Source organism: Trachypithecus francoisi, unplaced genomic scaffold (genome assembly GCF_009764315.1).
Source record: "Trachypithecus francoisi isolate TF-2019V2 unplaced genomic scaffold, Tfra_2.0 Lachesis_group1, whole genome shotgun sequence".
In the NCBI taxonomy this organism is placed as follows: Eukaryota; Metazoa; Chordata; class Mammalia; order Primates; family Cercopithecidae; genus Trachypithecus; species Trachypithecus francoisi.
In genome coordinates, this window is record NW_022681454.1 from 7,870,750 (window position 1) to 8,014,928 (window position 144,179).

The 144,179-nt window shown below is 44.8% G+C and overlaps 1 protein-coding gene, 2 long non-coding RNA genes and 1 pseudogene across 3 annotated transcripts; 3 read left to right on the forward strand and 1 right to left on the reverse strand.

The window, feature by feature from the left end:
* Nucleotides 1-22,193: 22,193 nt before the first annotated feature.
* CYTL1 (cytokine like 1) lies at nucleotides 22,194-27,170 on the forward strand. Its single transcript, XM_033215957.1, has 4 exons — nucleotides 22,194-22,540; nucleotides 24,580-24,624; nucleotides 24,794-24,922; nucleotides 26,513-27,170. Exons 1-4 carry the CDS (start codon nucleotides 22,388-22,390, stop codon nucleotides 26,594-26,596), a joined length of 411 nt encoding a protein of 136 aa, XP_033071848.1. The 5' UTR covers nucleotides 22,194-22,387; the 3' UTR covers nucleotides 26,597-27,170.
* Nucleotides 27,171-50,043: 22,873 nt separating this feature from the next.
* Nucleotides 50,044-103,713, reverse strand: LOC117086284. Its single transcript, XR_004438261.1, has 3 exons — nucleotides 103,361-103,713; nucleotides 93,210-93,335; nucleotides 50,044-50,240 (listed from the first exon to the last, which is right to left on the reverse strand). It is a non-coding gene; the product is annotated as an uncharacterized LOC117086284 (long non-coding RNA).
* Nucleotides 61,364-91,388, forward strand: LOC117086283. Its single transcript, XR_004438260.1, has 3 exons — nucleotides 61,364-61,565; nucleotides 91,056-91,059; nucleotides 91,344-91,388. It is a non-coding gene; the product is annotated as an uncharacterized LOC117086283 (long non-coding RNA).
* Nucleotides 103,714-132,340: 28,627 nt separating the features above from the next.
* Nucleotides 132,341-133,339, forward strand: LOC117086285 (annotated as a pseudogene).
* Nucleotides 133,340-144,179: the final 10,840 nt, after the last annotated feature.

Genomic DNA, 144,179 nt, shown 5'->3' on the forward strand with positions numbered 1-144,179 from the left:
TACTCAAGCTAGAAAGATTATTTTTCCATTATAATATGTGAGAATAAGGCTAAGAAGTTGATTCACAGATTCATGTCTTCAATGAATGTATATGCAGACTATGAAACAGACACCGACAGGTGTTGGGGATAAAATAAAAAGGAAAAGGTGTGTGGTGCTTAACAACTTCATGATGCTGTGAAGCAATGTGGTGCTGAAGTTCTGTTGCTGGTAAGTGGCTAGACCAAGCATATCGAACCAAGGCCTGCAGGGCTCCACATTCCTCTAAAATACCTCCCCATTGGAGCCAATCCATGGGGCACAGGTTTCCAGACATCAGGGAGGTACTTCTGGGACTCCACAAAAAAATTTACATCTAACTGTGAAAATGCATTGTTAGCACCATTCAAAGGAAGTCATTGATGGCCAGTGGAGTGGCCAGGAGCAGACCTCAGCAGGGAAAAGCCCAGTAAATCCAGTGCTACTGACATTACTCCAGGACTTCTATGACCAGGCTGCCATGAACATTCATTTAGAACCAGTGTCTGACGATGGAGCCTGGAGAAGAATCCAAGATGCCCCTCTTGCCTACCTGATGGATTTGTTCAAGGGCTGAGACCAACATTCTCATCAGCTGAATGAGTGTGGGGATGTCTGAATCTATCGCTCAAGCAGGAAAATGTGAAGATTACTCTGTAAAACATCTGACATGTACCCAACAGGCAAAGTTGTTTTTAAGTGTTAAGATCAATTTTTTCAGAGCATCAGGCACAAACTGTGGTACTATTCATCGGGAAAAGGAAAAAGCCGAGACAGATAGCCCTGCAGGAGTGTGGCGCTTATATAAACCTTGGAAAGAATGTGTTCTTTCTGCTATTCCTTCATCAAATATTTGTAGGGAGGGGAGCACATAGAATATTTTTGGAGTGCTGCAGGCAGGCAGGGGAATTGTGTGTGCAGAGGCCCAGTGGCCAGCAGGAAAGTGACAGATGGAAGGCACAAGTTTTGTAAACATCTGACGCCCATGTATAAGAGACAGGTTATCACTACAGTGTGTTTGGTGAGAAAGGCAGGATTAATTTCCATACATTTTCTGGTTCATTTTTCAAAAGACTTAATTCTGTAGTTGCAAGAGTCGCAGTGGCTGCTTAATAAATCTCTGCTGAACAAATGAATAAGCAACTTTTTACGTAAAAGTCCAAAGCTCCAGCTAGGTGAAATGGAATTAGGAAAGCTGTGTAACAGCATGAAATCCATGTCCCTGCCTGGAAACGTATGCGACATTCCTCAATCTGCTTTTTTCCCTTTTCTTCTTCTTTTGTAAAGTGTCCATTACAGAATTTTATACCATGTTTAGGGCTTCACATCTCCTGCGCAGCAGTGAATTTAGCTCAATTCACAAAGTACCTTTTGAAAGTTTGTGAGAAGTACATAGCCGATGTGAGTTTCCATATATTTGCATGCCCCCAGCAGATGAAGATGGTTTAAACACCTGCCCAACCACAAAGAACACTGGCTCTGGGATCCGGCAGGCCCACAGCCAGCCCATCAGTTGGCAGCTATGTGACTTTGCCACGTCTTGTCACCTCTTCCAGCCTCAGCGTTTCAAGTATAATCTGAAGGTTTTCTTCTCATCTCTCAGGGTGGTTGTAAACAGAGTGCACTGGAAGTAGCAGCTGCAGTGCTCAGGGGTGCTTCCGCCCTTCTTGCCGTCCTTATTTTTTGCCACATGCAAGCCCCACTCTCAGAAGCTATGGCCTCCTCATGAAGCAAAAAAAGGGACCATTCAAATTCAAAAGAAAAAAAAATTGCTCACACTTAACACCGCTTGCCGTGCCAGCAACGAGAAGAGGCTGAGCCAGTTTCTGAATTGCTTTCTGTCCAAGGTTTAAGTTGTTCTCGCCCACTTCCTGCCCTGTGGGAATGTATGTGTTGGCTACGGGGCTTCCTGAAAGGGCACAGGCCAAAACACTCAAAATGCTTCCCGAGGGAGGAAGCCTTACCTTCCCAGAAGCTGGAGTCCACAGGAACCTGGAGGGAGAAGCAGGGTTTCCAGGGGCCATGGCCCAGCTGGGGAAATGCTTGTTTATGGTGACCGTGCTGCAGCTGTGGACGCCGTGTCACCTACCATGTTGTAAGTGGAAAGGCAACCAAGGCCATCATTCATTCTCTCATTCCGCCAGCGTTCTTTTCCTTCCATGAGGCCCCTGACCCTGGGGCCCTCATAGGCTACTGTGTGGGGTGTTTGGTGGTTGCGGACTGTGTTTGTGGGGCTGGAAGTTACATAAATAATAACAGCAAATCTCCAGTACTTACCTTACATCAGCAGTAGCCTCATGCCTTTGTATACATTGGCCATTTAATCCTCTCTCAGCCCTGTGTGAGAGGTAAAAGTGTGGCCTCCATTTTATAGATGAAGAAATGAGATAAAGCCACACAGCTGGGAACGGAAAGAACTGCTTTGTGAGCTCAGAGAGTTCGACTCTCTGGTTTGAGTTTAAACCTTTAAATCAAACTGGGCCTCTACAGGACAGAAAGTAGAAGGGTGGTTGCCAGGGTCTGGAGAGAGCGGGGAGTGGGGAGTTAGTGTTTAATGGGGACAGAGTTTCAGTTTGGGAAGATGAGAAAGTTCTAGAGATAGATGGTGGTGATGGTTGTACAATAACATGAGTGTATTTAACACCAAATTGTAAAAATTGTCAAAGTGATAAATTTTATATTATGCGTATTTTACTACAATAATTTTTTTTCATAGGTACAGAGGGAAAATAATATAGCTCTAGAAATTGGTCATCTTTCATTATAACAGAAATCATTAAAGGTGAAAAATGCAGTTTAGGAGTTTTTTTCTTTTTTCTTTTTCTTTTTTGTTTTTTTGAGACAGAGTCTTGCTTTGTTGCCCAGGCTGGAGTGCAATGGCACAATCTTGGGTCACTGCAACCTCTGCCTCCTGGGTTGAAGCAATTCTCCCACCTCAGCCTCCCGAGTAGCTGGGACTACAGTTGTGCGCCACCACGCCTGGCCAATTTTTGTATTTTTAGTAGAGACGGGGTTTCACCACGTTGGCCAGACTGCTCTCGAACTCCTGACCTCAAGTGATCCGCCAGTCTTGGCCTCCCAAAGTGCGGGGATTACAGGCGTGAGCCACCACGCCTAGCCAGGTTTTTTTTTTTTTCTTTCTAGGAGCTCAGGAATCATAACTGGCTACTGGTCTCAAGTTCTAATTTCGAAGGACCTATATATGTTGTATGTGCAACTGATACAAAAAACATATTTGTTTAGCTAAGTCAATTCTGTTCATTTGTTTTAAAAAATCTGCTAGGTGAACCATTCAGCATTCTATCAGCAAAACAAAGGGGAGGAAACATGCAGTCTGGAATGCAAGGTGGAATCTGCTCCCAGCTGGGGAATTTTCTAAGTGCTCCAGAGTCACAGATCTGGGGAGAGCAACCAGCTTTGAGAGAGCAGCCCCCGTCTGTCTGAAACTGGGCCTCCACTGAAATCCTCACACCCACAGCTGAGTGAGGGATCTGAGGAGGGCACTGCGGCCTGGTGTCAAGCACCTTCTCGATATCGCAGGCCTGCTAAGTGGGACCCTGCCCTGCCCATGAACCCACATTCAGGCAACTGTAGTGTGCAGCTTCATATGTCCCTGTGCAAAGAGGACTTGGCATTCTCATGATTGGCCCCTTAAAAGCAATGAATCACCAAATTTATAATGGAGAACAGACCCCAAACATCTTTATCTCTTTTCTTTTTTTCTTTTTTTCTTTTTTTTGGAGACAGATCCTCCTAGACTGGAGTGCAATGATGCAATCACTGCTCACTCCACTCTCGACCTCTTGGATTCAGGTGATCCTCCCGCCTCTGCATCCCCAGTAGCTAGGACCACAGGCATGTGCCACCATACCCAGCTAAATTTTGTTTTGTTTTAACAGAGACAATGTCTTACTGTGTTGCCCAGACTGGCCTCAAACTCTCTAAATACAGTCATCCCTCATTTTCCAAGGAAAAGTAAAGTTCAAACATACGTGAGGGACTTGCCCAGAGTCCGACAGTGTGATGGTTAATTTCATGTGTCAACTTGACTGGGTCACAGTACTCAAGAGAAGTATCTTTATTACTTATCGAGCATTATTCAGGACATTTCTGTGAAGGTATTTTTAACATCAGATGAACATTTAAATCAGTAGATTTTAATTAAAGCAGATGATACTCCATAATGTGGGTGGGCCTTATCCAATCAGTTGAAGGCCCAGAAAAAGTCTAAGACCCACCAAGAGCAAGAGAATTCAGCCTCTGGATGACCTTCAGACTACAGCGTCAACATCACCTCTCCCCTGGGTCTCCAGCCTGTCAGTCTGCCCTGCAAAATTTGGATTTGCTGAGCTTCCACAATCATGTGACTCAATTACTTAAAATCAGCCTTCTCTCTCTCTCTCCATGTATATGTATAGATGTGTGTGTGTGCATATGTGTATACACGCACACATTTTCTTCCTCAGGAGAACCTAATACACACAGCTTGTTAGCATTCATGTAAATTACCTTTTTCCTTCTTGCCTTCTCTCCACCCTTCAGTGAATACGTATTGAGTCCCTCGTCTTAAATGGCAGGATGATGTGGTGGTTAGGAACACAGATTGAACCTAGCTGTCTAGATTTGAACCTGGGCTCCACTATTAGTTAATGGTATGACCTTGAGTAAGTTACTTAACTTCCCACCCTCTGGTTCCTCTTCTGTGAGGTGGAGCTGTGATAATACCAACTCCTACCTTGTAAGGATTTTATGAGGACTGCTTTGGTTAAAGTGCCTAATGCCCTACGAAAAGCACCAGACACCCAGCTCACACTGTATCCACATTAACTATTGTTCGTTTCCAGACGCCCAGACCATCATGCCAGGATATGACAGCATGGCAGAAAAGTTTCATCAACTTCACAATGTTGCCAGATGCCGCTCACATCTTCTAAAAGTATTCCATTCAGTGTCCATGCTAGGTCTGGGGGATTCGGAGATGACCAGCTCAGCTCCTGCTATCAGGAAAACCCAAATCTGATAAAGAAATTGACACATCCTTAGAAGGCAGCATGGGTAATATGGCACATGTGTTACTAGCTTGAAAAATCATCAACCTCAGTAAATAACCTCGAATAATAATGCATTGGTCCATGTATTGGTTTTCTAATGAGTTGCTGTGTGTATTAGTCCATTTTCACACTGCTATAAAGAACTGCTCAAGACTGGATAATTTATAAAGGAAAGAGGTTTAATTGACTCACAGTTCAGCATGGCTGGGAAGACCTCAGGAAACTTACAATCATGGCAGAAGGTGAAGGGGAAGCAAGACACCTTCTTCACAAGGACACAGAAAAGAGTGCTGAGCAAAGGGGGAAGAGCCCCTAACAAAAACATCAAATCTCTTTCATTGTCATGAGAATAGCTTGGGGAAACCACTCCCATAAGTCAGTTACCTCCACCTGGTCTCTTCCTTGACATGTGGAGATTATGGGGATTACAATTCAAGATGAGATTTGGGTGGGAACACAAAATCTAACTATATTACTGTGTAACAAATGACCACCAACTTGAAGGCTTAAACAACACCATTTATCAGCTTGCAGCTCTGGAGATGGGTGTCTGGGTGGGAGTCTGCTGAGTTCCCTGCTCTGGCTCTCACAAGGCCAAAATCAAGGTGTCGGCCAGCCTGGGCTCCTCTGCAGGAACTGTCAGGAAGGACCTGCTTCCAGGGATTGTTAACAGACCTTTCCTGGGTGTGTCAGATTGTTAACAGAGCCCCATTGCTTACAGCCATAGGCCTCAGGTTCCCATTTCCTTGCCGGTGTCAACCAGGGGCCAATGTCTACTTCTGGGGTCCGCCAGCATCCCTTCTCGTGTCTCCCTCTACTGTCAAGCCAGCAACACTGGGTTGAATGTTTTCCACACCTGAAATTTCTCTGACTCCCTCATCTGCTACCAGCCTGCAAAACTTACTATTTTAAAAGGGGTTATGTGGTTGCATTAGCATCACCTGGCTTCTCTCTCTTTTGATTAACTCTAAGTGACTTTTATTACAACTGCAAGATCCCTTTGTCATGTAACTAACCTAACCACAGGAGAGATCTCATCCTATTCATAGGCCTCCCCACACTCAGTGGAGGGGGTTCTGCAAGGGTCATTGGGGATGATATGGTTAGTTAGGATCTGTGTCTCCACCCAAATCTCATGTTCAGTTGTAATCCCCAGTGTTGGAGGTGGGGACTGGTGGAAAGGGATTGGATCATGGGGATGGTTTCTCCTGAATGGTTTAGCACCATCTCCCTTGATGTTGTCATCATGATAGTGAGTACTCCTGAGACCCAGTTGGTTAAAAGTGTGTGGCACCTCCTGCCTCTTGTTCCAGCCATGGGATGTGCTGGCACCCCCTTTACATCCCACCCTGATTGTAAGTTTCCTGAGGCTGAGCAGATGCCAGCGTCATGCTTCCTGTATAGCTTACAGAACCATGAGCCAATTAAGCGTCTTTCCTTTATAAATTACCTAGTCTCAGGTATTTCTTTGTGGTAGCATGAGAATGAACTAATACAGGGATCACTGTAGAATTCTGCCTGCCACAGTCAGGATGGGCTAGATTATACTGCTGTAACAAACAACTCCTAGTCCTTACCACAGATTGACTGGGGCATCACTCTGGGTCTTCTCCACCACAGTTTGAGGCTGATAGAGCATCCACCACATGAATTGCTTTTCATAATCTCTGCCCAAAAGCAAAGCCCAAGCAAAACTTGAGTGGTCCCATGACAAAGAGAAAGCAATAGCGTCATAGAGCTTGTAGAAAAGGAAGCACAGGCTCTTACAGCTGCCGCCTGGAAGTAAACCCATCACTTTCTCTTACATCGCTTTGTATAAAATAAACCTATGTGACTGTATGTAACTTCAAGGGGACAGGGAAACTCAATCCTGGCCTGGGTCCAGGAAAGAGAGAACTGAACATATTTGATGACTAGCACTGAGGATTTGCACAAATAGAAAATCATCCAAGAAAAGTAACTAAGTTAGATGGGCGAGGTGGTGAGCACCTGTACTCCCAGCTACTCCTGTAGTCCCAGATCCTCCTGAGGCAAAAGGATGGCTTAAGCTCATGAGGTTGAGGCTGCAGTGAGCTAAGATTGCTCCACTGCACTCCAGCCTGGGTGATGGAAGGAGGCCCTGTTTCTAAAAACAAAGTAACTGCTGTAAGAACTCCAGCTCCACGCCAAGCCCTCTGCTGGGTGCTGTATTGGTCAGACTCTTTCATTTGCGAGGGACAGAAAGAAACCTCACTGAAATCAGCTCAAGCTGAAGGAACTCTGCGTTTGCTCTGTAGCCAGAAATGACCACAGGGCAGCTGATGATGTCCAAGAAGGAGACGCAGGTCTCGGGCTCTGGGTCTGGAAGCGGGATGCAGCCCGTTCAGATCCTCTTCCTCCATCCACCTCCCAGCTCTGTTTACCTCCTGGTCTTGCACACTCCAGGGCAGAAGACTTAACTGCTGGCAACCACAGCATAGCCACAGTAGTGGCATGAGAGGGCAGCTCTCATCCTGTGTGCATCTTTCAACCCCAGGTAGAGACACTGATTAGTCCCGCCTGGGCCATGAGCCCATCGTCACTCCTGTAGCAGGAGGGAGGAAGTAGACCAGGATGGGATTATGGAACAGATAACCAGAAAGAACAAAAACAAAAACCACAGTCACTCCAGCTTTTCATGTTTATTTCTTCTTCACAAAAACTGCAATAAGTGTTATAAACCCCACATCAAAGGAGGATGAGTAATGGCCACATTTGCACAGCTGCATGGTAACAGAAGTGAGATCTAAATTGAAGTCTGCATTACTCCAAAGCCCATAGTCTTTCTCCTAGGACAAGCTGGGACTCTTCTTGAAGGACTTTGAGTCCTTTCTGTGTACCAGGCCTGGGGGAATGTTTGGGACACAGCTCCTCCTGCCTGCTGTTTCTCGTTAAAGTTCAAATCCATGTTTTGGGGGCTTATGAAGGAATCTCTCTTCTAAAACATGAATCGCTTTTCATAATCGCTGCCCAAAAGCAAAGCCCAGCCTTGGTGTTTGTGTTCATTCCTTCACTCTGGGCCGTGCGGGCCAACTTTCCACCTGGGTTTGCCAAGAGCAAAAGCAACAAGCTCAAAAACCCTCCACATAAACAGGGAAAGATGTGTTGCTTTTAACCAAAGGAATACCAATATCAACAGGAACACCAGAGGCAATGTCCAGCTAGGCACTCAGGCTACCCCAACCCCAACACCTCCTGGCTGTCAGCTTGATTAGTGGTTCCTGACCTCAAATGCAGGCAGAAGTGAAGGGACAAGAAGTAACCCTTTGCAAGCATTGATGTGTTCAATGCTAGGCTCTAACCTTAGCACTCAGACTGTTTGTGTGGTCTAGTGCAATGGTAGCTGCTGCTGGACTCTTCTAATCCTTATCAAAGATAGCTATTGGCTGCAGGTTGGGCAACAGAGGACATTTGAGATTGGGGATGTCCATTTCAGCCTGGGTTTCCATCACAAGTGGGCACAGGATGGGAACACAGGGAGCAGGCAGGACAGGTGATATTCTGTGTTCCAGCCATGTCACAAGAGGCCAGAGCCAATGGCAGGTTGCTGTTTCTTACAGTTCACTGGTGATATGGTTTGGCTCTCTGTCCCCACCCAAATCTCCCCTTGAATTCTAATAATCCCCATGTGTCAAGGGCATGAACAGGTGGAGATAATTGAATCATGGGAGTGGTTTCCCTTATACTGTTCTCATGATAGTGGGTGAGTTCTCACAAGATCTGATGGTTTTATAAGGGGAGTCCCCTTTTGCTCGGTTCTTAGTCTCTCTCCTGCCACCCTGCTAAGGGATGCCTCCTGCCATGATTGTAAGTTTCCTGAGGCCTCCCCAGCCATGCAGAACTGTGGATCAATTAAACCTCTTTTCTTATAAATTACCCAGTCTTGGGTATTCATTCATAGCATCATGAGAATGGACTAATACAACTGAGGAACATCCCACAACCCTCCTCACTGAAAACCAAGAGTATTTCCCTGGTTACCTGTATCACTTGTTGGAATATGCCTGTCTGAACAGCTAGCAGGAAAGGGTTAAATACTCTTTCTCCTGAAATGATTTTTAAAAGTATCAGATCCTGAAAATACTAGATCACAAGAAGAAAACAGAACATAATTAAGCAACGGGGAGCTGAGGTTTGGTATCGGCTAGAAGGATCTCCTTATACTATGTATGTCTGTTGCTGGGATAAGGCCTGCACTGGGAGGGAGTTGTGGAGGCCTGGAAGGGAGGCAGCTTAAGAGAGGTGTCGGTCATGGGACATGGTGTCCTGGACCATCCTGGGCTGTGTTAGAGAAAGACAAGCGTACTTGACATTGTGGTGATGTCTCTGCCCCTAACTCACCCCATCCCAGGGTATCTCACCTTCATGGCCCATTAGTGGGCTAGGCCAATATGTGTGATCACATTGGTCTTGCCCTAGTTTGGTTGGGGAGCGGGGGCTCCTCTGTTGCGCCAGTACCATAGTCTCAGTTTGGGTTTTCCCAAAAGCTGACTCTGAGACAAGGATTTGAGTGGAAGAGGTTTCTTTGAGAGTGAGCCCAGGAAACACTGGTAGAGAAGTGGGAACGTGAGGCACAGAAGGGCAGAAAGCCAACACATCCATGGATTACCACCAAGCAAATTTTCACCATGGACCCCGGGAGCTTGATCCTGCTGGGGGACTTTGGGAGGCCCTGTAGAACTCACCTCAGAGTTATCCCACCAACAGGGCAAAGGAGTAGGGATATTTATACACCAATGAGTCAGGAGCTCAGCTGAGCTGAGACAGAGCTGAGCTGCAGGTGTCTGAGCAGCCAAGTTAAAGCAGCAGCCAAAAATGAGAGTTAAGCCTTTGGTCACTCACTGCAATGGTCTAAGGAAGAGGCCAAACCAGAGGAAGCCCAGCTCCCCTGTTCTATCTACGCCCTGAACTGGTGCATCCTCACATCCTCACATCACTATGGGGGATCAAGTGGACCAGCACAGATGTGGAAGTGGGGGTCGTCTCACTGTTGAGGGAGCCCCAGCAAAAGGTTCCTGCTGGTCTATGGACCCTGCGGTAGTGGAAGGCAGGGAAAGGGCCCCGAGTAGAAAAGTGCTGGGTCCTGAGTCAGAATAGGGGGAAATGGTGTCAAGGATTCCCCCTGCCATACTCGGAGATCTCTGCAGAGGCGCCTGGGGAGGACCTGGCCCAAGTCCTCAGATAAAGAGACCCACGAATGAAGGTGCCAGGCGAATAGGTAAACAGTTTGGCCAGCCTGGGGACCTGAGTGTTTTATAGCAACTCCCTTCACAGATTGCATGCAAAGCTCTGGCTCTGTCCCAAGCCTGGGGTTGGGAGGGCAGCTCCCCCGATCCCCATGGGGGCCCGCTGTGTAAAGCCGTTGTAACTGCCCATGGATGACACATAGGTTTTTAACCAGAAGCCAGACTCTTCCCAACTTTCATGAATCATCAGTTGAGGGCTACTTCTGGGGGGCATTAAGAGTCCCCAATACTCTGGCTTGCTCTAATGTGGGAAGAGCAGGCACCTATGGCCAGAGGAAGGCCTGAGGTAGAGGGTGGTGCTGGCAGGGGAGGCCTAGCCCAACTGCCCTTAAATGTCGGGGCTGAGGAGGCTTGGACAGGGCATAGGCAGTGTCTGCTTCCAGCACAAAGCTCAGGACTTTCTTCAGTGGTCACAAGGGAGACCCTACTTCTCAGGACAGGGCCTGGCTTTGGGATGGAGCTAATATGTGTCAGTTAGAGTTCAACCCAAGAAGCATGACCAGTAGAAGAGAGACATTAAGAGATTTATTACAAGGAATTGGCCTGCATGATTGTGGACATTGGCCAAGTACAAAATTGTAGTAGGGTAGGCTTTCAGGAAGTGCAAGCTGGAAGTCACTGGAACAGGCAAAGCTACTCCACAAGCAGAACTCTTTCTTCCTCAGGGAAGCCTTGGCTCTGCTCTTAAGACCTTCCAACTGATTAAATCAGGCCCACCCAGAGTATCTGAAATCATCTCCCTTACATAGAGCTTATTGCATAAGGACTCTAATCACATCTACAAACACTATCACAGTAACACTGGATTGGTGTTAGAATAACTGAGGATGGTAGCCTAGTCAAGATGACACATGGAAACACTATCACAATATAGAACAGAGAAAGAGAGATGATTTCTTAGTGACTTGAGTTCCTGGATCAAACCATTCCTGAGCTCCACACTCCCTCTGTATTTTCAAATTGCACTTTCCAGAAAACCCAGACTTTGGTGTCTCATGGTGAATTTTCTGTAACATGCAACCTACAGTCCTAACTGACATAGGAAAGGCTCAAAACAAGGATGTGATAGCCTCATTCTGACCAGATCTCCCAGGAAGGGTTGTGTTCCAGTCTGGGTCCCACATAGTGTAAGATACATTGACACACAGCAGGGTTTGTGTCTGGGAGCCAGGGAGACTTTCAAACAAGGAGGGGCAGGATTGAATTTCTGCTTTAGAAATGGCCACTGGGAGGAGATAGGACTCTAGGCAGAGAGGCGTTAATCGTGATGTAGTTGAAGGATCTTGAGGCCACTTCTCATTAAAAGGGTTCAAGAAGTGGGGATGGTAGCTACAAAAGAGAGTTGACTCTGTTGAGAGGGGCAGGGAGGTGTGGAGGTAGAGACACTGAAGAATGAGATGGTCTTAACATTGCCACACTTCTGTGTAAGAAGGTACAGGACGGGGGGGCGGAGCAAGATGGCCGAATAGGAACAGCTCCAGTCTCCAACTCCCAGCGCGAGCGACACAGAAGACCGGTGATTTCTGCATTTTCAACTGAGGTACTGGGGTCATCTCACTAGGGAGTGCCGGACAATCAGTGCTGGTCAGCTGCTGCAGCCTGACCAGCGAGAGCTGAAGGAGGGCGAGGCATCGCCTCACCTGGAAAGCACAAGGGGGAAGGGAATCCCTTTTCCTAGCCAGGGGAACTGAGACAAACAACACCTGGAAAATCGGGTAACTCCCATCCCAATACCCGCTTTAACCAAACGGGCACACCAGAAGAATATATCCCTCACCTGGCCGGGAGGGTCCCACGCCCACGGAGCCTCCCTCATTGCTAACACAGCAGTCTGCGGCGATCTGGCTGCAAGGCAGCAGCGAGGCTGGGGGAGGGGTGCCCGCCATTGCTGAGGCTTAAGTAGGTAAACAAAGCCGCTGGGAAGCTCGAACTGGGTGGAGCTCACAGCAGCTCAAGGAAACCTGCCTGTCTCTATAGACTCCACCTCTGGGGGCAGGGCTTAGCTAAAAAAACAACAGGGGAAGCAGCAGAGGCCTGAGCAGACGCGAACGACTCTGTATGACAGCTTTGAAGAGAGCAGTGGATCTCCCAACACGGAGGTTGAGATCTGAGAACGGACAGACTGCCTGCTCAAGTGGGTCCCTGACCCCTGAGTAGCCTAACTGGGAGACATCCCCCACTAGGGGCAGTCTGACACCCCACACCTCACAGGGTGGAGTACACCCCTGAGAGGAAGCTTCCAAAGTAAGAATCAGACAGGTACACTCGCTGTTCAGCAATATTCTATCTTCTGCAACCTCTGCTGCTGATACCCAGGCAAACAGGGTCTGGAGTGGACCTCAAGCAATCTCCAACAGACCTATAGCTGAGGGTCCTGACTGTCAGAAGGAAAACTATCAAACAGGAAGGACACCTATACCAAAACACCATCAGTACGTCACCATCATCAAAGACCAGAGACAGATAAAACCACAAAGATGGGGAAAAAGAAGTGCAGAAAAGCTAGAAATTCAAAAAATAAGAGCGCATCTCCTGCTGCAAAGGAGCGCAGCCCATCGCCAGCAACGGATCGAAGCTGGTCAGAGAATGACTTTGACGAGATGAGAGAAGAAGGCTTCAGTCCATCAAACTTCTCAGAGCTAAAGGAGGAATTACGTACCCAGTGCAAAGAAACTAAAAATCTTGAAAAAAGAGTGGAAGAATTGACAGCTAGACTCATTAATGCAGAGAAGGTCATAAACGAAATGACAGAGATGAAAACCATGACACGAGAAATATGTGACAAATGCACAAGCTTCAGTAACCGACTCAATCAACTGGAAGAAAGAGTATCAGCGATTGAGGATCAAATGAATGAAATGAAGCGAGAAGAGAAAACCAAAAGAAAAAAGAAGAAAAGAAATGAACAAAGCCTGCAAGAAGTATGGGACTATGTAAAAAGACCAAATCTACGTCTGATTGGGGTGCCTGAAAGTGAGGGGGAAAATGGAACCAAGTTGGAAAACACTCTTCAGGATATCATCCAGGAGAACTTCCCCAACCTAGTAGGGCAGGCCAACATTCAAATTCAGGAAATACAGAGAACGCCACAAAGATACTCCTCCAGAAGAGCAACTCCAAGACACATAATTGCCAGATACACCAAAGTTGAAATGACGGAAAAAATCTTAAGGGCAGCCAGAGAGAAAGGTCGGGTTACCCACAAAGGGAAGCCCATCAGACTAACAGCAGATCTCTCGGCAGAAACTCTACAAGCCAGAAGAGAGTGGGGGCCAATATTCAATGTTCCTAAAGAAAAGAATTTTCAACCCAGAATTTCATATCCAGCCAAACTAAGTTTCATCAGTGAAGGAGAAATAAAATCCTTTACAGATAAGCAAATGCTTAGGGATTTTGTCACCACCAGGCCTGCCTTACAAGAGACCCTGAAGGAAGCCCTAAACATGGAAAGGAACAACCGGTACCAGCCATTGCAAAAACATGCCAAAATGTAAAGACCATCGAGGCTAGGAAGAAACTGCATCAACTAACGAGCAAAATAACCAGTTAATATCATAATGGCAGGATCAAGTTCACACATAACAATATTAACCTTAAATGTAATGGACTAAATGCACCACTTAAAAGACACAGACTGGCAACTGAATAAAGAGTCAAGACCCATCAGTCTGCTGTATTCAGGAGACCCATCTCACATGCAGAGACATACATAGGCTCAAAATAAGGGATGGAGGAAGATCTACCAAGCAAATGGAGAACAAAAAAAGGCAGGGGTTGCAATCCTAGTCTCTGATAAAACAGACTTTAAACCATCAAAGATCAAAAGAGACAAAGAAGGCCATTACATAATGGTAAAGGGATCAATTCAACAGGAAGAGCTAACTATCCTAAATATATATGCACCCAATACAGGAGCACCCAGATTCATAAAGCAAGTCCTTAGAGACTTACAAAGAGATTTAGACTCCCATACAATAATAATGGGAGACTTCAACACTCCACTGTCAACATTAGACAGATCAACGAGACAGAAAGTTAACAAGGATATCCAGGAATTGAACTCATCTCTGCACCAAGCGGACCTAATAGACATCTATAGAACTCTCCACCCCAAATCAACAGAATATACATTCTTCTCAGCACCACATTGCACTTATTCCAAAATTGACCACATAATTGGAAGTAAAGCACTCCTCGGCAAATGTAAAAGAACAGAAATTATAACAAACTGTCTCTCAGACCACAGTGCAATCAAACTAGACCTCAGGACTAAGAAACTCAATCAAAACTACTCAACTACATGGAAACTGAATAACCTGCTCCTGAATGACTACTGGGTACATAATGAAATGAAGGCAGAAATAAAGATGTTCTTTGAAACCAATGAGAACAAAGATACAACATACCAGAATCTCTGGGACACATTTAAAGCAGTGTGTAGAGGGAAATTTATAGCACTAAATGCCCACAAGAGAAAGCAGGAAAGATCTCAAATTGACACTCTAACATCACAATTAAAAGAACTAGAGAGGCAAGAGCAAACACATTCAAAAGCTAGCAGAAGGCAAGAAATAACTAAGATCAGAGCAGAACTGAAGGAGATAGAGACACAAAAACCCTCCAAAAAATCAATGAATCCAGGAGTTGTTTTTTGAAAAGATCAACAAAATTGACAGACCGCTAGCAAGACTAATAAAGAAGAAAAGAGAGAGGAATCAAATAGACGCAATAAAAAATGATAAAGGGGATATCACCACCGACCCCACAGAAATACAAACTACCATCAGAGAATATTATAAACACCTCTACGCAAATCAACTAGAAAGTCTAGAAGAAATGGATAATTTCCTGGACACTTACACTCTCCCAAGACTAAACCAGGAAGAAGTTGAATCCCTGAATAGACCAATAGCAGGCTCTGAAATTGAGGCAACAATTAATAGCCTACCCACCAAAAAAGTCCAGGACCAGATGGATTCACAGCTGAATTCTACCAGAGGTACAAGGAGGAGCTGGTACCATTCCTTCTGAAACTATTCCAATCAATAGAAAAAGAGGGAATCCTCCCTAACTCATTTTATGAGGCCAACATCATCCTGATAGCAAAGCCTGGCAGAGACACAACAAAAAAAGAGAATTTTAGACCAATATCCCTGATGAACATCGATGCAAAAATCCGCAATAAAATACTGGCAGGCCGGGCGCGGTGGCTCAAGCCTGTAATCCCAGCACTTTGGGAGGCCGAGATGGGCGGATCACGAGGTCAGGAGATCGAGACCATCCTGGCTAACACGGTGAAACCCCGTCTCTACTAAAAATACAAAAAACTAGCCGGGCGAGGTGGCGGGCGCCTGTAGTCCTAGCTACTCGGGAGGCTGAGGCAGGAGAATGGCGTAAACCCAGGAGGCGGAGCTTGCAGTGAGCTGAGATCTGGCCACTGCACTCCAGTCCGGGCGACAGAGTGAGACTCCGCCTCAAAAAAAAAAAAAAAAAAAACTGGCAAACCGGATTCAACAGCACATCAAAAGCTTATCCACCATGATCAAGTGGGCTTCATCCCTGGGATGCAAGGCTGGTTCAACATTCGCAAATCAATAAACATAATCCAGCATATAAACAGAACCAAAGTCAAGAACCACATGATTATCTCAATAGACGCAGAAAAGGCTTTTGACAAAATTCAACAGCCCTTCATGCTAAAAACGCTCAATAAATTCGGTATTGATGGAACGTACCTCAAAATAATAAGAGCTATTTATGACAAACTCACAGCTAATATCATACTGAATGGGCAAAAACTGGAAAAATTCCCTTTGAAAACTGGTACAAGACAGGGATGCCCTCTCTCACCACTCCTATTCAACATAGTGTTGGAAGTTCTGGCTAGGGCAATCAGGCAAGAGAAAGAAATCAAGGGTATTCAGTTAGGAAAAGAAGAAGTCAAATTGTCCCTGTTTGCAGATGACATGATTGTATATTTAGAAAACCCATCGTCTCAGCCCAAAATCTCCTTAAGCTGATTAGCAACTTCAGCAAAGTCTCAGGATACAAAATTAATGTGCAAAAATCACAAGCATTCTTATACACCAGTAACAGACAAGCAGAGAGCCAAACCAGAATGAACTTCCATTCACAATGCTTCAAAGAGAATAAATACCTAGGAATCCAACTTACAAGGGATGTCAAGGACCTCTTCAAGGAGAACTACAAACCACTGCTCAGTGAAATCAAAGAGGACACAAACAAATGGAAGAACATACCATGCTCATGGATAGGAAGAATCAATATCGTGAAAATGGCCATACTGCCCAAGGTGATTTATAGATTCAATGCCATCCCCATCAAGCTACCAATGACTTTCTTCACAGAATTGGAAAAAACGGCTTTAAAGTTCATATGGAACCAAAAAAGAGCCCGCATTGCCAAGACAATCCTAAGTCAAAAGGACAAAGCTGGAGGCGTCACGCTACCTGACTTCAAACTATACTACAAGGCTACAGTAACCAAAACAGCATGGTACTGGTACCAAAACAGAGATATAGACCAATGGAACAGAACAGAGTCCTCAGAAATAATACCACACATCTACAGCCATCTGATCTTTGACAAACCTGAGAGAAACAAGAAATGGGGAAAGGATTCCCTATTTAATAATGGTGCTGGGAAAATTGGCTAGCCATAAGTAGAAAGCTGAAACTGGATCCTTTCCTTACTCCTTATACGAAGATTAATTCAAGATGGATTAGAGACTTAAATGTTAGACCTAATACCATAAAAACCCTAGAAGAAAATCTAGGTAGTACCATTCAGGACATAGGCATGGGCAAAGACTTCATGTCTAAAACACCAAAAGCAATGGCAGCAAAAGCCAAAATTGACAAATGGGATCTAATTAAACTAAAGAGCTTCTGCACAGCAAAAGAAACTACCATCAGAGTGAACAGGCAACCTACAGAATGGGAGAAAATTTTTGCAATCTACTCATGTGACAAAGGGCTAATATCCAAAACCTACAAAGAACTCAAACAAATTTACAAGAAAAAAAACAAACAATCCCATCGAAAAGTGGGCAAAGGATATGAACAGACATTTCTCAAAAGAAGACATTCATACAGCCAACAGACACATGAAAAAATGCTCATCATCACTCGCCATCAGAGAAATGCAAATCAAAACCGCAATGAGATACCATCTCACACCAGTTAGAATGGCAATCATTAAAAAATCAGGAAACAACAGTTGTTGGAGAGGATGTGGAGAAATAGGAACACTTTTACACTGTTGGTGGGATTGTAAACTAGTTCAACCATTATGGAAAACAGTATGGCAATTCCTCAAGGATCTAGAACTAGATGTACCATATGACCCAGCCATCCCATACTGGGCATATACCCAAAGGATTATAAATTATTCTACTACAAAGACACATGCACATGTATGTTTATTGCAGCACTATTCACAATAGCAAAGACTTGGAATCAACCCAAATGTCCATCTGTCACAGACTGGATTAAGAAAATGTGGCACATATACACCATGGAATACTATGCAGCCATAAAAAAGGATGAGTTTGCGTCCTTTGTAGGGACATGGATGCAGCTGGAAACCATCATTCTTAGCAAACTATCACAAGAAGAGAAAACCAAACACCGCATGTTCTCACTCATAGGTGGGAACTGAACAATGAGATCACTTGGACTCGGGAAGGGGAACATCACACACTGGGGCCTATCATGGGGAGGGGGGAGGGGGGAGGGATTGCATTGGGGAGTTATACATGATATAAATGATGAATTGATGGGTGCTGACGAGTTGATGGGTGCAGCACACCAACATGGCACAAATATACATATGTAACAAACCTGCACATTATGCACATGTACCCTAGAACTTAAAGTATAATAAAAAATAAATAAAAATAAAAAAGAAGGTACAGGACTTGAAGGCCTGCGCCAGGGTGTCATCACATCTCATCTCCACCCTGGGAAGAATTTGGAGCTGCCCGGAGACTGGACGGAAGTCGTAAGAGGCAAAGAGCTCCTTGTCCAGGGAAGTATGCAAGCAGACTCTGGACGAGCACTTGACAGGGAGACTGTAAAGGAAGGATAAGCAGGGGGTAGGTAGATGTGGATAATTTCTAGGTTCCCACATTAATTTCTGTTATTCTACCAAACCCCAGAGAGATGGTGTGCTTGTTTCCTGTGGCCTCTGTAACAAATCACCACAAACCGAGGGGCTGCAAGCATCACGAATTTATGATCTTACAATTGTGGGCTCAGAGGGGTCTAACTGGGCCCCTTTTGGAGGCCCTAGGCAGGAATCCTTCTTTGCATTCTCTGCTTCTCAGGGCCTCCTTAATTCCTTGGCTTGTGGCTTCTTCTTCCATCTTCAAAGCCAGCAGCATGATATCTTACAATCTCCCTCATTCTCTGTCTTTCACAGAGACATATACACACACAAACACACACACACACATATACACACACATGCCTTCATACCCACTCCACTTGCCCACTGCATTCCTCACCTTTCAGCTCTCACCTGATAGGGAGCAGTTCCCAGTGATGGGTGAGGGGCTCCAGAAACACCAGGATTTCTGCCGTCACACCACTTACCCAAGGTGTCAGCTGCCCTCATCAGTCTCCTCTGAGAGGACAGCAACTCTGTCTCTGTCATTCACTGTCTTTTCACCCATCTCAGTGCCTGGCACACAACAGACTCTTGATAAATAGACACACGTCTGGCAAATGAAGAATCCATCCAAAGACAATGGCCAATATCTACCTGAGAGATGTTCACCTGCTCGTTAGCTCTGACTCTTCAGCTCTCCTGGCATGATGGGGTCTATGCCCGATCTAAGACATTAAGAAAACCAGAAGAGACCTTTTGGCAGAGACAAGGGTTTACCTGATATATGGGAAAATTCCTGCCTGGATTTTTAACACTCAGAGCAGCCAACTGCTGAAGGAGCCTCAGAAGGGGGCCAAGAAAGAGCTGGTGGGAGGATTCAGGTGACTCGTGGTAAAGGAGACATTTGAGAACAGAACACACGTGCGGGGTTCCACCAGCCTGTATCCAGTGCAGCGTCTCACAGGGAGCTCGTGGTGGGGAACCACGATAGGCTGTCCTGCGTAGGTTTCTTAGTGGGCTTGTGCCTTAATCTCTGAGTAACATGAGTAGTCACCAAGTCCATTCAGTCACACCTTACTGTTCATCCGCTCTACCTGGCTGTGTGCTGGGTGCTGAGGAAGACCATTCCTGTCTTCTGGAGAAGGGCATGGTCATTAAAAGAGACAGATGCGGGGGGAAAGTCAATGTATCATGCTTAGGATGTGGGGGGAACCCTGGAGAGGGCCAGAAAGCAGACAGAATTCCCGGATGCACACTGGCACGCATTGGGCTCGGCATGCAAACTTGTGCATGTTGGGCTCGGCACAGGCTAGTCCTCCTTGTCTCCATCTGCCCTGGGAATCAGCACGAGGCACCCTCTCCTCTGGGGTGATTCCTGTTCACCCCACTCCCGGCTTGGCAAAGTGAGAGGTGGCGGTTTTCTTGCACCTGGCCCAGTGCACAGCAGCCTCATTCCTTGTCTCCCCACTGATTGTGACTCTTCAGGGGCCCAGCATCCACCGTGTCTCAGTTGGTACCAGTGACAGCAGATGGCTACAGTCAGTCACTCATTCATTCTCATGCTCAACGGGAAGGCCTATAAGCCTCCTTGCAGCTCTAAACGCAGCTGATTTACCCAAGAAGTCTCATGAATAACTGCACACGGTATTGCGGGTGGAATAAGGTCAAATCTCCCAGCAGCACATTTATCCCAACTTCGGACTCACAGACGACTCCTGTTTTCCAGCACAGCAATGTCTCCTTGATCAAACGGACTTATTTGGTCCATGGGCTTGTTTTTCTTCCTTGCTCTGAATTTAAGCCCATTCCATGAGCACATCCAGAAGCCCTGGAGCATTTTAAGGCAGACCCAGAGTGCCCAGCTGGGGCCAGCTAGTCTGCCAGGGAGGCCTATGCCCCAGGCACTACCATAGACGGAGTGTGGAGACTCCTTCACCCAGAAGAAAACATATCTGTGCCTACACTTGCCACCTCCAAGCACACACAGTTCTGCCCTGAGAGCCGCAGTCCCTGTGTCATCTTGCTAAAGGTGTTTGCAGAACACATTCTCACCTACAAAACAGGAAGGCACAGCTTACAGTCCCTGCCCAGGGCTTTTACCACCAGAAACTAGATAAATAAAACATTGGGACTGGAAGGAACTTCAGACATCACCCAGGGTGATGCTATCCTGTTTACGGACAGGGAATGGAGGCCAGGTCGAGAAAGGATTTCTCCTGGCAAATACAGTGGGGACAAGCTGGAGCCGGGCTTCATCCCTGTGGTTGATCCTCAGTCCAGCCCTGTGTCCAGGATGCCATGCTCTGGTTCACCCATCTCTGTAGGCTGCATCTTTGGTTGTTTTGTTCTGGGAATGTGCAGCTTGCCCAGGACACTCCCCTTTCCTCCCTTGTTGGAGGAAGCTTTGGGGACAGGAAGGTCCAGACATAGCTCCAGGGCTCCACTACTCTTCCCAGCTTCATATCCCCTGAGGCCCTCAGTTTCCTCACCTGGGAAATGGGACTAACCCTATTCACTTCATTGGCTGTGAGGCTCATGGCATTCCCGATGGCAGCTGGCCTGGTGGCTGCTGGTATGTAAGTCACATTCAGTGTTAAGCAAGAATCTTCTTCTCCCTTCTGACAGTTCCTTCTTGCTTGTTACCTGATCTTGGGCAGCCCGAGGACCCCAACTCATCTCTGCCTGCCAGAGTCCTGCTTCTCATCCATTCTGCGCTGTGGGGTGGAAGAATGGCAGGAGGACAGCGTGAAGTCTGATCCCAACTCATATGCCTCCAGCTTTGTGACCTCCAGCAAGTTGCTGGAACTCTTTGAGCCTCAGTTTTCCCACCTGGAAAATGGGACTCTTTTCTGTGACACCTACCTCACAGAGACACTTGCTGGATTTAACGGAGACAATGCTAGTAGCTCCGATCACTTGGAAACACACACTGAGCCTGGCATGAGGCTTGCTCAGTCATGCCCTCTCCCTCTGATTCCTCACTATGGCCTTTTGAGTGAGCCATTCTTACTATCCTCATCTCACAAATAAGGAGATGGAGGAAACACTGAAGAAATCTGCCCAAGGTCAAAGCCAGAAGGGAGTGACCCTGCTTTGCACCCAGGGCGTCTAAGTGGAGAGCCTAGACCTTTACCTGCCACTGTCTTGGGAGGGCAGCCCTAAGGGAGACGCACTTCTTGAAAACTAACCCTTCCTGAGGCACTGCTCTCCATCAGGGCCTGTGCTAGGACCTTGAGGTGGAAGAGGGTGGGGATACTCACACTCTCACACATACAGCTGCTGAGTGAGACTGTCCTTCAGACCAAGAGTCACACACACGGCTTCTCAGAGGCTGGCGGGGTCGGAGGAGGGGGGCCTGGCCCAAGGCTCACCTACCTGGTTAGTGATTGATGGACCCCAACACCGGTGGCCTGACCGCAGCCCTGCATCCCTGCTCCACTGCGGGCTGCCTGGAGGAAGTGATGCCCAGTCTTCCCCTCTAGTCCCTTTCCTTCCTGGCACTATATCCATTTTGACAAACGGTGCCATTCAAACCCAGGCCTGGTGCCCACTCCTCTCCCCCCGCCCTCCCGTCCTTCCATCTCTGTCCTCCTCGTATCCCCCAACCCTCTCCATCTGCTGTTCCTGCCATTTCAGGAAAAGTCCCTGTGGAGAGAGAAATTTCTTGCTGAAAGTGCGGGGGAGGCAAAGCCACCCTTTGTCACCCCCTCCTCCAGGCAGCCCCTCCTCTTAACCTGGAGCTTTCGTGTCTGAGAGGGTTCCTGTCCCGGCCCTGCCCGGTGGGCGTGCTGGCTTCCTCTCTCCCACCCTGGATGGACGGCAGCCTGCGCTGGCCCCACAGGAAGTGGAGGCGTGGAGCCGCCCTGGACCACCCCCAGCCTGCATAAAGGGGCGGGCGGCGAGGCTGCACTAGCGCCTGGCACCATGAGGACGCCTGGGCCTCTGCCCGTGCTGCTGCTGCTCCTGGCGGGAGTCCCCGCCGCGCGGCCCGCTCCCCCGACCTGCTACTCCCGCATGCGGGCCCTGAGTCAGGAGATCACCCGCGACTTCCAGCTCCTGCAGGGCTCGGAGCCCTCGGTGAGTCCCCCGCGCGCCCAGGACAGGGGTGCATGGCCCATTCAGTTCTTAAACCCTTGCCTTTAGACGAAAAAAAAAAAAAGAGAGAGAGAAGGATATTTTTCTTTTCTAGTAAATGTAAATCTCAAGAGTGTTTGTGTTTTATTCATCTCCTATTAAATATGATAGCAATGGTTTGCTTTCTTCAAAACACAAGAAAAAGTAAAGACATCCCAATTTTTGTAACTTACTAGCAAATATCAAAGGATCTGTTGTAAAATGTAAAAAAAGAAAAAAAAAAACAAAAAACCAAAAAACAAAAAAAAGGAGTGGGAGGAGGGGGAGAAAAACAGCTCCCCGTAGAGTCTGGAACATCAGAGTAAAGGAGGACGGAGGAATGAAGCTTGTGTATTCCTTTTGTTAGCCTGGTGAGGAGTGTGCCCGAAGAGGTAGCACAGAACTGGCCTCCACCCCTCATCTGCTGAGGGACCCGCGCAAATTCCTCAGCCTCTGCCTCTCAGTTTTCTTGTCTGTAAAATGGGATGACAGTAGCACTCCTCCCTTTAGAGTGCCTTTGACAATCAAAGGCAGGTGTGAACATAGGCACGGGTCACAGAGCCAAGCCTACAGCAACAAGTACTCAACAGATGCCAGCTGATGTGATCGCGATCTTCAGAGGGAGACCTGGGGACTCAGAGAGGGGAAGTCCCAGAAGGGTTGTTGGGGACTAGAACCCAGGCCTCTGCCTGCTTCTGCATCGAAACAAAATGCATTAAACTTCATTAAAAGCTTTGGTAAAGTTTAAAAGTGTCTTTTAATCACTTGCAAATGCTTCAAACAAAACATAATGTTTCTCAGATGTTGGGATTTACAATACCCTAGCTAACACCTTCTTGGTATTTTCTTTTTAAAAGTTAAATAACATGTATTTTTTTTCCTAATTGTAAAAGTACTGTACTTTGTAGAACAGTTGGAAAACGTACAAAGTACAAAGAAGAAAATAAATCTTGCTTGTAATTCTACCAGCTAGAGGTAGCTGCTGCTGTAGCGTTCTGGAGGATCATATTTCAGCTTTCTGTCTACATATAGGTATTCAAATACGTGTGTTGTGTGTGTGTGTGTGTGTAAACAAAATTTGGGTCAAACAGCACAAGCAGTTTGGCAACTTACTTTTTAATGACACTATCAAATAAGTTAATTTTTGTTTTAACATTTTGTTGTATAGTTTCACCACAATTTACTCACAAGTTTCTCGTTATCGAATATAGACAGCAATCATCTTTTAAAGGAATCTGATTTTAAAAGGTTTAAAAAATTCAGAGGCTCTGAACTGCGGAGCGGGAAGGAAGTGGAAAGATTATGCATTCTAACTTTCTAATTTCACAACTGAGAACTGAAGGAAGGCACTTGCCCATGGTCACAAGGAGATTACTGAGAGGGCAGAGCACAAGGGCTTTTGCCCTTCAGCCCTGCACAAAAATGGAAGCCCAATATAGAAATATAAAAGTATGCATATATATGCACTTTGATATTACTATATTATACACTATATATAACAATATATTAGCTATAGAATGCCTACATAACTAATATGTATAATTACATATATCTTATGTAAGTATATGGAATGTCTATAATTACATGCAGTTATACAACTGTTATATAACTAAATAGTTACAGAACTGTTTTATAGATGTACATATATACTGTGTATATATACTTGTATTCCTGTATTATATTACTATTTCTATATTATAGTTATGGGACTGCTTTTATGTATATACGTGTATGTATATTTCTGAATGGGTATGCATACAAAACATCTCCCTAATTCATAGCAAATGATATAAAGGTTGTATTCTAAAAGTCTAATTCTGGAAGCGCAGTTGCCCATTTCTGGAGGAGTGACATATGGCACAAGAAAGTACCATGCATGTCGTAGCATGAGGGAGGACTCCAAGGATCTGGGCTGGTCTGGCTGTTGAGAGGGCCACCAGGGAGACTTTTGTGACCAGGTGTGCCCCTGTGGGCATCCCAGAAACCCTTATCCCTTTCCACAGGAGCCGTGTGTGAGATACCTGCCCAGGCTGTACCTGGACATACATGTAAGAGGGCTCTCCCTGGGGGAGGGAAGTCTGGGGCTGAGGGATTCAGGTCTGAATCTCTGCTGCTGGCTGTGTGGCACAGAGTCAGAGAGAGATCTTACGCAGCTCAGCCCCGTCCCTCTCGCTACTGACTTCTCCCACAAGCCCCCTCCCCATTGCCCACTCCCAGAATTACTGTGTGCTGGACAAGCTGCGGGACTTTGTGGCCTCGCCCCAGTGTTGGAAAGTGGCCCAGGTGGATTCCTTGAAGGACAAAGCGCGGAAGCTGTACACCATCATGAACTCGTTCTGCAGGAGGGTAAGTGGATGCCATTGAAAATCCATTTTCTACTTGCTATCAAAGAGCTTTTCAAAGAGAAGGGTTGGGAGGAGACAGGGACAAGGAAGAGGAGCAGAGATGTTTCGCAGATGCTTTCAGTTCACAAAGCCCTTTCTCAACCGTGGTTGCGTTGTTGATGGGGTTCAGGACAAGGCCCTATGTCTCCACGAGCTGCACACTGATGCAGGGGTTATACCCCAGGACCAGACCCTAGCCACATGGATAGACTCTGCCAGGACCCAAGTGAGGCAGGTTAGAAGAGACTGCAGGAGGGGGTTCAGGTGTGCTCTGATAAGAGGATTCTGGTAGGAGAGGGGAAAAGGACAGAAAATCAGCAATAGTTGAAATGTGAAAAGTAGAGGCATGTGATTGCAGGGCACAGACTTCAGCATCAGGGAGCCCTGAACTTGAGTCTGTATCTCCCTGCTTCCCAAGTGGGAGTGCCTGTCTTAGTCTGTGTCTGCTGCTATAACATAACACCACAGATTGGGTACTTTATTTTTTAAAAAAGAAGTTTGTTTAGCTTATGGTGGAGGCTGGTGTGGAGTCTAAGAGCATGGTGCTGGCATCTGGTGAGGGCCTTCTTGCTGCATGATACCATGGCAGACGTCATCACACAGCAAGAGGGTAAGAGCCAGAGAGAGTTCACTTTTTTAACAAAGCCACCCTTGCAATAAGCAACCCTCTCTCAAGGTAGTGACATTTATCCATTCATAAGAGCAGAGCCCTCATTAATCCAGTCATTAAGTCAAAGCCTACATTAGTTCATGTACAAAGGCAGAGGGTTTAAGTTTCCAACACATAAACTTTTGGGACCACATTCAAATCACAGCAGTGTCCCTTCACTCCTCTGAGGCACAGTTTCCTCAGTCCTGAACTGAGGACCCAGTAGTGCCATCTCATGAGATGGATAATAATAACTACACCCTTACCTTGTGTGGGTACTGCAGTAATTCCCTTGATCCTAAGAAGCCTAGTAGGGTGACTAAATATGGAATTCCTAGCACCATGCTTAGCCCAGCGTAAGCTCCTCTGGAAACTGTAGTAATTAGCTATTAAGTTATAATTTCTTGATCCTGTATGAAAGATGTGTTATGAATTTTCCCCCATGCCCACACCCAGTTTTCTCCTCCTCCCTGATCCTTTTGGTTTGTGGGGGAAGATAGGAAGCTGATACAATTATGATAACAGTGTGATGAGTAGTGGTATTGACTGAAGTGAGGGGAGGTGGGAGCTGATCTTCATGGTCATTCCAATTCCTGGCCCAGGGTGCTGCTCAGCAACTAAGGTTCATTCATTTATTCCCTCCCTCACCCATTCATCTATCCATCTGGTCAACCAATGTATGTGTGAATTCCATAAGTGATAATTATTTAAAAAAACATGAAATTCTATTGGAATGTGAAGCAAGAAGTGACTGACTCTTTTTGGGGAGAGTAAGGGATGGGAAGTTTTCACACAAAGGGGAACGACTGAACGGCCTTTGAGGATAACCAAGAGCCCTACAGTTGCATATGGACTCCGTGGCCACCTTCAGTAACTTTTCTGCTCATTGCACATCTTTTTCAGGACTTGGTCTTCCTGTTGGATGACTGCAATGCCTTGGAATACCCAATTCCAGTGACTACAGTCCTGCCAGATCATCAGCGTTAAGGCAGCCCAGACCGGAGAAAGAACCCAAGAGAACTGAAGTTATGTCAACTACTCAGACTTAATGGGCCAGAGCCATGACCCCCACAGGTCTTGTGTTAGTTGTATCTGAAAGTGTTTTGTGTCTCTCTACCTTCTGGAAAACAGGGCTGGTATTCCTACCCAGAAACCTCCTTTGAGCATAGAGTTAGCAACCATGCTTCTCATTCCCTTGACTCATGTCTTGCCAGAATGGTTAGATACGCAGTGTGTTGATTTGGTCACTAAAAAGAAGAAAAGGACTAACAAGCCTGTATTTTATGAGCAACTATCTTGAGAACACACAAAATAGTATGTTTTTATTACTGGTTTAATGGAGTAATGGTACTTTTATTCTTTCTTGATAGAAACCTGCTTACATTTAACCAAGCTTCTCTTATACGTTTTTCTAACACTAACTTTCTTCACTTCCTTTCATTTAAGAAGAAATTAATGCTCTTAAGATATATTTGCAAGCTTTTTATGTAGTACTGACAGGACCCACTCTTTCATTGAAAGGTGATGAAAATCAAATAAAGAATCTCTTCACAATGAGAAACACGTGTCCTGCTGTATCTGTCCAAGGTGGGTGTCAGGGTTGTGTTTTTTTCACACTTCTCTTGAAAACTCCTGCTCTAAGCATGATGCAACTTTCTCCTGCTTTCACTCAGACTCAGGTGTCTCTGGTTCTGCATCCACCTAGTCTTTTATCCCACAACCCCCCCGACCCTTCCTCTGAAGTCCCCAAAGTCCATTGTATTATTCTTATGCCTTTGTGTCCTCATAGCCTAGCTCTCACGTATCAGTGAGAACATACAGTGTTTGGTTTTCCATTCCTGAGTTACTTCACTTAGAATAATAGTCTCCATTCTCATCCAGGTCACTGCAAATACCATTAATTCATTCCTTTTTATGGCTGAGTAGTATTCCATCACATATATATATACACACACACACACACACATATACACACATATATATACATATATACACACGCACACACATATATATGCACACCACAGTTTCTTTATCCCCTCAACTGATGGGCATCCATGATTTTGCAGTTGTGAACTGTGAAGCTATAAACATGCATGTGCAAGTATCTTTTTTGTATAATGACTTCTTTTCTACTAGGTAGATACCCAGTGGTGGGATTGCTGGATCAAATGGCAGTTCTACTTTTGGTTCTTTTTTTTTTCTAGTTTTTTTTTTTTTTTAATTATACTTTAAGTTCTAGGCTACATGTGCACAACGTGCAGGTTTGTTACATATGTATACATGTGCCATGTTGGTGTGCTGCACCCATTAACTCATCATTTACATTAGTTATATCTCCTAATGCTATCCCTCCCCACTCCCTCCACCCCATGACAGGCCCCAGTGCATGATGTTCCCCTTCCTGTGTCCAAGTGTTCTCATTGTTCAATTCCCACATATGAGTGAGAACATGTGGTGTTTGGTTTTTTTGTCCTTGTGATAGTTTGCTGAGAATGGTGGTTTCCAGCTTCATCCATGTCCCTGCAAAGGACATGAACTCATCCTTTTTTATGGCTGCATAGTATTCCATGGTGTATATGTGCCACATTTTCTTAATCCAGTCTATCATTGATGGACATTTGGGTTGGTTCCAAGTCTTTGCTATTGTGAATAGTGCCGCAATAAACATACGTGTGCATGTGTCTTTGTAGCAGCATGATTTATAATCCTTTGGGTATATACCCAGTAATGGGATGGCTGGTTCAGATGATATTTCTAGTTCTAGATCCCTGAGAAATCGCCACACTGTCTTTCACAATGGTTGAACTAGTTTACAGTCCCACCAACAGTGTAAAAGTTTCCGTATTTCTCCACATCCTCTCCAGCACCTGTTGCTTCCTGACTTTTTAATAATCACCATTCTAACTCTTGTGAGATGGTATCTCATTGCGGTTTTGATTTGCATTTCTCTGATGGTCAGTGATGATGAGCATTTTTTCATGTGTCTGTTGGCTGCACAGATGTCTTCTTTTGAGAAGTGTCTGTTCGTATCCTTTGCCCACTTTTCGATGGAGTTGTTTTTTTCTTGTAAGTTTGTTTGAGTTCTTTGTAGTTTCTGGATATTAGCCCTTTGTCAGATGAGTAGTTTGCAAAAATTTTCTCCCATTGTGTAGGTTGCCTGTTCACGCTGATGGTAGTTTCTTTTGCTGTGCAGAAGCTCTTTAGTTTAATTAGATCCCATTTGTCAATTTTGGCTTTTATTGCCATTGCTTTTGGTGTTTTAGACATGAAGTCCTTGCCCATGCATATGTCCTGAATGGTATTGCCTAGGTTTTATTCTAGGGTTTTTATGGTTTTAGGCCTAACATTTAAGTCTTTAATCCATCTTGAATTAATTTTTGTATAAGGTAAAGGAAGGGATCCAGTTTCAGCTTTCTACATATGGCTAGGCTTCTTTTCCTCTTTTCTCTACATATAGGCCAGGCTTTTCCACCTTAATCCTTGATGCCTCTAACTTCTCAAATGATATATGAGAAAGATTTATAAGTTTTTATTCTCTATTTAGAAGCACAAGTCCACAGAATTATTAGTTTCTGGGGCTGCCATAACACGGGACCACAAACTATGTGGCTTGAAAGTAGAGAAATGTATTGTCTGACAGTTCTGGAGGCTAGAAGTTCTGAAATCAAGGCTTCATCAGGGACACACTCCCTGTGATGATTTTGGGGCAGGATTCTTCCTCATCTCTTCCTGGTTTAGGGTCGTTGGTGGCAGTCTTCACCATGCCTCGGCTTTTAGATGCATCCCTTCAGTTTCTGCCCCCTCAACATCTGGTGTTCTCCCTTTGTCTGTGTCTCTGTGTTCAAAATGGTTTCTTCTTAAAAAAAGAGTAGTTATTAGATTAGGAGCCACTCTAATCCAATATAATCCCATCCTAATCTGATAACATCTACAAGGATCCTATTTCCAAATGAGGTCATGTTAACAGGTACAGAGGGTTAAGACTCAAAACATCTTTTTGGGAGACACAATTCAACCCACAACAGTCACTCTTTCAGTAAATAACCTTTTCACAAAGAAAAATAATGCAACAGACTGACTCTTTTGTTAATCACCACCACCACCGCTGTCATCTGCCACTTCCTGGCTGATACTGAATATGGCGGCATGGAACTCAGCACACAGCATTCCTTAGCCTACTGATTCTTCACAAAGATGCTGCAGGATTGGGGCTGTAAGCCCTGATTTACAGTGGAGGAAACACAATGGGGTTCAAAGGTTAAGTGATTTCTCCAGACAGCTAATACATGGTGGTGAAGGGATTCCGGACAAACAGGCAAGTGCCACAGTCATTTCATAGTTCTGCTAACCCTTTGCTAGGTTCAGGCGGTAAAAGCAAACCAGTGAAGACAAGAACTAATTAAAGCATTTCAGGGATTTATTTGTGGTTTTAAAAAATTTTTTCTTAACTTTCAAGTTCAGGGTACCTGTGCAGGTTTTTTATATAGGCAAACTCTCGTCATGCGGGTTCGTTGTGAAGATTGTTTTGCCACTGGGTATTAAGCCTAGTGTCTATTTTATTTTTCTGGATCCTCTCCCTCCTCCCACCTTCCACCCTTCGGTAGGCCCCTGTGTCTGTTGCTACCTGCTAAGTGTTTATATGTTCTTATTATTTAGTTCCCACTTACAAATGAGAACACGCAATATTTGGTTTTCTCTTCCTGCATTACTTTGCTAAGGATAACGGCCTCCAGCTCCATCTGTATTCCTTCAAAGGACATTTATTTGTTTGTTCACTTCTTCAATATTTACCAAGTACTTACTATGAACTCAACAAACACTGAGATGAAAAGTAAAGAATTTCTCTTTTTAGGTTACCAAGGGAGACAAATGCAAAGACAGCAGAGGAAGGCACAAATAACGGGCAGAAAGATTTCTTAGAGGATCTGCAATTTGGGCAAGGACATGCAATGCAACGGGGAGCTTGTTGAGCTGAAAAGGGGTGGAGGCAGGAGCTATAGTATCGCCACAGGCATGGAGTCTTCCAGGGGAGGTGAATGGCATGGTTTGGATGCCATTGCGTGGTTAGGGAGGTCGAGAAGTAGAGCTGAAAATGTAGAGGGATCCAAATGTAAATGGCTTTGCTTGCAGTAAAGCCTGACATGCAGTGCATCCCTACCCCATCACTAGTTACATGACCAGGGTCACGTAAAGAAGAATCCTTTTCTGGGTGGAAAGATTGGACATGGTTGGAGGCTGTCACTTCCTGAAGGGGCATTGATTTGGGTTAAAACAGTAACAAAACAAGGACACTGCTCCTCCCTCTGTGTCCCAGCCCATGGCCACCACCCTGGACTCCTTCTCCAGCTTTCTCCACAACCAGCTGGTTATCCCTGTTTCCTCTGTATCTCTTGACTTCTCCATTGGCTTGTTCTGACTCAACGTTAGTTTAGAAGCTTCTCAGAGCAAACACCGGGTTGTGTCTGTGCTCAGGACTCAATCCTCTGGTGGGTCTTACCCCACGATTAGTTCTTGTCCCAAGTGAGGGTCTGCCAATCGCTGGTCCTTCTCCCCTGAGGCTTCCCCATCAGAAAGGGGACTTGCTTCTCATGGGCTTGTCAGTAATTAGGGCCTATGTTCTACTTTCTCAGCTGATTTGCCTCACCTCGTGAAACAAAGCAGAGCCACGGAAGTGGTGAGTGCAGAGCTTTCGTCCAGCTCTGCTGCTTCTTAGCTATGTGCAGGTGCACAATTTACTTAGCACCTTTCTGCTTCAGTTTTCTCCTCTGAGAAGTGAGGATGACAATAATACAAATGTCATAGGCTTATTTGGGAGGTGACATGAATTGACACATTTCAAGTACCTACAGGATCTGATGGAAATAAGAGTTCTAATCAGCTCTAATTACCATCAAACGCCAACACAGTAGTTGCTGAAGAGTCCAAGGTTACTCTTGGATGAGAGTACCTGCAGTACAAAAGTTCATGCACTCCCTTTTCCAAGATAAGAGCACAGTTGAACATAAACCCTTGTTCCAGCCTCCTACCTGGACAACAGCAACAGCTCCCTGCTGTATGTCCTCATGTCTTCCTCCCTCCAAATCCACCCTCCACCCACAAATCAGAGCAATCTTCCTATGGTGCAGATCTGCTTCCAATATTCCTGTGCTTCATGCCCACCAGCTGCTCCCCTAAGACTCACTTCATCTGGCCTTGGCCTTCCCTGATCTCACCCACTGCTAATTCCCCCCTACACCCCCACACATGCCCACTCCTCACAACAAAGCGTTTTCTGAATGTACCATTACCTCCATGTCTAAGCACGTGCTGGGCTGCCTTCCCACCTCCCATACCCTTGGAAACCCCTGCAGTCTTTCAACTGCTCAAGTGTAACTTGTACCCTGAAACTTTTGCAGAATCCCTGTAGAAGGAACAACTCTCTTTTCTGGACTACCTTTCTCTCTTGTACTTATTTCATCCTTGTATGTTCATCATACTCATCATCAAACCTGCCCCAGCTGATCACTTCCTCCTCCTTGATGTACTTTTCTCACTTGGCGTCCAGGGCCCCACCTCTCCGATTCTTCCCACCCCACTGGCTACTACTTCTCCACCTCGGCTGCTAGGTCCTCTCTTCCCCTGACCTCTCGGCACTGGGGTGATCCAAGCTCAGCCTTCTCTCCCTTCCTTTCCTCTGCGTGCTCTTTACACTCTTTGGGATCTCATGCTTCGTGGCTTTAGAGACATCTTTGTGCCTGTACCACAAAGCGTGGTGCTAAATTTGGCTCCTTTCTTTCTCCCATAACTTACTTCCAAGGCATCAGAAATCCTGCTCTCTCTAATGTCTAAATAACCCAGAATGTGACCAATTCTTAGCATTTCCCCAGCTGCCCACCTGATCCATGTTCACTCAAATTTGTTTCCCCAGATGACTGCAGTGGCTACCTAGATGGTTTCTCTGCTTCTATCTTTGCCCCGACACAGCTTATTCTCAGCACAGTGGTCAAGGTGAGCCATTAAAATGGAAGGCAGATCATGTCCTTTGACTGCTGAAATCAGTATTGCACCTTCCCACCCAGGGGCAATTTAAACCAACTGAGAATTATTAGGCAAAAATTCTCATCATTTAAGCCTAGTTGATTTGCAAAAGTGCTAAAAAAGCAAAATCCCCTTCTGCATTTGCAGAATGTTCAGTTCTGTAGATTGTCAGATCAAGAATGCACAGGATAGAGGAAGGGACTGTCCTGACATTGATTAAGGGTTAGAGGAGAGAAGATTAAAAAAAAAAATAGAGTACAATTATGTGGAAAATGTTCAAGTCAGCAGAGTCATAACTTAGATTATGTTTCTTCATGGTGAAGGCATCCCAGGCATTATTTGGGCACTTGATATGCATTTCTAAAATGTTTGCAAATTCCTGAATTGCAAGTCTACTTATTTTTTTGATAATTTCCTGGCTGCCACACAAAGACAAGGAAACTTGCTCCAGAGTCATTGCTTCTTAATTCATTTGATTCCGATCCCACTTCTGCTGCCTCAATCCAGTTCAAGGCATTCCTAAGTCAGAACATGGGCTCAAGTTTTTGTCACTTTCTCAGCATCCGGCGTCCTTCCTCTGGCCTAGGCAGTTGTACATATTCTGAGTTTAGAAATTATTCTCCTGTGGAGGGGAAGGGTCTAAAGTTAGAATGAGTGGATTAGGACAGTTTGTCTCTATCTTTAGATTTAAAAGTGAAGTTTCAAGTAAATATCCTTTTATAGCTACAAACATGCTTAAAAATCCAAAATCTGACAATATCAAGTGTTGATGAGGACATAAGGCAACATGTCCTCTGGACAGACATACTGCTAGTAATATGGCTACATGGAAAAGGAATTTCTTGTTACCTAGAAAATTTAGAAATGTGCATATCCTATACCCCAGCAAGTTGTAACCCTAAAATGTACCCTAGATGAATTATTTTACCTGTGGACCAGCAAATGTGTCTAAGGATGCTCATGGCAGAATGTTTATAATAGCAAATGACTGGAAACAACCCAAATGCCCGTCAATGATAGAGCAGATATATAAATTGGTGTAGAGTCATACATGATAATGATAATTAATACATTACAATAACATGTAATGATATGGCTGAATCTCAGGTACATAAAGTGAGGAAGAAAATACAAGCAGCAGAAGAAGATATACAGCACAAATACAGGAAAAGTATAAAATATATATTTTGGGGCTAGAAATATGTGGGTTAAAACTTTAAAGAAGTTAAAGAGAGTGATTAAAACAAATTTGAGGACAGAATCTACCTGAGGAGCAGAGGAAGAGGATGGGATAGAGGAGAACAATTTAAAGAAGGACTTTAAATTGTTTTAAAGAAGGACTTTAAAATTAATAGCAATACTTTATTCTTAGCAGAGTAGTAGGTACACAATGGGTCACTGTTTTACCATTCATATATATACATATATACACATACACATTTATACATTTATTTAATTATTTAGTTAATATTTTATAATAAAAATGAATGGTATTCACATAAAGTATTTTATTTGGAAAATTCAATTTTAAAATTAATCTTATTTATAATAGCAGACAAAATAAGGTACCTAGCAATAAATATAAGAAAATATGTATACAAACTTTATGGAGAAAATTATGAAACTTTGTTAAAGGACATTAAAAATGTCCCCTATAACTAAAGTGATAGTCATGCTTATGAATCTCAAAATAACATAAATTCTGTGTATCCAGTGGACATCCCAACAGCATGGGTCTTGATGTACTCTAAAGTTTACAAACAAATGTAAAATACCAGTAAGTTTTGAAAAGACGAATGGGAGGGAAAGGAATTTCCCTATAAGGTATCATGATTCCTTATAAAGTTATAGAAATTAATCAAATGGGGTATTGATGCAAAGATAGTAAATAACCAGTGAAACAGAAGAGAGATCCTAGAAACAGACCCATAGAAATTCGGTAAATTGCTGAGAATACAAGACCAGTCCGAGGGAATATAATAAACAATACAATAAACGGTGTTACGACAATAGGCTATCCACTTAAAAAAAATTATCGTATGTCTTCCTCACACAATAAACAAAAATGAATTTGAGGATGATGACAGAGTTAACAAGTAAAACAATAGTATCATATAACACACAAGACAATATCTTTGTGTATTAAGATAAGGAAAAAATCCTTAAATAAGACGTAAACAGTACACCCACGAAAGAAAAACACTGAGAAGACGGTATAAAAAGACAGTATAAAAACATTTAAAAGGCACAATAAGCAAAGCTAAGAAAAAGAAAACAGAAATTAGAAAGGTAATGTGTTAATTCACAACTCTATTTATCCAAATTGCCTACAAATCAATAAGGAAGAGAGAAAAAAAATGGCCAGGATACAGACTGCCCCATCTAGAAGAATAAATTGTATGGCTATTTAAATACATGAAAAGAGGTTGAACCTTTGTAGTAACCAGAGAGAGACATAGTAAAGCTATGTGATAAAATTTTACACCCATCAAATAGGGAGAAAAAAAATACAGTCTGATAATATCAACTGTTAGTGCAGATAAGAAAAACAGAAACTCTCATAAGCTGCTTTTGAAATAGTAAATTGATACAAACTCTTTTTTTAATTTAATTTTATTTTTTAGGTTGACAAATAAAAATTAAATTTATTTATGGTGTACTGCATGATGTTTTGGAATATGTGTACATTGTGGAATGACTAAATCAGAGTAATTAACGTATCCGTTACCTAACACACTTATTTTTTGTGGTAAAAACATGTAAAATCCACTCTTCACAGTTTTCAAGTATACAATACAACAGATCTCTTGTCTAAATGAAATTTTGTATCTTTGGATCAATGTCTATGCAGCCGCCCACACCAACCTCTGGTACCACCATTCTACTCTATTTCTATGAGATCAATGTTTTCAGCGTCCACGTTTGAGTGAGATCACATGGCATTTGTCTTTCTGTGTCTGGCTTATTTCTCTTGGCATCAGGTCCCTGAAGTTCATCTCTCCTGTCACAAATGAAAGGTTTTCCCCCCTTTTTGGCTGAATAGTATTCCATTGTGTACATATATTAGACTTTTTAATTTTTTTTTTTTTTTTGCAGTTGCAAGATTTAATAGAGTGATAACAGAGCTCCCATACAAAGGGAGGGGGGCCCAAAGAGGGTAGCCATTGAGGGCTGGAGTGCCTGGGTTTATGTCCCAATCATTGTCCCTCCCGCTGTGCTCTCAGGCGATAGATGATTGGCTATTTCTTTACCTCCTGTTTTTGCCTAATTAGCATTTTAGTGAGCTACTATCTGATTGGTCGGGTGTGAGCTAAGTTGCAAGCCCCTTGTTTAAAGGTGGAAGCGGTCACCTTCCCCACTAGGCTTAGGGATTCTTAGTCGGCCTTGGAAATCTAGACAGCTAGTCTTGTCTCCCAGTCCCGCCTCTGGACAGGAAAACCCAAGTGCTGTCGGGAAGGTTGGCCCTCGGCCAATATATTACATTTTTTAAATCTATTCCTCTGTCCATGGAGAACTTAGGCTGATGCTGTAAGTCGGCTGTTGTGAAGAGTGCCGCAGTGAACATCGGAGTGCAGATATCTCTTTGACATACTGATTTTATTTCTTTGAAATCAAATCAAAAACTAATAATCAGAAGTGGGATTGTTGAATTACATGGTCGTTCCATTTTTTATTTCTCTGCTCTTGTGATATGGCTTGTGTCTTTGTATTCCTGCCAAAATCTTATGTGGAATTGTAATTCCCACTGTTGGAAGTGGGGCCGGGTGGGATGTGATCGGATCATGGGGGTGGTTTCTCATTAATTGTTACCACCCTCCCCCTTGGTATGGTCTTCATGATAGTGAGGGAGTTCTCATGAGACCGGGCTGTTTAAAGGTATGTAACAGCTCCTTCTCTTTCTCTCTTGCTCCTACTCTGGCCATGTGATGTGTGTCTTTCTTCTTCGCCTTCTGCCAAGATTTTAATTTTCCTTAAGTCTCCCCAGAAGCCGAGCAGATGCCAGCATCATGCTTCCTGTACAGCCTATGGAACTGTAAGCCAATGAGACCTCTTTTCTTTATAAGTTATCCAGTCTCAAGTATTTATTTATATGCAATGCAAGAATGCAAGATAAGAATGAAACTTATCTTTCATCTTTTTGATAAAAGCCATGCTTACGGGTGTGAGGTGATATTTTATTGTGGTTTTAATTTGCATTCTTTGATCATTAGCCGTGTTCAGCACCTTATAAGCCTGTCGGTCCTTTGTGTGTCTCCTTTAGAGAAATATCAATTCATTGCCCACTTTTTAATCAGGTTATCTGTTTTATTGCTGTTGAGTTGCTTGGGTACCTTATATATTTTGGATATTAACCTTTTATCAGCTATATGGTTTGTAAGTATTTTCTCCCATTCTGCAGGTTGTCTCTTCACTCCTGATGGTTTCCTGTGGTGTACAGAAGCTTTTGAGTTTGATGCCATCCCATTTGTCTATTTTTGCTTTCATTGCCGGTGCTTTTTGGATAATACTCAAGATGTTGCCCAGACCAACGTCATGGAGATTTTCCCTATGTTTTCTTGCTGTTGTTTTACAGTTTCAGGTCCTGATATAATTTTTTTTGAAGAACAGTTTCATGATAGTTGGAAAAGCTACTTCATTTCTGGGGATATATCTTAGACAAACTCTCACAAGCAGAAGGGAACAAGGATGTTTATCCTAGTATTGGCATTAATGGGAATAGAAAAGAAACGTCCTAGAAGTCTAACCCCAAAAAATGAATAAATTTTGATATATTCACCTGTGCAATATCACACAGCAGTTAAAATGAATCAGATGCCCAAGATTCAATTTGCGTTGGTCTTAAAAACCTTTGCCTAATAAGAAAATCAGTTGCAAAAGTATATGTCCATTGGGTGAATGGACTGGAAACACATCACATGCGTGAGACTAGTTGATTCTGCAGAGTAGGGAGGAGGATATGGTCCTGGGAGGGATATGCAGAGGATTTCAACAGCATCAGCAACTTTGATCTTTTTAAATTAGTGTCTATGACAAAATGTTCACATGTACTGGATCTGAGTGGTGGGAGCATGTGATTGTTTATGGTTCTCTGAAGTTTTTCAATGTTTCAATTATTCCAGAATTTAAAATGTTAAAATAATAATTCTATTATCCATTGGAATCACTGAAATCAACTTCCAATTAATGGCATAATCATTCAGTTATTTCCTTTTTGACTTTTTCTGCTTTTTTTTTTTTTTTTAACATAAAGTACCACATCTTCCTACAAAGAGCATAGCTGAACTTCGACGTCATTTAAAACAAAACCAGAGAGAGCCTTTGGGTAGAGTGATACTCGAAGAGGTTCAGTAATTTGCTGAGGCCAGCCCAGCCATAAAAGTGGTAGAATTCTGTCTCCAAACCCTGAGCTCCAGCTCTTTCCACTTGTGGAGGGATTCCCTGACGAGACTCTTTGGGGGGCTTTTCAGGACTGACATGTGCCTTTAGTAGTTTGAGGTGGGGCCTGGAGCTTAGACAATTGCTCGCGAGGCTGAGCGAGGAAGAGGGACCGGCCTGGAGCCGCACAGCTGCTCAGTTGTAGAACCTCCAAAGCACGAGTCCCCTCCCCTGCCCCACAACTCCCACCCCTCCTCAAGGTGTGTTGGAATAGTCAGTGGCCTCCCGGGCCCACCCTTCCCCTGCTGGCCATCTACTCACCCACTGGGCCAAAGCAGGGGTCTTGGGCTCATCTACCAGGAAGTACCGGAAGAAGCTGTGGGAGTGAGAGACGCCCTTCCTCACCTCCTGCAGGAAGAACATTCCCTGCCTTCCTCACAGCGCCTCATCAACTACAGCAGACCCAAGTCACAGCCTGGCATCCTACCTGCTCCCTGAGGAAAGGAGAAAAAAAAAAAGGTCGAAGGATCCCAGGCCTCGAAATGATTCTCCAGTCATCCCTGCTGGTTTGGCTGTCCCTGCTGACCCCTGGCTCTTTATCCTTTGCTGTTGGGTGTAGATTTTCACTCTGTGTTCCCTTTATGTTCACATCTTCAGCCACTTGTGAGAATTCCCTTCCCCAGCCACGGACTCAATGGGCGGTTCCCACCAGACAAGTCTGCCACCCTCCCCTCCCTCCGTCCTTCCTCTTTCCTCCCCTCTCCATGCGCAAGTCCGTAAATTCTGGACCAACCCTCTGAGTTCCACCCCTGTGTATCCACGGGGTCTCCAAGGCTCTGCTTCGTACATTTTCCAAACCCCCAGCACCTGACCGTCCATGCTTCCCTCCCAAACCATCTCTCCTCTGCTGAACTGCACGTGGAAAGGTCCGCAATCGTTCCGCAAGTTCACACCCTCAAGCAGTGTATTTTAGTTTTTTAAGTGTTGTTTTGATTAAAAGTGGGAAAACAATGAAGGAACCGTTTACTGTAAAATTAGTCAAATACAGTAACTCTTCTGAAGGCATAATATCATGGGTAAGACACTTATCTAGCAAAGAAAATTAATTTGTAAGCACAGTTTTGGCGCTGGAGAATTTATCTGGAGCCATAGTACCCCGGTGACCAATTGAAAACCTGTTCTGAGGAGGATCAGCGCAGAGGGTTATGGGCCACCAGGGAGAGGACGCCCTCCACTCCTGTTGGTCTGCTGAGCTGAGACCCTGGCCAGCACAGCCTTGTCTCACTCCCCGGCCCTCCGTGGCTCCCCACCGCCAGCCCCTGTGGTTTCGTGAGCCTCTTATCAGTGTTGCAGACCACCTGAAATCACTGATAAGCCTCTCACATCTGGCCTGGCCTCTCTTGCACAGCAGCCTGGCTTGGGAGGGGGGGCCCAGATGCCATAAAGCCACACTTGCTGTCTGAGTGACCTCTGTAAAATGAATTTATAGCTTCTGCTTATCTCTGGCCACAGGTGGTGCTTCCTCCAAGGAGACTAGGCCCTAGGAATAGGTGTCCCCTTCAGAGCGGGGATCCATTAGAGGAAGGAGCCCGCTGCCCCTCCCCAGTCCAGCCTCAAACCTGTGAGCCACCCCCATCCTCACTGCACCTCTGTTTTTTTCTCTAGTGCTCTGCAGTTTACAGAACATGGACAGACATGGTGGCCGATGTTACACTTTGTGTTTCAAAACGCAAAATGAATGAGAGATGTGTTCAGAATACAGTGGATATCTCCCATCCGAAAGATGACGATGAAATGGGATTTTTAGACAGTGATGTGGCTCACCTGAAGGCACAGGTATCTGGCAGAAGCAGGCTTTGGACCAGTTCCTCTAGTTTGAACACAAGGCTCTTCCCACCAAGCACCTTGGCCTCTCAGCTGTAGAATAACCCTACTCCCTCCTGCCTCCATGTTTTCTTTTCTTTTTTTTTTTGAGACAGAGTCTCACTCTGTTGCCCAGGCTGAGTGCAGTGGCACAATCTCAGCTCACTGCAACCTCTGCCTCCCGAGTTCAAGCAATTCTCATGCCTCCACCTCCTGAATAGCTGGATTACAGGTGCGTGCCACCATACCCGGCTAATTTTTGTGTTTTTAGAGAGATAGGATTTTGCTACGTCGGGCAGGCTGGTCTCGAACTCCTGGCCTCAAGCGATCTGCCTGCCTCGGCCTCCCAAAGTGTTGGGATTACAATGTGAGCCACCGCGTCTGGCCCTGCCTCTATGTTTTCAAAGATTGTATTACAAAGTTCTCTTGTGTCCTGTGTTTCAGGAGTGAGACGGTTAAATGCTACCACCCCTAGGTGGGTGGGTGGCTGGGGCAGGGGGCAGAGGGGAGCTGGGGATACTTCTTGGGGTTCCACAGGAGGCGTCCAGCTGCATGGAGTGAGGATTGTTTTGACCTTGAAGTCTTCCAACCTACTGGCTGCTTCTTGGTCAAAAAACAAAAACAAAAACAAAACAAATTTGACAAACCCATGGACTGTGCACTGGTATCACATGGGGACAGTGGTATCAAAAAGTGGGCACACGTCAGGACTCACAAAGTGGAGCGAAGGCCTGCAGTGGGCGTGGTGAAGGGACGCAGCTGTTCTGCAGAGAGCAGTGTGGAAAGCAATCTTCCTCCGCTGGATGAACCATGAGCACAGAACTCCCAACAGTTACCAACAAGGAGCCTGAAGCGGGAAGACTTCCTGGAGGGGAGGACATAAGAAGACATCCCGAATTGCCAGACAATGAAAAGAGGGGCAGGAAGGGCATGGGGGACAGATGGCATGGCAGTGTGAGCCAGCCCGAGGGTCCAGAAGGCTATCACATGGCTTAGTGCTGGGCACAGGACAGGATCCAGACTAAGAAGATGCACTTCTTGCTAAGGAGACTGGGAGGTTTGGACTGGGTGGAATTCACCCCGGCATGACAAAGTGGCAGTGGCCAGACTGCTTCTCCAGATTCCTCCTCATTGGGCAGGGCATCTCTGAAAGAAAGGCAGCAGCCTCCGTCAGGGACTTATAGATAAAACCCCCATCTCCCTGGGACAGAGCACCTGGGAGGATGGGCAGCTGCAGATGCACTTCAGCGGGCTTAATCTTTCCTGCCTGCTGGCTCTGAGGAGAGCAGCTGATCCTGCCAAAGGGGATTCTCCCAGCAGAGCGCAACAGCTCTGCTAAGGTCAGACTGCCTCCTCAAGTGGGTCCCTGGCCCCTGTGCCTTCTAACTGGGAGAGACCTCCCAACAGGGGTTGACAGACACCTTATACAGGAGAGTTCCAGCTGGCATCTGGCTGGTGCCCCTCTGGGACAAAGCTTCCAGAGGAAGGAACAGGCAGCAATCTTTGTGGTTTTGCGGCTGCCATTGGTGATATCCAGACGAACAGCGTCTGGAGTGGACCTCCGGCAAACTGCAGCAGACCTGCAGAAGAGGGGCCTGACCATTAGAAGAAAAACTAACAAAAGAAAGCAACAACAACATTAACAAAAAAGATTCACACACAAAAACCCCATCCAAAGGTCATCAGCCTCCAAGATCAAAGGTAGATAAATCCATGATGAGGAAAACCAGTGCAAAAAAGCTGCAAATTCCAAAAGCCAGAATACCTCCTCTCCTCCAAATGATCACAACTCCTCTCCAGCAAGGGTGCAAAACTGGACAGAGAATGAAATTGATGAATTGACAGAAGTAGGCTTCAGAAGGTAGGTAATAATGAACTCCTCTGAGCTAAAGGAGCATGTTCTAATCCAGTGCAAGGGAGCTAAGAACCTTGATAAAAGGTTACAGGAACTGCTAACTAGAATAACCAGATAACCTGATGGAGCTGAAAAACACAGCATGATAATTTCCTGAAGCAAACACAAGTACCAATAGCTGAATCAATCAAGCGGAAGAAAGGATATCAGAGATTGATGACCACCTTGCTGAAATAAGGCGTGCAGACAAGATTAGAGAAAAAGAGAACTACAAACCACTGCTCAATGAAATAAAAGAGGACACAAACAATGGAAGAACATATCCATGCTCATAGATAGGAAGAATCAATATCATGAAATGGCCATACTGCCCAAGGTAATTTATAGATTCAATGTCATCCCCATTAAGCTACCAATGACTTTTTTCACAGAATTGGAAAAACTACTTTAAAGTTCATATGGAACCAAAAAAGAGCCCGCATTGCTAAGACAATCCTAAGCCAAAAGAATAAAGCTGGAGGCATCATGCTACCTGACTTCAAATTATACTACAAGGCTACAGTAACCAAAACAGCATGGTATTGGTACCAAAACAGACATATAGACCAATGAAACAGAATAGATACCTCAGAATTAACACCTCACATCTACGAGCATCTGATCTTCAACAAACCTGACAAAAAGAAGCAATGGGAAAAGGATTCCCTATTTAATAAATGGTGCTGGGAAAACTGGCTAGCCATATGCAGAAAACTGAAACTGGACCCCTTCCTTACACCTTATACAAAAATTAACTTGAGATGGGTTAAGGACTTAAATGTAAAACTAAAAATCATAAAAACCCTTGAATAAAACCTAGGCAATACCATTCAGGGCATAGACATGGGCAAAGAATTCATGACTGACACACCAAAAGCAATTGCAACAAAAGCCAAAATTGACAAATGGGATCTAATTAAACTAAAGAACTTTTGGACAGCAACAGAAATTAGCATCAGAGTGAAGAGGCAACCTGCAGAATGGGAGAAAAATTTTGCAGTCAACCCATCTGACAAAAGTCTAATATCCAGAGTCTACAAGGAACATAAACAAATGTACAAGAAAAACAAATATCAAAATGTGGGCAAAGGATATGAGCAGGCACTTCTCAAAAGAAGCCATTTATGTGACCAAGAAAGATATGAAGAAAAGCTCATCATCACTGAGAAATGCAAATTAAAGCCACAATGAGATACCATCTCAAGCCGGTCAGAATGGCGATTATTAAAAAGTCAGCTAACAACAGATGCTGGAGAGGATGTGGAGAAATAGGGACACTTTTACACTATTGGTGGGACTGTAAACTAATTCAACCATTGTGGAAGACAGTGTGGCGATTCCTCAAGGATCTAGAACTAGAAATACCATTTGGCCCAGCAATCCCATTACTGGATATATACCCAAAGAATTATAAATCATTCCACTATAAAGACACAGCACATGTATGTTTATTGCAGCACTATTTACAATAGCAAAGACTTGGAACCAACCCAAATGCCCATCAATGATAGAGTGGATAAAGCAAATGTACACCTATATACCATGGAATCCTATGCAGCCATAAAAAAGAATGAGTTCATGTCCTTTGCAGGGACATGGATGAAGCTGGAAGCCATCACCCTCAGCAAACTAACACAGGAACAGAAAACCAAACACCACATGTTCTCACTCATAAGTGGGAGTTGAACAATGAGAACACATGGACACCTGGGAGAGGAACATCACATGCTGGGGCCTGGGGCCTGTTGGGGGTCGGGGGCAAGGGGAGGGAGAGCATTAGGACAAATAGCTAATGCATGCACGGTTTAAAACCTAGACGACAGGTTGATAAGTGCAGTAAACCATCATGGCATATGTATACCTATGTAACAAACCTGCACATTCTGAACATGTATCTTGGACCTTAAAGTAAAATAAAATAAAATAAAACAACCAGCCAAACAAACAAAAAATGCCAGAAGACTGGGTGTAAATTGAACCAGAAGTCTGGGTTTAAATCCTGATGCTGACTCCTCGAAGCATCTCTTTGCTTCAGTTTCTACAGTAAAATGGGGTTAATAATAATACCTACTGAATAGAGTTGTGTGAAGAGTCGTGTGAGTTATTTCGTGGAGAACATTTGGAGAATAGGCTGGCACACACCAATGGCTCACCCCCTGTGGTAGCAACTGTCCTCAGGAGGGTGACCCCAGGAAGCAAGGAGACAAGGCTGGTGGCAGACAGATCAAGGAGCCTGAGCAGGACCTGGACAGGAAAAGGGTCAGGGAGAATGTACTCAGGGGAAGAGTGAAAGCTTGGCCTGGATACATGGAGCATCGACAGCAAAAGCTAGAGCCCCCGAAGCCAGCTAGGCTGTGGAGGGGGAGCCCTGCCAAAAGTGATTAATTATAAACAGATTTACACTTGCAAATGAGGTTCTCTGCTAGCAACTATTTAGGCAGGGAGCTTTTACACAAAGCATCAGTGTGACCTCTCTATGTGCATTTCTAAAGTGATTGATGATTCTCCAAGGTCAAGTTGCAGTGGTATGTAGATTCTTAAAAATCAATCCAGGCTCGTTAATGCCACCAATAACTGAAGCTGAGAAACTTAACATTGTTTGCCTTTCACAATTATTGTCATCCAGTCTGGGCATAAAATGCAGGCCAGGACCTGCCAGCAGGCTGCTCCAGTCGGGTTCCTCTCCGACTGTTCACGGCCCCTGCACCCACCTCTCCACCATCCAGAGGGACCTTCTCAGGACACTGATCTAACCTGGTGCACCCAGCACACCCAACCCCACAGCCTTCCGGGATCAGCTGTGCTGATGGAAGTCGCTGGGATCACAGGAAAGGTGGCCTGGGAGAAAGGCTAGTGAGGGTCTAGCAGCAAGTCCCGAGTAACCTTGGCAAACCCTTTTCTTCTTCTTTGCCTGCCTTTCCAGGTGTAAGAAGGAGGTCCAGGAGGGGATCACGCTGTGGTTCTCCACGGCCCTATCCAGCCTCCCTCCTGGGTCCTCGAACGAATTCCTTTCCTCTGGCTTGGGCAAAGGGTTGGGGTTGGCGGTGGGGTGCTCATCGATCATGTTCCTGCTCCCTAAGTTCCTTGGCCCTCAGTGGTGACCTGGGACCAGACGAGGCTGACTGCTGTTGTCCCAAACTTCATGCAGCGGGAAAAGCACCGCTGCCCTCTAGCGGCCTTTGGCCAGAATGACCTTGGGCGGAGGTCCTAAAGGGCTCCCTATGGGGCTCAGTGAAATCCACATTTAACAGCCCTGAGTCCCCACTACGTGTCAGGACCCAATGTGCCCAGTGAGGGACACATGCCTGCCCATGGGAAGCTCACTCCTGGAGAGGGACAGGTGCATGGGTCGGGGGGGCACCACACATAGTGCCTTTTAGCACTTAAGTGACCTTAATCTTTCTGCATTCCTACTTCATCGTTATAACCGGGCTAAAAATAAAATGACTTCCTTGCAGCAGCTGATCACCATGACTATGTCCCAGATCCAGCCCCTGCTCGCTGTGCCCGCTGCCCCCAGCCTGGACCAAGCCTCCAGCCTCTCTCCCTGTTTTTCCGGTTCCCACCTTGCACCTCACTGCTCCTTCTGCACACAGCAGCCAGAGGACGCACAGAATCCCACTGCAATCGGATCACACCATCCTCTGTCCAGCACCCTCCAGCGCTTTCCACCCCACCTGGAGGAAAAGCCGAGTCCCAGCCATGGCCTCTGGGATTCTACAGGATTTGGGCCATCACCTCTCAGATCTCAGGACCTACCTCTCCCCAGCCCACCACACTGCAGTCACACAGCGCCTGCTGGCCTGTCCTGGAACACACCAGCCTTCCCCGGGAGTGCCCAGCCTCCAGATAACAGCTCACCTGACGTCCTCACCTCCAGGTTTTCCCTCTGTGTATCCTCCCTGGACTTTCGATTTCAAATTGCAGCTGTCACCAGACACTACCATGTCCACTTCATTCCTCTCCGCCACACCTATTGCTCTTACAGTGTACAGTTTACTTATTCATTTCACCTAACAGCTGCCTTCCCCAACCAGAATGTCAGCTCCATGGAGACAAGGACTTCTGTCTGTTTCATCCCTGGCTGTGCCCTAGCATCTATTGTAGTACATAAGTCGTTGCAGGCGCTGGATAAATATTTGTTAATTAAACAAACAAACACATGAGTGAACAAGTTTGGATTAGTATCAGCGAGTGAATCTTGGGGGGGTTGGCAAATGTTGTCTCCTAGTATTGTTTATCTGAGCTAACGTCGAATATGAAATGACCAAGAGGGGGTGTCCTCACTGCTGTGGGGCACAGAAATCCCTTTCTCATAGTTTCCTAACCTCAGCAAGGCTCTTGGGGTGGGGGACAGGGGAACATAGAAACTGGGATTCAAAATAAATAGGAGCTTTCCCGCGTGAGGTAGATGTCCAAGCCAGGAAGCAGCAAGTATAGAAGTCACAGAAAGGTGCCCGGAAAGGGAGCAGGGTCACCAGGGTGGCTGGAACCAAGAGTGTGGGAGTCCAGGGACCCAGAAGAGAAAAGGAGGCGGAGGGCAGGTGGCCACTTGGCACGTGACTTCACATTAAAAGCAAGCTCTGCATTCAAAAGCTTGGGTAGGCTGGGCGCAGTGGCTCACATCTGTGATCCCAGCACTTTGGGAGGCCGAGGCAGGCTGATCACGAGGTCAGGAGATGGAGACCATCCTGGCTAACACGATGAAACCCCGTCTCTACTAAAAATACAAAAAAAATTAGCTGGGCATGGTGGCATGTGTCTGTAGTCCCAGCTACTCGGGGAGGCTGAGGCAGGAAAATCACTTGAACTCAGGAGGCGGAGGTTGCAGTGAGCTGAGATAGCACCACTGGACTCCAGCCTAGCAAGAGAGACTCCGTCTGAAAAAAAAAAAAAAAAAAGCACACATGGAAGCCAGAGCTGTCCAGGGGGTGTCCGGGAATGAAATTGGCTGGCCTGGGCATAGGAGTAAGCCCATTCCAGGAGTGGCCAAGGAGAGACAATGTTACCTCTCGGGAAGAAAGTAGAGGGCGCATCTGCATTTGAGGTTGGACAAGGTGACCTGTAGGCATCCTCCCAAAACTGCAGGTTCACAAATCTGTGACTGAAATGTCCCGAGAAGGGAGCCGTGAGAAGGCCCTGAGAAGCAGCCCTGCCCGGATTCCCACTCCCGTCAGGGGAGACCTAAACCAAGAGAGCCAGCAGGCTTGAGGAGCCTGTGTCCACCGCCCCATTCCAGACTGGAGCACAGAGAGTGGAGGCAGGATGGACTCACACAGCCTCACATATCTCACTCCTGCTCTCTCCTGCCCAGGGGGCCGAATTCAAGACCCCTAACACCTCCGCTCAGTCTGTTTCCTTACATTTCACTTGTGATTTTTTAAAGGGTCCGTTTATTTCCTATGATCGGCAAGAAGGCAACCGGTATGTGAGAGGATGAGTGTGGGTGGCTGTTTCCAGTTAAACAAGAGAAAGTTTTTCTAACTGTGTCAAAACTGTGAAGGAGAGACTGGCTGGGCTTCATTAGGATCAGCCTGCGGCGCCCAGGCCCGGCTTAGTCACTGTGGCTTCCTCACTCCTCAACACTTAACCAATATCTTTGGTCCCCCACCCCCACCCCTGGCAAATCTTTAGGCCCCGCCCGGGGTTTGGTGGCAGGCGTCTGAGGTTCTCCAGCCCCTGACAAAGGTCAGTCTGCAGGCCCATCACAGCCAGAGAGTGTGGAGGCTATGCTTGGGCCCTGCTGACTCATGTGGGCCTTGACTCAGCGATCCAAGGCTCCAGGGGCACTGCTTTGCCTCACAGGGTGTCAAGCCAGTGGCAGGGACCCACCCAGGCCAGCCAGTCTCCACTCCCAAATCCAACCCAACCCCGCCCTGCTGCAGGGCTCTCAACCTTGGGCACTAGTCCTTTGTCAGTGGCAGGGCTGTGCACTGTGGGGTGTTTAGCCACAGCCCCGGCCTCCACCCACAGGATGTCAGCAGCATCACCAGACGATGGCCCAGTCATGACAGCCAAAAACACCCCAGACATGGCCAAATCAGGGCCCAAATCAGCCCTGTGTTGAGAAGCTCTGAGCTAGAGCCAACAGCATCTTCCCTCTTTGCCTTGTTTCCAAACTTTTTTTGTGAGGTTCTGCAGGAAAAAAAGAAAAAATGCCTAAGTTTTTATGTTGGGATTTGGACATGAATGGGAGGCCACAAGCCCTGGCTTGACCCCATGGAGGTGGAGGGTGTTTTACACAGGGCCATCACACAGGGACATCACCTTGCTGGCACCTAGAGGCATTGACTGTGCCATCCCTAACCCTATCTAGCCCTCTCCTATCATGGAAGAAGACAGTGCAGCCCAGAGAGGTTAAGCAACCAGCTGGAAGTCACACAGCAGGCTTAGTCATCTAACCCCTCATCCAGTGCTCTTTCATACCCTACGCCAAGCCTGGACCCAGCCAGCACCCACCAGGAGGCGAAAACTTTGCAGAGGCAAAACATCCCCTTCCAACAGGAACTCAAGACGAGGGCAGAACCTCATTTTCATGTTACAACGCTGTGAAAATGTGCAAAGCAAAATGTGGTAAAAACATGGGTTGGAGCCAAAGTGGTGGAATGAGAAAATACTGCTTGCCATGTGAGCCGGCTAATAAAAGGAAGAGCCCGGAATTGTTTGTTGCGATTATAAGGGTCATTTTTTCCCCCCATAAAAAAGAGTAATTTTCATTTACAGGGACCCCGGGCAATTTTCCATCTAATTTGATGTTTTATAATGTCTGCAGAGCCACACAACCTCAGTAGGCTGTGGGGGCCAGAGACGTTTTATTTTCAGATGTCCAAGGTTATTGGTTCATCAAGAGCTGAAGGAAAATGCGACCGGGTTTTCATGAGTCCCGGTAAGAAAGGGGGCAGGGGAGGGTCTGGGCGAGTGGAAATGAATTTGCTGTGAAGCCCCAACCCTCAGTTGAGTGCCACCCCCACTCCAGTAGCACCCAGAACACCAGGCTGGTAAGGCTGGGGCACAGTCATTGCCTCAGGTAAGGAAGCGGAAGACCTGACCCCGCCCCGCCTTCCGTCCAGAGCACAGCGCCATCCGGCTGACCTGTCCTGCACACACATGGCCCACCCAGCTCTCCTATTAGGAGTTTTATGTGTATTTCTCATTTAATCATCACAGCAGCCCATGGAGAGTGGGGACTGCTATGATCTATGATCTGGTTTACAGATGAGGAAACTGGGCTTAGAAAAATTAGCTACCGGCTTGAAGCCTCCCGAACAGGAGGTAAGAGTCTAAATCTAACTACTCTGTCTACACTGTGGCATAATCCTTTCACCACCACCATCATACTAGGTCCTTCCTGCTCACCCAGGCCCCACCTATTTTGGCTTCACAAAATGGGTGCAGGGTAGGGAGTGTGGGATACAGAGGTTGAAGGGGACGCAGTCTTTACCCTTAGTGCTTACAGGATTGTTGGAGACTTGGGACAGCCATCCAAAACCAATCCCAACGGACAGTGCATCATGCAGGGCCTCAGTTTCTTTTTCTATAAAATGGGCATAACACCATTGATTTGACTGCAAGGTTATGAGGCTTCGATGAGATAACACCATTGGGAAAAAACGTGGTCTTGACACTCCCGTCCTGCTGAGATAGCAAAACAAAGAAGGGATTATGGGAGTAAGGACTAGAGACAGAGGGTGAGAAAAGATGGAGTGAGGAGGAATAAGGAATAGAAGCAGAGAAGCACGAGGACAGCTGAGAGAAGAGCACAAGGTAGGGTGCCCATGGCTGGGCTTTTACGGAGCACTTAGTGTGTACCAGGCCTCGGGCGGGGTGCTTTATGTGCGTAAAGCCATTCAATTTCCAACAGGGGGTGTGGAGGCAATTATTTCTACTTTACAGATGAACCTTCTACTGCCTGACATGGGGGTGGACCACAACCCGAAGGTTGTTGTGACAGGGCTCTTAACGTGACCTGGGGACCTGGAGGGATCACTGTGGGGCAAAAGGGCAAACAATCACATTCCCGGCTCCTGGAACAGGCCCATTCCTTCCCAAGATCTCTCTTCTTCCAGGACCATCTCTGTGCCCAGTAACACAGACTTGGTAGAAAGCAGGGAGGGGCCATAGTAAATGCAAATGTTTTTGTTTTACACAATACCTGTTCTTACAGAAATAGAGAATACCACAAATGAGCTGGGAGAAAAGGAAAACGTCCTGAATCCCAATCCTTAGACACTGATGCATATATTTCTAATATTTATACCAAATGGGATCATAATGCATCTTGTAGTTTGCAAGTTCTTTTTGAACTTTATTGTAATGGACAGCTTTCCACATCAGTTAATATTCTTGTATAGCACTGAAATGACAACATGGTGTTCCACTGTTCAGCCACTGCAGAATGTTGTCTAACAATTTCCCAATTCAGCAAGCCTCTCTCACCCACTTTCACTTTCCTTGTGTCAGTTATCCATGATCAACTGAGCTCTGGAAATAGATGAGTACAGTACAGTAAGATATTTTGAAAGAGAGTTAGGTGAACCGTGTTCACCTAACTTTTATTATAATAGATTGTTATAATTGTTATTACAGTAGATTGTTATTACAGTAGATTGTTATAACAGTAGATTGTTATAATTGTTCTATTACAGTAGATTGTTATGATTGTTCTATTTGATTATTAATGTTATCAATCTCTTATCATGCCTAATTTATAAATTAAACTTTATCATAGGTATGTGCATATAGGAAAAGACATGGCGCATTTAGGGTTTGGTACTGTCTGAGGTTTCAGGCATCCACTGCAGGTCTTGGAACATATCCCCTGCAGATAAGGGGATAAGCTGATATTTGTGATGATTTAGAAGGTGGCATTGGATACTCTCATAACTAAGGTTCACATCGTCATTTGCAGGAAAAAGACAACATCATACAGCCCTCAGGATCAGATAGGAAAGACAGAAGGGGTTTGTGGGAAGAAAAGGGAAGAGCGGCGAGCGGGGGAGCTGGTGGAATTTGCTTCCAGGTCGTAGAAGATGCGGAAATTCCCTGCTTGTTAAAACAAGAGAGGAAATGGAGAGCTCTGATCTCAAGGGCACGGGCAGAGCCCAGTCAGCCCGGGGCTTGTGGGCTGCACGTTCCCTCTATCATGCGGGGCCAGGGAGGCCCCCGGATGCTTCTGCTTCCACCAGTCCTGTGCCAACTCCACTGAGCCTCCCCAACTTCTCTGTGTGTGCCTGACCCCAGCTGACCTGCAGGGCCTTGAGGACAAGGACCACACTGGAATCATTTCTCTATTGCCCAAGTGCCTTGAGTAGGGCTAGGCACAGAGTCACTGACAGTGAATGAGCACATGAGGCAATGAATGGGTGAGTGATTCTTGTAGAATTTAGAGAGGGCTCAGTCAGGTGCACAAGTAAAAGTAATGGGAGGCTATTTTCCAACCCTGTTGTTAGAGAGTCAGATGAATTGATGAGACATTGACTTGATTCCTTCTCAGCTGCTGGTTTATTCTGAATGTCCAACAAATTACTGAACCTCTCTGCCATCCAGTTTCCTTGTGGGTAAACTGGGCACGATAGGAGGTAGTGCTGGGGCTGATGAAGATAAGATGGGTGGCATTTTACTGTATGTGATTATACCCAGAAAGAAAAAGGGAGGGTGAAAGCTCTGAGCCAGGCACCTGTTATCAACAGGATATTGATTGTTAGAAAATGCATGCGTTCTTAAGGTGATCCAGGATTTGTTTTAATCAAATATGGTAAGACCCAAAGAAGTGACTGTTATGAATGAAAAAGTTTTTATCTCACAGATCCCTAGAAATGAGAGGCACATCTCTCCCTGCAAGTCACCAGGGTCAGTCAGGAGGCAGAGGGGGCAGAAACACGTGGGTAAGAGCCTTTGCTGTGGTTTCCATGGGAAGGAATGGGCAAGGCAGTGTAGCTACATTGAGTTGTCTAGGGGCATAGAGGGGAACAGTGGTCCTGACTGAGAGCTCAATGGAGGAGGTGGTTGGGGTGTGGGATCTGGACTGGTTGGTTTACATCTGAAAGTCACACTCACAGGAGTGGTTTCCAATCTATAGAAATTGGCTAGCCCTGGGAAGGGGCAGTCGCTCTACGGTCTGCAAGGTCCCAGACATGAAAGTATCAGAATACAGAAAATAAAAGACATGGTTTATATACTATGAGGCCCAGTGCATTAACAGGGCTCTGAGATCAGCTGAATTCAAATCCCAGTTTCATTGCTTTCGCGTTGGTGGCTTTTCATTTTTTAATTTTCATTTTTTGAATTAGGGTCTCATTCTGTCACCCAGGATGGAGTGCAGTGGTGTGATCACAGCTCACTGCAGCCTCAACTTCCCAGGCTCAAGCAATCCTCCCACCTCAGCCTCTCATGTAGCTGGTGTGTACCATCACGCTTGGCTAATTTTTTTTATTTTTGTAGAGAGGGGTCTCACTTTGTTGCCCAGGCTGATCTTGAACTCCTGGGCTCAAGCAGTCCTCCCAGCTCAGTATCCCAAAGTGCTGGGATTACAGGCATGAACCACCATGCACAGTCTTGTTATGTGGCTTTTAGCAAGTCACTTAGCCATTCTGGTCCCTGTGCTATCCGCTGTAAAATGAAGACTACAGCAGCTACCTCTAGTGGTGTGTCAAGGGTGGCCAGCCAGGCCTCTGCCTGGGACACGGCTCAGTAAGGGCATGAAAACATCACTGGCATAAATCAGAAATCCAGCTCCAGTTAGCGCAGGTCTCCAGTCACGATAGCTTACAGAGCTGGCCAAATGGGAGCTTGAACCCTGGTCCTGCCAATGTGGACACTGCCTGGAATGGAAATTAAACCACGCTATTCTCTGGATGACCCACCTCAGCTGTAGATTTCTGTGCCAGGCTCCGCAAGCTGTATCCACTTGGCTCCAGCCATCAAGAGGGAATGTGAAGTTGCAAATCACAGCCAGCTGAGATTCAGAAACAGAACGAGGTATTATGTAGGGCTGTTGACCCCAGATGAGGGCTTTATTTTATTATCTACATTTTAGACTCTTTAATATGCCTCCCAAGATGCTGTCTGGTTTGGAAAATCACCTATAATAAATGCACATAATAAATCTCTTATTTTGAGCATAGAGAGGCATGCAATTTTTATTAATAAAAATAAGTTCCTCTGCACCCCTCCAAATAAGCGTTCCACAAGTATTTAAAGACAATCTGTTGAAAGGATGCCAGCTGGTCCACCTCCTAGAGCAACTAGCCAGTCTCAGTTGGGTCTCCTGTACTCACTGGGTGAAATGAAAGGGTGTTCTGGAAGGTGCCGGCATCTGCTCCCTTCCCTGTCATTTCATGGGTCCCAGCCATTTCCAACCCTGGGCAAGTCCATCCACTCACACTGTCCCTGGAGAAATCACACAAGGGCATAGGACCTCCTTCTTCTCCCTTGTCCTGAACTAGACCCTCCCCATCCTGCCATCCCTGGGGCTCCTGGCCTCCTGTCTCGCTCCCTCCTTCATCAGACACTCTGCAAATCTCCACCCTAGGACAAGGAGAGGAAAACACCCTGTGTGTCCATTACGGGGAAAATGGAGGGGGATGCAATGCCCTGGCGTATAAGTGACAAATTTCACCACTTCACAGCAGCATGATGGATCTTAAGACCTCACACGAGGCTGAGAAGGAAGAAAGAAGGAAGGAAGGAGAAGGAAGAAAGGACAGGAGGAAAGAAAGAAGACAGGGAGAAATCAAGATATGGGACCCAATACATCCTACAAAAAATATATATGTATACAAATAGCAGCACATATTTTATAATTGAAAAGTCCATGTCAAAACTGTAGAACGGTTGACTATGGGAGGAACGGAGCTGGGGTATGGAGCTAAGAGAGAAGAAATCAGTGAAAATTAAGGCTTTCTCCTAGTAGATGGGGATGAGGTCAGGAAATGATCACCACAACCCTCTGCATCTGAGGCCCCATAAGAAATAAAACATAAGGAAAAACTAAATACAGACAGACACACACACACACATGCACACACAGAGAGAGAGAGAGAGGCAAATCCTACCCTAAAAATGACCTGTTTTTTGATTATTCCAATGAGCCATGCTTGCTCCATGCCTGGCTTTGGACATGCAATTCCCTCTGCATGAAATGCTGTTCCCCACCCTTTCAGCCATTCGACTTTGCCCATCCTTCAGCTCTCTCCATTTCCCGTCCTTCCCCCACCTGCCCCCGACCAGGCCAGGTGGCCGTACCTGTCGTATTAGTCAGCTCAGGCTGCTCTAACAGAACACTACAGACCAGGCAGCTTAAAGAACAGGAGTTTCTTTTCTTACAGTTCGGCAGGCTGGAAGTCCGGGATAAAGATGCAACAGGGTTGGTTCCTTGTAAGGCCTCTCTACCTGGTTTGTAGACTGCCACCTTCTTGCTGTGTCCTCACACAGCCTTTCCTGTGTGGATGCTCAAGGAGAGAGGGCTCTGGTGTCTCTTATTCTCCTTATGAGGACAGCAGCTGTACCAGATTGGGGCCCCAAGCTGATGGTCTCGTTTCACCTTAATCACCTCCCTAAAGGCCCTATCTACAATGATAATCACACTCTGAAGTATGGGGTTTAGGGCTTCCACATGTGAATGTGGGTGAGGGGGACACAATCTAGCCCCCAATACACCTCCTGCCCTTGTTTGTTTTCCTTCAACAGCTTCTCATGCACCTGCGCGTATCCGAGGCTATCCTCTGAGCACGTCCATGTCAGGACTCACTCACCCTCGACGGTCATCCTCGCCTGCTCAAACGCACCTCTGCCCCCTCCTCCTTGCTGCAAAAACCACAGGCCCACACGATGTTTCAGTTGGCAAATCCAAAGGCTCCTCTCAGCTCACGTCCCTGGGACTTCCCCATGAGAGCCTGCCTTGCCTGGCCCTTGGACTCTGCCCTCTCCTCTCCTCTCATCTCCTTTTCTCTCCTCTCCTCTCTCTGCCTTTTGCCCCAGCAGTGGCTTCTTGCTGCTTCCACATGCCAGCCTGGCTCCCCTAGGCCCGCTCCCATTCCTCTCTGCATGGTTCCTGGGGGGTTTCTCCACACCATGACTCCCCTCTTCCCTGGCTCACTGGCCTGGCCATGTGAATGCCATAAGCCCCTCCAGCTCAGTACACCATGAATGAATTCATCCCTTTCCCCGACAAGCCTATTCTCTGTCTGGCCCCACCACTGATGACACTGGAGACTGGGGCATCCTCTGTGACTCCTCCATCAATCCCTCCATTGGACCAACCACCAAATGCTGTCCTCCCATCCTGCTGCTTGTCTCAGCTCCCTGCAGGATGGGGATTGCTTTGCTGTGCAGGGACACCAAGATGTGGGAAGCAGAGGCTGGACTCAAGAGTCCTGCAGGAGGCAGATTTTGAGACAAGCGAGTGAAGGCGGTTGGATAGATGGAGAGGAGGGTATTCAGCTGGTCTGCTCATGGCTCCATCTCTGCCAAGAAACAGAGACTCTCAAACTGTGTGACTGAGATGACTTTAATACAAAGACTACTCATCAAATTGTGAGCGAGTTTTGGGTAACCAGCAAGAGACAGTGCAGAACCCAAGGGCTAAGGGCAGGGGGTGGTGTCACTGCTCCTAGGCCTGATGGGGAGTGAGGGGGTGGTCACTGGAACAGAGACAGAAGAACAAGGTGGGAGCAACGGGCCAGAGCAGCGGGGTTCCAGCAGACAGAAGCAGCCAGCCCTAAGCAACCTCATGTGTTCATGTATGTATGTATGTATTATTATTACTATTATTATTTTGAGACAGAGTTTTGCTCTTGTTGCCCAGGCTAGAATGCAATGGTGAGATCCCGGCTCACTGCAACCTCTGCCTCCCGGGTTAAAGCGATTCTCCTGCCTCAGCCTTCCAAGTATTTGGGATTACATGCTACCATGCCCAGCTAATTTTGTATTTTAATAGAGACGGGGTTTCTCCATGTTGGTCAGGCTGGTCTCAAACTCCCGACCTCAGGTGATCCACCCACCTTGGGCTCCCAAAGTGTTGGCATTATGGGCGTGAGCCACTGCGCCCTGCCATAGTATTATTATTTAGGTAATAAAAGGCCAGCAGATTGGGAGAGGACTGGCACTGAAAAGATCATTTGTTCCTTAGAGTTCCCAATAAAAAAGGGCTCACCATGCTATGAAGATCCACGGGGGAAACATCTGGGTGGGTCAGGAGACAGGGAGGGGAGATGGTAGGCAAGAGCCTTCATTGAGGTTTTGATGGGAAGGAAAAAAGAGACAAGGCAGGCAGGCTTAGGATTGCTGGTTTGAATAATTTTAGCTGATCTGGGGCACAGAGTTACTGCCCTGCGTTGTGTTCCCAGCCCTGGGGTGAACGGGGCAGGTGGAGTGTGACAGCTCCACAGGCGAGGAGGTGGAGGGTGTGGGTTCTGGATCTGTGGGTTGGCATTTGTAAAGCACACTCTTGAGTGAATTGTTGACCATTTCTAGATTGGCCTGCCCTGGGAGGGGCAGACCCTTCAGAATTAGCGAGGCCTCAGAGGTCAAATAATCTGAATACAGAAAACAAAACACCTAGTGCATACACCACAAAGAGAGGGAGCTAGGGGAACCAATATCCACCCCCACTCTTCTCCCCCATTCAGATCTGTGGATGTCGCCCCTTGGCCAAACCCAACAGGATTATGGAGAGTGAGGAAGATGGCTGGGACAGTCAGGGAGGGGAGTGGCTCTGAAGAGGGACTAGACCAGCAGCCGCTAGCCTAAGCTCCTGTGCAGACAAGAGTTTTTTACTCTTTTTGAAATCTTACCAATACATGCTAGTTGAAAGGAGATGCAATCAGCCTGGGGAGATGCAACAGGGCTTGCAGAAGGAAACGCATCCTGAGCTGGGTTTTGAGGGATGAATACGCATTTTCCAGGGAATGCTAGACACATAAATGGAAAAGCATAAGCAAAGGGATGGAGATTAACACAGTATGTTTGGCAAGCTGCAAACTTTGCAACAGTTCTGGATTGTGAAATTTCTGGGGAGGAGGCTGGCACAGAGCAGATTCCCTGGGAGTGTCTCTGCCCTCGGTCATTTCATTCTCCTCTCTGGGTCTCTCTGCAGAGCAATGTGTTCATGGGTGTAAAGTGCTTCCAAGGGGGCTGGTACAGAGGGAAATGCTTGGTAAATGGTGGTGATTATCATAATGATGATTAGCATGCCTAATAACATCACCTCCCCTACTTCCCCGCTTCTGGGGGGCCTCAAATAGGACAACATATTAGAAGTTCTTTGCAAAACAAAGGATCAACACAACCCAAGGCAGAAACAAGGCCACAGGGCTCAGGGAACCATCTCCTGTGGGCAATAGTCTGGTTTCAGGACAGGGGAGCCAGCCCAGAAGTCAGACCCGATGGCTCTGGTGCTTGGAGACAGGGGTGATGACTGGCCTGTTTGGGATTCGCTAGCCTCATCGATCAAATGATCCAGGGGATGAGGGAGAATGCCAGGGTCCATTTCCCATCTGTGATCAGCCTTGACTCCAAGTCCATACTCCACACCCAGTTTTCTGGAAGAGGGAGAAATAGCCCTCGGGGGCCAAAGAATATAATACCCTTGGATGCCCCGGCTGTGTGAGACCGTCTGAGAGGCCTTTATCACTGCACACAGCGGCTGCCAAAGTCAGACCTAACTCCTTCCCAGGAAATTCTTGGCTCTGCTTGTGAGCAGCCCGTCTGGTGGAATTAATTTCAGCCTATATGATGGTAACGCCATGCAAACAGAGACATATAAAACAGTCCTCCCAAGGCTTTGCATGGCAATAAAGACTGAACCGTGCTTAATTTATGCACATTGCAAGGCTACCCTCTGCAGGAAGCATAAAGCCATCCCTTGTGGGGCTGGAACAGTAAGGGGCTCCTCGTGCCCCTGGGCCTCACGGAGGGAGCTCATTCCCTCTTCCCAGGCTCCTTCCATCTTTCTGTGTGGATTGTGGATTTCCAGACTTGGGCTCTGGCCTTTATCAGTGAGACAGCCATGGTGTAGGGGATCTGCAAGGGCTGTAGAACTGGAGGTGGAACTATATCCTTTGTTCTATGCAAACCACTGCGGAAGGGACACTTGGAAGGTGATCTGCATCCTGGAGTCACGGGGCTATCATCTGCTAATGCTAGAAAGAGATTTTGAGATCATCCAGTTCAGACCCAGGCGAGTTCAGAGATTTAAAATGACGCAACCAAAGTCACACAACACACTCGTGGAATGATCTGGATTTTGACATCAGAGTAGGGGTGGGGCAAGTTCAAAAATTTGGAGTTGGAGAGTCCTGGGTTAAAACCCAGGATCTGCCAGGTCCTTGCTTTCTGACTTCAAGCAAGTTATTTCAACTCTCTGTGCTTTGGTTTCCTTGTTCATAAAGTAAGTGCACCATGGGAATTCTGGGAGAATTAAGGGAGATACTGTTTGTTCAGCATAACCACATGCTCAGCATATGGTAAACATCCAGTAATAGTAGCTATTGTTATTATGGCTTCTGAGTAAATGCATATTTTAGTGTGGGTTTCTTTCAAGCCAAGACAGGGATTTAGGCATAAGCAGTGATACGTTTGGGATCTGTGTCCCCACCAAAATCTTGTGTCAAATTCTTTGTTTTTTTTTTTTGAGATGGAGTCTCACTCTGTTGCCCAGGCTGGAGTGCATTGTTGGGATCTCAGCTCACTGCAACCCCCGCCTCCTGAGTTTAAGCCATTCTCCTGCCTCAGCCTCCCAGGTAGCTGGAATTACAAGCAGGTGCCACCATGTCCGGCTAATTTTTGTATTTTTAGTAGAGACGGGGTTTCACCATGTTGGCCAGGCTGGTCTCGAACTCCTGACCTCAAGTGATCTACCCACCTCAGCCTCTCAAAGTGCTGGGATTACAGGCATGAGCCACTGTGCCTAGCTGGTGTTATATTGTTAAAAGCAAAACCATAGACAATTAAAAGAGTTTAATTGAACAAAGAGTGATTTGCACAGTGGGCTCAGAGACTTCAGTGCAGCCATGTGGTGGAAGAATATTTATGGTCAGAAAAAGGAAAGTGACCTACAGAAAATAGAATTGAGGCACCGAAACAGCTAGATTGGTTATAGCTTGGCATTTGCCTTATTTGAAGAGTTTGAACAGTTGGCTGTCTTTAATTTGCCCAAACACAGTGACTGGCACTAGAGTAGGTTAGTCTGTTTACACATCTAATTCAGTTGCAGTTTATTATGTACAGAGAAACCTTTAGACTGAACTTAGAATATATAAGGAAGCAGCTTTAGGCTAAACTTGATTTGACAATATTAGTTAAGGTCTGGCCAGGGAAAGAGAAACCATTCTGGGAACTCTAAGGATGAAGAGACATGATACAGAATTAGAGGTTTTCATAGTCTTTGGAAAGCTGAGGGAGCAAAACCCAGGAAGGGCACGGTCAGGAATTCTGAGGTTTCTGGGATCACAGGGCAGATACTGGAGCCCAATGTGAGTGCTTCTCAAAAAGATGCTCAAAGTTGTGGTCAAAACTCCATGTCTGTGCTTTGCAATACACACAGAGTCCCAGAGAGAAGAAAGAGGCCTTCACTTCCTCCCTCCAACCTCATGCCAGTGCCTCGCATGATGGACTCTCATTGGGCCCATGAGCAACAGAGTCTGGGAAACGTAGTTTTCAGGCTCTGTGATCCAGAGGCACAGGAAAGAGCTCAGGATGGTGAGGCTGGTAGTGAGAATGAACACACAATATTTGGCATAGACATAGGTATTGATCTCCTTCCACCCCTGGATTTATTGGCAAATGCAATGAGATGTCAACTGAATCCTTGAGAATTGTGAGTCATAAAAATAAATGAAGATATGAGGATAACCAAGGTATTGTTGAATAAAAGGAAGAAGAAAGAGGCACCAGAGAAGGAGAAAGGGTGGATTCAGGGTCCCAAGACCACCCCAGATGTAATGATTCACCAGGAGACTCACAGGACTTGACATGTGGTCACCCTCAAAGCTATAACTTATGCCAGTTAAGGATGCAAAGCAAAATTATCAAAGGGAAAAGGCACACGGGCAAAGTCCAGAGGAAACTAGGTGCAAGTTTCTAAGGGTCCTCTCCCAGTAGAGTCTCATGGGACTCACTTCATTCTTCCAGCAATGAGCTATGACAGTATATCTATCAGGGAAGGCCACTGAGACTCACCGTCTAGAGTTTTTACTGCAGGCTGGATACATGGCCCCCTCTACCTGACATGCACCGAACTTCCAGACTCCTGGAAGTAAAGCAGGTGGTCAACATGAACCTACTGTTTGCACAAATGGTTTAGGCACAGTGGGCCACTCTTATCAGTTCTGGAAATGGTGGCAATCATCCCCAAATCCAGGTTCCCAGACATCATTCCAGGGCCAACTTTGTAAGCAGGACTTTCTAAAGAGAGCAGTGTCAGGTCTGCTATATGAGCTCTTTTCTCCACAAAGGGGAACAGGCCCGACCAGAGAGCAAAACTTATTATATACTGTATTAATGACAGTGTAGTGTTGACCCAGGGGTAAGATATAGATTAGTAAAAATGAATAAAGAGCATGAGAGAGGTAGACTTCCCCACTCCCATATATAGGTACAAAGCTAGCATTACAAATCATTGGAGAAAAAGTATTATTCAACAAATGGTTTGTAACAATCAGGAAGCCTTATGAAATTAAATACATTGGATCCCTTACTCATTTCATTCATAAAAATATACTTCTCCTCAACAAAAGATTAAATACAAAAAAGACACTTTAAAATAAAAGTTTATTGAGGGTAAAGATACCTTAAAATGCAAAAAAGGAGGAGGAGAGTTCATGACATTGAATTTGGCAATGATTTATTGGATATGAACGCGAAAGCACAATCTAAAAAAGAAAAAATAGATAAGCAGTATTTCATCAAAATTAAAAGGTTTTGTGTATCAAAGAGCACTATCAACAGAGTAAAAAGGCAGCTCATAAAATGGGAGAAAAAATTTGCAAATTATATATCTGATAAGGGATTTAAATCCAGAATAAAGAACTCCAGGCTGGGCATGGTGGCTCAAGCCTGTAATCCCAACACTTTGGGAGGCTGAGACGGGCGGACCATGAGGTCAGGAGATCAAGACCATCCTGGCTAACATGGTGAAACCCCGTCTCTACTAAAAAATACAAAAAAGCTAGCCGGGTGAGGTGGCGGGCGCCTGTAGTCACAGCTACTCAGGAGGCTGAGGCAGGAGAATGGTGTAAACCCGGGAAGCGGAGCTTGCAGTGAGCTGAGATCCGGCCACTGCACTCCAGCCTGGGCAACAGAGCGAGACTCCGTCTCAAAAAAAAAAAAAAAAAAAAAAAAAAAAAAAGAACTCCTAGAACTCAAAAACAACAAAAAAGAAACAGCACTATTCAAAAATGGGCAAAGGACTTGAATAGACATTTCTCCTGAAAAGATATACAAATGGCCAATAAACACATGAAAAGATGCTCAACATCACTAATCATTAGGGAAATGCAAATCAAAACCAGGATACCACTGCACACTCATTAGGATGATTATTATTTAAAAAAATAAAAACAGAAAAATCAAGTGTTGGTGAGAAGGTGAAGAAATTGGAACCCTCCACCAGGTGCTCCTCCAGGAGCACCGCAAAGGCCCAGGCAGAGCCAGCGCTCGCGCAATGCCCGAGAGGGCAGCGCGACGGGCCAGCGGGACAGCACCCTCACCGTCGCGGAGGGGGGCCGCCCGCGAGGCGTCAACCACAGGAGGCGAAAGCAAGGGGTGCCTGCTGCGTCGGAGGACCCCACCGACCCCCGCCGGACACCAGTGGGCACTCTCTGTGGGGGCTCCAACCCCACATTTCCCCACCTGCACCCCCTGACACTGTCCTACCAGAGGTTATCCATGAGGGCTCCACTCCTGCAGCAGACTCCTTCCTGGACATCTAGGCATTTCCATACATCTTCCAAAATCTAGGCAGAGGCTCCCAACCTCAACTCTTGCCTTCTGTGCCCCCACAGGCCCAACACCACATGGAAGTTGCCAAGGCTTGGGGCTGAAACCTTTTGAAGCAATAGCCTGAGCTGTACCTTGACCCCTTTTAGCCACAGCTGGAATTGGAGCACTGGGATGCAGGATGCCATATCCTGAGGCTGCACAGAGATGCAGGGCCCTGAGCCCAGCCCACAAAACCATTTTTCCCTCTTAGGCCTTCGGGTCTGTGATGAGAGGGGCTGCCCTGAAGGTCTCTGAAATGCCCTGGATACATTTTCCCCATTGTCTTGGTGATTAACATTCAGCTTCTCTTTACTTATGCAAATTTCTGCAGCCAGCAGCTTGAATTTCTCCCTGCAAAATGGGTTTTTCTTTTCTAGCACATGGTTAGGCCTCAAATTTTCCAAACTTTTACCCTATGCTTCCCTTTTAAACAGAAGTTCCAATTTTAGACTACCTCTGTGAACGCATATGAGCGTACACTTTTAGAAAAAACCAGGTCACCTCTTGAATGCTTTGCTGCTTAGAAATTTCTTCTGACAGATATGCTAAATCATCTATCTCAAGTTCAAAGTATCACAGATCTCTAGGACGGGGGAAAATGCTGGCAGTCTCTTTGCTAAAGAATAGCTAGAGTGACCTTTTCTCCAGTTCCCAATAAGTTCCTCATTGAGGCCTGGACTTCGTTGTCCATATCACTATCAGCATTTTGGTCACAACCATTCAACAAATCTCTAGAAAGTTCCAAACTTTCCCACATCTTCCCATCTTCTTCGGGCCCCTCCATCCTGTTCCAACCTCTGCCCACTACCCAGTTCCAAAGTCACTTCCACATTTTCAGGTATCTTTACAGCAATGCCCCACTTTCCTGGTACCAATTTTCTGTATTAGTCTGTTCTCACACAGCTATAAAGAACTACCGGAGACTGGGTAATTTATCGAGAAAAGAGGTTTAATTGGCTCACAGTTCCATAGGCTTAACAAGAAGTATGGCTAGGAGGCCTCAGGAAGCTTATAATCAAGGTGGAAGGCAAGGGGGAAGCACCTTTTTCACATGGCAGCAGGGGAAAGAGAGAGATGAGGGGAGTGCTACACACTTTTAAACAACCAGATCTCATGAGAACTCACTCACTGGAACAGTAAGGGGGATGTCTGCCCCATGAATCAATCACCTCCTACCAGGCCTTCCTTCAACATGTGGGGATTACAGTTCAACATGAAATTTGGATGGGGACACCAAACTATATCAACTGTTTGTCAATGGACGAGGGATAAACAAAATGTGGTAAACACACACACACACACACTAAAAGATTACTCAGTCTTAAAAAGAAGGGAAATTTTGATATACGTTACAACATAAATGAACTGTGAAGACCTTATGCTCAGTTAAATAAGCCAATTAAAAAAGATAAATATTTTATAATACCACTTTTAAATGAGGTATCTAAAATAGTCAGTTCATAGAGACAAAAAGAATGGTGGGTACTGGGGATAGGGGAAGGGGAATGGGGAGTTAGCATTTAATGGGGAAAGAGTTTCAATTGGGGAGGATGAAAAAGTTCTGGAGATGGATGGTGGTGATGGTTACACAGCAACGTGAATATACTTAATGGCACAGAACGATAGACTTTAAAATGTTCAAAATGGTAAGTTTTATGTGATGTATTTTATAACAATAAAAACCACAAATCACAAACATATGAATAACTGTGACTACATGGAAATTTAATGCATGTAAGACAAAAAGCACCACAAAAATGTAAAAGACAGCTTGAGAGAACATATTAGCAACCTTTAGAATAGGCAACAAATTAAAATGCTTTTAAGCCCTTGAGAAAAAGACAGAAAGCATAATAGAAAATAAATGGACAAAATATATGAGAGACAATTCACAGAACAGAAAGTCCAAATGGCGTATAAACATATAAAAACATGCTCGTTCTTGCTAGGAATCATAAAACCACAAGATCAAGCAATGACAATACTATACTACTGTCACCAGATAGGCAAACAATATTAAGCCTGATAACAGTGGTATGGATGGGATGTTTGCAGATGGGAACTTCTGCACAATTCCAGAAAGGTATGCTTATGCAGTGACTTGAGAGTAACTGGCAATATTCAGCAAAATGGAAAAGGCACACAGTTTGAAGAAGTTGAAATATTTAGTTGAAATATGCATCACTGACAAAGACTTTGTGCCAAAAATATATAACCGTACCCACAGAGCCATCTAACAGCTATATTATAGCCACCCTCAGATCCCTCGTGATGCCTAAAAGCACCAAAAAGAAAACCATGAAGTCCCTCTGTCTCTGGCTGGTTGGATGTTTGAGGCGGGAGGAGACAGAAACGTATTAGATATAGGTTAGATTTTGTTTCAGTGATGGATTTCAAATTTCTTATTATTAAAAATAATTAAAAGATAGATGATAGTGTCTTAGTTTGTTTGTTCTGCTATAACAAAATACCTGAGACTGGGTAATTTATAAACAATAGAAATGTATTCTCACAGTTCTGGAGGCTGGGAAATCCAAGATCAAGGTGCTGGTAGATTCAGTGTCTGCTGAGAGTCGATTCCTTGCTTCCAAGATGGCGCCCTGTTGTTGTGTCCACACAGGGTGGAAGGGCAAAAGGGATAGATGCTGTCCTCACATGGGCAGAAGAGAGCCCATGCTCTCAAGCCCTTTGATAAGGCCCCTTGTGATGTTGTAAAATATGTATTTGGTCTTGGTCTTCATCCCAGAGTCCTGGCATCCAACTCCTAAAATCCTTAGAATCTTCAAAGTGATGTGCCTTTTTATATACTAATGAGTTGACTGATGGCTGGCAGCCCTAGGTTGCTTCAGGACGGGGGTTGGAAAGACTAAGGCAAGATTAGAAGATTGGATCTTTCAGCCCCCCAACCCCCACCTCCAGAAAGGAGAGAGGGGTTAAAAGTGATCTTAATCACCAATGACTAATGACTTAATCAATCATGGCTATGTAATGAAGCTTCCATAAAAAAACAAAAGGACTGAGTTAGGAGAGCTTCAGGAGAGTTGAACACATAGAGGTTCCTGGAGGATGATGCACCTGGAGAGGGCATGGAAGCTCTGGGCCCCGTTCCCCATATCTCAGCCTATGCATCTCTTCACCTGTTCCTTTGTAATATCCTTTATAACAAACCAGTAAATGTAAGTAGGCATCTCCCTGAGATCTTTGAGCCACTCTAGCAAATGAATCCAACCCAAAGACAAGGTCTTGGGAATCCCAATCTATAGCCAGTGGGTCAGAAGCACAGATAAGACAATCTGGAGCTTGTGATTGGCATCTGAAGTTGGGGGCAGCCTTGTGGGACTGAGCCCTCACCCTGTGGGATCTGACACTGTTCCCAGGTAGACAATGTCAGAACTGAACTGAATTACAGGACACCTAGCTGGTGTCCACTACAGAACTGACTGCTTTTTTGATGTGTAGAAGGAAAACCCCCACATATCTGGTGACAGAAACATGTTGTGAGAATTTATTAAGAGAAAGTGAGTTTGTTTATTCCCATATTCTCAGAGCCTTAATTCCACCCAAAAGCTTTCATCTGCATGACTTAATCACCTCCTAACTGTCTCACCTCTTACTACTATCACACTGAGATTAAGTTTCAACATATAAATTTTGGGGGATACATCTGGACCTACATTGATAGATATATACATAAAGAGACAGAGAGATGAGAGAGAGAGGTAGGTAGATAGATAGATACACAGATAGATAGATAGAGCAAACAAGTGAACCATGCATAGATCACTAATGAGAGTTTGTTGAATCAAGAATGATAACTAGTTCAGTTTTGTGCACTAATAAAAGAAGAAGGAAACAACAGGAGAGGGAGAGATGGAGAAGGGAAAATGCATATTCTGTATGACTCAATAGGTACAGTCCTTGGTCTACATGCTAGAAGAACTTACGCACAAGAAAACACAATTAAGAATGTTTCTTTCAGTGCTGTTTATAATGTCAAAGAATTGACAGCAACATCTACACCAATCAACACGGAAATGGAAAGATCAGTGGTAGTATAGTTATATGACCGAATGCCACATAATAGTTAAAATGCACTAGCCAGATCTGTTTGGATCAGCAAGGTTAGAGAGTGGGAAGAAGATCAAGTAGGAAAAAGATAAGCTGTGCAAAAATATGTACAGTAAGAAACATCTGTAAAATTTGAAGCCCAGAAAACAGTATTATATGCAGTATTCTTTATGAATACATGCATATACTGTAAAAACACGAACACCTGGATAGGAAAGTCACCCTCATATTCAGAAAATAGTTGTCTCTGAGATACCACAGAGAGACTGGGCCCAGAGGAGGGCAGAGATGGGACTCCAGTTATGTCTGCAGTGCTTAATTTCTTTTGAAAATAAAAATTTGAGCAAATAGGAGAAAATATTAACATTAGGAAATCTTGGTTGTGGAGCATGGGTCTTTGTTATGTTGCCCTCAGTAATTGTTTTTGTGTTTGAACATTTTAAATCAAGAGCAAAATAAAAGAAAGGCTTTCATCCTCAGTAGGATCCAGGATTTCTCTCTGGAACATTTCGCAGCCCCCACCCAGTACCAGCAGGAAGCCTAAAGCCCCAGGGAATGAAACCAAGAGGCGCCCCTAGGTCCAGTTAGAGAGATTCACGAAAGTTCACCTTGACACTTGGGTCTGCTTGTTTCCCCTCTCTAAACCTCGGTTTCCTCATCTGTAACATGAGGGCAATGGAGCATCTGCCTCACGGGACTGGTGAGAATTGAATGGACTGAGCTCTGGTTCATCGCAATCCCAGCAAACGCTACAGCCTTCTGACTGTGAGCATTATTACACTAGTTATCTCTTATCCCCAATATTTACCAAATATGAAGAGGAAAATCAAGTGCCCTAAGGACTCTCTTCATTCATGACCTTTCTTTCTTAAGCTGGAGGTCAAACCCAGGATGTCTTAAATATGAAAAGATGACCAATGGAGAACAAGCAGCAGTGAATACGTCTCTGGCCACAGACTTAAAACTCAAGCTTCAGAGTGACTTGCCAAAAGCCTCCCAGCCTGAGATTTAGAGTCATTGGAATAATTCTTCGGGATAGGTCCCTGCCCTACCTCCAGTACAGATTCTGTTAGCCTGACTGTGCTTGTTCAGATTTCAGGGACTTGCCGAATCTTCTCGCCATGTGGTCTTGTCTTCCAAACAATCTCTCCTAGAAACCCCACCCTAGGTCAGCTGTCCAGATATGAGCCAAAGGCCATGGGCTAAGATCTGTGTTCCTGACTCACACAGACCAGGCGCCCAGGGCGGAGTCTGGCCTGAGTTCCCATGAGTCACTAAAGCATGGGCCAAGATTGACACTTGGAAGGCGACATTCTACAGTTTCCCATCAGGAGGTGCTGCAGTGACAGCTCAGGTTCACACTGAATCTTGGGCACATGGGTGCCTCTGTGCCATGTATACCTTTGTACATGTTTAAACAGGCCAGATTTTCTATGAAATGTGAGGGAACGAAAAGGTGGCCGTGTGTGTGCATTGCATATTCAGAGTTTCACTGTTTTCACAGCGACATTGTCAAACATGTTTCATGAATCCCTATCCTTCAGAGGTAGGAACTGAGAAGAACTCAGAGGGAAGGACAACTGGCCACATTCCCACAGCTAGGGAGGAGCAGAGCTGGGCCTGGGATTCAGGAGTTCAGATTCTGAGCTGCTACTCTGCCCACTCCTCCCTCTGTGTCAGTCCAGATACTCTAAGAAGCAGATGCCCAGATGGGATGAAATGTGCAAAGGGGAAACACCTTCCTCTTTTGTTAGGGGAAACACCTGCAAGAGGACACAGGGAAGGCTGGGGAACTACATGGCCAGGTGTCCTCACGAAGGAGAGAGGGAAGGGAGGTTGGTGGAAGTGCCCTAGAGGTGCAGCCTAGAGAGGGTTGAGCAAAGCCACTGTCGCGTCTTCAAACCAAAGTCACTGTCAGGGAACTTCAGTTTCTCCCAGACCCTCAGAGAGCAGCCACTGGGGCCCTTGGTCCATAGCTCCTTGTCTTGGAGGTCTTCACAGCACACTCATGATTGCCATACTGTCCGGTTCCCTTGAGATGTGGCTCAACCTTTTGAAAAGCTATTCGCCAATACATCTCAGGAAACTTAAAATGAGCACAGCCTTTCCTCTATGTACTCCCCTTTCTAATGAGTTATCCTAAGGGAACAGGATAACTCCAGGTCCAGAGATGTCTTTACACGCAGCATTGCTGAGGGTAGTGTCAGTTAGCAAAATAAATAAATGTGCACGCATACAGAAATGATTTATTTGATAGATGAGAAGGCACTTGTAGGGTCATCTGCAGAGCACGTGGGCCCCCAGCCAAGACAGTCAAAGGTTAAGGCTGATGATGTCACATGAATGCCCCAAGGGTATCAAAAGGTTTGTTACTGACATCATGGATGTCTCTGGGGAGAGCCAGACAGGCCTTTCCAACAGGTCCAAAAATGGCTTGAGAGATTGGAAAAAGGAGACTAGCTTGGGGATTTCATTGTGGGTAGGGTGCTGGGCTGGGTAGAGGTTCCTGTGCACTGTGGGCAAGGGCTTACCTAGTTAAACCTCCCACCAATGCCAATGGAGAGAGAACCCAGTTTTTTTTTTTTAATCAGTTTGCCCAGATAAGGAAAGGGTGGGTGAGACTTAAAAGCTGTCATCAGTCAAACATAAAAAATAAAATAAAAAAATAACAGCAGAGGCAGACTTTTTAAGCAGTGAGAGGCTGCCGTGCATTCATCTACTTTTCTCAAGTGGGTATGTTAATATGTTAAAAACTACTTTCCTGTGTCTTCCATCTCTCTTTCACTTCTGAAGGCTCCAAGGTACGTGAGGTGGTGATTCACCTTGCAGTTGGCCAAGTGAATGTCCTGCTGTAGGTAAAATCTCCCCGTAGAGGGCCCTAAGGCAGGCCTCAGCAGGCCTGGGTATGGTGGTGAAATCAAGCTGAATTCTCCCCTCCAGTAGTGAAGCTAAGATCTGTCCGACTCCTGAATCTATTTCCAACTTGTTTCCAGACTTTAAATTCCTTAAATCACAACATAAAAATAACCTTTTGGGCCAGGCATGGTGGCTCATGCCTGTAATCCCAGCACTTTGGGAGGCTGAGGCGGGTGGATCATTTGAGGTCAGGAGTTCAAGACCAACCTAGCCAACATGGTGAAACCCCATCTTTACTAAAAATACAAAAATTAGCTGGGCAGTAGTGGCATGCACCTATAATCCCAACTACTCAGGAAGCTGAGGCAGGAGAATCGCTTGAGTTTAGGAGTCGGAGGTTGCTATGAGCTGAGATTGCACCACTGCACTCCAGTCTGGGCAACAGCATGAGACCCTGTCTCAAAAAAAGAAATAAAAAAGAAAAAAAATAACCTTTTGTATATAATATGATATCAACTATGTAAAATAAAAAATAACTTGAAATACTGAGTATGGGAATATTGTCAGTGGTTGACTTTCTATGATATTTTTCTGACTTTTCTATGTTTTCCAAATGTTTTGAGTGCACATTACTTTTAAAAATTGAAATAGATTTTGTTTTAACATTCTCCTCAACATTATGCTTGATCTGTGAACTCCCTTACAACAGGGTTTAGATCTGTCATGGGAGAAAATCAGAAGTGAGACTAGAGAAGAAGAAAAAAGTGATGTTCCGCAACAGCTCTGTTAGATATGAGCTCCCAAGTGAAAAATCACTACCAATGTGAAGCCTTGCAAAAGGTAATTCTTGTGCCAAGAAAAGTCTGAGCAGAAGTTTGCTTTGCTTTTTACAAAGATACAAACTCTAACACCTAATCTTTTTTTTAGGCAGATAGGGTCTTGCTATATTGCCCAGACTGGAGTGCAGTGGCTACTCACAGGTGCATTCATAGTACACTATAGCCTTGAACTCCTGGGTTCAAGAGATCCTTCTGCCTCAGTCTGTAGGCATGTGCTGCAGTGCCTGGCTCACCAACACCTAATTGTCTCTTAGGCTTTGGTATTCTGTTAATGTATTCATCAGGGAAGGCTAGGTAACAAGGAGTCTTAAACGTGGAGCAGCCCAACACAATAGAAGTGTATTTCTTGCTTATGTAACAGCCACAGTGGTGCCAAAATAGCACAAGTGAGAAATGGATGTGGGAATGCCCCTTATTTGATGAAGCCACTCAGGGACCCAAGTTGATCAAGGCTTTGCCCCCTCCAACTAGCTGCTGGCAAAGTTGCCTTCATCATCTCCATTCCAGCCAGTAGGAGGGAGGAAGGCCTGTGAGAGGTTTTCGTCCGCCAAGAAGGAAAATGGCCACATCACTTGTGCTCAATTCCATTTGGCTAGAACTCAGTTACTTGGCTAATTTCACTGCCACGAGATAGGGAAACATAGTGTCCACCAAGGAGCAAAAGACATGGATTTTGATGAGCCACTATCATTTTCTATTAGTGTTTTAAAAGCTGGTTCTATGCCCAGCAATTAATCACTTATAAAGGATCCAAAAATAATGCTGGATGCCACTAACCAAATCAAATAATTAAACATCTTCGAAACTTTGAATTACATTTATAAATTGCTTACACTCAATTTGCTTTTAAATATCTCAGTGATCTGACAACTCTTCCCAATACTGAAGTAATTCTTATACATCAGATAAAGTTACATAAATAATGAAGTATAGATACATGATATACATATGAGATATATAAGACAGGAGATCTATATCTTATATCATAGATATGACATCTACAAGATATGAGGTCTACATCTTACAGATATAAGATCTATATCTTATATCTATATAAGATATATTTTATATATATTATATATATAAGCTTAGTAAGATTTCCACTTAAAATCACAAATATAAATCCATTATTGAGCTGTATATTTAATTGGAGTCAAAAGACTACCACTCTAAAATATCAAATTATCTTAATACCAAATTTATACTGATTCCTTAATGTGCAAAAATAATGTGGTGTGTTTTGAGTCTCTTACATACATTGGAAGCATCCTGGACTTTGTCTTGTTATGTGTGATTCTTTCTCCCTGGTCACAATTTGCCCCGGCCCACTGGATAATGACAGAATTTGAGGGTTGTTATTGGCTTAGATGCAATGAAGTGTTTTTGCAGGAGGTCTTGAGGAGGGTTGGCAGTCCCCCAATCAGCAACAACCTCAGTGAATCTCACTGGAGTTGCAAGCAACAGGAGGTGAACCTCCTCAGACAGGGGAGGAGTGCTGCTTCTGCTGGCAAAGGAAGCTTGGCAAAGTCTAGAAGTTCAAAGTTTTCATTGTCATTGGAATCTGCCCATGTGTCCATTTCCAATTCTCAAGGCCCTGCTGTTTCCCCAATTAACATCATAACTTAAAGATGAAATAATAAAAATGAAAACATATGCTCATGAATGTTTACAGCAGCTTTATTCATGATAGCCAAAACTGGAAACAGTCCATTCATAGGAAAGCAGGTAAACAAGTGGTGGTATTTAAACAATGATATACTACTCAAGAAAAAAAAATGAACTGCCAATACACCCACAAACACAGATAATCTCCAAAATATGATGTGAGTGAAAGAAGCCTTACACAAGAGGACATATTAGATGATTCCATTTATATAAAGTTTTAAAACAAGTTAATCTAATCTATAGTTGAGGAAACAGAGGTTACCTTTACAGATGTGGGGGCAGGGATCAATTGGGAAGGTGTGGGAGGGAATATGTTGGGGGTAATGTTCAGACTTTCAACTCTGATTGGAATTTTGTCAGCTAAATGTCCAATTTCATAGTCTACAAGTTCTGCTTTCCAAATAATGGTTGGTCACAATTCCACTAAGTTTTCTGCTGCTCTGTAACTAGGACTCACTTTACTCCAGTTCCCAATAACATGCTCCTCACTTCCTTTTGAGTCTTCTCTAGCAGCACCCATCTACCGACAGCCTATTTATGATGATTTAGATATTCTCTAAGACAATATAGGTTTTCCCTGCTGTGCCCCTTCCTTGATCCTGAGTCTTCACCAGCCGAGTTCTTAAGATCCCTATTTCTACTGAGAGTGGGTTCAGCACAATTCAGGCCTCATCTATCATGCTCCTGAAAATTCTTCCAAACTCCACCAATTGCCCAATTTCAAAGCGACTTCCACATTTTTAAGTGTTTCTTGTAGCAGCACCCCATTTGTGGTACCAAACATGTATTATTGTTTCCTATTGCTGGTGTCTCATATCACCACGATATTAGTGGCATAAATAACAAAATTGATTATCTTACAGTTTAGGAGGTCAGAAATCCAAACGGATCTCACTGGGCTAAAACCAAGGTGTTGGTAGAACTCCATTCCCTTCTAGAAGCTGTAGAGGAGAATCATTTTCTTGCTTTTTCCAATTTCTAGAGACTGCCCACATTTCTTGGCTTGTGGCTCTATACCTCTAGCTTCAGTCAGTAATGCTGGACCACGTTCTTCTCATATTGTCATGTCTTTGATTATACTGCTTCTGCCTCCCTCTTCTGCTTTGAAGAATCCTTGTGATTATTCAAAGGCTCACCCAAATAAACTAGGATAAGCTTCTCTTTTTACGGTTAACTGATTAGAACTTTAGTTCCGTCTGCAACCTTAATTCCCCTTTGCCATCTCTATTTGTCCATCCTCACACTGCTATAAAGAACTACCTGAGACTGGGCAATTTATGACAAAAAGAGGTTTAATTGACTCACAGTTCTGCAGGCCTAACAAAAAGCATGACTAAGAGTCCTCAGGAAACTTACAATCACGGCAGCAGGCAAAGGGGAAGCAAGCACTTTCTTTATGTGGTGGCAAGAGACAGAGACAGCATGAAGGGGAAAGTACCACACACTTTTAAACCATCAAATCTCCTAAGAACTCACTCACTGTTATGAGGACAGCAAGGGGGAAATCTGCTCCAATGATCCGATCGCCTCCTACCAGGCCCCTCCTCCAATGTGACATGAGATTTGAATGGGGACACAAATCCAAACCACCTCACTGCATGGAAATCTTTAGGCATCCTGCCGACCACACCCAGCCTGGGGAGAATTCCCATGAAGTGACAGGGAAAGCAGTAGCCCAGATGGAGCCCAGGGATTGCCTTGAGTGGAAGTGATGGAGCTGAGAGTCCAGGGAAGCAAAAGCAGGTAGAATCTACAAAGGAGATTACAAAAGAGGAATAAGAAAAAGTAGGGAATAAAAGAAAAATACCTGAGACTAAGGAAAGAACCACTAGAAAGCATTAGAGGGAACAATCTCTGGAGCTTACTTAAGTATGAGAAGAGTTCCTCTTCCCTCCAGCCAGAGTGGAAAACCTTATTATTTGTGGAACATCCAGTAGAAAAATCAGAAACATACTACTTCAGTAGTGGAGAGAAATTTACCCTAGGCTAAATGATGGTCTGGTCTCACCTCACAAGCTTAAAAGAAATAACCAAAATAATTAAACTGTTTTCAAGTAACTTGCCTGTATCCCAAAGGAAACACAAAAATATAGCAATTCTAAAATATCTAGCACCCAACAAGGTAAAATTTACAATGCCTGTCATCGACTAAAAAGCTACCAGGCACGAAAAAAAGTAGGAAAATATAACATATAATGAAGAGAAAGAGCAACCAATAGAAACGGACCCAGAAATGACATGAGTTGTAGAATTAATAGACAAGGGCATCAAAACAATTATTCTCACTGTATTTTATGTATTCAAAAATGTAGATGAAAGATTGAGCATATTAAGAAGCAACACAAAAGAGATTTAAAATACCCAAATTGAACTTCTGGGGGTTAAAAGTACTTCTGAGATAAAAAAATACACTGGATGGGATTAAGGACAGATTTGATACCATGGAAGAAATAATTTGTTCAATTTAAGATTTAACAGAAGCTATTTAAATGGACACAAGGAGAGTAAAAAGAACCCTTCTCCCCCAAAAAGTAGAAATGCATAACTGGAATCATGAAACAAAGGAGATAGAAAAAATGGGAAGAAAAAGTATTTGAAGGAATAATAGCCAAAAACTTCCAAAGTTGGTGAAAACCATAAACTCACATATCCAAGAAGCTCAGCACAGGACAAGCACAAAAATCCTGAAGAAAACAACACTAAGAAACATCATAAACTTACTTGCTCAAAACCAGTGATAGGCCAGGTGCAGTGGCTCACACCTGTAATTCCATCACTTTGGGAGGCCAAAGAGGATGGTTTGCTTAAGCCCAGGAGTTTGAGAGCAGCCTGGGCAACATAGTGAGATATTGTCATATCTTTGATTATACTGCTTCTACCTCCCTCTTCTGCTTTGAAATTGGTGATGAATAATGGCACATGACTATAATCCCAGCTACTCAGGAAGCTGAAGTGAAAGGATCACTTGATTCCAGGAGATCAAGGGTGAAGTGAGCCATGATCCTGCCACTGCACTCCAGTCTGGGTAATAAAGCGAGACCTTGTCTCAAAAAACTTTTAAATAACATAAATAAATACATAAATCACAGTGATAAAGACAAAACATTGAAAGCAACTAGAGGAAAGAGCACATGTCATATACACAGGAAACATGATAAGGATTGCAAGCAGACTGTTAGTCAGAAATAATGAAGACACTGGAGCAACATCTTTAGAGTATAGGAAAAAAAAAGAGAAATGTCAACCTAGAATTCTATACCCAGCAAAACTATCTTTCAAAAAATGAAGATAAAATTGAAATATTTTTAAACATACAAAAGCTGAAAGAATCCCTCAACAGCAGACTTCCCCTACAATAAATGTTAAAGAAGTCCCTTGGACAAAAAGAAAATAATATCAGGTAATGGCTGAGCTATGCAAAGAAAGGAAGAGCACTCAAAATTATAAATATGTAGATAAACAGGAAAAGTTTGTCCTCCTGTGATTTAAATCTCTTTTTAAAAAGAATGAACTCTTCCAATTAAAACTGATATTAATGTGGTGTTTTTATTAATAACATATATAAAAGCCAAATGTATAATAACAATAGCATGAAGACTGGAAAGAAATAGAAGTATACTGTTGTAAGGTTTTTATGCTATACACCAAGTGGTATACTGTTCTTACAAGGTGAATGTTGATCTATTAAAGATAAATAATATAAACAACTAAAGCAACCACTAAAAACACACACACACACACATTTGCACACATATATATAGTGATATCTAATAAGTAAACAAAAGAGGTTAAATGAGATCATTAAAAATACTCATTTAATCCAAAACCAGGCAAAAGGATCTATAAACGGATGAAACTAATAGCAAATGAGCAGCAAGTTAAACTCAGTGATAGCAGTAAACAAATTAAATGTCAAATGCTTTTAAATGTATGACATTTAACACACTAGTTAAAAGGGAGTGATTATCAAATAAGGAAAAAAATAAGACCTAACTATATGCTACCACCAAAAGGAAAAAAAAGAAAACTAAAAAATAACGCCCTCAAAAAGCAAAAATATTTAAATATGAAAACAAAATAGGGTTAAAAGTAACAGATCAGAAAAAGATACACCATGTTAATACTAATCAAAGAAAACTAGGGTGGCTATATTAACATCAGGCGAAGTAGATTTCAGCAAAGAATATTACCAGGAACAAATAAAGTAATTTCATGATGATAAAGGAGTAAATTCATTAAGAGGATGCAAAACTTCCAAGCATTTATAGACCCATAATCTCAGAGTTTCAAAACACATTAAGCAAAAACTGACAGGACTAAAAGGACAAATGGACAAATAGAGAAATCCATAATAGTCAGATTTCAACACCCCTGTCTCAATAATTGATAGAAAAAGTAAACAGAAAATTAGTAATATAGCTATTACTTGAACCATACTGTCAACCAACTTAGCCTAATTGACATTTAGAGAACACCGTACTTAACAAGAGCAGAACACATTAACTTCAAGTGCATATAAAATATTAACCAAAGTAGTTCATATTCTTGGCCATGAAACAAGTCTCAATAAATTTAAACCTGGCTGGGCATGGTGACTCATGTCTGTAATCCCAGAACTTTGGCTAACTGAGGCAGGTGGATTGGTTGAGCACAGGAGTCCGGGGCCAGCTTAGGTGACATGGTGAAACCCTGTCTCTACAAAAAAAGTAAAAATTAGCCAGGCATGATGGCACAGGCCTGTAATCCCAGCTACTATGGAGACAGAGATGGGAGAATCACCTGAGCCTAAAAAGTCAAGGCTGCAGTGAGCTGTGATCATGCCTACACTCCAACCTGGGTGACAGAGTGAGAATATGTCTCAAAATAAATAAATAAATATATAAATTTAAACTCATTCAAAACATAAAAAGTATGCCCTCTCACTATAACAGAATTAAAATAGAAATTAGAAATCAATAACTGAAAAGTGTCTTTTAAAATCCCCAAACACTTGGAAACTAAATAATGCACTGATAAACAACCCATGGGTAAAAGAGCAAATCAAAAGAGATATTTGAAATATTTTGAATTGAATAAAAATGAGAACACAACATATTAAAAGTTCTAGGATTCACCTAAAGCAATCTCAGAAGGATATGTATAATGTAAAATGTCTGTATTTAAAAAGAAGCAAGGCCTCAAACCATCAATGATTTCAACTTCTACCTTAAGAAATTAGAAAAAAAGATAACACATTGCAGAATGGTGAGCCAATTAAACCTCTTTCTTTATAAACTACCCAGACTCAGGTATTCTATAGCAATGCAGAAATGGCCTAACAAAACATTAAAAAATTGCTCAATGTAATTCACATTATTAACAGAACAAATCAGAAAAAACAAATATCATCATTACAAATGCAGAAAACACATTTTAGAAAATCCAACATTCATTTCTGATTTTTAAAAATCTCAGCAAGTCAGCATATGATAACTTCTTCAATCAATAATGAGAATATATTTAAAAATTATACCCAATATTAAAATTAATGGTGAATGGTCCACTGTTTTCCTTCTAAGACCAAGAGCAAGAAAAGGATTTCTGGTATAATCTCTTCTCCTCATCATTGTACTGGAGGTTGTAGCCACTCTAATAAGGCAAGAAAAAAGAAAGATACCCAAATGGGGAAAAAAGAAGTAAATATTTTGATTCACAAATGTCATGATCCTTTCTGTAGCAAATCGGATGCAATGTATCAAAAAAAAAAGAAAAAGAAAAAGCTACTGGAGTAAAGTGAGTTTATTTTGAGTTTGCAGGATATAAGATCAATATAGAAAATTCAGTTGTATCGCTAAATAATTAGCAATTAACAATCAGAAATTGAAATAAAAGTCCATTTACAGTACTATGAAAAGCAACCCAATTGTTTAAACTGGCAAAATATTTGAACAAGCACTTTACCCAAGATGATATCTGGATGGTATAAACACAAGAAAAGATGCTCAACATGATTAGTCATTATGAAATGCAAATTATATCATAGCGAAACACTATTACATGCTTATTACAGTGTCTATAATTTTAAAAATTGATTAATACCAAATTTTGACAAGAATATGCAGCAACTGGAGCCCTCATACAGTACTGGTAAAGATCTAAAATGGCACAATTACGTTGGAAAACAGCAATTTTTTTAAAAGTTAGACATACATCTGCCCTATGATTCAGCCATTCCACTCCTAGGTATTTAACCATGATAAATTAAATACGCATCTGTGCAAAGATTTATGCACAAATGTTTACAGCAGCTTTATTTTTAATAATTTTAAAAATAGGCTGATCATGGTGGCTCATGCCTGTAATCCCAGCACTTTGTGAGGCTGAGGTGGGAGGATTACTTGAGCCCAGGAGTTTGAAACCAGCTTCCTCAACATAATAAAACCCTGTCTCTACAAAAATTAGCCGGATGTGGTGGTGCTATCCTGTAGTCCCAGCTACTCAGGAGGCTGAGATAGGAGGATGACTTGAGCCTGGGAGGCAGAGGTTGCAGTGAGCTGTGATTGTGCCACTGCACTCCAACCTGCGTGACAGAGTGAGACCCTGTTTCGAAATAATGATAATAATACAATCCAAATGTCAACCAACAGGTAAATGGAGAAACAAACAGTGGTATACCCATAAATAGAACACATTTAGCAATAAAAACAGATGGATTAGTGATGAATGCATCAACAGAGATGAACATCGAAATAATCATGCTAAAAAGAAAGCCAGACATAAATGAATATGCACCAGATGAGTCCACTTACATAAAATTCTAGAAGATGCAAGGCAATCTGCAGTGAGAGACAGATCAGTGGTTGTCTGAGGATGAGAGGGAATGAGGAGGAGATGGGAAGAGCAAAAGGAAGGATTTACAAGGGGGCACAGGAAACTTGGGGCAGCGGATTCGTTCACTATCTCCATGGTGATGATGGCTTCACAAGTGTCTACATTTGTCAGGACTTAGCAAATTGTATGCTTTACATGTAGTTTATCATATTCCATCATACTTAATAAAGCTACTCTTAAAAAATATTGTCTCCTGGAGCTTTCATGCTAGTGGTATGCAAAATAGAAAGTACAAGAGAGGCTGTCCAAATCCAAACTCACTGGCTCTTATCACCACCTAACACATTCTATAATTACTCATTTATGTGGGTTTTTTTCTTCTCCTTCCACTAAAACGTAAGTTTTCAAAACAAAGGGACTTAGTCCACTCTCATTGATGAGACGTAACAAGATGAAGAAAAGTTCATGCTCTTGGAACCAAGTTCCTCTGAGAAACACAGTCACCCTTGCTGGAAGAATGGCCTGATCAGCTCTGAAAATTCTAGAGACCTGGGGGAGCTGCATGTGACAGGGTTGGGTGCAGGGGCTGGGTAGTCAGAGGGTGGGAAATGCCACCCGACTCAACTCCTCCACCCTCTCCAACCCCTGCCAGTTTTCTGTCTATGCAAGATTGCAGAATGCTTGGAACCTGTGGATTCCTCTTTTCTTGCTGACTTGGTGAAGGAATGGCACTTTGTGCATCAGGGTAATGAGAGAGAATGAAAGAGAAAGCGGACGCGGGAGTTGAGCCATGAGAAAGTGAAACCAGGGTTAACAGACTCCCTGGGGAGACTTGGAGGTCCTTGGACCATGACTTGCAGTTGGAGGCATTCCTACCTAGGTCTCAGTGCTGGGAAGGCACCAATGGATACTCCTGAAACAGGTATGGAAGTGAATCTCTGCAAGGCTGAAAAGCTTGGAAATTCACAAGGTTACAACGTGAATGTGAATGAGCTGAGGATCTTGCTCTTCCTACCTCTCTGCTTTGTCTCCAAAGCTCTGCCCACAGGGGAAAAATCATTATATTCTCTTATTTGTGGTGAAGCATAAACATTGGAAAGAAAAAGAACAGAAAAGTAGCAGGCTCCTCCCCAATCCCAATTAGCTGCAGAGAGAAACTGGCTTTTCTTGGGACTAGGAAGAACCCCCGGCCCAAGTGGCCTCCTGGAATCCTGGGGTGAATGGCTCCAGATTTGGGGGATGGCCCCCTGGGTGGGGGAGAACTGGCCAAATAATCAGGGCATTCACATGAAGGGCTTTGTTTGCTGTTTCAGTGCAAATTAGCAATTAGTAAGGGCTGGCACTGGGCCACCTCCCATTGCAAGGCCAACTGGCAGCACGCGTCGTTTTGTTCTTGGCTGGGGACCTGCAGGCTGGGTGGCAGGGAACAGGCAGTGTCTAGGTCTGGACAAGAAGCACCATGGCCCTCCACCTAGCGGACTGCTCCTCCTCCCAGACACAGTGCTCAGGGATCCCCTGCATGTCGCCTTCATCTGCAAGGAAATAGGAGCCCTGGTTCCACTGTTGCTCTCAACAGAAGGAAACAAAGTAGGAGAATGAATGCTTTTCATAAGCTGAATCAGCTTGGGAGGAATGGAACTGATATCCAAACTCTCCTGCTGCCTAATGCAAGGTGTTTCCCCTAAGCCAGAGGTTCTCAAACTTGAATGAGCCTCAGCAGGCCCTGGTGGGCTTGTGGAAACACAGATTGCTGGGCCCTACCCCAAAGTTTCCAATGAATTTGTACTTCTAACAAGTTCCCAGGTGATGCTGATGCCAGTGGTCCTAGACCCACACTTTGAGAATCACTACCCTAAAATATTTCTTACAAGATCATGAGAGAGAATATTTCCTTCCTTATTCATACTCAAAATAATTGTGGGGTATAAGCAAGGACCAGCAGGAAAAATGGGGAGCTACACAAATCATTTTGATTGGCATCAGGAAAGAAAAGAAACGGGGATTCAGATGAATGATGGATTTCACCAAAAAAGAAAGTTAGACAAACATGAGAGTTTGGCAAATAATCCACTTGGCCTGCATAGAAAGCTGGAGAAAATGGGCAAAATTAATTACTTGCAGGGATGCCCTGACTTGGTACATTTAAGGCTTAAAAGGCTTTCTGACCCCCTGCATGCCCCTCTAACTCTCTAGTGCCCAAGGAACAGTGCAGGTGAGCCACAAATGCTTTGGTTTTATTGGAGACGGTAGTCCAGACCTAAAGCTGCCAGATTTAGCAAATAAAAATGGAAGGTGCCCAGTTAAATTGGAATTTCATATAATTATTCGATCTATGTATGTCCCAAACATTGCATGGAGCACACTTAGACTACAAACTTGTATCTAGCAACCCTATGCAGCTGCTGCTCCTGCCTGTCCCAGCTCCAGTACCATTTCTGCTGACCTGCATCTAACTCACATACCAGCCTAACCCATCTCTGCAGAGACTATTAAATTATTTCATCCATCAAAGTGCTTAGAACCATGTTTGGCACAAGGGTAGTGCTCAGTGAATGGTAACTCTCCCATCTCCTGTGTGGACAAAAGTCCTCCCACTTAATTCTCACCATCACCTTGCAAGGTTACCATAATGCCATTTTACAGATGGGGAATCCAAGGCTCCCAGCAAGTAAGGGATGGAGCTGGGTGTAAACCACACTTAATCTCACTCCAAAGCCACTCTCCCTCCACTGCAGCCAATGCTACATCCATGCACAGCTGGCTAGTGTCATTAAGCATATGTGACTGCCCCAGGAGGATCTGAGGTTCCTGAAAATGTGTCATTGTCCCCATGGCCTGGCACAGGAATGTGGGGCTTTGGCTCATCCAGGTGCTCCCTAGACTCCCTTGAGTGGAGATAATTTTGGCCTTGGTCTGTTGGATGCATGAGATCTTGGTTTTTCGCACGAAGGAAATAACTCAGGGAAATTGTAGACATCACAGTGAAAAGCCCCCAGACTCTGGCGTCAGCCAGACCAGGCCTTCAATCCTGGCTTGGTCACCTACTGGCTATGTGACCTTGGGCAAGTGGCTAAACCTCTCTGAATCTCAGTTTGCTGAGATTTTTTTAGCCCCAGGCCTGGAGACACGACTGATGTCCCCCTCATTGTGTGTTCTTTAGTTCATATGTGAAGGGACGTAACGCAGACATATTTGTTTCAATACAGTTGTAAAGCTTTCATTCCTGAGATAAGATGCACAGAAAGGGTCGATGTAAAGGTCTTTACAATAAAAATCTCATCAAGATAAAATAGTAAGCACATATTTTGTTCATTGAATTTTTTTGTTTGTTTTTGAGCTGGCGTTTCACTCTTGTCACCCAGGCTTGAGTGCAAATGGCGTGATCTCAACTCATTGAGACTTCCGCCTCCCAGGTTCAAGTGATTCTCCTGCCTCAGCCTCCCAAGTAGCTGGGATTACAGATACATGCCACCATGCCAGGCTAATTTTTGTATTTTTAGTAGAGATGGGGTTTCACCATGTTAGCCAGGCTGGTCTAGAACTCCTGACCTCGTGATCCACCTGCCTTGGCCTCCCAAAGTACTGGGATTACAGGCATGAGCCACCACACCCAGCCCATTGAATGTAACTCTTCCATTCACCATCTTGCTTCAGAATCACCATTCTCCTCCTGATCAAATGGAGTTTTACTTGAGTGCCAGTAGTAGAGGCTGGGTAAATACAAGAACGGTTCTTATCTCAAAAGGAAGTTGGGAGAACTCCTAAGAAAGATGCATAGAGTGGGGAGATCAACAAATGGGCCTTAGAGTAAGCTGACTTGGGTTTAACTCTTGGCTCTGCCACCACAAGATCTGTGGCAATAAACAAGTCCCTTCAACTCACTGTATGAATCAGCTAGGGCTGTATAACAAAGTACCACAGCCTTGAAGCCTTCAACATCAGAAGTATAGTCTCTCACAGTTCTGGAGACCAGAAGTCCAAGATCAGGGTGTGGGCAGGGTTGGTTCTTCCTGAGGGCTGTGAGGGAAGGATCAGTTCCAGGCCCCTCTCCTTGGCTTCTAGATGGCCGTCTTCTCCCTGTGTCTTCACGTGGTTTTCTCTCTGTATGTGCCTCTGTGTCTAATTTCCCCTTTTTGTGAAGACACCAGTCATATTGGATTAGGGGCCACTCTAATACCCCATTTTACTTAATTACACCTTTAAAGCCTCTATCTCCAAATATTGTCACATTCTGAGGTCCTGGAGGTTAGGAATTCAACATATGGATTTGGGGGGACACAGTTCAGCCCCATAATATTGGCCAAGTCCCAGCCTTTTAATCTGTACAATGAGATTGTTGTATTCATTCCTCTTTCTCTCTTTTTAATTAAAAACTCCTTTTGGATCCTCCTCCCCAAGGCTTCTATTTGTCATCAGTCCACCAATTTTTATTCATCTCCCATTGTGTCCCACGCCCCTGTGCTAAGCTGGGCAGAACCCAGATGGCCCTGAGGGTTCCTTCAGTCAAGAGCAGAACTCAGACTACAAGCAGATGCTCAGGTGGAAGAAAGTTCCAAATGCCGTGGGAGCCCAGGGAACCACTCTCTTGGGCAGTCAAGGAGGAACCCCCAAACTGATCTGAAATAATGAATAAAAGTTCACTCACTAGGGAGAGCTTGGGCTGTGGGAGGGATGAGTGCATTCAGAGTAGAGTGGGCCAGTGAAACATGGCTATTTTTTGGCTTGCCAGAAAATCTAGACTCCCCTGTAGATCCTCCTGATGCCAGAAAAACTGGCAAGCCAGGGCCCAGCAGGACATCTAGCCCCCATCCCATCAGATACCGTTTGGCTGTGTCCCCACCCAAATCTCATCTTGAATTGTAGCTCCCATAATTCCCACGTCTTGTGGGGGGGACCCAGTGGAAGGTAATTGAATCATGGGGGTAGTTCCCCCACACTGTTCTTGTGGTAGTGAATAAGTCACAAGACCCAATGGTTTTATAGGAGGTTTCCCTTTCACTTGGTTCTCTCATTCTCCCTTGCCTGCCGCCGTGTTTAACACATGCTTTTGCTTTCTGCCATGACTTTGAGGCCTCCCCAGCCACATGGAACTGTGAGTCCATTAAACCTCTTTTTCTTTATAAATTGCCTAGTCTCGGGTATGTCTTTTTCAGCAGTGTGAAAATGGACTAATACACCATCTCTTTCAACTGTGCTCCAGCCTCTAGCCTGCCCTGCTATGGCACAGCCCCTGCCTCTGCTGCTGGGCCTCTTTAGCTCATTCTCCCGGTCCCCAGCCACTTACTTCCATCCTACACTGGGCTCCAGGTAGGTGAGAGTACAGGCCAAGGCAGGCTGCCTGGATAGCCCATGCAACCCCTTCCCTATCATTCCAATACTATTTCCATGCACAGTTGCACACATGTGTGACAGTGTGTGTGTGGGTGGGGGAGGCTTGGGCAGGGGTGTATGAGAGAGAGAGAGAGAGAGAGAGAGAGAGGTTTTATCCAGAGGAAATTAAGTCTCCCTGTGATCTGCAGTGTCCAGACTTGGTCTGTTCAGTTCAGCTATCTAAGTTGCAAGTTTCCCTATGAGCAAAATTGGGGAAATAAGACCTAAAACCTAATTAATAGAGTTAATACATGCAAAGTGCTTAAAAGTCCACCTCAAATGTTCAAATAATGCTCACTGGCTATTTTTATTGTATGATTAGTGCACAGATTCGTTGTTTCAATTAAATGAGATGCTATATACAGGGACAAAAATAGTGCCACGCAAACCGGAGCTGTTCAATGAGCGGTTGATGTTAATTTTAGGGATAAATGCTCAGGTCCAAAAACTTTGGGTTGATGACCCCAGGCAGAATTGAAGTAGCCAAAACTCTGTCTCACTGGCCTGCGTCAGAAGGTACAGGATCAGAAACAGTAAGAACATTAACCAACATGTGCTGAGCGCCTCTGTTTGCATTGTTCTGGTTTTGAAATTACTTAATCTCCATGATATTAGAGGATGAACCATTTAATTACACATTTCATTTATTCTCCACTACTCTTGCCCCCATCTGAAAGAGGAGGAGCCCGAGGCACAGAGAGACTAAGTGATATGTCAAGCTCACACAGCAGGTGAGTGGTGAAACTGCACAGGGCACAGGGCAGAGCTCTTTCTCTCAGGAAGCAGAGCTGCTCTTTATGCAGAGTCAGTTCTACCCAGCCATTCACTCTGAGAGGCAAAGAGGGGCAGCTGCCGGGCCATTTGAAGGCCCCAACCCATGTGATAGAAATGCCTCAGCTGCCCACAGCCTGCCAAAACAGACCTTCACGTCACGGGCTGGTTCCCTCGCACAGAGTCAACCAGCCTGAAACCACCATTGCGAATCTGTTTCCTGTTCTGACAGCATACAATCCACCGTGCCACTGCTCTTTCCCAAGTCTCCTCTGCCAGCCGGGCTGCTTCTGAAGCTCAGTTATGCTTTTGATAAAGATCCAGTTGGGGAAATCAGTTCCGGGGAGCACTGCACAAATGTACGGGCTGAGCGGCTGCCCTTTAAATGTGTTCAGTGTCCACAGACTCCGGTGTCCTCCAGGGTGCAGAGGCCTTCAGCCTCCACCAGTTTCTCAACCCCACTCTGAAAGGCGGGGGGGATGATGAGCATTGCTTGCGGCCTGGTCCCTCACAGTAAGAAGCTGGTGGTACCACACCCCCACCCCACAACCCCTGCCTCAGCCTGGCTGTGTGTGTGTGTTTGTGTGTGTGTGTGAGAGAGAGAGAGAGAGAGTGAGAGAGAGAGCGAGAGAGAGAACTTTCCAGCAAACTCAAGCTCTGCCACTAATTAGCTGTGTGACCCTAAAAAGTCAATCATTTTTTGAGCTTAGTTTTCTCATCTGGAAAATGAGGGGCTTGGACCACACCATTGTCAGAATCAACATTCATCGAGCCTGGTGGGGTTCAGGATGTTGCCCTGAGAGCTGGGGTGCTGAGAGGTGTTATACCATTTTGTTCCATGCCAAATTGCTATTGCTTTAATAGTAGCTTCAGTTAACTGATAAAGCAATCAAATAGCAAGTATTTAGTGCCATCGTGGGCCAGGGAAAAAGCCAGAACCAGCCTAAAGTGTTCCCTGGGTTCAAATTCCACAATCTTGCTGAGCTCAGAGCCCCATCTGTAAATTGTGGATTCTAATGCTTCCCTCTGAGCTTGGGAGAACCAAGGAATTGACATTTGGAAATGCTGGACACATCTGTGGTTGTCAATAATATGCCAATTTCTCTTTCCTCCAATTATCAAAGTTTAGGGGCTTGACCATGCCACAGAGAATAAAGATAAGAACTTTCGGCTTGAAGAACTGTTTTACTTGGCTGAAGAGAAAAGACAAACCCTAAGTGTGGCTCTGCAGCCTGCTAGGGATTTTTGAAGAAAACCTTTACAATCTATCCATAGAGATGAGTAATTACTCCTCAAAGCAGGTAAAACTGGCTTCCCAGGGTGCTTCACCTAGATATTTTTCTAGAGTTCCCCTTTGAAAGTCAATTTGAAAACCAGAGAAATGTTTTTCAAATGTATCACTGTTGTTTCCAATTCATTCATTCATTCATTCATTCATCCATTCATTCACCCAGCAAACACTCATTGGAATAAGTACTACATCTTAGTGTTTGAGATACCGCTAGGAAGTGCAATTGTAAATACGACAGTACAGCCAGCCTTTGGTGTCCACATGGGACCCATGGGTACTGAGAGCTGATTAGAAGGTATTTGAGCATCCATGGATTTTGATATCCTCGGGGGTCCTGGACCCAATGCCCCGTGGGTGCAGAGGGCTGACTGTATTCCTATTGTTATTTTATCATGAAGGCCGTAGTTGTTGCTTTCATTACTTTTGATAATTATATCCCTGTTCTAAAGCAGCCAATACTCTGGATTTGATTATTTTTGACATCAGAAGTTATTTGGAGCTAAGTATAGCAACTCAAGAAACCTATGACATGGGATAATAGTAAGAATGTCTTCACAGTGCTTTCTCGTAATATGCTTTTCCATAAAATCATTTACTTTATCCTCTATTAAAAGGAGCTATTTTTCCTACTATACAGAGGAGAAAAATAAGGCTGAGAGAGAGAAAATGTCTTGTCGAAGGTCACATTTCTGAAAAGTAGCTGAGCTGCCATTAAAATTTCAGTCTCTGACACAAGTCGGTAGGACTGTCAGGTAATAACCTGGCTAGTTATCTCAAAATTATGGAAGATTTCATTAATAGCCCCAAATCCTCACCTCCCCATGGATGCACATTCTTTGCCATATTATTATTTCAGTTTTATCTCTTCAAACAAACAAACAAGACTATTTCCCCACCCATTGACTTAGAGTTCAGTCACATAGCTTGCTTTGCTCAGTGGAATGCTAACAGGTGTGACATGACCAGTGGTTGTTATGTGTTTGGGTGGTTGGGTTTTTGTACCATTGCCATGAGAAGAACACACCTGGGTTAGAGCTTTGGTCTCTGGAGGAGGATGAGAGGTCTGTGGGGCCTGAGCTGGGCTGCCCCTGGGGAGCGTGGCTAACCATGGGCCAAGATCAGTCACCCTCCAGCTGACCTCTGAGCTAAATAAATGCTGACTGTTGTGTGCTGCTGAGATTCTGGGTTTGTTGGTTAGGTAGCGTTATTGTGGGTGATATATATCTTCTCATCCTGTTTTTAGGGCTCAGTGGCAGCTACAGTATGGAGCAGTTCACCTCAGTGTGAGGTTGATTAGCTCAGGGACTTACCTAGTGGCCAAGACACAAGATAAATGTGACATGTGTTCTTAAGCATTTATCCTACTGATAAGTCATTCAAAGCACTATTTCTTTGTTAAAAACAGAGTTGGTGTAGTATACAGCAAGATGGAAGGTATGCATGAATGAAGATAAAGTATTAGATTTTTATCACATTTTTCTCATTAGAGGAACCCACTGTAAACTTTTCTCCCAGAACCCTCAGGACGGCCTTGCTCTTTAACAGGAGTGCTTTCAAGGAAAAATGAAACACTGGTTTAGTGGAAACTTGGACCATGAAGCACTGAGAGAAAGTTCTAGTGTTTTCCAACTGTATGATGCTAGGCAAGTCACTAGCCTCCAGAAGCCCCTGTTTTCTCATATAAGAGGGGGGGCCCAGACTCCAACCTAGGAGTGTGAGGAAAATCTCACTCTCATGCTATATAGTTATATATATTTATATATATGAGAGACTTTATCTTGCAAGCATAAGGTATGGAAGATGCTCATGACCTAATAAGTAAATAAAAATAACAAGTTTCCGTTGGCACGAACACGCCCTTCCACCTTTCTCCAGCAATAACTCTGCATAGAAATCCCAAGCAGTAAGTTTTGTTTCCTAGAATTCAAGAGGGACTTCTGAAATCATGGTATGCTCATGCCAAGACCCTAACGAATAGATTTAACACTGGTGCTACTATTATTTACCATCCAAGAGTGTTTACAGAGGCCAGTGGGGTTTGGGGTGCTATCCAGAACCTATAGGCAGACACGGTCTCTTCCTTGCAAATAAACGAAGCCTTGAAATATTATATTTTTTATTTGTGCCATGGGCTTTCTAAAAAATAGCATGCCCTGTGCAATGTTTTCCTTCCCTTGCTTAAATGCGCTCGTCCTAAGCAGAAGAAAACAGTAAATGGAAGAAATTGCAGGCAGTGGGATCCAAAGGGAATTTTCAGAGGTCTCTCAACCCTGTAGTGTCTCCAAGCTCTTGAGTTCAGAAGTTAGAAAATGCAGCCGATCAGATGGGAAAGCAAGTCATGGATTGCCCTCAGCTCCCACCTGCCTCTCTGCCTCCTGCAGGCTACTCACCCCCTCTCTTGGTTGTCCCTCTGAATTCTCCCTCAAATGGACCCCTCTTGCCAGTCCTGAAGCCTCACCCAGGTCCAGCCCCCATGGCCCTAGGCTTTGACTGTTTGCATCAGTCTCATTGCCAGTTCCTCTAATCCAGCTTCCCTTGCAATGGAGTCCTCTTTCTGAACCCAAAACCTAATGGCATCTTCACTTGTTTCCCATTGACAGTGAGTAGAGTTCCAATGTCCTTAGTTTAGAAGACAAAGATAGCTCCAATCTGGTTCTAGCTTTCCTATTCAGCCTCACAAGTGCCCCTCCCTCCCTGGCACAAGACCTGTCAGCCTTGCCAATTTGACCACAATTTCCCATCATGCTATACTTTCTCCTGCCTCCAGTTAGGCCTATCTTACCCCCTTCCCTGCCTAGAAGACTTCCATTTGACCTATCGATCCTAAGTCAAATACAATCACCTTGGGGAAAGTTTTCTTTCATCAGCAAAAGTTTACCAAGGCCTTGGGCCCCATGCTTGGTTTAATGTTTTGCTATCCCAGTCTTGAAATTCTTAAGGACGTTGTCTTTGAACTTGTGTTTTGTGAGTGAAGTCTGATGGGACAATCAGAGCCTGCACATGAGCAGAGGAGACACCACAGCATGCAGTGTACCCGCCATTCCCTGCCACCCCATTTCTATGAAGCACTCAGCAGGTCCGGAATTCTGGTGGATCCATGATGCATGAGAGTGTAGCGCGACCCAGAGCAACTGCACCACAAGCATGAGGCCTCTCCGTCTCAGTAACAGGGGCTCCGACTGCCCCTGGAGCCCATGCTTTTTGTTACAACCCAAACTTGGGTCAAAATGCAGAAAAAAGGCCATGATGTTCAAATAAACATGAATGACGGAGGGACCTTGTCCAATCCTTTTGTATTGATGTTGTTTCTCTGAATTAACCAGTCACCAACACTGGAGATGATGGCATTGAAGGAAAGACAGGGCAGGACACAATTCCCTTTTTGCCCAGTCCTTCCTTACTCAGCAGGAAGGCACAGATAAGAGCATTGGTAGAATGTGCCTGTGTCAGAGGTGCAACCAAAACCAATGAGTTTGTTTTGTGCCTCGTTTCCGGTGTTTAGGTAAGAATGAAATACATGTGCCGAGAGGAGCTACAAGATAGAATAGGAACGTGTAATTCCTGAGATTCTAGATAAGAGATCGATGCACTCATATTTGCAAGGAAGACTGGCATCACACAATATAAAGATAAGTGATAAAATTCATGCTAATGAGTTTTAGTTTTATTTTAACTTAGATTGCAGGGTTTTTTGTTTGGTTGTTTTTGTTTCTTTGAGATGGAGTCTTGCTCTGTTGCCGAGGCTGGAGTGCAATGGCGTGATCTCAGCTCACTGCAACCTCCACTTCCCAGGTTCAAGTGACTCTTCTGCCTCAACTTTCCGAGCAGCTGCCTGTTTTGAATTAAATCCCTCTTGGCCATTCCTTTTAAGTCACACATACTGTGATTGCTTTTGATTAAGGCAGCAAGGACATGAGGATTAACAAAAGATGAGATATGCCTAGGCTCCCCAGGGATCCAACAGGAGCCGCCATGCTTGATGTCTCCAGTGGATTTCCATTTCTGCACCCCGTGCTAGAGATTCAAGAACTTGTCTGGTCCTCCAATCCTGGGAACTTTGGTAGCACAAGGGCCAATCTGCTCCAACACTGTCACTCCCAGGTAATCACATCTTGCTACAATTTCCTATTTACATGTCTGCCTGTGCAATTCATTTTGATGAATGAATGAATGCGTTAATCAGTAAATCAAAAGGTGAAAGAGCCAATGAAAGAATAGCAAATCAGAATAATGACTGCTGAGTTTGCTCCCCCAGCAGTAGGTCCTAGAGGGCGTTCTTAGTCAGCACTGAGTGCATGAACCGTGAGACCTCTGGCTCCTGTTTTATCAAGCTAAGCTGGGACTGGCAGCCAGACCAATCATGTCAAGGTTCAGCTTTTCAGAGGCTCCTGAGTAAATGGGGCAACAGCACAGGCATTAAAGCCAGATAGACAAAGGGTAAAATCTCAACAGTCCTGCTACTTTCTGTGATTTTGGATGAATCACTTGTTGCCTCTAAGACTCAGTTATCATTTCGGCAAAATGGAAAATATATGTATCTTATGGGATTTTAAAAAATCATTGTATATCATTTATATTTTTAAATTGGCAATTCCTGGCATCAATTATGATTCTTATTTCCATTTGTCCCTAGATACACATAGAGATCTCAAGGCAGCTGCTATGGGAGTATCTTCCAAGGTCATAGAGCTTTCATCTGTGTTATTTGGCCCATGAGATGTTTTCCATGTTCTGACTTAGCTTGTGTAATTAACTGATGGGAAAGAAGTAGAACAACTAGCAGACACTCAATAAACATTTACTGAACTGAACAGCATCCAGGGCCCTCCCCATGCCCTGCTTCCATTAAAGGCAAAGCTGTCCCCCACCTTTCAGGACCCTTCTTTTCCTCTCTTCTCCCTACTCCGTGCCATCAGCCACCAGGTCCTGCAGGTTTTGTCACTGTGTATTAGTTCATCATGAGTGCCTACTGTATGACTGGTGCGGTGCTATGCCGGCCACTGTGGATGTCATGGGGAGCAAATCAGGAGAGGTCCTTGTCCTCGTAGAACTTACAGTTTGGTAGAAGAAAACAGACCCTATACAAATACACACCAAATATTCGTTTTGTTACATACTGCACACAGGGCTCCAGTGAAACAGGATGGGGAGGGAAAGAGTATGAACCTTCAGTGGGTGGGAAGAAGAAAGGTTTTGTTGTTGTTGTTGTTGTTTTGAGACAGAGCCTCGTTCTCTCACCCAGGCTGGAGTGCAGTGGTGTGATCTTGGCTCACTGCAACCTCTGCCTCCTGGGTTCAAGCAGTTCTGCCTCAGCCTCCTGAGCAGCTGGGATTAAAGGTGCACACCACCACGCCCGGCTAATTTTTGTATTTTTACTAGAGACAAGGTTTCTTCATGTTGGCCAGGCTCGTCTCAAACTCCTGACCTCCTGATCTGCCTGCCTAGGCCTCCCAAAGTGCTGGGATTACAGGCGTGAGCCACCACGCCCGGCCAAAGAAAGACCTTTCTGAGCAGAGATGAGCTGTAGAGAATGAGAAGGAGCTAACCAGGAAAAAAAAGATGAAAAGTGCTTCAGCGGCAGAGGAAATAGCACATGCAAAGTCCCCAGGGTCTGAAGGCACTCTTCAGGCCCAGCTGGAACACAGTGAGCGAGGTGGAGGTGGCATCACAGTTGCTCACATTTACCGGGCACATAGGAGGTGCCAGGCTCTATTCTATGGCTTCATAGGTCTTGACTCGCTTAATCCTTTCAAAAGCCCTATGAGAGGTTTTGCTCACCATTTTACAGACAGAGAAGCTGAGACCCGGGGAGGTGAGGTGGCTAGCCCATGACCGTCCAGATTCTCAGCAGCTGAGCCTGGGTTCCATCTCGGGCAGTCTTGCTCCAGCGACCGTGACTAACCCACGGAGCTGCCTTCCTCAAGAGGGGCCACGGAGGCAGGTGGCAGGCCCGAGAGGCCATGCTAAGGAGGGATGTTTTCCTTTCAAACATCTCTTGCCTTTGCTTCTTAGCATTGACTCTGAATTTTCCTACTTGCTAAGTGGGGGTCTTAGGCCAGTTACTCCACCGCCCTTTATTTCATTCTACAACTCTTTTTATCATGTACGTGCTGTGTGCCAGGCATGTGCTAGGAGCGGGGGAGACATGCAATGGAGAGCAAAAGCAGGTGTGCATCCTGCCATCAAGGTCATTGCAGTCCACTTGAGGGAGAGCAAGTTAATCAAACAGTCCAATAGAGGTAAGGGCTGTGAGGGCAAGATGCACGGTCCTGGAGAAGCTATATGCAAGGGGCTCCTTCTGGGCTGTGAGTCAGGGAAGGCTTCCCTAAGGAAGTTGCACTCAAGCTGAGATTGGAAGCATAGGTGGGAAATATCCAGGTAAAGTAAGAGGATTGGGACTGGGCACAGTGGTCCACGCCTGTAATCCCAACACTTTGGGAGTTCGAGGTGAGTGGATCATCTGAAGTCAGGAGTTTGAAACCAGCCTGGCCAACATGGTGAAACCCTGTCTTTACAGAAAATACAAAAAAATTAGCTGAGCGTGGTGGTGCACACCTGTAGTCTCAGGTACTTGGGAGGCTGAGGCATGAGAATTACCTGAACCCAGGTGACAGAGGTTGCAGTGAGCCTAGACCACACCATTGCACTCCAGCCTGGGCAAGAGCAGGAGTCCCTCTGAAAACAAAACAAAACAAAACAAAACAAACAAACAAACAAACAAAAGGTAAGAGGGTTAGGATAAAAATGGGGCTGCCCAGGGCTGGGCGTGATGGTTCACACCTATAATCCCAGAACTTTGGGAGGCCGAGGGCGGGCAGATCACGAGGTCAGGAGATCGAGACCATCCTGGCTAACATGGTGAAACCCAGTTTCTATTAAAAATACAAAAATTAGCTGAGCGTGGTGGCATGTGCCTGTAATCCCAGCTACTCGGGAGGCTGAGGCAGGAGAATTGCTTGAACCAGGGAGTCAGGTGTTGCAGTGAGCCAAGATTGCACCACTGTACTGCAGCCTGATGACAGAACAAGACTCTGTCTAAAAATAAATAAATATATAAGATAAAAAATAAAAATAAAAATAAATGGGGCTGCCCAGGCACCCAGTTAAATTTGAATTTCAAATAGACAACAAATAATGTTTAGCATAACATTATTATATTGCATGAGATGTGTTTATAATAAAACTTCATTGTTGATCTGAAATTCCGCATTTAACTGCACCTCCTATTTTTGTTTATTCATTGAGTTTTGTTTGTGTATCTGACAACCTGAGGTAGGAAGGGTATTCAAGACAGAGGGAATAGCATATGCAAAGTGATGATCATAGGACGAAGCACAGTGTTAGAGAGAAACTGCAGGGAAGCCAGTGTGACTGGGCATAGCAAGCCTCAGTTTCCACTTATAAAGTGAAAGTTGTAATAGTGCATAACTCACAGGAGTATATATGTAAAGTGTTTAGCATAGTGTTGGTGCATAGTTATTGCTTAATAAAGGCTAGATGCTATCATGCCTTCTCTTTCCCCTCCACCATCTTCATCTCCTTCTCTTTTTCTACCAATTCCAACCAATTCTAGAGCCTTCTGGACCCTTGCAACTGCCATCTTTTAAAAAAAGAATTGTCAGGTTCTCACCAAAATTATAATTTAAAAAGCCCTAGAAGTTGAAGATTTTGTTTGGTGTCAGCTTAAGCTATTTCTGAAAATGGCCATGCTAATAAATACATTATTATTAGTCCACTCGTGTTGCTGCAAAGAAATACCCAAAGCTGGGTAATTTATAAAGAAAAGATTCTTATTTGGCTCACAGTTCTGCCAGCTGTACAAGGAGCATGGCACCAGCATCTGCTTCTGGTGAGGGCTGCAGGCTGCTTCCGTTCATGTCAGAAGGCAAAAGGTAGCTGGTATGTGGAGATCACATGATGAAAGGAGAGCTGAGAGAGGGATGGAAGGAGGTGCTAGGCTCTTTTCAACAACCAGATCTTGCAGGAATTAAGAATGAAAACTCACTTACTCCCACAAGAATGACACCAAGCGATTCATGAAGGATCTGCCCCCACAACCCAAATACCTCCCACAATACCCCACTTTCAACACTGGGGATCGAATTCCAACATGAGACTTGGCAGGCCCAAACAAGCCATATCCAAAACATAGCATCTACTAACATACTGATTGGAAGACAGTGACTCAGGAGTGAAATTAACTGCTACAGAGAAGCAGTATGCTACTTGGATATGGAGTCAGTTACCATAGCAGAGGCCCAAGGTAGACATTGACTTCTCCCTTACATATGCAGGCTAGCCAGGCAGCCCCCAAGGTAACAGGAACCCAAGCTTCTCCCAGGATGTTGTTCTGCCATCTCTATGATGTTGTTTTGTGGTCAGCCTCTGACCATTCCAATATCTGACATCTTTGTAGGTCTATTTCTATTGTCTTTTATTTCTACTGGTTATCACCATGGAGTCTTATTTCTTTGTTTGCTTTTTCATTCAGGATTATCCCACTTAAATGAAGAAATTCTCCCAAAGAGTTCACCAACACACTTGTATTCCAACTAGCAGGAAGAGAAGAAATGGTGCTGGAGAGGGTACAAGGCTTCCCTTTACGAGCGTAACTCAGAGCTTGTATAAGTCACACTCATACCCTTTGGCCAAAACTTACTCAGAGAGCCACAGTTGGCTGCAAAGAATGCTGCTAAATGTAGTCTTTACTTTGGGGGTGGCTGTAGGCTCAGCCAAAATGTCAGGCTTGTATTACCATAGAAAGAGAGGAGAGCGGATATCAGAACACACCAGCAGCGTGCCAACAGCCAAGGTGCAAAGTCACTTGAAAAAGACTCGGCTGGCACATCTTTCCATCTGGGCTCTGTTCTGGCTACAGGGAAGGAGAACACAGGGGCCCTGGAACAAGGGAGGTTGGAAAGACAGGGATTCCAGGGAGTAGCAAAACATGGAAACAAATCTAGGAATAATTAGGACAAGCAGCTAAATGTGATGTTTAATGCCAGCCACAATGAAGAACAAGTTTTCCGCTCTAGTCGCTCATAAATTCAAAACAGCTTCAAGGAAGGAGAAGCAGCTTGAAAAACTTTTGTGAGTATATAAATATGGCGACAGAATATGTTATATATTATTTATACATATATATATAGAGAGAGAGAGAGAGAGACAGGCACAAAGACAGAGAGACAAAGAGAAGTGACACCTCAACTAAAATTGGTCTTTATTTTATATCTGTATTTGTGTCTGCTGATTATTGAGCAGTTGAACATTGGTGTTGCTGTTTATTTGTTTGTTTGTTTGTTTATTTATTTTTTGAGACAGAGTCTTGCTCTTTCGCTGTCACCCCAGGCTGGAGTGCAGTGGTGCAATCTCGACTCACTGCAACCTCTGCCTCCCGAGTTCAAGTGATTCTCCCGCCTCAGCCTCTCAAGCAGCCTCTCAACAGGCACCCGCCACCATGCTCGGACAATTTTTAATTTTTATTTTCAGTAGAGATGGGGTTTTACCATGTTGGCCAGGCTGGTCTCAAACTCCTGACCTCAGGTGATCTGTCCTCCTTGACCTCTCAAAGTGCTGGAATTACAGGCGTGAGCCACCTTGCCCAGCCTGGTGTTGCTCTTTAAATGAAAGCAACCTTGTGTGCAATCTCCTCCCTCCTTCATTCCTCAAAGCTTTAGGACATCTCTGCTTTCCACCAGGCCTGGCCCCAAGCCAGGGCCAGGATACAGATGCTACAAAGACTCCAGCTTCTCCCCCAGGAATATGTGCGCCCCCTAGAAAGGCATAACCACTAGGCCTACCTATCGGTTCACAGCAGCACCACAGGGCTAAAGGCATTCTGGAACCTTCTGTCATTGTGTATCAACAGTCAGGTGCTCCTGTCTTGATGGCCTGGTAAGAAAACATCCACTCTGGAGGAAGACAGTCCTGGGTTCAAATGCTTCCTCTGCAGCTTCCTATTCATGCAGCCTTACAGGAAAGAGCTTTGCCTTACATGTGAGGCTGGCACAGTGTTGAGAGCAACAGTCTTGGGAACCAGGTGGATCTGGCCATCACATAGGCCCTGACTCTTCTAGGGTGACCAACTGTCCTAGTTTGCCCAGAATAGAAGGTTTCCAAAGATGCAGAAATTTCAGTGCTGAAACCCCACCAGTCCCAAGCAAATCAGGACAGTTGATTGCCCTGCTACCAGACACATGCTCCAGGGCAAGTTACTTAATGCTCTGAGGCTCAATTTCCTTGCATATAAAAATGGGCCTAATAATGTCTATCTTGCGGGAGAGCTGTAGGGAATAGAAATAGTGCCTCATGCAGAGTAATCATCAGAATTATTATTAATATTATTAACTTCTCCCCCTCACTGCCTGGGCACCTCTTTTATAATAGCCAATGTCTCAGTTTACCAGAAGGGTCCACACAGCTCTATCAGGCCATTACAAAGCAGCAAAAGTGAAGGGCTTTCTCCCTAATGCATTGTTTTCCTATGCAGGGGTCAAGGAGACTCCCAGCCTCCAGGGTTCCCCACATCTCTGGGCCTGAGTGAGCTCTCAGTGTCCCTCCAGCATTGCTGAGGCCTTGAGTCAGTTGTTAACCTTCCCTCCAACCCCAAGACCACGTGGCTTTGTTCATTAAGGCTGTTGTTTGGCTCTACAGCTCTGAGACAACGCCGAGTATGACTTTGTCCACCCTCATCTTGATTGCATTCACAAGTACTTCTTAAAATCAATTACCAAGAAAAAAAAAAAGTCAGATACATGTTGGTGTCTCTTTGTTGCAAGAAAAAAATTCAGTATTCGTTCCAAGTAAAATTACTTCATAACTCAATAATTTCATCCAGCCTCCCAGGCCCCCAGAAGGCACCCAAATACTTAGCATGTGGCTAAGTGCAGCACTCAGAGAAGGTGTGAATTTGCAAGAATGTGGAAGTTTCATTCAACTTTCTCAGTTTCATCACAAATGACTGTCTTCCTCCTTTCTGGGCCCAGTCCTCCAGACGTCAGAACAAGAAACAGGCACATTGACTGCGAACCCGAGACTTTTGTGAAGACAGGGAGGGTACTAAAGGAAAAATGCCAAAGCCTTTTCTTTTCTTTTCTTTTTTTATTATTATTATACTTTAAGTTCTGGGATACATGTGCAGAACGTGCAGGTTACATAGGCATACACCTGCCATAGTGGTTTGCTGTACCCATCAACCCATCATCTGCATTAGGCATTTGTCCTAATGCTATCCTTCCCCTAGCCCCACACCCCTCAACAGGCCCCAGTGTCTGATGTTCCCCTCCCTATGTCCATGTGTTCTCATTGTTCAGCTTCCACTTACGAGTGAGAACATGTGCTGTTGGTTTTCTGCTCCTGTGTTAGTTTGCTGAGAATCATGCTTTCCGGCTTCATCCATGTCCCTGCAAAGAACATGAATTCATCCTTTTTTATGGCTACATAGTATTCCATGGTGTATATGCACCACATTTTCTTTATCCAATTAATCATTGATGGGCATTTGGGTCGGTTCCAAGTCTTAGATATTGTAAATAGTGCTTCAATAAACATATGTGTGCATGTGTCTTTACAGTAGAATGATTTATAATCTTTTGGGTATATATCCAGTAATGGGGTTGCTGGTTCAAATGGTATTTCTGGTTCTAGATCCTTGAGAAATCGCCACAATGTCTTCCATAATGGTTGAACTACTTTACACTCTCTCACTGTGGTTTTGGCTTGCATTTCTCTAATGATCAGTGATGATGAGCTTTTTTTCATGTTTGTTGGCCACATAAATGCCTTCTTTTGAGAAGTGTCTGTTCATATCCTTTGCTCACTTTTTGATGGGGTTGTTTGTTTTTTCTTGTAAATTTGTTTAAATTCCTTGTAGATTCTGGATATTGGCCCTTTGTCAGATGGATAGATTGCAAAATTTTTCTCCCATTCTGTAGGTTGCCTGTTCACTCTGATGCTAATTTCTTCTGCTGTGCAGAAGTTCTTTAGTTTATTTAGAGCCTATTTGTCAATTTTGACTTTTGTTGCCATTGCTTTTGGTGTTTTAGTCATGAAGTCTTTGCCCATACCTATGTTTTGAATGGTATTGCCTAGGGTTTCTACTAGGCTTTTTATGGTTTTAGGTCTTACATTTAAATCTGTAATCGATCTTGAGTTAATTTTTGTATAAGATGTAAGGAAGGGGTCCAGTTTCAGTTTTCTGCATATGGCTAGCCAGTTTTCCCAATACAATTTATTAAATAGAGAATCCTTTCCCCATTGCTTGTTTTTGTCAGATTAGTCAAAGATCAGATGTTTGTAGATGTGTGGCATTATTTCTGAGGTATCTGTTCTGTTCCTTTGGTGTATATATTTGTTTTAATACCAGTACTATGCTGTTTTGGTTACTGTAGCCTTGTAGTATAGTTTGAAGTCAGGTAGCATGATGCTTTGTTCTTTTTGCTTAGGATTGTCTTGGCTATACAGGCTCTTTTTTGGTTCCAGATGAAATTTAAAGTAGTTTCTTCTTATTCTGTGAAGAAAGTAGCTTGATGGGGATAGCATTGAATCTATAATTTACTTTGGGCAGTAGGGCCATTTTCATGATATTGATTCTTCCTATCCATGAGCATAGAATGTTTTTCCATTTGTTTGTGTCCTCTCTTATTTCTTTGAGCAGTGGTTTGTAGTTCTCCTTGAAGAGGTCCTTCATATCCCTTGTAAGCTGTATTCCTAGATATTTTATTATGAATGGGAGTTCACTCATGATTTAGCTCTCTGTCTATTATTGGCATATAGGAATGCTTGTGGTTTTTGCACATTGGTTTTGTATTCCGAGACTTTGCTGAAATTGCTTATTAGCTTAGGAAGTTTGTAGGCTGAGACAATGGGGTTTTCTAAATATATAATCATGTCATCTGCAACCACAGACAATTTGACTTCCTCTCTTCCTATTTGAATACCATTTATTTCTTTCTCTTGCCTAATTGCCCTGGCCAGAACTTCCAATACTATGTCGAATAGCAGTGGTGAGAGAAGGCATCCTTGTCTCGTGCTGGTTTTCAGAGGGAATGTTTCCAGTTTTGCCTATTCAGAATGATATTGGCTGCGGGTTTGTCAAAATAGCTCTTATTATTTTGAGATACATTCCATTAATATTTAGTTTATTGAAAGTTTTTAACATTAAGGGATGCTGTATTTTATCAAAGGCCTTTTCTGCATCTATTGAGATAATCATGTGTTTTTGTCATTGGCTCTGTTTATTGATTTGTGTATGTTGAACCAACCTTGCATCCTAGGGATGAAGCTAACTTGATCATGATGGATAAGCTTTTTGACTTGCTACTGGATTCGGTTTGCCAGTATTTTATTGAGGATTTTCACACCGATGTTCATCAGGGATATTGACCTGAAATCTTTTTTTGTTGTGTCTCTGCCAGGTTTTGGTATCGGGATGATGCTGGCCTCATAAAATGAGTTAGGGAGGACTCCCTCTTCTTTGATGTTTGGCATAGTTTCAGAGGAAATGGTACCAGCTCCTCTTTGTATGTCTGGTAGAATTTGGCTGTGAATCCATCTGGTCCTGGGCTTTTTTTGGTTGGTAGGCTATTAATTACTGTCTCAATTTGAGAACGTGTTATTGGTCTATTCAGGGATTCTACTTCTTCCTGGTTTAGTCCTGGGAGGCTGTATGTGTCCAGAAATTTATCCATTTCTTCTAGGTTTTCTAGTTTATTTGCATAAAGCTGTTTACAGTATTCTCTGTTGGTAGTTTGTATTTCTGTGGGATTAGTGAAGATATCCCCTTTATCATTTTTTATTGTGTCTATTTTATTTTTCTCTCTTTTCTTCTTTATTAGCCTGGCTAGTCATCTATCTATTTTGCTAATTTTTTCAAAAAACCAGCTTCTGGATTCATTGATTTTTTGAAAGTTTTTTTTTGTGTTTGTGTCTCTATCTCCTCCAGTTCTGCTCTGATCTTAGTTATTTCTTGTCTTCTAGTAGCTTTTAAATTAGTTTGCCCTTGCTTCTCTAGCTCTTGTAATTGTGATGCTAGGGTGTATCAGTACCCCATTTGAAGGTCACCAACGTCAAAGACTAAACGTAGATAAACCCATGAAAATGATGAAAAACCAGTGCAAAAAGGCTGAAAATTCCAAAAACCAGATACCTCTTCTTCTGCAAAGGATTACAACTTCTTGCAAGCAAGGGAACAAAACTGGATGGAGAATAAGTTTGATGAATTAACAGAAGTAGGCTTCGGAAGGTGGATAATAACAAACTCCTCTGAGCTAAAGGAGCATGTTTTAACCCAATGCAAGGAAGCTAAGAACCTTGAAAAAACATTAGCGGAATTGCTAACTAGAATAAGAAGTTTAGAGAAGAACATAAATGACATAATGGAGCTGAAAAACACAGCATGAGAACTTCATGAAGAATTCACAGGTATCAATAGTTGAATCAATCAAGCAGAAGAAAGGATATCAGATATTGAAAATCAATGGAATTAAGTGTGAAGACAAGATTAGAGAAAAAAGAATGAAAAGGAATGAACAAAGACTCCAAGAAATATGGGACTTCATGAAAATACCAAGCCTACATTTTATTGGTGTACCTGAAAGTGGCTGGGAGAATGGAACCAAGTTGGGAAACACTCTTCAGTATATTATCTAGGAGAACTTCCCCAACCTAGACTTTTGTTCTCTTAAAGAAGGAAGCACACAGATATTGACCCTGTGAGAAGGTGATAAGCTTATCCTGGAGGTAAACCTGTGCTCTGGTTCCTCTCCTGAGGAAAATTTTAGAAAAGGTACTATAGATGGGGGCACGATTGATTTACACCGACCAAGACCCCAGCCCTGGAGCTGGGCTGGAGTCAGCCTCCGTTAAAACCCATGGCTACAAGAAGAAAGGTTGATGCTGAAACAAACTCTAGGTTCACTTGGAATGGAGGAAGTTGGAGCATAGCTAATAGTAATAAGTGAGTTCTTTGGAGTTGGTCACATGCCAGGCACTGTTGTAAGCGTCACCCTCATAGCAACTGAGTTGGCACAGCAGGCGCCATCAGCACCTGGCCCATGCCTTTCTGCCTACCCTAGAGTTCCCAAACATAGCCTTGACTTCCTGCGTCTCTGTGGCTGAGGGTGTTCTCTGGTCATAGGGGCGTGCTTGGTCCACACACGAGGTAGGTGGGGCATTCTGAGGCACTAACATCCTAAGAGCAGCCCACAGATAATGGATAAACACCCAGGTTCCTCACCCCACAGCGGAGCAGCTCTGAGGTGTGTTCCATGTACTTCGGCAGAGGCTCCTGGGGGATCAAGCCTGGTTGCCCTTGGTGAAGACCTGCCCATCTTCCCACTTGAATGAATTTACCTCCCTTCCTGTCTCACTTCTTGGTCCTGACCCCTGACTCCTGGGTCATCACCAAATAAATTACTTTAATCAAATCTATGTATTGGGATCTGCTTTGGGGGAATGCAATCTAATTATTGGCCACACTATTATTGTCCCTCTTTGATGGATGGGGTAGCCAGGTTTGGGGGTGTATTAGTCTGTTTTCACAGTGCTACAAAGAACTGCCTGAGACTGGATAATTTATAAAGGAAAGAGGTTTAATTGACTCACAGTTCCACATGGCTGGGGAGGCCACAGGAAACTTACAATCACGGCAGAAGGCAAAGGGGAAGCAGGCACCTTCTTCACAAGGCAGCAGTAGAGAGAAGAGCGAAAGGGGAACTTCCAAATACTTATAAAACCATCAGATCTTGTGAGAACTCACTCTCAGGAGAACAGCATGGGAGAAACTGCCCCCGTGATCCAATCACCCCCATTCCACTTGGAATGTCAAGTGATTTCTCTGAGCCTACACGGCTAGGAAGTGGCAAAACCAGGAAGGAACTGGAGCTCATGTCCGCATCTACATCATGATTGGCCCAAGACTCTAGCACCCTCAACCCCCAAGCTTTCTACGTGGTATTGGCTCACTGTTGGAGAAACCAATCCTGGAGGAAATTCTGCCATGAACAGTGATGAATGACTTTCATAAACATGAATCAGTTTCTGAGAAGGTGTCCTCTTGCCTGGGGTCCTACTTCAGATGGCCAAGTCAGAAGGACATAACCCCACTGCTGGGAAATCTAGGCCAGGTCAGATTCCATACATGCTTCAAAATGTGAGAGCCCCAGTCTGCTGGCGTGGTCTCGGAGCTGGAGGGAGCCGCAGCCTCCGAGTAGATCCCAACCCAGCATTCCATGGCCGTATCGTTTGGAAAGAAACTTTCACCAAACCTGATGGGAACCTCTCCTCCAGGGCTGCAAGGACAGGAAATGGGGTATGCAAGATCTGGAAGGTGGAAGCTGGCCACATCCCCCAAATGAGCAGATGCAAGACACTTCTTTATACATCAGGAAAACCAGGGTCCAGAGATGGTGAGTGACTCAAACAAGGTCCATCCCTTCATGAACTAGAGGAAGCCACAGCTCAGATCCACAAGTCCCAGCTCTCTGCCCACTTCCTTTTCCTCTTCACCATTTTACATTTAATAGGAAATTTGTTATTTGTCATGTTTGAGCCTGTTTTGTCTCCACAGCCCTCATCTTCCCTATGAGCACAATAGAGAAAAATTATTCTCTGTTTCCTAGGAGAGAAATCCAAGGCTTGGAGCCACTTGGATGGTCACTCAGGGCCATCAGCATCTACTAGCCAGGAAGAGGCTGGGACATTCGGGAGATAATGGAGAGAAGGAAATAGAAGCAAGAGGGCTGGGGCTCCCAGCAGTCTCATTACAGGGTCCCAAGGCCCAGCAGTCTTTTGGGGAGAAAAATCTGTTGGACTTGGACAAATCAGCTGCACAGTGTTAACCTTCCAGAGGCTGAACTCTCTCCCCATTTCCAGGAATCTAATCTTTGAATAACTTTTAAAAAATGAATCCTGAATAATTTTAGATGTTTGTAAGGATCTGGGTATATCATCACCTCTCCCCACACCCCCTACCCACCTCACTTCCATACCTCCCTGCAGATGTACATGCAGTAGGGGACTCAAAACAGAAAGCTGCAAAGGATTTCATTAACTGAAATATGACGGTAACTTTCTCAGGTCTTTCAGGGCGTGATGGCTCACACCTGTAATCCCAGAACTTTGGGAGGCCAAGGCAGGTGGATCACCCGAGATCAGGAGTTCAAGACCAGCCTGGGCAACATAATGAAACCCCATCTCTACTAAAAATACAAAATTAGCTGGGCGTGGTGGTGCGTGCCTGTATTCCCAGCTATCTGGGAGGCTGAGGCAGGAGAATCACCCGAACTCAGAACACAGAGGCTGCAGTGAGCTGAAATCCCGCCATTGCACTCCAGCCTGGGCAACAAGAGCAAAACTCCATCTCAAAACAAAACAAAACAAAACAAAAACAAAAACAAAAAAACACTTTCTCAGGTTTCTTCCCAATTCCATCTCTCTCTCCTACCATGAGACTACAGGGTAATTGGAGCATTCATAAAGCTCCGGAGTGTACCCAAGGAAACCATGGTCAATGTTCTTGATAGTTTGAGGTTTTTAGCCGGCAACTGAGCAGGTTGGCTTTGGGTCTTCTCAGAGTCCTGGGGTCCTCAAATAGAAAGCAGGGCCTGACAAAGTCTGAGACAAAGATTAGGGGTGTGGAAGAACATGGAAGCTTTGCTCTCCTAATTGCCAAGCCAGCGTTTTCCCCACCTCCTGTTAGTCCTTCATTTAGTCTTTCAAAAAGTGTGGGAGGTTGCCCCCACGAGCCTGCCCCAGTGGCTGTCTACTGTGCAGGAGCTCCTACGTGGGAGGAAATTGGAGGTGAGCACAGAGGAATGGGGTGGACCATTGTGAGATGGGGATGTCTACCTCTCCATGGGGGACAGGGGACGACACAGCTGAGTCCACCTGGGTGGGGAGGTGAGATTAGGAGGGCTTCACAGAGGAGGCGATTTGAGCTGAGGACTGTCACTTACCTGTGTGGATGGAAGACCACAATCTCATCCTGCCATCTCCTGCCACAAGAAAAAGTGCCAGGTGAAGAAGATGAGGAAAGGTGTTCAAGGCTAGGGGGATGTGAGGGTGATTTAGCTGTGACATCTGTCACCCCACTGAAGGCCAAAGTTGATTCAGCTGATCTGGCTGGCTAGGCAGGTGTCCCCTTCCTCCCTCACCACTCCATGTGCGTCCCTCCCAAAGCTGCACTTATGACCATCTCCAACAAAGGAGGACTGGTCTTCAGCCAAGGGTATATAAGTAGCTGCGCACCCTTGCTAGGGCCTCCAAAGAAGCTCTCAAGGTTTTGAAGGCTGAAGGAACCTAGTGAGCAAAGACACAGAGGCACATGCTTGGTGGGGCCTAGAATGTTCTAGAGTGCTAGAAACTGGAAATTTCTAGGACTCTAGAGCTTAGAATATTAAGAAAATCTTGGTGAGCGAGGAGACAGAGAGGATGGGAAGGAGCAGGTGGATCCTCAAGAGAATGTGGATGCCCGCCAACTGTGGCTGGTGTGAATGTGTGAATGGGGTGACAGACGGGGAGGGGTGGGGGAGGAGAAAGGGATACAGGAGAGACTGAGGCACCCAGGATGGCCAAGATGTGTGGGGTAGCTGTTATGTGCCAGCACTGTTTTGGGTATTCTCTATATACACTCTCACCCAGTCCCCCAGGATCCCCCAATATCCGCTTTAATAGATGGGGACCCTGGGGCATGGAGAAGATCATGAATGCACCCAGGATGCCATGGCTCAGAGCTGACAACTGAACTAAAGAGGGGCCAGATGCCCTGCAGGCTGTCACCTCAGGCCCATCCTGCCCTTCATCCCTGCCCAGGTTTGACCCAGCCCAGAATGAACACACTCCTCACTTGCTTCCCAAACTCCTATCAACATCTGACAACAACAGCAAGAGGGCCCAGAGGATCTGCTGCATGCTGCGGGCGTCGCCAAGTTCTTAATGTTACCCAGCTGTGCAGAGAGGTTGGCCGGCAGCCTGGCCTGGGCAACCGGCGGCGCCATGATTCACATGGGCTGAACGGTACCGAGTGAGTCACCAGCATCCCACAGCCAAGCCAGCCACTGGACTGTGAGCTGCTTGTGGGCATGGAGTGTGCTCCCTGGATGCCTGGCCTGCAGTGAGTTCTTGGTGCTACTGCTGCTGGGCTCCCTCAGCCTGTTCTATTGCATCCGCTTGCTTTGACCACTGGGCCTTTCTGCCCTCTGAGAGCTTCCCACTCTGGGTGTGGGTGTGTCCTCTCTGGACAGCTGAGTGGCAAGTGGCAGGCGCAACTGTGTCCAGGAACTCAAGGTTGCTTCCAAGGAAGTAAAGTCAGGCAAAGCCACCCAGGAAGTTGGATCCTCAAGATAATTGATTTACCCAGAATTCTGGGACACCAGGGCCCAGCTAATGAAACCATCCTCTTTAGTAAGATGGGCTCCAAGGTAACCAGGCAAAGGGAACTGAGCCCCCACCTCCCTACCCCCACACACCTGACAGCCTGTCCTTCACTGCACTAGCCTGCTGACCCTTGGGATGTTTTGCACATCACTTAAAGTGGGGCTCCAGTAGCCTTTCCCTGGGTTCCCATCTGCACAGTGAGACAGGCAGAGATGCACGGGGGAGAAAAGAGGAAAAAAATCCCAGTCCAGGCACTAAACCAAGGTGACCCCTGCTCAGCCACAAAGAGCCACTTGGCAGATCCATGCTCCAGGGCATGGACCTATCATGGCCCAGCCCTCAGCCCCTGGCTCTGCAGCCTGCTGGGCTCAGAGGCCTAGGGAAGCCTGAGGAGGGCCTGGGAATTGAGAGCCCAAGAACAGCTGAGAATGGTGAAGCTGGCACTTGCACTGAGTATTACAGGGTAATAGGAGTTTGCTTTTGTGGGGGTGGGGGCGAGGGTGTTGGGAGGGCATATGCAGAGGCTGGTGGGTAGGCAGCAGCGATCATTCTGTTGTGCAGGTAAGGACAGAGGGCATCTAGACTCTGGGACAGGGTGGAAGCTCAGTGGCCTTAGGCACAGGGTGATAGCGTGCACAGTCTCAGTAGCAAGCAAGGCATGAAGGTCTTCTACAGCATGGGCCACCAGGCAGGAAGAAGCCCAACTAGGCAGGCCAAGGAGTGGGAGGAGTGATATGGCTGCAGACCCAGGTCCCAGGGAGTACCTAGAGAGAGCCCTTTGTGCAATCCCAGCCCTCTCCCTCCTTGTCTGGTAGCAGCCCCCGTCTATCTGCTCACAGAGGTGTGTGAGAGATCTCCTGGCTGCCTGGTGTCTCATCTCTTAGACCACAGTCCTGGGCCCAAGGGGGAACTTGTACCCCAGGTGAGTCAACCTCATCCTTCCAAAGGATTTTTGAGGGAAGAGCAGGAGACAGAAGACCTTTTCCTCTTGAGTCAGGCATGGCTCCAGAGGCATGTCTCCCCAGTTAACTATAGCAGAAGAAAACTAAGCCACAGTGTGCAAAGAGAAGCAGGTACCCTGGTGGAGAAAATGTCACTCTGTGTTTCTGGCTGTGCTGGCCCTTCTGCAACATCCACTTCATGCTCCTTTTCCATCTTTGAGGACTTGAGCCAATAGATGTTCCTCTTGGACTTAAGCTGGTTACATTTGGCTTCTGGCATCTGCAACTGAAGGCACACAGCAACCCACTGAGATCCCACCCTTGAAGGATGTGACATTGTTGTCCTCCCCAGGCCACTCCCAGGGTCTGGTGCCATGTTTGTTGCTTGTTTTTCTGCCTCCTCTAACCCCTAGATTGTAAACTTAGAAGGCCAAAGCCTTACCCATTGGGGGCCTAGGGGAAGTGTTTCTTGCATTATTAACTAATCTAGGTTTTATGGCCCATGTTAGCCCAGTCCAACAGGGAGCGTGACGTCAGGGGTTACAGAAGGTAGCAGCCCGCAGAATCAATGAGGGTGGCAGCATCATAGTTCAGTTTGGAGTGGCCAGGGGGTGGGACTGACAGCTCAGAGTGGGGACAGCACCTGTGGGGACAGGTGAAGACAAGAGAGATGAGGGGCAGACACCCACCCCACGGGAGGCAAACAATGTATTGGCATTTATTTATTCATTTAACAAATACTTTGGAGCACCTATGATATGCCAGACACTGTTCCATGCACAAAGGATACAGCACTGAACCTCACAGATTCAGTCCCCACCCCTGTAAGGTTTACATCATGTAGAGGGGAAGTGGTATGGTTTGGTTGTGTGTTCCCACCCAAATCTCACCTTGAATTGTAATAATCCCCACATGTCAATGCAGGACCAGGTAGAGATAATTGAATCATGGAAGCAAATTTGCCCATGCTGTTCTCATGATAGCGAGTGAGCTCTCACAAGATCTGATGGTTTTATAAGGGGCTTCCCCCTTTGCTCAGCACTCATTCTCTCTCCTCCTGTGCTGTAAAGAGATACCTTCCACCATGATTGTAAGTTTCCTGAGGCCTCCCAAGCCATGTGGAACTGTGAGTTAATTAAACCTCTTTTCTTTGAAACTACTCAGTTTTGGGCAGTTCTTTATAGCAGCATGAGAATGGACTAATACAGGATATTGGTATCAGGAGTGGGGTGCTGCTATAAAGATACCTGAAAATGTGGAAGTGACTTTGGAACTGGGTAACAGGCAGAGGTTGGAACAGTTTGGAGAGCTCAGAAGAAGACAGGATGATGAGGGAAAGTTTGAAACTTCCTACAGACTTGTTGAATGGCTTTGACCAAAATGCTGATAGTGATATGGACAATAAAGTCCAAGCTGAGGTGGTCTCATATGGAGGTGAGGAACTTGTTGGGAACCTCTTAGGTGCAAAGGTGACTCTTGTTATGCTTTAGCAAAGAGATTGGTGGCATTTTGCTCCTGCCCTAGAGATCTGTGGAAGTTTAAACTTGAGAGACATGATTTAGGGTATCTGGCAGAAGAAAGTCTAAGTGGCAAAGTGTTCAAAAGGAAGCAGACCATAAAAGTGGAAAATTTGCAGCCTGATGATGCAATAGAAAAGAAAACTCCATTTTCTGTACAGAAATCCAAGCCTGCTGCAGAATTTTGCATAAGTAACAAAGAGCTGAATGTTAATCACCAAAACAATAGGGAAAACGTCTCCAGGGCATGGCAGACCTTCATGGCAGCCCCTCACATCACAGGCCCAGAGGCTTAGGAGGAAAAAATTGTTTCATGAGCTGGGCCCAGGGACCCTTTCTATGTGCAGCCTAGGGACTTGGTGACCTGTCTCCCTGCAGCTCCAGCCATGGCTAAAAGAGGCCAAGGTACAGCTCAGGCCATGGTTTCAGAGGGTGCAAGCCCCAAGCCTTGGCAGCTTCCATGTGGTGTTGAGCCTACAGGTGCACAGAAGTCAAGAATTGAAGTTCGAGAAACTCTGCCTAGATTTCAGAGGATGTATGGAAATGCCTCTATGTCCAGAGATAAGTCTGCTGCAGAAGTGGGGCTCTCATGGAGAACCTCTGCTAGGGTAGTGTGGAAGGGAGATGTGGGGTTGGAGCCCCCACACAGAGTCCCTACTAAGGCACTGCCTAGTGGAGCTGTGAGAAGAGGACCACCATCCTCCAGACCCCAGAATGGTAGATTCACTGATAGTTTGCACAATGTGCCTGGACAAGCCACAGGCACTCAATGCCAGCTTGTGAAAGCAGCCAGAAAGGAGGGCTGTACCTTGCAAAGTCACAGGGGCAGAACTGCCATGGGAACCCACCTTTTGCATCAGCGTGACCTAGATATAAGACATGGAATCAAAGGAGATAATTTTGGAACTTTAAGGTTTAATGATTACCCTATTGGATTTTACACTTGCATGGGGCCTGTAGCCCCTTTTTGTCCAAATTCTCCCATTTGGAATGGATGTATTTACCCAATACCTGTACCCCATTGTACCTAGGAAGTAACTAACTTGCTTTTGAATTTACAGGCTCATAGGTGGAAGGGACTTGTCTCAGATGAGACTTTGGACTTGCACTTTTGGGTTATTGTTGGAATGAGTTAAGACTTTGGGGGACTGTTGGAAGGACATGATTGTGTTTTGAAATGTGAGGACATGAGATTTGGAAGGGACCAGGGTTGGAATGATACGGTTTGGTTCTGTGTCCCCACTCAAATCTCACCTTGAATTAAATAATCCTCATGTGTCAAGGGTGGGACCAGGCGGAGATGACTGAAGCATGGGAGTGTTTTTTCCCAGATCTCATGAGAACTCACTCACTATCATGAGACCAGGGAGACACAATGAAAACCAAGTAAGTCAATGTATCATGTTGCAAATGACGACAAAGGCTTTGAAGACAAATGGAGCTGTGCAGGAGGTGGGTTTTAGATAGTGGCTGAGGGCAGATCTGACTCTCCAGGGACTCCACAATCTGTGATACAGAATGAGCACTCTTCTTCTGCTGTCACTCTGTGGGAGTGGGCTCAAAATATTTTAGACCCTGTTCCTCCTTGGAAATGAGGAAGACATGGTTTTTGGAGCTGAGAGTAGTGAGTTCAAGCCTTGGACAAGAAATGCAGGAAGGAGATCCCTGAATGAAGTTGCAGGGGCAGGTGCTGCCAGAACAGGACAGACCCTGCCACTCCAGGCAGCAGAGTCCAGATTGGAGCTGGGATCTTTGCTGCCTCAGTTGAGAATATCGGCCACAGATGGGCAGGGGTGAGGGCTGGTGGCATCAGAGGGCACCAAAGTGTGAGCCCAGCTTCTCTAAAAGTTTGGGTGTGGCCCCATCATTCAGTGACCTGACCTGGCACTACCATGCAGCCAATCTAGGGAAATCCAAAGCTAAATTGGTGACCCTCCCTCACAACCAGTCAGACCCAGTTCCACAGAGACCGCTGCAGTGAACTCCTGACAAGACGACCTACATACAGGGTCAAATCCCAGCTCAGCCCCAGTGCTGCCACCTGCCCCCTGACCCCAGCAGCCCCCTTTGAAGCCCTCCTCCTTCATCTGGTGGGGCCATCCCAGAGCTCACAGGATAGTGCCTGTGAGGGTACTGTGAGGTATGAAACACCAGGACAAACGGGAGGGATCATTGTAAAACCTGGAGCCCAGTCACCTGCAGATCTGCCCACATGCTGGCAGCTTCCTCCTCCAGCTGCACGCCTGGGAGATGCTGACCCTGAGATGAAACCCAGTTCTCCGACATGAACTCAGAGAAGGGTGGGCTCTGCAGGGGTCTGTGTCCTCATGGCACAGGCTGAAGAGTCCCAGATCCAGTGGGGATTGGGGTGAATCACTGCAGTAGGCAAAGCCCCCATGAGACAGCAGAATGCGCCTTGAAGGAACACTCAACTGGGGCTGCAGGGGAGAGGACTTGAGTGCCAGTCCTGGTGCTGCTGACCCTGGCGGAGTCACTCCTCCTCCCTGGCTCTGCTTTTCTACCTTCCCTCCAAGAACATAACAAACTCTGGGGCCCAGGCAGGAGTCATCAATGGACAAAGAGGGGTAGGGTTTGAGAGGACAGAGAGTGGAGTTGGCGAACACAGCAGCCCTAAACATGGGGGTGGTTCAGCTTCAGCCTCCCTCTGCCAAATGAAACACAGGTCCAGTGATAACAAATCTTCCCTCTCCCTCAAAAGGAGCCAGAAATACAGATTTTTATGTGATGGCTCCAACTTCCAAGAGTTGGCAATGAAGGCTTTTTTAAATAGAAAATGCCATACGGTTCAAAGCAGGCATATCATTGGGATCTAATCCATAGGCTGCAGCACTCAGGGTCCCCTGCACCCTGCCTTCCAGGTGGGGTCAGCCAGTGAGGGCACTGACAGGTGTTGGGGGAGGTGGGAGAGAAGAAGGAGAGAGGGAGGGGATTTGCTTTTCTGATGACCAAGTTGCAACCTTAAACACTTTCAGGGGCCAGACAAGTCCCCAAAGTGGTTGGCAGCAGGGCATCCCCTGGTCCCTGCCATAGTTCTTACTGACTGCCAATACCACTACTTCCTCCCTCATCTCTTCAGACCCAAAGGAGGTGACGACTTCCTGCATTACCAGCACCGAGAGCCTCTACATCCCTTGCCAGCTTCCCTAACCCTGCCCACAGTTCTGTAAATGGTTCCTTCATTAAATTTTGCCTCTATGGGCCCTTTTGGGTGGGATTCCGCTTCCTACAAAATCTTGGCTACACACAATATTATTTTTTTGTTGTTGAAAACTCTTGCAGGTGGCCAGAGGAAGAAAGGGATCGTCTGGGTAGAAAACCTGGCTTTACTCACATTGTTGTGTTGCATCAGCTCTCTATGCCTTGGATTCCTCATTACAACCTTAGAGAGCCAACAGACAGGGTCAGTCATGATAATCCCATAAGCCCCTAGCCAAGGGTGCTCAGGAAACTGGCTTGCCTGGTGCCTGAACTTAAACAACAGTAGCATTTGTAAAACAATGGCATTTTCTGGAAATGCATGGCCAGCGATCTGCAGACAGTGTGACTGCCTGTTCCTGAACAAAGGTCTTGATGCTCTGTGCCCCTTCTCCTGCTCAATCTGCACCGCCCATTCTGGAGACCCCTTCCATTTGATGGGCAGGCTGGAGAGGCTGACAGGCAGGAGCAGGGAGGGAACAGCATTGGTTTTCCCCATCCCCAGAGTCAAATCCCAGGATGGCCACCCTCTAGTGTGAAAAGTCCTTTCCCTCTCTGGGCTATTTCCACATCGACATAAGAGGAGCTTGCTCTGGAGCCTCCACGGTTCCCAGCAGCTTCCCCATGCTAAGGATCCATGGTGGGTTCTACCTCTGCAGACAAACCAAAGTTCTGCACATTATCTATGACACTTTATCTTAATGAAGCATAAAAAGTATGAAATTTCAAGCTAAGCTTTCCTCAATTGTGTGGTAGAAGAAATGTTTAAATCTCTCTTTTTTTGGCTGACTCTTTGCAAGGCAAGCGTTTCCAAATGTTTGGCCCAGTCCCTTTCCCTCCTCCTTCCCCAGGGCCTGTCCTCAGGAGGAAGGCTCCAAAGATGAGGGGGGAGGGCCAGACCCAGGCCAATCAAGGGGTGGCACTGCTGACCGCAGATGACCCATTGGCTGGGTCTACCCAACACCTGGACGACTGACCACTATTCTGGACTTACTTTGGGCCAGATGTGTTTGGCAGCCACCCACAGTCAATCAGGGGGTTTACGTTTGAAAAACTAGAGAGCAGCAAACAAAGGCAAGGGTGAGAAGGGTGAGGCCTTCTGGTTAGAAAATACTGAAATTCCTCCTGGTTGCCATCCAGTCAAAAGAACAGGCTGTTCCATGGGTTCCTGGGGACTACTGGGGAGTGAGGAAGTTGATATCTGAATGGACATGGCTTGGCTGCCGTTTTGTAAGATTAGGAAAACCATTCAGTTCTTACTTTTCCTGGGTCTGTCACCTGGAGGAACAGAATCCAACAGGGATGGTACAGGGAAAGATCCTAGCTTTGGAATCAGACTGATGGGGGGCTGGAAACTGAGTTTGCTACTTACTACTTGGCTAATTTGGGCAAGTTACTTAGTCCTCTTGACCCCACTGAAAATGGAGACAGTAAGGGTTAAATCACAGGGTCGGAGAGAGTATTAATGCAGACTGGTGTGGGTGACTGTACAAATGGACAGGTGAACACCTCACTGGCAACAAAAAGTAGAACTACAGGGATCACCATGCAGCAGGGTTACACGCTCAGTTGAGAAGAAAACAAAGTACTGACTGGAGAAGTTAGAGTCTACCCATTCTCCTAACTAGTCTCAATTTTATCCCACCTAACCCCCCTTCAAAAAGAGGTTATGATTTTTCATTCTGGTGTGATAAATTCAGGGCTAAGAACAGCAGAAACAGAATTGTTAGGATATATAGAAAGATATAAGAGGGGGCTTATGAGGGGAATTGGCTCTGGAACTTATACTACCAGGAAGCTGACCGTGTAACTTCCTGTAAGTTTTGGAGTCCAAAGGCCAGAGAACAAAGAGGTCCAAAGTCCAAGGGCAGGAGAAGATGGATGTAGAAGAGAGTGCAAATTCATTCTTCCTCCACTCTTTTGTTCTACCTGGGCCTCAAATGAGCTGCTTTAAGAAACCACCCACTGTGGTTACTGGGCAGACGTTGTTGAGAACGTTTCTCACTGCTTCACACAGTGTCGTCCTCCCATGTATCATCCATGAAGACTTGTGGGAGAAGGTTCAGCTCTATTTCATTTACCTATTAACTTATTTTAAGACAGGTCTCACTCTGTCATCCAGGCTAGAGAGCAGTGGCACAGTCTTAGCTTACTGTGACCTTGACCTCACTGGCTCAAGTGATGCTCTCACCGTAGCCTCCCGAGTAGCTAGGGCCACAGGGAAACACCACCATGCCCAGCTATTTGTGTGTGTGTATGTAGAGGTGGGGTCTCACTATGATGCCCAGGCTGGTCTCAAATTCCTGGGCTTATGCAATCCTCCTACCTCAGTCTCCCAAAGTGTTGAGATTACAGGCATGAGATACTGTGCCCAGCCAGGTTCAGCTTTAGTACCAGAAATCATCTTGCTACTCTTAGCACCATACGGGCTTCTGAGCAACCGGTTTAGTGCTACTTTGCAGACACAATCATGTGCCTGATCACATGGCTCTCAGCATTGGTTGCTGGAGAGGTCAGCACAAAATCTATGACCCACCTCTACCAAGTCTCCTGACCTCATTGTCAAAATTTCACATGCCAATTTCACCCTGGCTTGCCTTTGGTTTTCCTCACCCTCATTGCCTCTTTGACCTGATTTGTTTTCTCTCAGCTTTGTTTTTAACCAAATTGGATTTTGAACATGACAAGTCATTTTGGATCATCTGAGGATGAAGATGATAAATAGACAGGGTGATGAAGAAATCAATATGGAATATGCCATGGGACGATGGTACCTAGTGTGTGTTCAAACAAACATAGGTCTCTATCCACCTTAGTCTGTTCAGGCTGCTAAGCAAAGTACCTTAGCGCTGGCCTATAAACAGCAGACATTCATTGTTCACAATTCTGGGGCCTGGCAGGCTGAGATCCGAGTGTGGGCATGGTTGGGTGCTGGCGAAGGCCCTCTTCTGGGTTGCACACACCAACTTCTCTGTGAATCGTCACATGGTGAAAAGAGAGCTCACTGGCTCTCTGGTCTCTTCTTATAAAGGCACCAATCTCAATCCTAAAGGCACCAGCCTCAAGACCTAATCACCTCCTAACACCATTACTTTGTGGGCTAGGGTTTCAACATATGAATTTGGGGGAGATACACACATTCAATTCTAACACTATCCTCTTCTCCTATGCAGTATAAGCCACACCAATACTAGCAGATGAGGTCTAGAACTAGCTTTTCTTCCATAGGCCAGGGATCTGGTTTCCCTTTATGGGTGTTCTGCTCATGTCCACTGAATCACAGTGCCCTGTTTTCACCTGGCATCATGCTGAGATGATACAGTGTGGGTGTAGTGTTAGCTCTAACATTGTCCCAGCCCTGCCTCACTTTTCTCTATTGACATTCTGTCCATCATAAAGCATCCATGAGGCCAGGCACAGTGGCTCATATTCACAATCCCAACACTTTGGGAGGTCATGATGGGAGGAGTGCTAGAGGCCAGGAGTTCAAGACCAGCCTGGGCAACATAGTGAGACCTTGTCTCTACTAAAAAATATTAAAATGTCTGGTTATGGTGGTGTATGTTTGTAGTCCCAGCTACTCGGGAGGCTGAGGTGGGAAGATTGCTTGAGCCCAGGAGTTGGAGGTTACAGTGAGCTATGATTATGCCAGGACACTCCAGCCTGGGTAACAGAGTGAGACCCTGTCTTTAAAAATAAATAAATAAATAAAACATCCACAAACCTCTATCTGGCCGACGTCTGCTCATTGTTTGGGTTTACTCTTGGTGCAGAGTGGGTGTTCCCAGGAGGAGATAACAGCCCACTAGAGGCAGAGCCTGACAGGGGCTATGATCCCCTCTTCTGTGGAATTCTGGGAGGAATGAGGCAGAATCAGCTCTGCAACTCTGGGAGGATCATCTAATCTCCCAGCCTGCCTGCTCATTTCCTGGCAGGGCTGGGGCGGGTTTCAGGGGGTAAGTCATGTAAAGCTTGAGGCCTGCCTTCAGTAAGTATTTACTGAGCACCTAGTCTGTGCCAGGGCCCTCAGTGAGCAAAATAGACCCAGTTTCTGCCCTCATACAGCTTGCCTCTAAGTAAGGGAAGCAGACATGGCATAAATATATAGCCTGGAAAAATGATTACACTGAGGGCAAGGAAGAGAATTTAAGCGAACTGTTGAGACAGTGACTGTGGAGATGCTTGAATTTCAGAAGTGTAGGCTTCAAGAACAGACGTTTCTGGGAGGATAATCAGAAAGAACCTTCAAGACGTGGTCAGATTGTGAAAAGAGAGGCCGCTAGAGTGGAGGAATTCAGCAGCCAGGAAGGGAGGAACGATAGCTGGCCTGGATATGAAAGTCTGTAGTCGTCTATCATCTGGAGGGGGGAAAAATACGATCACAAGCTGAGTTTGCAGAGTGGAAAACGTCCATGACATACTGTAGTGATTTGCAGCTGTGCATAATAAAGTGGCCAGGAGACTGCTTCTTGGACATGCCACCTTGCTCTGCTCCAACCGGAGAACTTTGAGAAACCTGCCTACTGTGTGCGAAGTCCATCACCTCACCTGGTGCTGCCAAACAGCTGTCAGCTGGTAACAGAACCAAATGTTTTCACTGGTCAAAACATCCAGCCCGTTTCTCAAGTGGAGAGAGAAGCAAACCTTGATTTAAACCCAGAAAGGAGTGGGTGGATAGAAAGGCAGCTAAGCAGACCACATGGCCCTTTCACGTTTACAGAGAGAAGAATAAACTTAGGTGGCTAACTTTAAAAGCTTCATATCGTAACCTAAAACATTAGGTTATAGCTCAAGAACATTGTATCCCATAGTAGCTTGTATTTTCCTCTGAGTGAAGGAAGAAGTACGTGTTTGAGACCGAGTGACAGTGCTTAAGTGAACACGTAGAAGTGGACGGACTTGGTTAACTCTGATGGAAGGTGGTGGAAGGTGCCAGGTCCTGGCTTCTCTCTCTAGCTTTGCCCCTTGTCCTTGGGATAGTCACTTCACTCCTCTGGGAACAGTGAGATGCTGCACACACACACACACACACACACGGTTGCCGTGCAGATCATCCGAGTCAAAAAGATCTGAGAGTGCTTTGCAAACAGTAAAGTGCCGAGGAATAAAAGCGACTTTTAGTTAACAGCTAGAAACAGCTTTAGAGTGAAAGCATTTCTAGGAGCCCAGCTCAATTCCTCTTTCAGCTTTCCTCCTACTTTTCTGCTCATCATTGGATTTCATTTCACATCATTTTAGGGTTTCTGGGACTAAAATCAAAGGTGCTAATGAAGACACTGACTGTAAGAGATGAGAAAACCAAATAATACTTGTCCAAAGATAAACAGTAAGAAATGCTGAGGCTGCTCATCCAGACCCCACTCATCAAGGTGGGCACCCCACCCTGCCCACACCGCTAATGTCTCTCAGCTGTCCTCCTCCCTGGAGAATGGCCGTGGGCCTTTTGGAATATATTTGAGGAGCTACACCCTGTCCCCAAGCTGGCCAGGGTCTGCCTGAGCCAATTTCTGACTAACGTGTATATAAAGCTTTCTCCACCTTGCCTCGAAATGAGACACCCCAGGGCTCCCCATGGGATGCAGGGAAGGCCAGACTTCAGTTGAATCCATGTCTTTGCCAAGCTGCTCCCCTACCCTGTCCTGCTTCTCTCGCTCTCTTCCCAGTTTCTCAGAAAGTATTCCTTCAATATCTCAATTATACCAGATCCCTTATCCCAGGCTCCTATCCTGGGGACCCCAACTCAGCACATGTGGTACCAGAGCAGAGCTAGGAAACAGACCTAAGGACAGGAATCTGGAGTTGGATCCCTCGCCAGCCCGATGGCCATGAGGACCTCATCACTGGTAACAGGGGCATCCCTGGCATGCTGTAACAATGCGATTGCCAAGAGTCTCACCTGTGTTCACTGGGGCAATACATAGGTGAAAGGGCCATTCACTCACCTGTGCAATGTTTCTGAAGTTTGAGAGGTGCTACGGGGTGAATGTTTGTATGGGTTCAAATTCATACATTGAAGACTGAATCCCCAGGGGGATAATATTAGGAGATGGGGCCTTTGGGAGATACTTAGGTTTAGATGATGTCATGATGGTGGGGCAGTCTTGATGGGATTAGTGCCCTTATAAAAAAGAATATGAGGGAAATGATCTCTCTCTGCCTTGTAAGGATACAGTCAGAGGGCATCTGTCCCCAGACCAGGAGGAGAGCCCTCACAAGGAACCAAATCAGCTGGCACCTTGATCTTGGACTTCCCAGCCTCTATAACTGTGAGAAATAGATTTCTGGCTTTTTCTTTCTTTCTTTCTCCTAACTAGTTTAAATTTTAACTAGGCTGGAGTGCATTGGTGTGATCTTGGCTCACTGAAACCTCCACCTCCTGGGTTCAAGCGATTCTCCAGCCTCAGCCTCCCGAGTGAACCACCATGCCCAGCTAATTTTTGTGTTTTTAGTAGAGATGGGGTTTCACCATGTTGGCCAGACTGGTCTCGAACTCCTGGCCTCAGGTGATCCACCTGCCTCAGCCTCCCAAAGTGCTGGAACTACAAGCATGAACCACTGCACCCAGCCAGATTTCTGTTGTTTAAGCCACCCAGTAAATGGCATTTTTGTTACAACAGCCCAAACTGACTAAAATAAGAGATATAGGAGAAACAGTAATGATAAGATCTGTGGAACTGAGAGGCTGTTGCTAAACTCCATAGATCAGAGGTTCCCAACCTTTTTGTCACCAGCGACCAGTTTCGTAGAGGACACTTTTTCCATGGACTGTGGTGGCAGGGGATGGTTTTGGGATGAAACTGTTCCACTTTAGATCATCTGTCATTAGTCAGATTCTAGAACGCTCAACCTAGATCCCTCACATGCACAGTTCACAGTAGGGTTCGTGCCCCTATGAGAATCGGATGCCACTGTGGATCTGACAGGAGGGGGAGCTCAGGCAGTAATGCTCGCTCACTCACCAGCTGTGTAGCCCAGTTCCTAACAGGCCATGAATTAGTACTAGTCCACAGCCCAGGGATTGGGGACCCCTGCCATAGATGAATGGAAGGTAGAAAACCACAGGCTCAGATTGAGAAATCACCAATTAAAAGATGAGTGTGAGAATCAGAAGATCTATTTGGCAAGGTTTCAGTGACTTTTTTCTCTGCACCTGGAGTTGGACCGAGCTGGAGACCAGGCATAGGACTTAATTGGAAGATAGCAGAACTTCGAGGAAGGTTGAGTCCTCAGCCTAGGTGAGTTTTCTGTGCCATGCAGGTACAGAAGCACAGAGTAGAATCTTGAGACCTGGATTAGAGATATTTGCATAGATGTAACTGAGAACTTTGAAATTCCCTTGAGTCCTCTGACCCTGCAGAGTGGTCCATCCCCCTTGTTGGAAGTTAATGGGGGTCCATAGCTTGAAGACCGTACATGGATCTGGTGAGGTGGATGCCCTACACGAAAGCACTTGTCCTCCTCAGAATCTTCCTCGTTTCCTCTTCTAGCCATCAGACTAATAGTTAGGCTCAAATCTCAGCATGACCCAGGTGGGGAAGTGGTGAGTATTCTAAGGGATGATCAGGATAATAGGCCCCAATAAAGTTTCCGGACTGGCTAACATATACCAGTAGTAATTTGAGCATCTTCTCAGAAGGAGACCCTGGAGGTGCTGGATTGAAAAGTTGGAATATAAAGCTGAGTACAGGAGATTTTATTGGCATGGGACACTCTCTCATTTTATAGCATTTAATATCTTGGCAAGCAACCCAGGAGAATTTTCTAGCATGCTGTTTTTAGGTGCTCAGGAAAAGTGATGGACCTAATAGTATGAACTAGAGATGCCAGAATTGTGATAGGATGTTCTAGAAGAAGGGATCAAAAGATTAACAAAAGTGTCCATGCCTTATGGATATGTATATCAAACCAGAAAACCTATTGGCTTTACTCTGTTCTTCAGGAAGCCTTTGAAGGATGCTCCATTTACCAAGACTGCATTAAATGCTCTGGGAAGAGCAGCAGAAGTAACATTAAGCTCCTAGTGACTGTCCTCTGTAATCTGGGCCAATGGTGAGAGATGCTATGATAAATTGGGCTACTCAGTAGCAATGAGGATGATAACATCCCAGAGTAGCAGAGTAGAGGGGCAGCACTTAATTATCAGGATAATTACCCTAAATAAGCAACCAGGGGTCCCTAATCCACAAATACCTTAGATGTAGTTAATAGAATATGGCATTCCTAAGTTAAGATAGCTAGAAATCAAGAAAAGGTATCACAATGTATAATCAAAAGAGAACAAGAATGAATGAGACTCAGTCTATATGTCTGTCTTCATGCCAGTACCAGGCTGATTTGGTAACTATAGCTTTGTAGTATATTTTGAAGTCAGGTAGTGTGATACTTTCAACTTTGTTCTTTGGTTTTTTTTTTTTTTTTTTTTTTGAGACAGAGTTTCACTCTGTCACCCAGGCTGGAGTGCAGTGGCATGATCTCAGTTCACTGCAACCTCCACCTCCTGGTTTCAGGTGATTCTCCTGCCTCAGCCTCCTGAGTAGTGGGGATTACAGATGTACACCACCACATCTGGCTAATTTCAGCTTTATTCTTTTACTTCAGGATTGCTCTGACTATTCTGGGTTTTTTGTGTTTCCATGGAAATGTTAAGATGATTTTTTCTATTTCTGTGAACCATGTCATTGGTATTTTGATAGTGGTTGTGTTGAATCTGTAAATTCCTTTGAGTAGCATTGTCATTTCAACAGTATCAGTTCTTCCAATTCACGAGAATAGACTATCTTTCCATATTTGTGGTGTCTTCTTCAATTTCCTTTTTCAGGGTTTTGTGGTTTCTGTTGCATAGATCTTTCACTGCTTTGGTTAAGTTGACTCCTAGGTATTTTATGACTTTTGTAGCTATGGTAAATGGGATTACTTGCTTGATTTCTTTTTCAGATTGTTAGCTGTTGGCATATATAAATGCTACTTACTTTTGTGTGTTGATTTTGTATCCTGCAATTTTACTGAGTTTGTTTAATAGTCGTAACCTTTTTTTGATGGAGTCTTCAGGTTTTTCTAAATATAAGATTATATATCATTGGTGAACAAGGCTAATTCGATTTCTTCCTTTCAATTCCACATACCCTTTATTTCTTTCCTTTGCCTAATTGCTCTGTCTCTACTTCTAGTATTATATTGAATAAAAGTGGTGAAAGTGGGCATCATGGTTTTGTTCCAGATCTTAGAAGAAGGGCTTTCAATTTTTCCCTGTTCCGTAATATGTTAGCTGTGGGTTTGTCATACATGCCCTTATTATTTTGAGGTACATTCCTTCTATGCCAAATTTGTTGAGGGGTTTTACCATAAAGCGATGTTGAATTTTATCAAATGATTTTTCAGCATCTATTGAAATGATCATTTGTTTTTTGTTCTTGATTCTGTTAATGTGATGTATCATGTTTATTGATTTGCATATGTCGAACAGTCCTTGCATTCTTGGGATGAATCCCACTTGATCATGATAAAAAATATTTTTAATGCGTTATTGAGTTCAGTTTGCAGTATTTTGTTGAGGATTTTTTCATCTCTATTCATCAGAGATATTGGCCTGTGGTTTTCTTGCTTTGTTATGCTCTTGTCTGGTTTTGGTATCAGGGCTATACTGGCCTTGTAGAAAGAGTTTGGAGGTATTCCCTCCTCTTCAATTTTTTTCGGAAGAGTTTGAATAGAATTGACATTAGTTCTTTTTTAAATATTTGGTAGAAATTGGCAGTGAAACTGTCAGGCCCTGGGCTTTTCTTTGATGAGAAAGTTTTTGACTTCAGTTTGTATCCTGTTACCGTTATCAGTTTGTTGTGGCTTTCTATTTCTTCATGGTTCAGACTTGGTAGGTTGTATGTACCCAGGAAGTTATCCATTTCTTCTAGATTTTCCAGTTGGTTGGCATGTAGTTGTCTGTAATCGTCTCTAATGATTCTTTGTATTTCTGTAGTCTCAGTTGTTATGCCTCCCTTTTTGTTTCTGATTTTATTTAGTTGGGTCTTCTTCTTATTTTCTCCTAGTATAACTAAAGGTTTATTGATTTTGTTTATTCAAAAAAAACTTTCTGTTTATTGATCTTGTGTATATTTTTAGTTTCAATTGCATTTATATCTGCTCTGATCTTTATTCCTTCTTTCCTTCTACCAGTTTTGGGTTTGGTTTATTCCTGCATTTCTAGTTCCTTCAGATGCACTATTAGGTTGTTTATTTAAAATCTTTCTACTTTTCTGATATAGGGATTTATTGCTATAAACTTCCTCTTAGTATTTCTTTTACTCTCTCATGTAGATTTTGCATGTTGTATTTCCATTTTCGTTTGTTTCAAGAAGTTTTTAAATTTCTTTCTTAATTTCTTTATTGACACCTTGTAGTTTAGGAGCATGTAGCTTAATTTCATGTGTTTGTGTATTTTCTGAGGTTCCTCTTGATTAGTTTTATTCCACTGTGGTCAGAGAAAATACTTGATATAATTTCTACTTTTTAGAAATTTGTTGACTTCTTTTGTGGTCTCTCATATGTTCTATTCTGAAGAATGTTCCATGTGCTGATAGAAATAATGTGTATTCTGTAGCAGTTGGGTGAAATGTTCTGCAAATGTCAGTTAACAGAATATAGAAGCCAGATATAAATCCATGTACTTACAGCCAACACATTTTTGATGAAGGTGCCAAGAACATACAATGGGGAAAGGGCAGTTTCTTCAATAAATAGTGCTGAGAAAACTGGATAACCATATGCAGAAGAATAATCAAGTCAAAATGAGTTAAAGGCTTAAATCTAAGACCTGAAACTATGAAACTACTAGAAGAAAACATAGGAAAAATAGTCCAGTACTTTGGTCTGGGTAAAGATTTTTTGTGTAAGACCTTGAAAGCACAAGCAACCAAAACAAAAATAGACAAATAAGATTACATCAAGCGAAAAAGCTTCGGCACGGTGAAGGAAACAATCAACAAAGTGAAGGCACAGCCTACCGGATGAGAGAAAATATTTGCAAACAATCTGTATGACAAGGGATTAATAACCAGAATACGTAAAAAGCACAAGCAATGCAACAGCAAAGAATAATACTGATAATAATAATATTAATCTGATTTAAAATGGGCAAAAGATCTGAACAGACATTGCTCCAAAGAAAACATACAAATGGCCAACATGTATATTAAGAAATACTAAATATCCTTAATCATCAGAGAAATGCAACTCAAAACCACAATGAGATATCACTCTAGTTAAAATGGCTTTTATCATTTGTCATCAAAGACAGATGCTGGTGAGGATGTAGAAAAAGGGAAACCCTCATATACTACTGTGGCCATGTAAATTAGTATAACCACTATGGGAAACTGTATGGAGGCTCTTTAAAAAGATAAAAATAGAACTACCATATGACCCAGCAATTCTACTACTGGGTATATATTCAAAAGAAAGAAAATCAACATATTGAAGAGATACCTGTACTCCCATGTTTATTGCAGCCCTATTCACTGTAGCTGAAACATGGAGTCAGCCTCAGTGATCACGAACAGATGAACGGACAAAGAAAGTGTGGCACATATACACAATGGAATATTATTCAGTCATAAGACAGAATGAAATCTTGTCTTTTCCAGTAACGTGAATGAAACTGGAGTTCATTATGTTAAATGAAATAAGCCAAGCACAGAAAGACAGATGTTACAAGCTCTCATTCATATGTGGGAGCTAAAAAAAGTGGCTCTTATGAAGACAGAGAGTAGATTGGTGGTTACCAGAGGCCAGGAAGGGTAGTGGGGAAAGGAGGATGAAGAGAAGCTGATTAGTGGGTACAAATATACAGTTTGACAGAGGAAATACGATGTAGTGTTTGATGGATCAATAGAGTGATCACAGTTAACAATAATCTATTGCATATTTCAAAACAGCTAGAAGAGAATAATTCAAATGTTTCTAGTATAAAGAAAAGACAAATATTTAAGGTGATGGATATTCTAATTACATTGATTTGATCTTTATAAATTATATGAATGTATTAAATTATATGCATCATGAAATATGCAAATCTACTATGTTTCAACAAAAATAAATAAATGAGCAGAAATCTGATTCCAGCCACCCCAACGGAAAGTCATAATCCTTTGCCCATTTTTAAGAATGGATTCTCTAGAAATTGTTCATTGAAAAAGAGTCCTGTTTCCATGATGAGAGACCATGTAACACTGAAGAGTATACAGAAATGATTCCCTGATATCTTCCCAAAAAGAGCCTCTGGACATTATTTTGGCTAATCATACACCAAGGAAAGGAAATGTCCAAGTCTTTTGAGAACTGTTTGATACCCGGTCCAAGATGACACTGAAAAATGCCAAAGGGCCATCTTGGTTCCCCCATGAGGGTAGAAGCAGTTGAGAGTCAGGTATAATGGACTCAGGGGCTCAGGTTCATATCATAGTATGTCCACTGGGTCATTTCTCCAGTTCCCAAAGTATATTCAGAATAGACAATTTGCCAGAACTCTCATACTGGTTCCTTTACCTGTGGAGTAGAAGTTATCGTAGTAGGAAAATCCGGGAGGAGACCATTATAGTAGGGAAAGCCTTCGAAACAACTCTGCCTTTGGTGTAGCTAGTAAATCAAAGTCAATTTCACATTTAGTGAGATTAGCACCACCCTCAAAAATGTTAAGAGTAAACAGATGGTCATCATATCCTCACTTAATTCAGCAGCCTAACCTCTGGAAAAATTGGATGAATCACAGCAGAGAGCAATGGGTTACGACAAATTTAACCAATTAATGACCCAACTGCAGCCACAGTGCCAGACATTGTATCTTTACTAGAGAAATTTAATGCAACTTCTAATGTGGTATGTGGCTATTAATGTGCTATTAATGTGCAGAGTGCATTTTTTATTATTTTATTATTTTTATTATTTTTATATCCATTTGGAAAGGTACTAGAAACAGCATGCATTCACAAGGGATGGGCATCAGTACACATTCACAACTTCTCCCTGTTGCATGAGTGTCTCATTTTGTCCTACTTTCTACTGCAACAGAAAGCCTGAAGGACCCTGGACCATCTAGGCACAACCCAGAATATCATATTGGTCCACCATACTGACTCCTCCTTAAGATGTATGGGCTTCAACGGGTGGGAACTGCCATAAAGGTGAAGTTTTGAGAGGTTCACTGATCTAGGGTATGCTGGAACATCCCCTCAAAGTAAAGGACAAATTGTGGCACATTTTCCTAATACACATAAAGGCACCATATGGGCTCAGGCAGCCATAAATGGCCAACTTTTCAAACCTCACTGCATAGCAGTTGTGTGGTTTGATGAAGACTCACTCCATTCTACCCAGATCTGAGGGTGGACCCTGATTAAACTGAGCCAACCGAAGAATTCCCACCACCTCCAAGTCATGCTTACTGGCTATGGGTGGGTGACCTGGGTTAGTCCATTCTGAATAAAGCTTGGAACTTCTGTCTGGTGGCTAATGGAAGAGAATCCTGTTCTCTTCTCTGGTGAAGGCGAAAGCATGTAGCTCTGGGAACCCCAAAGCCAGCTTGAGAGCAAACCTGATGAATGATACCTAGAGACTGGCAGAACCAAGAGGATCATAGAGAAACTAAGCTTCCATCTGATATGTGGACCAAGCAACCCAGAAGCCTGCTCTACCTGTGAGCTTTCCCAGTGTTTGAGCCAATATGTTCCATCCTTCCAGGTTATGCCACCTTGAATGAGCCTTCTGATATTTGCAGCATATTGTGTCTTAATTCATGCAGGACCTTCTCAGCCTCATGTCATCACCAAGAGAAGCAGAAATCTGGCTTCAATCCACTGGCCAGCAATGTCAACCTCTTCTAAAGGAGGTTCTGAAAGAACAATGAAAGGGGAGCTTATTGCACGAATAGAATAAGATATGCTCTTTGCTGTCTCTGTCCCCAAAGTCCAATGACAATTGCTATTATCTCCTTCTCTCTCCCCTCCCCTTCCCCATCCCCCAGCCCCTAATCAGTCCTCCTGTCTTTCCTCCTTTTCTCATCCTCTCTACCCCTCACCATGGTCAGCAAAACAAGAGCTCAAGAGATGCCAGAGCAAGTGAGAATCCTGAGAAGGTATAGGGCAGAGGGGAGGGATGCCCATGCCTATAATTTGAGATTTCATCCTTTACTTATGCCATGCTCTGGGTACAAAGGGTCTTCATCAAGGCAAAAGCATTTTTTCAAACCCATCATTTACCTTATTAAAAAAAGTGTGAAGGCCATTATCAAGAAGACAAAAGACAACAAGTGTTGGTGAAGGTGGAGAGAAAAGGAAACCCTTGCACACTGTTGGGAATTTAATTGGTACAGCCATTACAGCAAACAGTATAGAAGTGCCTCAGAAAACTGAAAAATAGAACTACCATATGATCCAGCAATCCCACTGCTGAGCCGATATGGTTAGGCTTTGTGTCCACACCCAAATCTCATCTTGTGTCCACACCCAAATCTTTGTGTCCACACCCATATCTCAAATTCCCCATGAGTCAATGGAGAGACCAGGTGGATGTAACTGAATCATGGAGGCAGTTTCTCCCATGCTTTTCTCATGATAGTGAGTGAGTTCTTAAAGCCTCTGATGGTTTTACAAGGGGCTCCTTCTCCTTCGCTCAGCACTTCTCCTTCCTGCCACCTTGTGGAGAAGACACATTGCTTCCCCTTGTAAGCTTCCTGAGGCCTCCCCAGCCATGTTGAACTGTCAGTTAATTAAACCTCTTTCCCTTATAAATTACCCAGTCTCAGGCAGTTTTTTACATCAGTATGAAAATGGACTAATAATGAGTATATATCTAAGGGAATTAAAATCAATATGTCAAAGAGGTATCTGTGCACCTCTGGTATTATTCACAACAATGAAGATATGGAAGTAACTACAGTGTCCATTAATTAATAAAGACATAAAGAAAATGTGGCATATATGCTCAGTGGAATCCTATTCAGACTTAAAAAGAGAAGAAAATCCTGTTGTTTACATGGAGGTACATGGATAAGAATGGAAGACATTCTGCTCAGTGAAATAAGACAGACACAGAGACAAATACTGTATGGGCTCTCTTACCTGCGAAATCTAAAAAAGGTGACCTCATAGAAACAGAGTGAAACAGTGGTTACCAGAGGTTGAACAGGGAATCAGGAATGGGAAAAGGAGAGATGTAGATCAAAACATACAAAGTTTCCCTTAGACAGGAGGAGTTCGTTTTTGTGATTTGTCACATAACATGGTGACTACAATTAGTAATAATGTATTGTATATTTTACAATTATTAAAAGAGTAGATTTTAAACTTTTCACCATGAGAAAAGAATAAATAAGTGAGGTGATGGATATGTTACTTAGCTTGATTTAATCTTTCTACAATGTATGCATCTATCAAAACATCACATCATACCCCATAAATACATAACTATTATTTATCAATTAAATAAGTAAATAAAAATTATAATTGCAATAAAAGTGTGAAAAGGAAACAACTCACGAATTTCCTTCTTGAGCCTCCCCTGTTGTGGATGTCAGCAAGAATCCTGGTCTTCAGCCATGACATCTGCAAAATTCAAGGCAGAGATGAATGGCCACATGCAGCAGGTCAAGGGGTCACGTGGCTGGCCCACGGACACAGGGAATCCGGTGATCAACGGGGTCCCTGGAGACACGGAGGGCAGGAGCCTATGCTGGGCAGGTGAAGGGCTTGGATTCAACCTGGCTCTGTCACTCCTTGGCTATGTGGCCTCGGACAAGTGATAGAATGGATTGGGTCCACAGTATCTTTGCCTGTAAAGTGGGGACAATAGTGATTGTACATACTGAGTCCCCAGCTGACTTTAACTGTAATCATAGAGTCTCTGGTCTGTGGGTGTTGGTGATGACTCAGCTGCAGGGTGGGGAACAAGGAGGCCCCAACAGCCAGTACTAAAAAGAGATCTGAAGTTGGTATGCATTCTACCCCTGTCCTAGTTTTGGTGCCCCCCAAAGCACAGCCTGAGACAGAGCTTGGGTGTGGGTAGTTTGGTTGGGAGGTGACCCCAGGAAGCAGGAGGAAGCAGGGGAAGGTGTGCTCTCAGGTCTCAGATAACCTTTTGAAACATGTACAGAAGTTCTCTATACTGTATTGAATAACAAAATTTGTGTCCACCTGGAGCCTCAGAATATGATCACATTTGGAAATAGTCTTTGTGATGTAATTACTTAAATGAACGTGAAGCCACACTGGATTTGGGTGGGCCCAGAAACCAATGGCTGATGTTGTTATAGGCAGGCCATGTGAAAGCAGAGAGAGGAGGCCATGTGAGGATGGAGTGGAGACTGGAGAGAGTTGTCTATGAACCAGAAAGTACCAAGATCACTGATGACCACTGGAAGCCAGGAGAGAGGCATAGGATGATTTATCCCTCAGGGCCTCCAGGAAGGTAATAACCCTGAAGGCACCTTGACTTCAGACTTCTGGCTTCCTGAACTTTGAGCAAATAAATTCCTATTGTTGGAAGCCACCAGCTTTTGGTCATTTGTTACAGCAGCCACAGGAAACTAATAGAGTCTCCCAGAACTGCCCACTACACCTCCAGCCATGACTCACCTCCCAGCTTGCCCAAGATTTCCTTCACTCATGCATCCATTCATTCAGTGCACATTCCCTAAGCTCCTGCTCGCTAGGATGGTGCGACCTGGTGCCTGGGCTCAGTGAGCTCAGGGGCAGTGAGGGAGACACTAAACCATTGGGACACACGTGTTAAGCTTGGTGATTGCTGGAAACAAAGCAGGTCGAGGGAGCACTGAGGACAGACTCAGCTCAGCCAGGGCTGGGGGCTGCGTGCAGGGTGCAGGGCAGTAAGACTTCCCCAGGAAGACTACTCACACAGAGAAAACAGTATGTGCCAGGCACAGTGGGGAGACAGCGTGAAGGATTTGGGAAGAACATTGTGAGGTGCAGTGGGAGAGTCAGGAGATGATCGCTGGGCATCTCGAGCACTAAGCTGATAGGTTGTGGGCACCTGCTGCCCCCAGCGTCCCTGCATGCCCCTCCTTTCAGGAGTGTGACCCAAGCTGGACCAAGAGAGTCCTTACTTGGGACTTCATATATAGTCACCATAAGAAGAAGTCTCTCCTGTCTAGCTTGGCTGGGGCTGGGAGTGGCCTGTGACTCTGCTTCTCCTCCTGCTTGGACAAGGCTCACTGTCAGAGGGAGAAGATGGGGCCAAGGCACAGAGGAAGGCAGTGGAGAGAAACAGAGAAAAAGAGGTTGCCTGACCATGTCTGAGGTCAGGTCCACTCCCATCCTTCCCAGTCTCATGTCAGCCTTTGTCTTATGTAAACTAGTTGGGTTTCAGACCCTTAAAACAGAAAACGGAAAACCTCCAGACGGTTTTTAAATGTGTACGTAGTGGGTTGACCTCCAAAGGAAATTTCCACCCAGAACATCAGAATGTGAACTTATTTGGAATTAGGGTATTTGCAGATGTAATTAAGGTAAGAGTCTCACAGTGAGTTCATGCTGGATTAGGGTAGGTCCTAAGTCCAATGACAAGTCCTTAGAAGAGAGAGAAAAGGAGAAGCCACATTGAGAGAGACACAGACAGTGGAGGCCATATGGTTATGGAGGCAGAGATTGGAATGCTACAGCCTCAGGCCACGGAATACCTAGAGCCACCAAAAGCTGGAAGAGGCAGTAAGGATCCTCCCCTAGAGCCTTCAGGGTTGGGGGAATGCAGCCTTGCTGACAGCTTGAGTTAGGGGGAAAGCAAGCATGGTGGAAGAACGGGCTTTTGGCTCATTGACCCACCACTTCTGATGACTCCCAGGGCCCTCTCCTGTGCACCACCTTAGATCCTCTTGGCCTCATCCATCTATGATCACAGCCCCAGCTGTGGTGGCCAGGTGTTCACAGGCTCTGCCCAGCTTCCTGCAACAGTGACCTGACAGCATCTCACCCAATGTTTATCAATACTGGGCTTAGGATGCCGCAGGAAGCCTCCTTGGGCTGGGCACATGCACTATTCAGAACTGTGAGGAATAAACATCAAATAGGCTAAACCTTAACCAACAGGGATTTCAAGTCAGTGGAAAATTGCTGCACTCTCTCTACCTTTAATGATTGCCCTGAGATGATTCTCATGGAATCGTTGGAGGAGATCAGGAAGTCACAGAAGGTGGAGCCAAGGCACTCCTCCACCCAAGCCTCACTTGTTGTCCCGTACCTGATCCTGGGACCACACTGCCTAACAGTCCTCAAACAAAAGCTCTGTCTCAGGCTCTGCTTTTGGGGAATCCAGGCTCGGGCAGGATTCACACATAATCTAAAGCAGGGACTATTCCATCTGGCTGCATGTGATTGTTCTTCACAGCTAAAGCCAGTGAACAACCATGTATTAAATAAGAACCAGATGAGGCTATTTTAACAAGCAACCTTGAGTACAGTGACTTCAAAAGGGAAGAGTTTATTTTTCACTTGTGTAGAGTCTCCGTAGATGGCCCAGGGCTGGTGAGGAGCTGGGAAGCAGGGCACTCTAGCTCGTTCTCAGCCATCACCATGACTGGTGTCAATGCTCTTGTCACATTCCTGCCTGCAGGAAGAGAGAAGAGGAAGAGTGCTCCTTTTATGGGCTTTGCTCACACCCCGTTGACCAAAATTTGTACACAAAATCTTGTTATCAAAATTTGATCACACCCCTTGTTGCAAGGGGTGTTAAGAAAAGTGGTTTCAGCCGGGCGCGGTGGCTCAAGCCTGTAATCCCAGCACTTTGGGAGGCCGAGACGGGCGGATCACGAGGTCAGGAGATCGAGACCATCCTGGCTAATACGGTGAAACCCCGTCTCTACTAAAAATACAAAAAAACTAGCCGGGCGAGGTGGCGGGCGCCTGTAGTCCCAGCTACTCGGAAGGCTGAGGCAGGAGAATGGCGGAAACCCAGGAGGCGGAGCTTGCAGTGAGCTGAGATCCGGCCACTGCACTCCAGTCCGGGCGACAGAGCGAGACTTCGCCTCAAAAAAAAAAAAAAAAGAAAGAAAGAAAAGTGGTTTCAGCTAGATGGCCACGAACCCAACCCAAACTGGTGGATCCCATCATCAAAGGGAAACTGGATTGATGGATACTGGGAGACAAGAGGACCCTCTGCTGCCAGTCAAACTGCTTTCAAGAATCTACAACTACACATATCCTACCATGCAAAACAAACCAATATGGAGGAAACATAGTGAACATGAGTGACATTGATTCAGGGCCTCCAAGGAGCAGAGTCCTTTATATTCACATCAACTAGTAACCTCAGAGCTGTCCTACGAGGCCTGTGCTCTATCATTCCCATTTTACAGATAAGGAAACTGAGGCTCAGAATAAGTAATGGTCTCAAGGTGAAGAAGTACCATAGTTGGAATTTGACATAACACAGTCTCCTTGGGCAAATATTGTTGACTCCCTTATCACACTGCCTCCCTTTGAGAGCCACTAACTTCCTGCTTCCAACTCTTCCAACTCATAATGATCTTCTCTGGGTCATTATGGTCAACAGCCTCTGGGGTGGCCCCATAAGCTGATGTTTATTGATATGGTTTGGCTCTGTGTCGCCATCCAAATCTGATGTTGAATTGTAATCCCCAGGTGTCGAGGGAGGGGCCTGGTGGGAGGTAATTGGATCATGGGGGTGGATTTCCCCCTTCCTGTTCTCATGATAGTGAGTGGGTTCTCATAAGATCTGATGGTTTAAAAGTCTGTGGCATTTCCGCCCTCTCTCACTCTCTTTCCTGCCACCATGTGAAGAAAGTCCTTGTTTCACCTTCACCTTCTGCCATGATTGTAAGTTTCCTGAGACCTCCCCAGCCATGTGGAACTGTGAGTGAATTAAGCCTCTTTTGTTTATAAATTACCCAGTCACAGGTAGTATCTTTATAGCAGTGTGGAAGCAACTAATACATTTATACTCTTGTGTTATCCCCTGCCCTTGAGTGTCAGTGGGGCCTGTGATTTGTGAGGAGATGCACAATATTATATTACAAAAGATTGTAACCTCTCTTGCTGGGTGTGAAGAAGCAAGCTGCCATGTTGTAAGATGTCCTATGGAGAGGGCCACATGGCAGTGAACTGGGGGCAGCTCCCGCCTCCATCCAAAAAAGATAGTGAGGCCCTCAGTCCAGCAGCCTACAAGGAACTGCCAAAACCTATGAGCACAGCCTCCAGTCAAACCTCAGATGAGATCACAGCCCCAGCCAATATCTTCATTGCAGCTTTGTGAAGGCATAGAGCAGAGGACCCAGCCATTCTGTGCCCAGACTCCTGACCCACAGAATTATGAGATAATAAATGTGAAGTGGTTTAAGCTGCTAAGTTTATAGTAACATTGTTACACAGTCATACATAACTAATACAGTCTTAGTTTCTCTCTCTGAAAATGGGCAAAATACACCACCTTTCAGATGTACACTCAGCCAGTGGGAAGGAAACCATTCTCCTATACTCAGCTGTACTAGTTTTCTATAAATGTTGTCACAGAGTACCACAAGCTTAGTGGCGTAAGACAACACATATTTACTTTTTTGCAGTCCTAGAGTTCAGAATTCTGAAATCAGTCTCACTGGGCTAAAGTTGAGCATTGGCAGGGCTAGTTACTCCTGGAGAGACTCTAAGGCAGAATTATTTTATTATCTTTTGCAGCTTCTAAATTCCATTTTTATTCCCTGGCTCATGGTCCCTTCCTTCATCTTCAAAGCCAGCCGTGTAGCTTTTTCAAAACCCTCCTTCCATCATCACATCACTTTTGTAACTCTGAGTCTTCTGTGTCCCTTTATAAAAACACTTAAGATTACATTAGGTCAACCCAGATAATCCAGGATAGTTTGTAAACGTGTGCTCTTTTAAGCTGCTAAATTTGTAGTAACATTGTTACACAGCAACAGAAAACGAATACTGTGTGTACTAGTCAAGTTCTGCAGATAAACAGAACAAATATGATATATAGAGAGATAGAAAGGGAGGTTTATTATGGGAGTTGGCTCCAGGACTTATACTACTGGGACCATCCCTATCCAGGGAAGTTGATGGTGTAACTTCCAGCAAGTCCTGGAATCCAAAGGCCCGAGAACCAAGAGCTTCAATGTCCAAGGGCAGAAGACAGATGTTCCAGCTCAAGAAGAGAGAGCACATTCATTCTTCCTCCACTTTTTTTGTTCTACCTGACCCTCAACAGATTGTTTGGTGCCCACACACATTGGTGAAGGCAGAGTTTCTTTACTCAGTCTGTTGATTCAGTGCTCATCCCTTCCAGAAAGACCCTCACAGACATACTCAGAAATGTTTTACCAGTTACCTGAGTATCACTTGACCCTGTCAGTTGACACATAAAATTAACCATCATGCTATCTCAAAACCTTAATTTGATCACAGGTGCAAATTCCCTTTGCCTATAAGGTAACACACCCACCAGTTCTGAGGATTAGGACATGAACATGTATGGAGGCCATTATTCAGCCTACCACATCATCACGCCTTAGGAACACAACCAATGCTAGTTACTAAGACACCCATATTCATTAGTTTGTTTTTCATCTATTCTAGACCACCTCGTGTATGCCTGACATGGCTCTGGTCATTGCAAATAAATGTATGATGTCTGCTCTCTAGGGGTTGAGGAAAGAAACATCTGAACAGTCATAAAGGGAAAATTGAAAGTTTATATTTCTTCAATGCCTACCATATGTGATTACTTTTCTGTTGATCCTGTAACATATTATGAAGAACTTGTGGCTTAAAACAACACAATAGCTGGAGCCGCTGCCACCAAGTCCAAATCTCCTTGCTGCATGCCCCCGATGGCCACCCAATATGCATTCCCGATTCCTTTTGGTTCTAAGTCCATTATGGCAATTCTCAAGGATCAGCTGATTCATAATCTTCTAAAGGAAGAACACACCCCCCAGAATATGATTACCATTGTTGAGGTTGGTGCTGTTCACATGGCCTGTGCCATCAGTATCTTAACAAAGGACTTGGCAGATGAACTTGCTCTTATTGATGTCATGGAGAACAAATTGAAGGGAAAGATGTATGAATCTCCAATATGGCAGACTTTTCCTAAGAAAACAAAAGGTTGTCTCTGGCAAAGACTATAATGTAACTGCAAATTCCAAGCTGGTCATAATCACAGCTGGGGCACATCTGCAAGAAGGAGAAAGCTCTCTCAATTTGGTCCAGTGTAATGTAAATATCTTTACATTCATCATTTCTAATATTGTAAAATACAGCCCAACTGCAAGTTGCTTATTGTTTTAAATCCAGTGGATATCTTGACTTATGTGGCTTGGCAGATAAGTGGCTTTCCCAAAAGCCATGTTATTGGAAGTGGCTGCATTCTGGATTCAGCCCAATTCCATTCCCTGATGGAGGAAAGGCTGGGAGTCCACCCATCAAGCTGTCATGGGTGGGTCCTTGGGGAGCATGGATAGTCCCGTGTATCTGTATGGAGTGGGACGAATGTTGCTGGTATCTCCCTGAGGATTCTGCACCCAGATTTAGGGACTGATACAGATAAAGAACAATGGAAAGAGGTTCACAAGCAGGTGGTCAAGAGTGCTTATGAGGTGATCAAACGGAAAGGCTACACATCCTGGGCCTTTGGTCTCTCTGTGGCAGATTTGGCAGAGAGTATAATGAAGAATCTTAGGCAGGTACACCCGATTTCCATCACGATTAAGGGTTTCTATGGAATAAAGGATGATGTCTTCCTTAGTGTTCCTTGCATCTTGGGACAGAACAGAATCTCACACCTTGTGAAGGTGATTCTGACTCCTGAGGAAGAGGCCTGTTTGAAGAACAGTGCAGATACACTTTGGGGGATCCAAAGAGAGCTGCAATTTTAAAGTTTTCTGATGTCACACAACTTCACTGTCTAGGCTACAACAGGATTTTAGTTGGAGGTTGTGCATGTTGTCCTTTTTATCTGATCTGTGATTAAAGCAGTAATATTAAGATGGACTGGGAAAAGCATCAATTCCTAAAGTTAGAAAGAGGCATAGTTTGTAAAATCCTACAGCTATATCCTGATGCTGGATAGTACTAATCTTGTGTAGTCCTGTAAGTCTACCACCTTTGAGGCACCACTGCCAGTGCTGCACATGCTCCAGTTACCCCTTGAGCCAGATGGATGCTTACTGTATGTTATATAACTTCCTGGCTCCTTCACCAAACATGCCTAGTCCAACATTTTTTTCCCAATCAGTCACATCCTAGAATCCAGTGTATAAATCTAATATTGCATGTCTTGTGCATAATTGTTCCAAAGGATCTTATTCTGTGTGCTATATATATCAGTAGTACACATTGCCATATACTGCAAAAGAAACATCTACATATAAACGATGCAACCAACTATCCAAGTGTCATACCAACTAAAACCCCCAATAAACTTTGAACAGTGAAAAAAAATTAAAATACAACAACACAATGGATATTCTTATAGTTTTGTAGGTCAAACGTCCAGCATGGGTCTAAATCAAGGTTCCAGGAGGGCTATGTTCCTTTTTGGAGGCTCCAGGGGTCAATCTGTTCCCTTGCCTTTTCCAGCTTCCAGAGGTCACCTCCATTTTTTGTTTATGACCTCTTCCATCTCAAAACCACCAATTGTGGGCCACAATCTCGCTGCCGTTGGTCTGGTTCTCTCTCTTCTGCCTTCCCCCTCCACCTATAAGGACCCTCTTGATTACATCAGGCCACTGAGATCATCCAAGATGAGCTCTGCATCTCAGGGATGGCTGATGCGCAAGCTCAATTTCACCTGCTGCCCTAATTCCCCTTTGCCATGAATCTAATGTTGTCACAGGTACAGGGGATCAGGAAGTGGACATCTTTGGGAGCCATTATTCTGCCTACCACAGCATGTCACACCCAGTGACAGCATTTTTAAAGTATTATCTCATTTAGTCCTCAGAACAACCAAGTAAAGTAGTACTGTCATCATCCCTATTTTGCAGATGGGGAAATGGGGTACAGGGGGCTTATGTAATTTTCCCAAAGTCACATGGCTGATACTGATTATATTTGAAACCAGAGAGTTTTAGTCTAAAACCCACTATTATAAACACTGCACCACGTTGCCTCATATGCAATGCCTACTACATGCCAGTCCTGTGCTGTTTTATAAACTATAATAAGCTAGCAGTTTCCTTAATGTAAACAAACCCTTAACTTTCAAGTTTACAACACAGAATCTCCATCAAGGAAGGGGTTTTGGACCTCACAGTCCTAATCCTCTTTACTTCATAGACGATGGTGGTTTCTGCTACCATGACCCACCTCTCTGGCCTAGGGGAGATTGGTTGTCCCCCTTAGCCTCACAGAGCCAGATGAAGAACCAACAAGGCCAGGCATGATGGCTGTCATCCCAGCACTTTGGAAGGCTGAAGTGAGAGCATCACTTGAGCCCAGGAGTTCAAGACCAGCCTGGGAAACAGTGAGGCCTCATCTCTACAAAGATGAAAAAAAACATTAGCCAGGCATGGTGGCGTGAACCTGTGGTCTCAGCTAAGCTGCGGTTGCCCCACTGCACTCCAGCCTCAGTATCAGAGCAAAACCCTGTCTATAAGAGGAAAGAGAGAACACAGAACCAACAGCTGAGCATGTCTCTGAAGCTATTTATGAGAGAGGCCAGATCATTCCAGGGGGAGTAAGATGGAGGGAATTATATTTAGCAACATTCTCTCAAGGGCAATATGACAGGAAAGAATTCTTTGAGGGGCCCCCTGGATTGAAAAATGAGACCCCCAAAGGCAGGCTTGATGATCAATAGATGGTCGATCTAATCTTAGTGGAGGGGGCTCAGTTAATAATAGTTTTATTTTACTCTGTACAGCCTGCAAATTTGGGCCAGAGCAGAATTGTTCTGACAGCAAAAGAGATGTAGAATCAGGGTTCCTTCTTCCCCATACCTGCCACTCCTGCCCCCAGATGAGAATGAAGACATTTAAGGAACATGAGTTTGGAGGACAAACTCTTAGCCTGCTCAGGCCCCCCCCACATTTTCACTCTCTTTACAGAGATTCTTCCCTTAAAATCCCATAGTGCAGTTGAGACATGACTAAAAGTTTCTATTTTATCAAGATTTTTTTCCCTAAAGTCCAAAATAAATGTGGAGAGGAACATCAAACAGCATCATCTCAGCAGGCTATGTCATCCTGGCTTCTGACCAGATCTGCTCACCGTCTTAGCACCCACTACCCCAAAGACCACCCTGCCACACACACCTGCCCTTGAGGAATGCTAACCTGAAGTGATTCAGGCAAGTCCCCCCGCACCAGCGCAGGGCCCACCCTCCAAGATTCAGCTTCCCAGCTGAGGCCCCAGCTCTTCATTTGATTAACACTGGAAGGGTCTTTTAGAGATAATTAGGCAGTGGGGCTCAGAAACCCCTACAGGAAAACACCATCTCCACCAAGCCCCTCATTCATAAAACACACACACACACCCACCCCAGGGAGAAGAAGACCACAGAACACACACAGAATCCACTGTCACTCCTCCCAATAACTCATCAAAATGAGTACCATTACCTTTTTTTACAGAGCAGTAAACTGAGGCTTGGGAAACAATGTAATTTCTTCAACCCACGCAGTAACTAACAAAGCCACAGTCTGATTAAGCTTTCTCAGACTACAGAAACCATGTTGCCTCCCCATGATAAAGGAAAAAATAAATAAATAAATAAGAGCACACAACTCTTCTAGCCTCTGTAGCCCACACCCCTCTCATTTCACTACTTAATATTCAAATGCAGAAAATTTCCACGCTGGAGAATCAAAAGCCCAAAGATTTTCCCTAGAAGGCCTCAGAGCTTGATTTTTCACAAATGGCCCCAAGGATGGAAAAAGTCTCCCAAATTGAGGCTGGCAAGAGAGCGGGACCCATTTTGTCTGATTTTTCTTCTCTCCTTTCTTGGCACTAGTAGGCTCAGCTCACGCCAGTGGAAAATTCCCAAGTGCCAAGCAGTTCTCAAATAATCTGCACGCAAAATAGAACAAAACCAAAAAAAAAGAAAAGCCTTTCAACAGAGGTAGCTCACGAGGGGTTAAGCCGAGGCTCCAGCCAAAACATAGATTTTTTTCAGATTCTTGACGTCTTTTTCATGTTGATCAGGAGGTTTGTGCCCAGCCACAGCCTATGATGGCCTCAGTCCATCAGTGAGACCAGTACTGGGTCAGACCAGAGCCTACCTTTGGACTCAAGAGGGTCCCAGGTCCAGATAGTTTGACCTCTACCAGGCCTGGGCCTGGAAATTCCCTGTGGGAAAGGACAGGGTCTGCCTGGGAGGGTTAAGGAAGAAGGGTCTGTGCTGGCTTGGACTCAAGGACGACAGATGGATGGACAGAGGTGGAATTTGGAGAGGGTGAGAAAGAAGGAGAGAGATACTGACTGTCGAGGAGTCCCTATGTATATCCTAGAAGACAAAATCTGATATAGAATGCTCTATTCATAAGATAAAAGATGTATTAATCCTATCTCGTGCAATCATATTAACAACATTTGTATATATTCATTTAGCCAGTATTTATTAAGCACCTAAGCATCAGGCAAGAATTTGACAATGAGCAGAGCAACCTAGGTGCCTACTGGCAGAGAGCTTTCATCCTTACCATGGAGACATGCGGTAAAAATGACAGTGACGTAGTAAACTTCAGTGCTATTTAAGGGGCCATGGGAGCACATAAGACAGGGAAATCTGATGTTTATTTGGAGCTGACATTTTCGCAAAACATGCTCCTCCACTGCAGTTCTTAATCTTCTAAAAAAAAAAAAAAAAACCTCGCAAGGTAGGCATTACTGTGTTATCATCGGAGTCATCCCATGTTGGAGATGAGGAACCTGAGGCTCAGAGAAGTGGAGGAGCACACAGGGCAGCCTAGAAGCTAGGTGTGCCTGCCCCCAGGTCTGAGATACCCTCCTTCGGGATAGCGCTGGGCTCCTCCGCTCACCCGCTGAGGGCAGGTGGGTAGGGCCTGCCGCAGCTGAGACTGGCCAACTCCTCGTTGTGAGGAAGCTGCCTGACTGCCACCCACTCACTCAGGGGCCTTCTCGCCGAATTCAGTAGGCCTGAAAAAGAGACATGGGAGACTGAGTCAGACCCTCCAAGGTAACCTCTGACGACCCCTATTCCCCTTGCCTTCCCCAGGCTTAGCATTATAGCAACCCTGCTTCCCAGGTCAAGAGATCCCTGGGTAGTTCATAAACACAGCCCAGTTCTGTAACACCTTATGCCAAAGACCTGTAACTCAACACAGGCTCTGCCTGTGCCCACAGGCATGGGAAGATGGCTTTTCAGAGGGTATGTCCTCTTCCCTCCACTCCTTCAACCCTAGCCCCTGGGGTTAGTGATGGGCAGAATCTCTGGGGAAGAAGGACCACCTGCGATAGCACATCTTGGGGAAGGCTTCAATGATCTGTTTACATTCCCTCTGCCCTAACAAGCTGTAAATCGGAAAGAGCTGAGTTCTAACCTGGCTTCACCATTTATCTTAGCTCCAGCTGCTATAACAGATTTGTCTTAGCTCCAGCTGCTATAACAAAGTACCACACCGGGTGGCTTATCAACAATAGACTCCTATTTCTCACAATTCTGGAGGCTGCCAGTCCAAGATCAAGGCTCCAGCATGGCCAAGGTCTGGCGAGGGCCCTCTTCTGGGTTACAGAATCCTGACTTCTCCTTGGATCCTCACATGGTGGAAACAGGACACATTGGCTCTCTGGTCCCTTCTCATAGGACATGAATTCCATCATGAGGGCTCAGCCTTCATCACCTCATCACCTCCCAAAGGCCTCACCTCCAAATGCTGTCACATTGGGGGTTAGATTTCAGCACATGAATTTGAACGTGTTTGTGGGCTACGTAGGCATCTCTTGACCTGGGAACGAGGGTTTTTATAATACTGTGGATTTCAGCATATGAATATGGACAAGCACTCAACCCATAACCCCACTTTAAACTGGGGTGACCCTTGCTAGGATCTGTTACCCTTTCAGCCTTGGCTTTCCTACCTGTTCAGTGGCGACACCTGCTGCCAGTTGAGTGGCCCCAAGTCTGTGTCTGGTGCATGTGTCTTGGGCTCAACACAGGCTGCTCTTAGGGAGTTTCCTTCCCTCCATCCTTGACAGCAAGGACCACCTCACTCACTAGTCCCAGCACCCAGTGTCGGCCAGGCATAGAACAGGCACAAGGAGAATTTCCTTTTGATTAAAGTTGGTTCATTTTATTGTGCTTTACTCTTTATTTTGGGGCTCTGTGGGAGGGGACCTATGTGGGATTTGGCCACATGACCCCGGACCATGAATAAATCCATTAGGATACATTTTTCCAGTCTCACAGATACATGCCCAAAGGAAATGAAAACCAGAGTTTGGAGTCAAGAGACCTAACTTCTAGCTTGGTTCAAATTCCAGCTTCATCACTTGCCAGTTTCATGACTTTAGCAAGTCATTTGCTTTTTCTGGGCCTCTCTGTTTCTCAATCACAAGGGTGGGTCCCGAAGGACTCCCCCTCCCTGACAATCCCAGAGATCTCCCTAGGTCAAGAACAGGCCAGGAGACTCCCTCTGGGTCTGCTCTCCTCTCCCTCTATGTTGGGGTCCAATGGTGGTTTCAGAGCCGTGACTCTTCACCAGTACTGTGTAACCCGAAGCACACACAGAACCTCTTTTAAAATGCCGTGGGATGGAGACCAGGCACCCTCTGGGATGGAAACCAGGTGGTTTCCACATACACCCTGCATTGAAAACTGCAGCTCCTGCAAGAAATTAACCAAGCTTAAGCTGGAAAGAAACATCAGCCTAAGATTGCTGCCCTGGGTCTTTAGAAACCAGGTCATACTTCAGCAGGTATCCAGTTGGTCATGTGTGGGAGAACCCTAAGATGTTCTAAACTCATATCTTTGTTGTGAAAACTTTTCCCAAAGGCATCATTAGTTCCCTGAGGTTTCTGTAGCCAATTAACCACAAGCTGGGTGTCTTTTAACAAAGTAAATGTATTCTCTCACAGTTCTATCCCAGCATTTGAGGGGAGTGACCACAAGTAAGCCACTTATGCCAACAGCCAAGAATAATAGCCCTGGAATGAGAGTCCCAGGGGCAGGAAATGAATGGGGAGCACACAGGCCTGGTGGGAAGGTCCTCATCACCGGCAGCGAGATGAGTACCACCCGGCCTCATGAGCCACCACTCTGGTTTCCTCTCCGGAGGAATTGCCCCAAACAGGCTTTGGCTTCAGAATCACCAACACATCTGAAGGAGGTGTCCTGACACCTGGCTAATCCCAGTACATGTGGAGGAAATCTGCACTCGCAATGCTGAGACCTCTGGGCATCTTTCCCAAGTTGGCTCCCAGAAACCTGGCAGCCAGGCTCTCCCCTTGCTGCCCTCCCCTGGGAAGAAACTGAAGGGTTCGCCTCTAGAGAAACCCACTGGCTTAAGGGGAAAGACCGACACAAACTGCCATTTCGGCAGCCCCAGTGAAATGATGGATCGCTGCTTCATGGCCTCACTTGCCCACAAACCCAGACTATGCCCACAGAGCTCTTATTCCACGTTTTTGGGCAAATGTCACCAGTAATTTGGGAAACATCTCTTCATATAAAAAAGGAAGATGAAAGCAGAAAGGGAGAGAGCGAGAAGGAACTCAGAGAAAAGAGAGAAAATGCAGCAAGCAGAATAAACTTATTTTTTAAAAAATCTATAATTCCAAGCCTCAGAGAGATAAATATTGTACCTGTGAAATAAGAACAGGATGCTATAATAAAGGGGACGTTCAAAGACTACGGAAGAGCTCTTAAATACTACAAATATAAGAGCAGAAATGAAACCGAGGAAATGAATGATAAAATTCAGAAAATCTTCTAGAATGGAGCATAGGAGATATTTTAAGAAATTTTTGTAAACTAAAGGATTGATCTAATCAGCATAACATCCAAATAATAGGAAGTAATAGGAATTCTGAGAAGATAGATGATTAAATTTGCAGTTAAGGGTACAGGTTGAGTATCTCTTATCTGAAATGTTTGAAACAATGAGTGTTCTGCATTTAGGATTTGTATTAATCCATTTTCACACTGCTATGAAGAATATCTGAGACTGGGTAATTCATGAAGGAAAGAGGTTTAATTGACTCACAGTTCCACATGGCTGGAGAAGCCGCAGGACACTTACAATCATGGCAGAAGGCAAAGAAAAAGCAAGGCCTGCCTTACTTGGTGGCAGGAGAGGAAAGGAACAGGGGAAACTGCCACTTATAAAACCATCAGATCTCGTGAGAACTCACTCGCTATCGTGAGAACAGCGTAAAGGAAACCACCCCCATGATCCCATCACCTCCCACCACATCCCTCCCTCAAAATATAGGGATTACAATTCAAGATGAGATTTGGGTGGGGACACAGAGCTAAACCATATCAGAATTTGTATCATATTTTGGAATATTTACATACATATAATGAGATATCTTGGGGGTGGGACCCAAGTCTAAACAATAAATTCATTTATGTTTTATATAAACCTCATATACATAGCTTGCAGGTAATTTTATGCAATATTTTTAATGATTTTGGCAGAAAACAAAGTTTGTGTACACTAAAACATCAGAAAGCAAAGGTGCTAGGCATGGTGACTCACACCTGTAGTCCCAGTACTTTGGGAGGCCAAGAAGGGCAGATCACCTGAGGTCAAGAATTCAAGACCAGCCTGGCCAACATGGTGAAACCCTGCCTCTACTAAAAATACAAAAATTAGCCTGGCGTGGTGCACACCTATTATCCCAGCTACTCAGGAGGCTGAGGCAGAAGAATTGCTTGAACCTGGGAGGCAGAGGCTGCAGTAAGCTGAGATCATGCCACTGCACTCTAGCCTGGGTGACAGAGCGAGACTCCATCTCAAAAGCAAGGAAGCAAGCAAGCAAGCAACGATGTGATTATCTCAGCCACCAATGTGGACAATATTGGTTGGTTGGCATTGCCAACATTCCTGACTGAATTTATATTCTACCAATAAGCAACCATTTTCTTACACTTAGTAACACGAGTACTTTAACAGTTAAAAAAAAAAAAAAAAAAAAAAAAAAAAGATGTGCCATTAATACAGTGAAAAATCATGTGCTCAGGGTACCCAAGCAGTGCAGCAGCATCACGAACTCACGCATCACCGCTAACCAGCAGCAGCCAGCAAAGGCAGGCGTTCGACTTCGCCAGCAATGCCTTGTCTGATTAAAAGGTTACTAATAACTGGTTTTGTTTGTTTGTTTGTTTATTTGTTTTGAGTTGGAGTCTTGCTCTGTCACCCAGGCTGGAGTCTAATGATGTGATCTCAGCTCACTGCAACCTCTGCCTCCCGGTTTCAAGCGATTCTCCTGCCTCAGCCCCCCTAGTAGCTGGGATTACAGGTACCCACCACTATACTCAGTAGAGACAGGGTTTCACCGTGTCGGCCATGCTGGTCTCGAACTTCTGACCTCAGGTGATCCACCCATCTTGGCCTCCCAAAGTGCTGGGATTACAGGCGTGAGGCACAGTGCCTGGCCTAGTAACTGTTTTTTGTTGTTTTTTGCTTTGGTTTGTTTTGGGCGAGAAAAAACATGAGAAGCAGTTGAGGAACGAGAAAGTGAGTCTTCCAGGGATGAGGAGGCATTCTGCGGGATGGCTTTTTAAATGTTTCCTGCAGGGTCCTCTGCCTCATTAATAAGGTTTTTTCTCTGAGAGTCTCTCTTTGATTTTATAAGGGACACAATTTTGTTGTTCTGTTGTGAATGTGCAGCGCGCTAGCCCTTCAATAAGCCCATCCTGCATCTTCATCATTGTCGTGTGTAGACACTCTTTCTGCAGTGCTAACATCATCTTTATTGTCACCATCATCACCATCACCTTGATTCAGAAACATTTCAGCTATTTCGCCATCGGTCAATAAATGAACAATTAGAGCCCCATTCAAAATGTTAAAAACTACTATATTCACCTCTTCCAGCTCACTGATAAATGCTGAAGGTCTATATTTTGCACATCTAAGGTCAGACATGATTTTTTTTTTCTCACTTGACATATGGAATCCTTGAAAGTCACCAGCTTGTTTATGATCATCACTGAACACAGTCACAGGCCAGAGGTTGTACCAGGCATGCACAGCTGTGTCTTTAGTCACTGTGTTCTCAGCATTGGCAATAATGTTTACAGCATCCTTTGTGCTCAACTCCTCTTGAAAATCTCCCCCACATACACCACTGTTCACTGCTGCTAGTGCACTATTCAAGAGAGGGTTTTTATATTTACTCGTCATTGATCTAAGGATACCCTGGTCACATGACTTAATTAATAAAGCCACATTTTGGGAAAGTACATGGCATAAGCATTATTTTATGAGAATTTCAGCTGAAAGATGAGCAGAACTGTTGTCAAGGAGTAACAAAACCTGGCCAGGTTTTGTGGCTCGTGCCTGTAATTCCAGCACCTTTGGGAGGCCAAGGCGGGAGGAGTGCTTGAGCCCAGGAGTTTGAGACCAGCCTGGGCAACATAACGAGACTTTGTCTTTACAAAATATTTAAAAATTAGCTGTAGCCCTAGCTATTTGAGAGGCTGAGGTGGAAGAATCACTTGAGTCTAGGAGTTCAAGACTGCAGTGAGCTAGGATAGCACCACTGCACTTCAGCACATGTGACGGAGAGACACCTTGTCTCTAAAAAATTAAAATAAAATAAAAAAGGAATAACAAAATATTGTGGTTATAATCTAGCTCAGCTTCCCTGAGCATAAGTCACTGGTACAAAATGTTTGTGAAATAGGCCAGGCACAGTGACTCACACTTGTAATCTCAACACTTTGGGAGGTTGAGGCAGGAGGATTGCTTGAACCCAGGAGTTCAAGACCAGCTTGAGCAACATCATGAGACCCTGTCTCTGTTTTTTTAAACTAAATTGAGTTTTAAAAAGCAAAATGTTTGTGAAATCAGTCAGAATTGGCGTTACATACATTTTTGTTAGCATAACAATTAGACCGGTAAGAAATTTACTCCATGAAAACAGTGAGGGTGCAAGTGTTTGCCCATCCCAGCAAGCTCAAACTTATGCGTGTCTACTGCATTAGCACATCCCAGCACAGTCGTTCTGCCCTTGGCATCCTTCATTCCCACAGGGGCTGTCTCATCAGCTGTAGTCACTGTCTTTCTGGGGCAATCACAGCAAAACAGTGATGCTTCATCGGCATTGTAGAGTTGTTCTACAATGGTGTCAGATTTTTATCAGTGATGACCTTTGCAAACTCACTGCTTCTTGTTCAGCAAATGTTTTATCACCGTCATCTTTAAGAATTTAACGCTGTCTTTAATTTTCTTTTCTTTTTTTTTCAGATGGAGTCTTGCTCTGTCGCCAGGCTGGAGTGCAGTGGCGCGATCTGGGCTTACTGCAACCTCTGCCTCCTGGGTTCAAACACTTCTCCTACCTCAACCACCCGAGTAGCTGGGACTACAGGCATGAGCCACTATGCCCAGCTAATGTTGGTAGTTTTTCTTTTCTTTTTTGAGACAGGGTCTCACACTCTCCCCCAGGCTGGATTGTAGTGGTGCGATCACGGTTGACTGCAGCTTCGACCTGCTGGACTCAAGCCTTCCTTCCACCTCTGCCTCCCAAGTAGCTAGGGCTATAGGCACATACCACACCTGGCTAATTTTAAAAATGTTTTGTATAGTA

Excerpts from the sequence above, each read along its gene's own strand:
- CYTL1 (XM_033215957.1), top strand. The coding sequence starts at position 22,388 with ATGAGGACGCCTGGGCCTCTGCCCGTGCTGCTGCTGCTCCTGGCGGGA. Across the intron at positions 22,541-24,579 it reads TGCAGGGCTCGGAGCCCTCG|GAGCCGTGTGTGAGATACCT; the intron begins GTGAGTCCCCCG and ends CCCTTTCCACAG. Across the intron at positions 24,625-24,793 it reads GGCTGTACCTGGACATACAT|AATTACTGTGTGCTGGACAA; the intron begins GTAAGAGGGCTC and ends GCCCACTCCCAG.